The following is a 120327-nucleotide window of genomic DNA, read 5'->3' on the forward strand; positions in this document are numbered from 1 at the left end:
CTTGGGCGGGTACCAGTCCGCATTAGACGCCAGGTATAGCCAACGAATAATAGTGCTAAATTTTATGTCCCCTAAACACGCTATAAGTATTTTGGACAAATTAGCCGCCACCCACGGCGTTGCTTATGATTTTAGTTGTTCAAGCGTATTTAAGGTGGAATGCAATTGAGGAAAAAACGTGGCCGATTGTGGCTGTTATAACTTGTACGCAATGTTTAGGGGTTTTATGAATTATTCTCATTGAATGTCACTCCATTTTCATGGTATTTCACTTTTGTTTTCTTTTTAGAAGCAGTTCACTGGTCTATGACTCTATGGCATAAAGAAAATTCAACCTTTTCCCGTCTATTTCTTGATAGGCGTTTCAATTTTCAAAGATTAATTACACTTTATGAACTGCAAAGTCGATTAAAAAAAATAATATCTGTAGTTATAAATTGCATAATAGTTGTATTTTTTTAAAAATAATAATAAATAAATATGAAATAAATTTAAAAACTTATTTTTTTTATAATAAACACTACTCTTTTTTTGTTTGGAAAATGATAAAATAATTACCTATTTACAATTTTTCTTTAACCTTCAAAAAATTAATATTTTTTTAAATATTTATTTTAATTTTGATTTTAATTTGATGTGTTTGAAATTTTTAGAAAAAATTAGTTTATTAATAAGTTATAAATAAATTGTAAGGCTGTGATCTCCTAACCCGACCGTACTAAAAGAAAAATTAAGGAGTTTTCATCCAATCAAAAGGTTGAGCTGATAGAACAGTACCTTCATCAGATTGAATATGCTGAGTCTGACAATTCCCGTTGGACAGTCGCAGAATCCTCTTTGAAGAAAGTTTCGTTCGTGAGTCTGCGGTCAATCCTCGCTCCTTGCAAGGCTGCAACAAAGCAGTGACACAACAACAAACCTTTGGCTCCTATTTTACGCTTACGCCCATCGTCGCTTCCTGCAATCTTACGCTACCAAATCTCATCAACACTTTAATTAACCGTCAACGTACTGGCTAAGCCTTTTTCTCCTCCTTTCGGGTGTTCTGTTTCTATTCTGTTTTTGAAGCAGCTATTCTGTTTTATTATTTTCTTCCTCGTTCTGATTATCTAATTGTAATATTTCTAGCTAATTGTCAATTGTTGTTCTACTCGATCTTGTTTTGTTTCCTCGGGTTTGTCTGGTTTTCTGTTTTGATGGGATATGGTTGTTAAAAACTGGGTTTAGTGGGGACTGAAGCAGTGGAAGGAAAACGGACGCCCGAGAACTGGAGTTTTTTCTCCCCTATCAGATGGGTGGGGATTGTCCAGTTCAGGCCGTGATTATTTTTTCCCCTTTAATTTTTACACTCGTTGCCCGTTGGATTTGACCAAATTGGCTGTTGTACAGGCTGAGTGAAGAATAGCAATGCTGTTGGCTTTTGGGGTGCGCTTGTTACTGTACCGCCTTCTATTTCTAATATGTATCATCTTAAGATCTGTGGGACAAGGGAATGCAGGAATCACAAGCACTTTTATTCGTTCTGAATGGCCATCGGTTGATATCCCTCTTGATAATGAAATCTTTTCAATCCCAAAAGTTCATAACGCCCCACAACAAGTAAGCCTTTAATCTTTGTTCATACCCGGCCGTGCAAAATTGTTTATGATTTCCGTACGAGATTAACAATTTTCATATATGTAAGTATTGGACGTCTAGATTCCCATGAATATACTTGAAGACGCGCTATAGGCTTTGCCGTCTGTTTATGTTAAGGGATTGTTACTTCTAGTTGGGTAGTTGATGCAGGTGTACTGTTAATGGGTTTTGGCTATCATGCTGTGTGCTAGACTTTGTCCAACGACACTGTTCTGAATGATTCTGTCTCATACAATCGGTAGTCTTAGTATATATGCGTCAAATCTCCCAATTTAACCGCAAGGTTAGATTACTGGTGTAGCTCCCTAATTCACTCGAGGCCTCTAGTGTTCCATGAAAAAGTAAAGTACTTAAATCTGTTTTATAAGACATCAGCATTGTTTGAGACAATAGATTAGGACAACTGAATTGATTTACCGCCACCTAGCGCTCTTACTGACCCTTGTAACGTTGCAATTTTTCCTATTAAAACAATCATGCAGTTGTGCTATAGTGGTAATGTTGGCTTACCTGCCAGCTATATTTACACCATCCTTCTTGTTTTTTCCTTTGGCTGTAGGTGCATATCACTCAAGGTGACTATGATGGAAAGGCTATAATAATTTCATGGGTTACAATTGATGAACCAGGAAACAGCAAAGTACAATATGGCACATCAAAGCAGAAATATGATTTTACTGCCGATGGCACAGTGAAAAACTATACCTTTTCAACCTATAAGTCCGGCTACATTCATCACTGCCTTGTTGATGGCCTTGAGGTAAATATAAACTGAAATGTAGTATTAGCCATATCATAACTAGTCAAACTAATCAAAGTATACTTACTGAATGTCACGTTCTTGTGATTAATATTTTGGATGATGTCTACAATTATGAATTCAGTACTTAAAAAGGCGCCTGGTTGTCCTTAATAGAGCTAATATATTTTATTCTTCTTTATACACATCTGCTCTTGTGTGTAGCAAAGGTAACTGATTATTGATGCCTGCACAATTTGGCCTATGCAGACAAACACAATTGTAGGGAAAAGTATGATAAATATCGGTATTTAAATCCATTTCTTTGTTAAAACTTTTTGTCAATATCTAAAAGATTGTAACAACCAATGGTGTTGGCTTCGTGGTAAGAGGAGGTTATGGGTTTGAATATCTATGGAAAGATGCTAAGGAGTTGAGGTTCATGCTTATTATCCCTATCCACTGGCTTAGTACCACTATGCCCTTGGTGGGGCTAAGGTGAGACCATGGTTACAGTTTGTTTGAAGAAGCAAAACTTGTGGTTATCCTGCCTTGACCCTGATTTGCAGGTTCTCTGTGAGCTTGTGTAGGTCCCTCCTAAATGGCTCCCTAGTGGACTAGAGTGCTACTATGGTTTCCTCCTCCTTGCCTAAAAAAAGGCTGTAAAAATATAGCTTAAAGGGAAATATTCCTATTGTACTCATGCATGTGATGAAGGTTATTCTATTTTTTTCTCCATTACATTTTATAATTTGTCATTTTTACAAGCATGGACATACGCAACGACACAAACACATACTTTAATGTTAAGGGGTCTTCATTAATCTTACCAAAATTCTGTGTCTAACAGCACCTTATTTTTTATTTCTTGTTTTCTTTAACCTATGGGTTGATGTATTTGCTTTAATGTCTTCGGCTGTTTCTTGTTCTGGTATAGGTTTTATATAAGTTGGTCAACCTTTCCATGTCTGGTGAAAGAAGTAGATGATTTTTGTTGCATATATTAAGTACTTTTTGGCAAGTTTCCGATTGTCAGCTGGTTAAAGACCTTTGCTTCAAAAAGTTATGGTTATTTATTTGCAAGAGGAAAAATGTTTAGTATTTTTTATCTGTTTATTTGATGTGTGTGAAGTATTACTATTATGCTAAAGTTTACCAATCTCTTGTCTTTTAGTATAACACGAAGTACTACTACAAGGTTGGAGTTGGTGATTCTTCTCGTGAATTTTGGTTTCAAACACCTCCAAATATTGATCCAGACGCTTCCTATACTTTTGGAATTATTGGTAAGATATTTGTTTTATATAACCTCTTTGAAAGAAAATATTTATTTTTTATAAGTAACCTCTTTGAAAGAAAATATGAATGTTGATTCACAGTTTGCACTGCCTTAGAAATGAAAAGTAGAAACAAACTATATATCATTCATATAGAATTATATGGAAAATATAACAAATAGGTAGTTTGAAGAACAAGTTGTTTATATGATGAGTTTTGAGATTTTTCTCATTTTCTATTGGTTTTGTACATTCTAGGTGATTTGGGTCAAACGTATAATTCTCTTTCCACTCTTGAGCATTACATGCAGAGTGGGGGACAGACTGTCTTATATGTTGGTGATCTCTCTTATGCTGATAGATATGAATACAACAAGATTGGTATTCGATGGGACGCATGGGGCCGTTTTATTGAGCGAAGTACTGCATATCAGCCATGGATTTGGTCAGCTGGGAATCATGAAATAGAGTACATGCCAAATGTGGTACTATTACAAATTGCACCTTGCAAACTTTCGATTTAAGCTTAATGTTTACTTTTGTTCCTATCTATAAGTAAGCATGAGCATGTTGCTATAAATTACTCCATATTTGTATGTATTTCTGTATCTAAAAATACCTACATACATCTGTATGCACTTATGTGGATGTTTTGTTATTTTATTCTACGTATATGAATTAGTAAAGTGTCATATAAAGTGTTATAGAGAGCTTTATTGACATTGCAGTTTTTATTTTTCTTTTGGATGTTTGATTTGAGAAATAGTGGCTACTACTTTATAGAGGCGACTATGCCGAGTTACAGTTTGGCTATTCCCTCCCCCCCCTGCCCCCCTTTCTCTCGAGGCCTCCGCCCGGATGTGGGAGGCGGCATGGGTATCTTTCTGTTTCCCCATTATTTGAGAAAATGAGGTTGGAAGTACTTATCAGAAAGAGAAGCACTTGCTGATGGGATACTTGATTTCTTTTTATTATGAGTTTTGCACTATATAGATGATGTTATTCGTTTCTGTTTTCATGATATGTTACATATGATCACGTATTTTTCAGGGAGAAGTTCTGCCTTTCAAGTCATATCTACATCGATTTGCTACACCCAATATAGCATCACATAGCACCAGTCCTCTCTGGTATGCTGTTCGAAGGGCGTCTGCACATATTGTTGTCCTATCCAGCTATTCTCCATTTGGTAATTTGGCTTATCCTTGTCTCTGGTCACATTGATGCATTCTGACAACCACTTTGTTAAGAGTCATTTTATCATCAGATATGGTTATAGTTATATGGTTATAATGGCAATAACGTCTGGTTATGAGTTTCTAATGCCCTTACAGTCTAACAACAGCTTCTTCTTTTTCAGCAAATAGTTATCCATGTCTTCTTGATGGTTGAAGTATGATGGTTATAGACTATAGCTTCCATGGTGCTTTTATTAATCCAAAATTTGGAATTATTTCTATGCATGCTTTTCTCTTAAATTTGAATGATTAGGGCGACAGAAAGGTTGCACTTCTCATAGGGAAATGAATTGTATGCATTTAAAAAAATAGCATCTATTACTGTTGAATTTGCTATTTACTTCTAACTTATAAAATCTTCTTGACATATTCTTGCCAGTGAAATATACACTTCAATGGAGTTGGCTGCAAGAAGAGCTAAAAAGAGTGGATAGGAGGAAGACGCCTTGGCTTATTATTCTCCTGCATGTGCCCATCTACAGTAGTAACTCAGTCCACTATATGGAAGGTGAAAGTATGCGAGCTGTCTTTGAGAGATGGTTTGTCTGTTATAGAGTTGATTTCGTATTTGCTGGCCACGTTCATGCCTATGAAAGATCGGTAAAAAATTTCTTTTATGTTCTTTTCTAGAGCCCTATGAAGTCTCTTTTGCATATGCATGCCTTTTGGTCACAAGGCAACAAGCATCAACATAGTTCTCAGTTCTTCCTCAGGGCAGAAAGGATTTCTTCTTCTTCCTTTTTTTTTTTTTATTTTCGTGTGAAGGTTGGGGGGGAAGGGGGGATGGGGTTTGCAAAAAGGACTCTGGGCAGAAAGACACATCTAGGAACTACAGTCGTTCCCACAAGTACTTGGTTCTTCAGCTGGTCAGGGAAGAACCAGGTACTGTGGTATACCATGCCAACATTGTGCTTGATCATGTGCTTTTCATTCAGCCTTTTTACCCAAAATATTCTGCATAATTCTTTCAGTCATGTTTCTCAATCTACTTCTCATGAAAATCATAGCACGTGACATCAATATTCTAAGATGATTTTCCCTTGCACAACACCTGGATATCAAAGTGCATCAGGCAGATGGTCAAGTTAGCTCACATAGCTGCAACCAAAATTCCCTATCAAAATTCTTTGACCAGTTGACTACTTTGTCCTCAAATGCAATTGCTTCTACCACATTTCATCTGTCAATTCCTTGACTGGTTTTTCTAGAGCCATTTTATAATAATCGCATGATAGGACTTGCAAGTAATTTTGCTACAACATTTCAATGCAAGGTTTCCTATGGAATTTACACTTTATATCCTTTTTTTTTTGGGCCAAGAATAATGTTTACATGTCTTTATTTACTCCTGCTATGAACCTTAAAGTCAACTACATTGTCATCTCAATAAGAGATGTTTTCCTATGTAGTATCGCATCTCGAATATACATTACAATGTGTCAAGCGGTGACCGTTATCCTGTACCTGATGAATCAGCTCCAGTGTACATAACTGTTGGGGATGGAGGAAATCAGGAAGGTCTTGCTGGAAGGTAAAGCAAGATTTACAATTTGTAAATTGCTTATTTTATTCTGAATTTGCAATTCCCTTCTTTGGAAACTTTTGTTTATCCTGATACATGGGATTTATTTGTAGGTTTTGGGACCCACAACCAGATTATTCTGCATTCCGTGAAGCCAGTTATGGTCATTCTACATTGGAGATCAGGAACAGAACCCATGCGTTTTACCATTGGAATCGAAATGATGATGGGAAAAAAGCAGAGACAGATTCAGTAACATTTTACAATCAGTACTGGTAAATATCAACTGTGTCCAACTTTTTCATGAATTACTTCTGAATTTGGATATTTGGTTTTGACCTGAAGGTTTATAAGTAATATCTGTATATGGTATATATAAATGTTCAAGAAAGAGCCGTTTAAGACCTTTTTATTCTTTGTTTGTGGTACATGTAAAGTCAACACAGTTGATTGAGTTCCTCCTGGATTGGGCTGTCAAAAATAGAAAAGATCAAGTCAGTGAACCAAATTTTATCATGGTCAATAAAAGAAACGCTTCCAGATACCAACAAAAGTTGCAGTCATAATAAATTATTGGCATATCTATTGGTCATAATAAATTATTGGCATATCTATTGGTTATGTTATGGCGCAGATGAAGTACTGGTGCTAAAAAATATTCTAATGGTTAGCTCAATGATCTTTACTTAATCCTTTAATGTTAGAATGACAGCGGATGAAGTTAAATTCTTCTATCCATATTGAGCTTCTGTTGAGTTTGTTAGAAAATGGCTATCAGTGTCACTACCAGTTGTCTACCAAACCAAATCCTGATTCGAGAATGCCCTAGCAAAACTATTTCGAAGATGGCCATTTGTTTGCTCCCATGGGCCATGAGTCAGACTCAGTTTTACTAAGTATGTAGTCATTAGTTGTCAAGTATGTTATCATGATCTATTATCATGCAGGACAAGCAATAAGCGGAGGAGGAGATTAAAGAAAAGTCATTGTAAGCTGTAGGAGAAATCAGCTGCTGAAATAGTTGGATTAAGATCTGTCGTTCCTTGAATCTATTCAATTACATTTACGGATCTGTTGGTGCAAGCAGTCTGGGACTACTCTTTCCACTGCAAAGATTTGCCACGACAAATGCCGGGTGACGGGCTGTATTATCAATTGTACCTTATTTTCTTGGATGAGTAAGATATATAGACAGTTTAGTCAAAGGAAATTTTGGTATTCAATGTCCATGGAAAACCATTCAAGCATGTGAATTTTATACGAAATATAGCAAAGAAGTTCATAGTGTTCCTGTTGCATATGAAATGAGTTGGTTTGGGTTCCTGTTAACAGGATACCTTGTAGGGAGTTTCAGAAAGTGAAGTACGAGTTTAATCCATTTTTATGGAAATGGCAGAGCACATTCTTGATGACTTTACTGTAATATTAATCCACTGGTTGCATTCCTGGGGAAATGTTTAATCGACTTTCTTCTGCATATTACCTAAAAAATGAATTGAATATCCTTTAAATACAGAGGAAATTCTCTGCTGATAAATACACACTAGCTCACATTATCAAATGAAGATATTTCTGAAATATCAATTTCAGGCCAGTATTCCCTTCAGTATGGTAAGGGTGATGGCAAGTAAAGCAGACCGATACTGCTGCAGGAAATCAAAAAGGTTTTTGAAAAAATAATATAAAATGGTGAACTGATTTAAATATAGGGAGAATTGATTGGAAATCAAAATATTCCATTAAATGTGATTACGAATCTATATGACCAGATCATCAGACTTCAGAAAAAGACATATGGCACTGCTTTCTACTCAGAGAACATCACCTTTATCTTCCAGAGGAATATATATGAAGAATACCGGCCCTCTCCTTTCTGCTTATAGTCTATTCTTTATACATTCTATTAATGTAATTAACAAAACAAATAAGCACAAATAAGCAACAGCGTGTCGTTAATTGGTGGAAAGCAAATATAAGTAGGACACATTCATGTGTGATTGATTATTCGATGCCCCTGTACTTTGGAAAGATCCGTTAATCATCCAGAATTCATATCTCACAGAAAGGAGAGGAATCGAACAACTGTTAAGACGATTTTACTGTTTACAGATGCCGTTGGATGATTAGACAGTATTGCCATTTCATACTGCTTTATTTTCTTTTCGAGTTCTCTGAAGCTTATTGTTCACATTATACAAGAATCTATTTTATTTATAAAAATTAAATTTTCTTTATTTTTTTAAAATTAATTGCTTTAAGATTGTAGTATTTTTTTTTATATTATATTATTTTTTTTACTTTTTTAATAAATTACGTGGTTTCACGTCAAAAGAATAACCTGAACGAGAAACTTCAAATAACTAGCGCTCAGATAGCTGGATGGCACTTTTATTTTCATAAATTTTTCCTTTTTAAAGGGCGGTTTTGTCTTTTGATAGCGTTCGCCGTTCACGTTGACGTTACGAAGGAGAAGCGGTAAAGATAAGTCGGTGAGAATATCGAATCCTAAAGAGAGTGATAGAGCAACTCTCTATCGAATCCTATTTGCATCTTAACACATTTATTATTATTAAAAAATTATTTATTACATATTTTTAATTAAATAATAAATATATCAAATTATGTATAATAAAATAATAATGTGATGTATAACGTTAATATATATATATATATAGTAATCATATGAAATTATTCCAGAGAAGTCGCTGGAACCTCGGAAACGTAGAATTTCTTTGATGACACCCCCCTGCTCCCCCCATTCCTAAACTACCAAGTCCTCCACTCTCTGTCGCAGTCTTGTGTCTCTCACTTTTATCTGACGAACGCCTAATCACAAGCACAGCACCATAACCGTTCCGCTCGGTTTCTCTCTTTTAGACTACACACTCACAACTCAACAGAATGTGGAGGCTTACCATTTGATCTTCTCTCGCTTTTCCTCCGTCCTGTGTATGTTTTTGTGTATAGACGAACAGAAATCAGCATTTTCCCGCGCGCGCGCACATACATACATAGCTATAGATCGGCGCATGCACATTGTAGCGTTGAGAATTGAGAAGGCGTTTGGAGATGGCGGGAAACGACTGGATCAACAGCTACCTGGAGGCGATCCTGGACGTCGGGCCGGGGCTCGACGACGCCAAGAAATCGTCGCTGTTGCTCCGAGAGAGAGGTCATTTCAGCCCCACCCGCTACTTTGTGGAGGAGGTTATCACCGGCTTCGATGAGACCGATCTCCACCGCTCATGGCTTCGAGTATTCGTTCAAATATCTTCTCATTCCTTTTGTTTTCCTCTTTTTTGTTTTTTCGGTTGATTTTGAATTGATTAATTTCCATTGCTTAGGCTGCGGCGACGAGGAGTCTGCAGGAGAGGAACACGAGATTGGAGAACATGTGCTGGCGGATTTGGAATTTGGTTCGCAAGAAGAAGCAGGTCTTCTGTCTTATTTCTCTTCTCTTTTGTTCGTCTTTTTGAGCAAAAAGGTTTTATAGTTTTTTATTTGCATGTGTGTATATATACTTGCACACGCGTAGGTATTTAGTAAATTGTTTTGTATTCTGTTTTCATCACGATGATCATTAAGACGAACTTCTTACTTTGATTGGTTACAGCCACGATTTCTATATAAATCGCTTTGCTATTACTTACACACTGGATTTTGTTAGTTTGCTTTCGATGGATTTCACTCCCTGATCGCTATGATGGCCGATATATAACTATGGCTATCGTTATATGCCCAACTCGAAAACTTAAAAAGTTGCAATTATTTTCTTTGTTTGGTTCGGTTCTCTGAGCGTTTCATTTGCCACGCAATGTTTGCCTTGCATGTAAATACATGCTTGCTTGAGCTGTTTGGAAGTTTTACTTGATGATTATGCTAATATTGGCACATGAATGCTCATTGCGTTACTTAATAGTTATCCCCCAATTTTTGGAGTGCTTGACGACTGATTTTCTGTTTTGAGAATTTCATTGTATTATGACGTGTGATCACGTATAAGTGCTTTTAATGTTGTTTTCATCATTTTTTTTCCCACAATCACTTGCTGCATATTTGAACTAACATCAGAGGATATGTGATAGACGTTACTTTGCATTGTCATAATTTGATTACCAACCTTTTATACAATAATTAATAATTGAATATCGTCTTAACTTGGATGTATTTTTATGGAAGTTCATGCTGGTCAGAGAATACAATCCCATTTTTTCTTTTTTCAATCTTTTGCTGATTTGATGGTTTTGTTGATCAGCTCGAGGGAGAGGAAGCTCAGCATATAGTTAAACGCCGTCTCGAACGAGAAAGAGGCCGCAGAGAGGCAACTGCTGATATGTCAGAAGACTTATCAGAGGGAGAAAAAGGAGATGTGATTGTTGATATTTCGACTCATGTCGATAGCATTAGAGGAAGAATGCCCAGAATCAGTTCTGTTGATGTGATGGAGAACTGGGCCAGCCAACACAAGGATAAGAAACTCTACATTGTGTTAATTAGGCATGGACTGAAAACTTTATCTTATAATGTTTTATGGGGGTGTATTCTGAAGTCAGCAGACATAAACATGAATTAATTCTTACCCAAGAAAATAAGCATGAACTTATTTCTGATATTTGAAAGAAAAGCTTGTGATATTCCCATCACTTGTGATGGTATTTAGTTCTTTTTAACAAGCAATTTTCATGCAGCCTTCATGGCCTGATACGTGGTGAAAACATGGAGCTTGGTCGTGATTCTGATACAGGGGGCCAGGTAACTTTTGGCCATATACTTTAGTTTGTTAACATGAAAAAATGATGTGTTGCCTTTTCATTTAGTCAGTGACAGTTCAAGACATACATTTCTGAGAACTGCTTGTGGTGGGGTTTGAATGATATATGTTATCACCAGGTTAAGTACGTGGTAGAACTTGCCAGGGCCTTAGGTACGATGCCAGGTGTTTATCGGGTGGACTTGCTGACAAGACAAATATCTGCTCCGGATGTAGACTGGAGTTATGGAGAACCAAATGAAATGCTGAATACAAGAAGCTCTGAAAATTCAATGCAGGAGCTTGGGGAAAGTGGTGGGGCATATATAATCCGTATACCATTTGGCCCAAAAGATAAATATATTCCTAAAGAACTCCTTTGGCCCTACATTCCTGAATTTGTTGATGGTGCACTCCGCCACATTATACAGATGTCCAAAGTTCTGGGTGAGCAAATTGGCAGTGGCCAACCTGTCTGGCCTGTTGCAATCCATGGACATTATGCAGATGCAGGTGACTCTGCTGCTCTCCTGTCTGGAGCTTTAAATGTACCTATGCTTTTTACTGGCCATTCACTAGGACGAGATAAGCTTGAACAACTTTTAAAGCAAGGATGGCAATCAAGAGAAGAGATAAATGCGACATACAAAATAATGCGGCGGATAGAAGGTGAGGAGCTATCTCTTGATGCCTCTGAAATTGTTATAACCAGCACTAGACAGGAGATTGAAGAGCAATGGCGCCTGTACGATGGTTTTGATCCAATACTAGAACGCAAATTGAGAGCGAGGATAAAAAGGGGTGTGAGCTGTTATGGCAGGTTCATGCCTCGGATGGTTGTGAGTATTAAGATACTGTTCTCAAGTTCATTATTAAAATTATGAGTCATCAGGCTCCTTTCTGCATCTATAGCAAGTTTCCCTAACTTGCTATTTGTATTTAAATTTTCACAACATTCTCCAGGTGATTCCTCCTGGAATGGAATTTCACCACATTGTTCCACATGACAGTGATATGGATGGGGATGTGGAAAGAAATGAAGACCATTCTGCTTCTTCTGACCCGCCAATTTGGTCTGAGGTAATATCCAGTCGTTTACCAGTTTGGTTTGTGATTGTGTGGGAGCCTATAAATTGCTTCCCTTTCAATTTTGATTGCCCTACAGCAAATATGCCGATAACCATTTTACTGGTGTGGTAGGAATTTCAGTTGTATTACTAATGCCAGCGATTGCACTTCGGCAGATTATGCGTTTCTTTTCCAATCCACGCAAGCCTATGATACTTGCCCTTGCCAGAGCAGACCCTAAAAAGAATATTACAACCTTAGTCAAAGCATTTGGAGAATGCCGCCCACTGAGGGAGCTTGCTAACCTTGTCTGTTCTAATCCTTGAACTGCACCTATCTTGCACATAAAATTTGATTTTGATAGCACTTTTTTTAATTGTTCCAGACATTAATAATGGGAAACCGTGACGAGCACTTTTCTTTATTGTTCCAGACATTAATAATGGGAAACCGTGACGATATTGATGAAATGTCTAGCACAAATGCATCTGTGCTTCTTTCAATTCTTAAGCTGATCGACAAATATGATCTGTATGGACAAGTGGCATATCCTAAACACCACAAGCAGTCTGATGTTCCTGACATCTATCGTCTAGCAGCAAAAACAAAGGTTCTGCTTTTATTTTTCATATTTTTGCGAGAATGCGATCAACTGGTTAAAGTACCATAAAGTAAAATATATAACCGCACAATATGGCTTAATTGGCATCATTTGGTGAAGTCTTTGTCTAGGCATATGTTTTCCCATTAGCTCTTGTGAATGTTTTCTTCTTGTTCATTTTTTCTTAATATTGGCTTGCTGAATATTGAAATAAATGGGAAAGTTCATTTATCAATTCTCTGCATGGGAAGTATTATGTCAAAGATATCACTTAACTAAGTGGGACGCCCTGCTTTAATGTGTCACGGGGAGAGGGCAAGTATTATCATCTCTGCTAGAGCATATCAAGTTTTGTTGTCATATTGGTATGTTCTGAATTAAATTTCAATTTTATCTCATTAAAATAACTTTGTTGGCTGAAGTTCTCTACATGTTTCCCTCACACTCGAATTTATTCATCTTTACACCATATTGATTTGGTTCAATTTTCTCCCCCTCGTGTTGCTTGAGCTATTATCTCAATTATTTTGTTTCTGCAGGGTGTTTTCATCAATCCAGCCTTCATTGAGCCATTTGGCCTTACTTTAATTGAGGTGTTTGTCTTTTATCTTTCGTTAGGAAACTTTTTTTTTAGATGTTATTTTTGTACAAAATTCAACTTTAGTTCCTCTTCTCTTCTGTGCAGGCGGCAGCCTATGGTTTGCCAATTGTTGCCACCAAAAATGGGGGTCCTGTGGATATTCATAGGGTCTGTCAATTTATGGAGCCTTTCCTTTACTTTGAAGGATTTTTTTAATTCCTTTTAGAGGCGTAATGTTCGTCAAAGGTTCATTCTAGCTTTAATAAAACTGATGATGGACTTGTTACAGGTACTTGACAATGGTCTACTTGTTGACCCAAGCGATCAGCAAGCTATTGCTGATGCTCTTCTGAAGCTTGTTTCAGAAAAGCAACTTTGGGCAAGATGCCGGCAGAATGGACTGAAAAATATTCATCTTTTTTCATGGCCAGAGCATTGTAAGACATACTTATCTCGAATAGCCAGTTGCAGGCCAAGGCAGCCACAGTGGCAAAGAAGTGATGCGGAATTTGGAAATTCAGAATCAGACTCACCTGGTGATTCCTTGAGAGATATACAGGATCTATCTTTAAACTTGAAGCTTTCATTGGACGGGGAGAAAAATGACGGGGTTTCTACTCTTGATAATATTTTAGACTCTGAAGAAAATGGTTCTGATGGCAAGAGTAGACCTGAAAATGCTGTTTTGGCATTGTCTAAGGGTGGTGTTATAGGAGGTACACAAAAGGCTTTGTCAATGGAGAAAGCAGACAACACCATTAAATTTCCAGCATTGAGGAGGAGGAAGTATATTTTTGTAATTTCCGTGGATGGCAATACAACCTCAGATTTTCTTGAAATTATTGGAACAGTTGTTGAGGTGGCAGGGAAGGACTGGGGTGCAGGATCCATTGGGTTCATATTGTCAACATCACTAACAATATCTGAAGTGCACTCTCTTTTGGTCTCAGGAGGCTTAAGCCCGTCAGAATTTGATGCTTTTATCTGTAACAGTGGCAGTGAGCTCTACTATCCATCCTCTAACTCTGAGGACAGTCCTTCTGGTCTTCCCTTTTTGGTAGACTTGGATTATCGATCACACACTGAATACCGTTGGGGTGGAGAAGGTTTGAGGAAAACTTTGGTCCGTTGGGCTGCTTCTATCAATGATGGAAAGGGAGAAGGAAAAATCGTTGCAGAAGATGAAGCAGGATCTTCTATGCATTGTTATGCTTTTAAAGTGAAAGACCTATCATTGGTAATATTTCTTTATACCGAAGTGGTGTTATACCAAAGCCACCAGCCCTACTCCCTCCCTCTCTCTCTGATATAAGGCTACATCTTTGCACTGTTAGTTATTACATCAATTCATTTGTAGTTGGATTTTTCACGTATTTTCTTAGTTTTACTACTTACCTATGCTTCTCTTTATAATTTTGAAGTTCTTTTTTAGTAACCATTTTGCCATCACAGATCCCCCCGGTTAAGGAACTTCAAAAATTGATGAGAATTCAGGCTCTTCGGTGCCATGTTATATATTGCCAAAATGGTTCAAAGCTTAATATAATCCCTGTATTGGCTTCTAGATCCCAAGCCCTGAGGTATGCCACATTGAGAGGTTTACCATTTTTCAAAATTTCCTCTGATTTCCTAGTTCCCTTCTATTTTCTCCTGTAATAGTAGTTCACATCGTTTCCTGTTTCTTTTCTTTTGGTAACTGTGGAGCACTCTTACATCTTCTGCAGATATCTGTTTGTCCGCTGGGGCATGGACCTGTCAAATACTGTGGTCTTCGTGGGAGAATGCGGAGACACGGATTATGAAGGATTGCTCGGTGGTATCCATAAAACTGTGATACTGAAGGGAGCTGGTACAAGTGCTTGTGAGCTTCATGCTAACAGAAGTTATCCTCTAGAACACGTTGTGCCATTTGATAGCCCCAATATTGTTCAAGCCGAGGGATGCAACAGCAATGACATCAGAGTCACGTTGCAAAAACTAGGGGTTCGTACTGGGTAGAAGTAGAACATCCCAGTTCATGAGCTCAATCCACGGTGTCGGAACCCATCATTTGGCACTGAAATGTTTGGTCTGTCATATCAATGGTCGGGCCTTTTGTATATCATCAGCTTCGAACACTACACACAAAATATTTTCAATTTTTAGTTCTTTCAAAAGGAGGAGTCTACTCTTTCTCTTGGTTATGCCACCTCTAAAACGATCACCCTTCTTCTGTACCGTTACCCTTCAAATTTCCTTCTTGCCTAGCTTTGGTACCAATTGGGGTTATATATAAATAAACATCTGCTGGCAGCATGATCCTGAGTTTTTTTTATGAGTAATGCTTCATACAGTCATTTTTGTGCACTCTCTGCGCACTTCACTAATATGATTGGCTGGATTAATTTTTTTTTAATACACAACCAATCATATCACTGGAGTGCACAAAGGAGTCCACAAAAATGACTGCACATAGAATTTTTCTTTTTTTATTCATAATTCTGCCTTCCGGGTTCCTCCATCGAAGTTCTACCGTTCTATATTATATAGTTGCACAAGTACAAAGGTGGGCTTTGTACGGTTTGTCTGCTGTAGTTAAATTCTCCTTTCTTGTTTTGTCATACGCCAGCGGAGCATAAAACGGATTATGGGTATACAAAAGTTTTCGGGTTTTTTTTTTTGCCCCGAATAATTTCTCTTCGCATCTGAGTGATTACCTTGATGTATGTCTTGAACGTGAATGTGATCCAAGTGCTTCGGTATGTCCTTTTTTTTTTCCCTTTTTTTTTTAACTATAAATTTTTAATTTGTTGTGAGTAAAGGATTCCGTAGCTAATATAACATTGCGAGTATTAACGGTGACCGGGGGAAATGAGAGGCTATTTGGACACTTCGTAAGGTGATGTAACGTCTAGTCTTTATTTATGTTATTGATTATTGGTACGATGTTTTGTCTGATGAATAGTTGAATCTGCTTGGGACAAAAAGCACTAGTATTAGATGTTTCCTGCCTATAGACTCATATGAGATTTGAGCATGTCTCCACGATTAGGGTTAGGGTTATACAGGAACTGACCAAACCGGCTCTAATCAATAGGATTGGCTGTCGAAGTCAAGAGTCAGTCGAAATCGATGAAGAACTATAGAAAATTGCTCAAACTGTCGTCGGCCAGTTTGGTCCTAATTTGAATCAATGTCAATCTGCCGAATTAGTTGGTATATATTTATTTTTTTGTTATATATGAAATGATGTCATTTTATTTAAATAAAATGAAATAATATTGTTTTAAAGAGTTTTTAAAAAAATTTATGAAACAATGCCGTTTGGTTTAAGATATCAAATGACGCTATTTTGAGTTAGGGCTTCAACCCTAACCCCTTTCTCTCCTCATTTTCTCAATATCATTTCTTCTCTCTCTCTCACACACACAAATGCAATCTTCAAACTTTATAGGCTCTCATCTCCAAGACTCCATCTCATGCTCTTTGCCATCTCTCTCTCTCTCTCTTTGAGATGCAATCTCCCATCTCCATCCCAGGTCGCAACTCTCTCATCTCCCTCTCAAGCTCATATCTCTCATCTCCCTCTCTATCTCAACTCCACCTCTTCTCTCTCTCAAATCTCCAAAACACATGCAGTCTCAAGCCTCCATTCCATTTTTCTTTTTTTCGGTTATTTGCTTATTTGTAATTTGTTGCGAGATTTGCTATTTTGCTGTTGAGTGTTGTGAGATCTTTTTTGTCGAGTGAAACCGGCAGGGACACCGATCAACCAAGGGTAACCAGCCAAAACTACGCCAGCCATTTTACCCACCTTCATTGGTCGGTTTTGGTCAAGATAATCCCTTGGAAAACATATTTGTGCGGTTTCGATACCGCACTGATATGGTCGGTTTGCCGGCTAATGGACTCCTCCCTTTTTTCATCCACTCTACGAAGTAGTCATGTCTACCTCACCATTTTCTGGTGTCTCTCACATGTAGCATTTACGGCCTCCTCTCCCTACGTTGCTACTTCTACTCAGACGACAACAAGACCATTCCCTCGTAAAACTAGAGTTATATTAGAGAGAGAGAGAGTCGATAATAGATGTAAATGAAACGCGATTGACAAAACTTTGCAAAAAGCCTATTGATTTAACTGTAAGAGAAAGATGCAAATAGTGTGGCATTTGCAACTGTCAGTTCTATTGGACCCACGTCCTCACTTCAATTCTTCCCATCCACCCTTTGTTATTCCTTCCCTCGCCAACGCGTGTTCCAACAGCTCTACCAGTCAAAATGCCAAAAAAAATAACTCGAAAAAAGAGAAATAACATGCCTTCATACTAAGATGTCGCTCAGATCCATTGAACTGAGCGAACCAATGCCTATATATATTGGCAGAACTCAAGTATGGTTGAACCAGGGTCCAATTGCACCGTTCACATGTCCATTACTGTGGATCCCAACCCCATTTGGAATGAGTGAAGGTGGCAATCCAACAGCCATTGGAGGTGGTGCAGCAGTATATAACCCATGATTGTGTGGAAGGGTGTGAGGACTCACAAGAGGACTGCCAGCTGGACTCCCTTTCCGCTGTTGAAGAGCATGGATCTGTCTGATCCCTTCTTCATGAATACGTGTCAATGTCTCCAACTCCTTCATTGACAGAGCTTCCAAACCAGCACCATATAGAGGGGCATGCCGCGTCATTTCTTCCTGGAGTGAAGCCTCAAGGGTGTGAATATATTGCTGCATGAGAAAGGGAGAGAGAACCATCAATCCAGCCACTCTGTTATTCTTCATCTTCAGAGTCATCATATATATATATATATAGAGAGAGAGAGAGAGAGAGAGAGAGAGAGAGAGAGAGAGAGAGAGAGAGAGAGAGAGAGAGAGAGAGAGAGAGAGAGAGAGAAGGGGGGGGGGGGGGGGGGGGGGGCGGGGGCAATCAAAGTTTATAGGATTTTTTTAACAACATAATAATGATATTAACATTGCAACCAAATTCAACATTCTAAGCCATAGAGCTTCAAACAGACATAATTTTAGCAGTTTCCCACCTATTGATACCACTATTATTCCATAAATTATTAGCACGCAATATGTCCAACCAAACATATGCTAAATTCATCTTTATTTGAGTTACCTAAATGAGTCGTACCAATTCAATATTGAGTTCATTCAGTCAAATGGGTTAGATCGTCTACCAGGATTTATTTAGCAAATTATCTTGTCGATCAAATTCAACGCATGCAGCTATATGTTAATTTTACTGGACATCAATGCAGTTGTTAGCTTGATTTAGGCAGAACCACAACCAAGTATTTTGACATCTAAAGAAATCAAGTGATGGAAGAACAAAACAAAGATGACCATATGAATACAGAAGGGAGTGTGAAAAAAGCATAAGCTATTTCTTCTGAAAAAAACCTGGCACGCCTGCAATTTTGATTCCATCCCATCAATATATGCTTCACACCGAGCAACCTGCTCTTCCTTCTCACGCTTCTCTCCTTCAGTCTGCCCCACTGTTTGTGTCAATCGCCGAACCTCATCCTCTAGTGACTGACGGATTTCCTCTCGAGTCATTTTTTCTGTGGCATACCGTTTCAGTTCTTCATCAAATCTTTTCCGTGCAGCTTCAGCACTTTTCAACCTTTCAGCAAGAGCATTCTTCTCCTTCATAACTTTCTGTAACATACAAATTGCAGTCAGAAAAATGCAATGCCAATAAACCTTTATTGGGAGATCGAAACATAATATTACACTAAGTTCTCAAAAGTATCAAACTAGGAAGCAAGCAGATAAAAAAAGGCAGGAGGAAACAGCAAGACACAAATCACGCTCAAGTGCTTGTAGTTCTGATGCTATATAGTTGTACAGAAAGTGGCTGCTCAAGCCACAACCTAAGATTGCAAGTGCAGAGCAAGAGAAGATGGTAAATGAAGTAAAATTGAATGTAGACTTGAATGGTAATGTTTTCTACTCAATTTCAATAGCAGAGTAATTAGTTCAAAGCCAGACTGAAGAAATCTGGCAGCAACTTAGAACTAGACATATATCCATTTCTGAATTTCCTCCCAAAAAAAGTACTGATAAAATGAATACTCTATCTACTAAGAGCATCAAAACACAAAGACCTTTCAAATACTATACGCCCTACAATGCATCAATGTGTGCCAAACAGAGTCAAAATTTACAGTAGATAGATAGGGAGGTAAATTACAGAAAATTCTCCCAAAGCAGGCATGCTGGGGATGTTAAAAATGCAGCCAATGGTCATAGAAGATGTGTACATAGTTTTTTATAAAACCAAGAGAACTATGATGAGACATACCATAAAGATCATATAACACCTAAAACAGAAAATATAGCCTGTCTTTCCCCCTTTTGCTGAAAGAAACTCAAAAGAAAGGCAAGGAACTGATGGTCAAAGTTAAGTTAGCTTGATACCTTCAATTCATCACGTTTACGTGACTTCAAATGGGAGAGTTGTGTCTCTGCATCATGTAGACGATCCTGAAGAACTTTCTTCTCTGAAATGAGCTTTGAAATTCCATCATCCCGCTCTGAGCGAAGCCACTCAAGCTGACTTTCAACTTCTTGTATTTGTTCAGAGAGCTCCTTCTTTTCCCGAACAAACCGATCCATCTCAGCCCTCATTTCTGACTGCCATTTCATGTAAGGCTTCAATTCACATTCTCCAAAAATACTAGAAAAATATGAAAAGTTGTAATCATATCATTCTAATTGATCAAATACCTTGAGATGATTGTTGTTGGCCTCAGATTCACTCAGTTTTTGTGCTATGATTGCTTTTTCTCTGACCATATTGGAAATTTCAGCTTTTCTTTCATCACGCATACGAATAATTTCATCTTCACTAGCACAAAGCTGGTGCCAAAGAGCAGCTCGACCAACATTGGCAAGTTCAGCAACCTCTCGCATCATGCTTAAAATTGGTCTAATAATTTCTTGCTCCTCAGAAACCAAAGTAACTAATATATCCAAATCTAAGTCTACTTCACGATTGTCACTGACGGTGCTAGTGGTGCGGTCAACAAGCCTCTTCAGTATCCTACCTCGGTAAGATTCATCAGCATACCATTTAAACAAAATTGTGTACAGGATCTTTACAAATTCCTTCACAGCAGGATCTCTTGAGAGGGCCAATGTCTCAGCAAGACCAAGAACCGAAGTAAAATCATCTCGTTGGAGTGTTGGCTGCTCATCAGCCTCACCCTCTGCTACAGCACCTTCATGCTGATAATTTTCAGTGACCAAACTGGCACTAAGATTCAATCCTTGTGCTAGACGCCTTTCCAACACCATGGCTACTGATTGAGCCACAATGGCACCTTGAGCTACAGCTCTCTCAAATGTTTGAGAAGCCTCAACAGCAAGGCAAGGTATAGATAGCATCTCAATAAGGATATAAATGTCAGAAAAATGACGACCAGCACGAAAAGCCTGCTCTTCCACCATATGCAGCCTTTCGGAAGCAGGACCGTATTCATCAAATAAGAAAAGCCCACGTGGAATTGTCGAGCAATTTTCACCAAAATCATCATCACAATCAATATCTCTAAGTATGATTTCAGCAACATCTCCCCAACTAATTATACTTTTACTTAAAAAGTTAAGGACACAAGGAGACACCTCAACACCCAAATTTTTTAGCCTAACACGGACAGATCTGACCTATAATAGAGAGAAAGAAGGTTACTGCATTTAAAGAAAAGCAATTAAAAAATTACCCTAAAAACACGAGTAAAAGTACCCAATCAAACTTCAGAATGCTCTAGTGCATACCGCTTCTGGAAGATGTTGACACTGGGATGCAGCTTTGAATATAAAATCCATGGTTGCGACAAGAGGTTCATCATTTGAGTCAGTCAAAAGCTCAAAAGATTGAAACAGAACACGTTCCCACACTTCACAGCCACACTCCAGTTGACTTAGAGCACCAAAAACCTAGGAAACATATTAATTAAGTTAAGAAAATAAAAGAAACGGCAATGGACTACATTCAGTTACAGAAAAATATTTTCCACAAAGATGCTTATATTTTCCAAGAGTAACCCTGAAAGCACATGCCAACAAGCCCAACAGGTTATTGAGAAAAGGAAGTATAGCCTCTACAGATGCTATCTTACAGGTATCCTTAATGCAGGTTCTGCATCTGGCTTTTGAAGTCTGTCAAGGAGCAGACAAGCAGCTAGCGGATGTTCAGACTGCTCAACCAATTTAGGTACCAGAGCTACAAGGTCTGCTTGCAAATGCTTGGGAGCTTTATCCAATACAAGTGCAATCTTTTGAGCAGACTGAGGCCGTCTCCTTGGTTCCAGACACCCTTGTGGAACAGCTCCATCAAGGGCTCTCAGCGAGTTTACAATCAAACCTAAAAGCTCCTCGGATTGCTCTGGCCATTTTGTCTGAAAAATAAAATTTGCTTTAAGTAGCCAACATCAACTTTGAAGCAAAGCAGTTCACTTACTATGAAATATAAGTGTACCTTCGAGCGAATGGGTACTTGATCTGAAGCCCCAGCAGATGTTTCTGGTGGACAAATAGGTTGCCCAGGAAGAGCTTTTTCTGGTCTATCTAGCCCATTCATGTCAGAGCTTTGTACAGCAGATGCACTGCCACCTTCATCAACACCAGAATCCAATCTCTCATATACAGGAAATTGCACAGATTCTGTTGCTCCATTCTCTCTATCGGATTCCAACGGAGTTGCAGACCCACTTCCATCTGGAGAAGGTTTTGAGTTTGCATCAGAAGAATCCCCATTAGAACTTCCGTTGGAAGGTTGGCAACACTCAACCATAATATCCAACAGTAAATCAATGATTGCCTGCTGCAAAACTTTGACTCCCATCAGTAAGTTCATCAAACTAGGGGAAGATTCATCAGGTTTTGTGGCCTTCTTTCCATCATTACTACCAGAGAGTTTCGTTGGAAGAAGCAAGCGCTTTACTTTAGCAGGGTCATCAAGGTACACACGAAGTCCGGTCAGAAAACCAGCAATTGCACCAGCATCCATCAGAAGCTTTTCTCGTAGAGTGACCTGTGGTTGTGAAGGATTATCTCCATATGTGAGGTGAAAACCAGCTCTAGAGAGAAGGTTTCTAAATATATCTTCTTCATCCCCACTTATTCCTTCACTGTCTTCAGAGTCAATCAATTCATCAGGATCTGTTGTCAAAGCATCCTGATCGTCATCCGAAGCCAAAACCTGAACAGTATTAGGCCATGCATAAACACAGTTAAAACCACCACATAAAGGAAAGCAAATAAGTTTTCTAATAAATTTGTAAAAATCCATAGTATATGCAAATATATACCCCAATATTTAACCTATATGAGCTTGGGTTTCTATAACTTGAAATCCGGAGCCTCTTCGTTCAAACTTTAAAACCAATCTACCTCTAGAACAGTGCACTCGAAGCTACGGACAAAAAAGGTGATGTTCAATTTTTTTTACAATAATATACCATGAATGAAACCTATGCTTCAAATCGTCAGTGTATGGCCTAATGATGATTATTTTTATAAGTACGTCAATTTTCTGAAAAACACAAAGGGGGTCAACCAAAGTACGCAGGGTCAATACAAGAGAAAGCAACCAACTACGAATAAGGGGAAAAAGATATAATTATGAACTATCCCTTTTCATAAATGCATCATCATTAAGCACCTTGGGATCTTTTTCAGAATATAGCCAAAGCCACGTTACATGAAGAACAAACATAAAGAGGGTTAGATAAAAGTTACAGAGACACCAAGTTTACGTCTGTAGCCAAGATTAGGTTAGTCTTTAACAATGGGAAAATTGCTTTTGACTAAGAAATTAATTTCTACAAAGGCCAACAAAAAAATATACGGTAATAGCCTAATAGGTTCAAACTCACTAGAAGAACCTGAAAAGAACTTTATAATGACTTCCATGTAACATAGAGATGAAACAAACCCACAAATACTAACCTCCAGATCTGAAAACTCAAACCAAGGGCAGCAATCTAATATTTCACAGACAAAAACAACAGTGTCACGCACAAGAAACCCTGCATCCACTTCCAACATATCTGAAACCTTCATGAATTGTAAGACAGAATTATTCCATGTCTTTGTACAAATAGAAGACTCCTTCCACACCGTCTTTGTTGGGTTCTTTTGATTTACAACAGCCATCCTGTATCTAACCCAAAAGTTTTTATCTGGATCACAGCCAACTGACTGATCACTCTCTAAATATATACAGATGGTTTCAAAGGACTCGTACACACCTGTGTTGTCAAAAAATAAAACAACAATAACAACCACCGTTAATCAAATACAGAAATGCAACAACTTCAACTAACTCTCCAGGGAAGAAGGAAAGTGGTGGATACCTACCAATCCGAAGCTCACATCCACCAGCTTGAAAAAATTTGCTAAATATTTTGCGGGTCTCCATTATTTCCTTAAAGGAGAAGAAGTTCTCCACCTTCCATGTAAATGAGCGTCTTTTCCCAACTGTGTCTGTATGTGAACCAGCATTGTTAGACTCAGTTTCCTGGTCAGTATAGTCCTGCATTATTGATGTCTCTTTTAATATAAGGACCTCTGCAGAGAAGACAACTGTGTCCTGAAGAAGAAATCCAGAATCTTGGTCGAATAAACTAGTGAGCGTCACAAATTCACGCCAACCCCAGTCCTTTGCAGCTTTGGAGTAGCGGTTCTGAGATTCCTTTGTGACGGACTTCTCTTCCATCCTCTGGTTCACAACAGACAACCGGTGACTAACAAAACAACTCCAATCACTGGAAGTATTTTGTGAATCCGTAACTTCAAGAAACACTGAAAGATGGCATGGTGGCTGAGACTGCCCTGATACCATCAAGTATATGGGAAATTTTCATCAGTTCACTCTTCTGAGCTCAACCTAAGCAATTTTCAGCCTAGGTCATATAATCACAAATGAAATGTCCAGGAAATACATCATAAGCTACAATGCAAGGTTGCTAAAAAATTGCCCTGCTACCATCAAGCATGGAAAAGCTAACAAGATAAAATATTGGAAGCCCACTTCCCTACACAGGCTTAAGCAACAAGTTTAAGAAAGTTAAGGTTTAGAGTACAAAATTATATGCTAAACTGAACAGAGGCTTAAACTGCATGGAGCTGCAGCATATGAGAAATCGCAATAAGACCACCATGCCAAGCAGCTATCAGCACAGCTTCATTAAGCTCAAGGGAAAAGGGTGGTGGTAAAAGATAAAAAACAATTTTTTAATAAGTTAAAGATAACATTACTAATTTACTATCTTACTAGAGGTACAAAAGATATTGGTAATCCTTATTACCTCAAATTGAGGCTCATAAAGTTCAACAATTTTTTCCAAGATCTGGAACCTCCCCAAGGTTGGTCCTAAGGACCCACACCTAGGTAGTAAACTCCAAATACACAATTCCAGCCAAAATCGTGTATAAGTTAATCCAAGGGAACTGTTAATGTGGAATTGAACCCATCTAGTTTACAGTTCATCCCAAACCCTCCCCTTGGCCACTAGGCTCCACCCTGACAGTTAAAAGATTAACAAATGAATTCACAAGAAAAAACAAATACGGCAATAGTCATACCTCGAGGATAAACGATGAGACGGCAATCCCTATTCCCAATCTGAAACCTCCTGCTCTTGATGCAGAGGCCCGTAATCTTCCTCTTTTTCAAAAGATCCTTCAACCTTGTGAAATTTTCAATCTTCCAAGTGAACTTCCCCATATGCCCGTCTGATTTCCTTGCCCCACTCCCACTCCTCCCTCCAATCAATCCTCCGCTCTTGGAAAAGCTACTAAACTCCTTAATCACATGAAAGGAAGTACTAAATACTGCAGTATCATCGACTACAAACCCTGATTCCAGCCCAATGAAATCCGACATCTTCATATAGTCATTCCAACCTAAACTTGTATTGTCCCCACTCTTATTGTCCGCAGCAAACCTCCCATAGGAGTCCCTGTGCATGTGATTCGACCCCGGCTTCTGATTCAACACGGACATTCGGAACAGACACCAACAACTCCTATCAGACAAAATAACCGTCTTCTCCGTGTCCTTACTCTCTAAACACATTGACAAATAGTCTACCCCATTCACCGAGCTCTGATACACACTAATCCTAAGATTGCACTCTCCGGCTGGGAACACCGGGCTCATTATCTTCTGAGTTTTGATCATTTCCTTAAACAAACTAAAATTGTGCACTTTCCAAGTGAACTTGCCATTCAAAACGTCCGACACGGGACCCGCAACCACGGACGATGAATTCGTCGACGAGGCCGACGAGGATTGAACCTCATTGTTATCGCGAGTGAAATTAACGGATTCGTTAAGGATTAGTATATCGGCGGTTATCAGCACCGTGTCGCTATTGAAAAGAAAACCCAATTTGGAATCGAAAACAGTGGAGGAGGGAGTGAAATCGCACCAACCGTGCGATTTCTTCTTGCTGGAGAAGCGGTGCCAAGAATCGCGATGAATGGTCTTGGAATCGTCCGCGACGTTGACGATGGCGAGGCGGTAGCTGGCGAAGCAGTCCCACTTGGAGGAGGAGGTGCCGCGAGGGTCCATGATTTGGAGGTAGATTGAGATGTACCCTGGCAAGGCTTGCGAGTCACCCTTTGGGTAGACGAGTAGGCGACAATCATAGCCGCCGACCTCGAAGTACTTGCTCCAGAGAGCCCTAGCCTTAATTCTCGGGAAATTCTGGACCGTCCACCGGCACACGGCGGAGAACTCGCCACGCCGTTCCACGGTAACGCTCTCATGGGCTACGCCTCCGCCGTCCCTGGAACCCACGGCAAGGTCCTCCGCCACAGCCGCAGTAGATATTGATGAAGCCTTGTCCGATGATGACGCGGCTGGTTGTGATTGGTCAGGTAGACCGATTGCAGATGATGAAGATGAGACTGCTTCAGGTGAACTCTGCTTCATCTCTTCGTTTTCTGCTTTGTTTGTAGGCTTTCCCCTCTATCTCTGGTTTTCTCCTTGGATCGATTTTTATTTAGAGAGAAAGAGGAGGGATGAGTATGTGGTGAGAGACGCTAAGAAGATGGAACTTTGGACATTGAAGGCGCAGCTTAACTGTCGTGCACCCCTGGATAGCCCTAGTCCCTAGATGCACAAATATTTTGCAAGTCTTTTTGTAAAAAAATCAATCTCACCAAGAAAAAATAAATTATATATATATTTTATAATGAGAACTTCTTTTTTATAAAATTTCTATGAGAATTTTGTACATTTAGAATTTATATATTATTTTCTTTATTTCTTTTCAAAAGTAAAACACGAATAAAAAATAATCGATATACAACTACTTTTACAATCATTTACGCAATTACATTTTAAATTAGTGAAATTTTTATATTTTATTTTATAAAAATGTCATCACTATTAAATGCCTTTACTTTAACGTATAGTTATATAAAATATTATAAAAATAATTGGGCGTATCATTACTTTTGAACCAAATTCATATATATGATACCACATCAATATTGTGAAACAACATTAAAATATAGATATAGTATATGATACAATTATTTGAAAATATATTTTATGAGGATTTGTGTTGATACCATAAAAAAGAAAAAGAAAAAAAAAAAAAAAGAGAAAACTTGATCTACAAGGCTTTATGAAAATATATATATATAATTAAAAACTTTGAATAACATATCTCTATTTATTTATTTGTATATTCGTTGTGTCAAACGCATACGTTCATATTACTTAATTTTTTTTTATATAGAGGAAAGAATTGGAAATCAATTAACTATAAATTATAATTGTCCATTGAGAACAGTCAGCTCGTGTGAAATGAACAGACTGACATGTCTCTCTTTTTTTCTTTTTTTTTTTTTTTTATGGGTGGTTTAGATTGAATTGTCGAATTTCTTTTTTTCTTTTTCTTTTTTTTATTAGTCATTTGTCGAATTCTTTGATTTTTAACTTCACACAACTCCAACTACTTCAGGCTTAGCATGACCTACGAAAGTTCCTGTCCTGCAGTAAAGTTACTTGTTTTATATCATTATTGAAGACAATCTAGACAGCATGTATGGTTCATTCGGCAACCTTGTATGTTTTTCGAGTCATTTGATCCCACTTCATATGCAAAAGTTAATGAAAAAGCCACATGTTCTGCAAGATAAAACAAGACGGTCTTCCCGTATAGGCATCAAGCGAGACAATACAGCCTGAACCACTTCCACTTGCTATGAGTAAATACGAAAATAAGCACTCATATTGACAGTTCAGTGTTTGGAAGTGCATAAATTAAAGTCCGAGGCAACTTACAACAGTGGAAGATGAAATTAGGAAAACAAAAAATCCAATATATCACACCAGATAAGAAAGGCTTGAAAAAATAACACATATCCAAATCTCACTCCGACATCAATTCTTCACTTAATGCAGGAAGGTAAGGTGAGACCATGGCAAACGAAAGCCAGCACAACGTAAACAATCACTAGCAGCAGGAGTATCAGTGCAGCACTGCAAGAATGTAATCAGATTCAAAGTATTTCATCAGTGGCTAAAAGAGTTATCCATCTCAGCAGGCAGGCAATGCTAATTCAAGAAACACCACTTCTCCAAGCCGAAGGGATATATGATAATTTTATGGCTTCATTATAGTTTAAATTCCAGATTGTGGAAAGTAGGAGGAAGTAATTTAGACAGTGAAAACAAGGGTTTATTCTTGTTGGGAGTAAGTATTTTATCATGATATCCGACTAATCCCAGAGGTGCACAGGCCTCAACAAGGAGTTTCCCGCAAGTGCACCTCGGGTAATTCAAGGGAAAAATCCCCCAGTCCGATAGCGGGCCCCTAGAGATTATTTGCACTCAAGGGGATTTGAACCTTAGACCTAGGGAGCATAGCCCCAAGCCCAAGGCCTTTACCACTTGAGCCAACACCTAGGCCCTACGGGTTGATATCATGAATTAACTTGGCCTGAACAAAAATAATAACATATATTGGATTCTATCACATATGCATAAACAAGCTATGCTTCATCCATATTCCCTTAATGCAATTTCTAACGCAGATTCTTTAGTTCAAGAACATACGTGAGTTTGACATTTCTCCACCACACCGTGCTTCTGAAACGACGAGCTTGCTTTCTGAAGCGAAAGGTATTTCCTTGCATGTTTGCAGTTTTGTCAACCAGCAATTCCAGACGATCGCCTCTATCTAGAACTTTGTCAATATTCTCTATCATGACATTTCGCACCTACTCAGACATAATTTTGCAAAACTGGGGATCAATAGTCTTTCCAAGAACAAAAAAGTCAAGAACTCAGGAACTGTAAGATTATACAAACCATTTCAATTTTTGGTCCTTTATTATAAATCATTACATTTTAATTATACTTTAACAAAAAAAGTACCATAAATTATTTAATGATTCATTATTCATCAAAAAACAAATCATTAAATTTGAGCAGCAGGTTATGATTGAAGGAAAAACACACGATTTAACACACAACCTCCCTCTGAATTAAACATTTTTTTGCCATAATGGTTCAGATCTTTCGAGTGGTATCCTAGATGTAGAAATAGAAAAAGGCAGACTCCCTCTCCAAGAACTGATATTATCAAGGATATAACACATAAAATAAAGAATTAACCAAATTTGCCCGTTGTAGCGGCAATCGATAAAGCCACCACATAAGCAAATATATACAACCTATAGAAAAGTGGGCTAATCCAACCAATCTTGCTTGCACAATGGAAAGAGCCACTGATTTATCTCTCCATTGAATCAAATTAACCAAAGGTGTGCCTTCCTCAACCCACGCTAAAGTTTCAATCAATTCTTGCCATATCCATGCCAGGAAATTAAGAACATAAATCCAATAGTGCAAACAAGATGTCCGAATAAGAACATCCACACCCAAACTGATAAACTATTCATACCAAAAAGGTATGCCAAAAGGGTTATATCCATTGATAAGTTGTGAAGAGTTTAATCAAACTTTTAACCGTCCCAAGTATACTGTTATATACGGAGCAACAATAACTAACTGCGTACATTCATTGTTCAAGCAAAGAGACGCATATGCAATGAAATCACGTATCCGAATTACTTTGTCAGCTATAAAGGACCAGCAGAAAGCCCAAAGTACTAAGTATTTCTTCAAAGAGAACTTACACGGGCAGGAAACTAAACAACGTTGAAATCATAGTTAATGACAACTGACAAGCATTCAAAATTTACCTCACTCATTTCACCTTTTAGTCGATTTATCCTATCAGCGTTCGGGTCGTTCGAGTAGTATTCCATTTGCTGGCTCAAAACCCTTGAGAATTCATCATTCATAGCATAAGCATGGGCCGAAAGAACTGCACGGCCGTAAGTCCTCACAAATCTCTGATGAATATCTTCGAGAAATGCAAATGGTAGTCTTCCTGCACATAACATTGTCTGTGCTTTAAGATCTATACCTTATTCCACTCCAGATGCCACAAACCGCACAATATTTCATTTTTCTAAAACAGAGAATTTGGGATAAAACATCAAATTTACTATGAATGGAAACGAAACCCTAACGTCATTAAGCACATATACAAACACAAACATCGTTAAATTTGTGAGAAAATACCGAATTTACAATTTTAGACACAAAATGAAATGAAATCAATATCAAATTCGATTTATGAGGAACTCGATCGAAGTCGGAGACCATTGGATGAGATAAATAAAAGAAACAAAAACAAGAGGGGGCGAGGGTCTAACTTCCGGCGTTCTCGTCGGCCATACAGAGGACGGTGAGGCCATCGGTGCGCTTGACATGGAAGATGTAGCGGTCCTGAGAGTATGACACGTGGGTGTCGGTGTTTCCCGGTATCTTCTCCAGTATCTGCCGCGCGATCACGCTGGCGTTAGTAGACGTGGCGCTGAACTCCGCCAGCACCACCGATCCCCTTGCCACCAGAGCGTAGAGTATCGCCATCCCCCACCACAGATCCCCCTCCCTCTCTCTATATGTCTCTGTCTAAACAAATTTCCTCAATTTTAGAAATGGTAACGCGATTCCCTCTCCGTAAACTACTCCGAATATGAATTAAATATTGCGCGAGCTATATCAAGTTATCAACAGCAAGAATCTATTCCTTCCTCGAAATTCTATTGTCTCTAAAGCAGCCGGGATTCTTCCGCTCGGCCTCTCCTCTCTTTCCCTCGATACATACGACTGTCGAGCTGGAAAATGTTACGTGCAGTCGAGTAATAAGCACTCGACTCTTCTAAAATACATTTTCCTTTAAAATTTAAAAAAATACTCTTAAAATATTATTCCATTAAATTTTATATTTTAAAATTAGTTTACATTTTACTACGCTGAGCCCTCTACGTGCAGAAGATATTGTACATCTAAACATTTTTAATTTATTTCTTTTTCTCTTTTTTTAATATTTTAAATATCTTAAAAATATTCTTTTACAATTATCAAGAATATATTTTCTCATAATATGCTTTGAGAATATTTTTATTATATAATCTATTCTTTTTTATTTTTTGAATTAATTTATATTTTAGTTTAGCTTATAAATTTGGATTAATTTAAAATATAATATAATTATATGACATTGTATATTGGAAGATATTACAAATATCAAAATATATGAAGATATCATTAGTAGTTAGAGAAAATATTTGAAATGAAAAAAAAAGAATAAAAAGTCTAATATTTAAATGATATGAATAAAAAATAGATAAACTGATGTATGGTATGCTGTAAAAATCAATATGTAAAATAGAAATAATAGGTTTTAGTGATGTATTTTAAAAAATATGATAAATAAACTATTAGAAGTGCTCTAATACATAAGTGGTGGGTAATATTTTTAAAATATAGTAAAATTTATTATTAAAAAGTTAACATTAAATTTTTTTTATATAAATCTTATATTTATTTAATTTTTTTAAATAATTATGCAATATTTATATAATTACAATTACAACTATCATTTTTATTTTCTTTCAATATACTTAATTTGTATGTTATGTTGTTTAAGACAACAATATGTATTATCCTTTCATTTTATTTCAAAAAATGCCAATATGTTAGTATATTTAAATTATTTTTTAAAATGTTTAAAAAATTGTATATTAGTAAATTTGTATATATATTTTTTTAATGTTTATACAATGTTTGGGAAAAATAAAATAAAATCACACTAGGAACACGCTTAGAAATAAGAGTTGGATGACATACTAGAGACACCCTTTATTGAAAAATTAATAATAATAATAATAAAATATATTCTTCCACGTTAAGACACAAAAAAAAAATTATATTTTTATTAAAATATAAAGAAGTTTATCATAAAAACCTTGCTCAAAATATTTAATTCTACAAGAGTGTCACGACTCACAACTCACTATTTAGTAATTAGGTATGTTTTACAAGTTATTAATTGGCGGAGATCCTTTTGGGTTGATGGCGTGTTTATATTTAGTTTTTGTTACCTTTAAAAATCATAAAATAAATGCTATTATTATTTTTATTTAAACAATACTAAATATGATTTTAGGTAATGTAATACCTCATCTTTTATTTATAACAAAAAAATAAATAAGACTCACTATCAAAAACTAGATTTTTATGTTTAAAGAATGGATTAAAGAAATTTAAATATCTCAATCTCATGCCTTAAATGGATAAAGTGGCCATTAGTCATGAATCATCACTTTAAAGTAGCATTTTAATTAATATAATTAATTAATTATATAATTAATTAATTAATTATATAATTAATTAATTAATTATGTCATTTTATTTTAATATAAAATAATTATTTTAATAAATTATATTAATAAAATATGTAAAGAAATATGTAAAAATAATTATATTTAACAAAATTCTTATAAGAATGTGTCAATTTTAGACAGCAAAAGTTGGTATATAGTTTGGACAGAGAACTGAAATGGGAAGCGAGAGAAATGATGAAAAAGGGGAAAAGAAAAAAAGTGAGTGTATTAACAAAATCAAAAGAATAAACATAAAAAGGACTGCACGTGGCGTCTGCAGCGGCAATTACTTATTATTATTATTATTATTATTATTATTATTGTCACGTGTGATCGATTCTTTTCGAACACTTGATTAAAGAATGTGATTGTGGGTTAATTCGATGAGCCGGCCCATGATTAATGGGCTTAAAATTGAAGAAAATAAGGGATATGCTGGGCTTTTCTTTGCGCAATGGGGCTCAAAGATAATGTCTTTTTTTTTTTTTCTACTTTTTCGTAACTTAATAATAATAATTTAGGTGGAGTCAAACAACGGAAATTGGTCATTTGCACACGCACATGGGTTACGACTTACACATGTGATCTTCTCAAGTTTCTGTAGAGAACTCGTTAGCCCTAGCTCAGAGACAAAATAATTTTTTTTTTTTCATGAACAAACAAAAGAATATGATTTGGTCCGGACTCCGAACAGCGAGCTGACCAGAAAAGCTGGACCCATAAACAAAATATCGATTGGGCCTTGCAGGTTAGTGCGAGCCAAGCCTAATGGTGGGCTAGGCCCAGCTAATCCGATGTTGATTTTACTGGATACCCTGCAGTTCTGCACCACTTCAATTCACGCTCCAGTCTCCTTTGGACTTTCGACCACTTCAATTCACGCTCTAGTCACCTTTGGAACGGTGCGGGTGTTTTTTTTTTTTTTCTCTCTCTCTCTCTTCAGCTCCAAATAGATTCTTTTATTAATTTTTTCAGAAAATCAGAATTGACGTGAATAGTCCATCTTTTTACTGTGTATGTTACGGCTACGAAGATATTATATAAACATAAATCTATATAATGATATAATTTTATATAATATATTAGGTTTATTTTATAATAAAAATAATTTTACAACTTAACATACACGACATGAAACCATACGTTAACACGGTTTATTTTTATAAATTTTTTTTTGTGTAGTTAAAGTAATTTTCTTCTTCAATACTTTGTTGGGATTGTTACAACACTTTAAAGATCAGTTTGTATGTATGATCTTAATCGTACGTAATCTAGGGAAACTTCAAGAATTTCATGATACCTCACTGTAGCAGAACAAGACAACCCTTACTTTTGATTAAGATTGCCAGTTGGTGTACGTTACACATGCTGATCACCCGCGTGGTCCATAGCCCTTGTCTCGATCGGTTTGTTGCCATATATTCTTCCAGCGTAAAGTCGATGGATTGCTTCAAGTACCATATATGATATTTTTCAATACTTGGTGCCACAAAAAAAAATGATATATAGTGCTTTCCATTTTCCCAAATGCAAAGGGAGTTTGAAAGTTCGTTCACACAATGGTACGTGAGATAATTAGATCATCCTGATTTCCATGGGAATAAATGAGCAATTTCTTGAAGAAAATTGACATGATCTCCCGGTCAGTCGCGGAAAGATTTTCCTACTGTCCAATCAATATATATTTACTCCAAAGTCCAAACTCAAAAGCCAAAGTTGTTGAATCTTATAATATTAATGTTTGTTTAATTAGGAGATCATGAAGTGTAATTAAGAGTGGTTTCCCATCAACACTAGCTAGCTAGCTAGCAGACATAAAATATCACCGTCCATCTTGATCATGACCAGCTAGGGCTAAAGATATTAGCAGAGGAAGAGCACTAGCTGCTTGCATGCAGTTCCATCAACACCCGGCCCGACCACGTGATCCTAACTACGTTCCGGACCTCATTGCTTCCAATAATTGAGAATAAAAGACCAAAATATTGGGAAAGAAACAAGACAAGGAATATCAGATCAAGAGGTTCACGTTTGTTACAGTTCAAAAGCTGTAAGCCATGAGTGGTGCCTTGCATGGGGTAGTACTGCAGTTTGCTTTATTAGCAACCGGAGATTTGTAATTTCTCCATCCATTCAAAGGGCAGTACGTTTATACTGAAAGTAAAGCAAATTAGCTAGATAAATATGTAGCCAGTACCATATATGCCAGAAATTATCAGCTAGCTGGGTTTTGGCGCAATATTCAAAATCCCTGTTGAAATTAGAAATTGTTGGGAAGTTGGAAATTCGACATTCCAAATTCATCCTCTGGGATCTATCCATTGCAGGAATATTAAGAAAAATAGTAAAATAATAACAACACAAAATTATACGTGAAAAACTCTCAAATTAAGAGAAAACCCACCAGAATCAGGGAATAAAATATCCTCCTATGTAAAAAATTGTTACAATCACACAATTTTTCTTTTTACTCTAAATGCATCCACATAGCTTCCCCTACTAGCAAAACTTTAACTCTCACATTTTCTTATTTTACAAAAAATGGACAACAGATGAATTTTACTAAAGTCATAAGTTACTAGCTAAACATATGATTAGTGCACTTAGCCAATGAGACTAATCCTCCTTTTATAAGCATTAGGCTTTAGGTCCTGCTTCTCCTTTATTCATCACCAATGTAGGACTAATGCCAATAGAGGAAAACCCAACAGAAATTATTATCACTAAAAATCCAATAATTGTTCAATTATTATCAGTATGTTATAGAACTATCGAAAAGGAAAGAGAGAGATAGATTTATTATAAAACTTTCTAAAAGGAGAGAGAGAGATAGAACTCAGAAAAGTTATGAAACTTATGAATTTCTTAAAGAATTCAACGATATATATAGGCGTACAAAGGGAACTATGCTAGCTTACTATGCAGTACTATGCTAGCTTACTATGCAGTACTATGCTGACACTATGCACTGTGCATATGTCGGCCATTTACTATGCCAATTACTATGCAATACTATGCTGACACTATGCACTGTGCATATGTCGGCTATTCACTATGCCAGTTACTATGTAGTACTATGCTGACACTATGCACTGTGCATATGTCGGCCATTTACTATGCCAGTTACTATACAGTACTATGCTGACACTATGCACTGTGCATATATCGGCTAGCTCAAGGTGGTCATACAATTTATTTTACAACAATGTTATTTTACAACACTCCCCCTTTGGATGACCACATATAATGAATATGCTTCGTTAAAACCTTGCCAAGGAAAAACCCTGTGGGAAAAATAACCAATGGCGAAGGAAAAAGAGTATAATATTCATGTGTACCGTAAAATGCTTTAAGATTGCCTCATTAAAACCTTGCAAAGGAAAACCCAGTGGGATAAAACCTTAGCGAAGGAAAAAGAGTACAATCAGTATAAGTCTTCAAGACATTACTCCCCCTGAAAGGTGTATGATAAAAGGTCTTCAAGTCTCCGCATTCCAATGTTCTGCACAATTTTCTTAAATGTTGCAGTTGGTAATGCTTTTGTGAATAAATCTGCCAGATTATCACTTGATCGTATCTGCTTGATTTTAATTTCACCTTTCTCTTGAAGTTCATGAGTATAAAAGAATTTAGGTGAAATATGTTTGGTTCTATCACCTTTGATATATCCTCCTCTAATTTGAGTAATACAAGCAGTATTATCTTCGTATAAAGTTGTTGGGCTATCATTAATCACTGGAAGACCACACTTTTCTTGAATATGTTGGATCATTGATCTTAGCCAAATACATTCTCGACTTGCTTCATGAATTGCAATGATCTCTGAGTGATTTGAAGAGGTAGCAGATAATGTTTGTTTGACAGATCTCCATGATATAGCAGAATTTCCATAAGTAAATACATATCCAGTTTGAGATCTACCTCTGTGTGGATCTGAAAGATAACCTGCATCTGCATATCCAACTAATTGTGGATTTGAACCATGTTGATAAAATAATCTCATATCAACCGTACCTCGAAGGTATCGAAGGATATGTTTAATGCCATTTCAATGTCTTCGAGTTGGTGCAGAACTATATATTGCAAGTAAATTAACTGAAAATGCAATATCAGGCTGAGTGCAATTTGCAAGATACATCAGGGCTTCAATTGCACTGAGATAAGGTATTTCAGGACCAAGAATTTCTTTATTGTCTTCACAAGGACGAAATGGATCATTTTGCACATTAAGTGATCGAACAACCATTGGAGTACTCAGGGGATGAGCTTTGTCCATGTAAAATTGTTTCAAGACTTTCTCTGTATAATTTGACTGATGAATGAGAATTCTATTTGGCAAATGCTCGAGCTGCAGGCCGAGACAAAATTTCGTTTTACCAAGATCCTTAATTTCAAATTCATTCTTTAAATATGTAGCGGTTCTCCTGATCTCTTCAGGAGTTCCAACAAGATTTAGATCATCAACATAAACCGCAATAATAACAAATCCGGAGTCTGATTTCTTAATAAAAACACATGGGCATATTGGATTATTTTCAAATCCTTCTTTCAATAGATATTCGCTAAGGCGTTTATACCACATGCGTCCGGATTGTTTTAACCCATATAAAGATCTTTGAAGTTTAATAGAATACATACTTCTGGATGTACTTAGATTAGAAGCTTCAGGCATTTTATATCCTTCAGGGATTTTCATATATATGTCATTATCTAATGATCCATATAAATATGCAGTGACCACATCCATCAATTGCATAATCAATCTTTTTATAACTGCCAAACTGATCAAATATCTGAATGTGATTGCATCCATAACAGGAGAGTATGTTTCCTCATAATCAATCCCCGGTTTCTGCAGGAAACCTTGTGCAACAAGTCATGCTTTATATCGTACAATTTCATTGCTTTCATTACGTTTACGTATAAATACCCATTTATATCCAACGGGCATTACACCCTTTGGTGTTTGTATAATTGGTCCAAAGACCTCTCGCTTTGCTAGCGAGTTTAATTCAGCTTCAATAGTTGATTTCCATTTTGGCCAGTCATCTCTACGTCGACATTCTTCGACAGTTCTTGGCTCAATTTCTTCATTACTTCTGGTAATGTCAAGAGCCATTTTATATGAAAATATGTTGTCGACAACAGTTTTATTTCTATTCAAAATTTCTCCTGTACTCATGAAATGTATCGAGATCTCGTTATTTTCAGGTACTCGTCCCTCTTCAAGGGAAGACATTTCATGAAATACCTCTTCAGGAGGTTCTTTCTCAGGAGATTTACTCTCTTCAGGAGCATCAATTACTCTTATGGCATGTGTTGGTATGGACTCTTCAGGAGTACCAAATTCATTTTGTATTTTCCTCTTCCGAGGAATTTTGTCCTTAGCACCAATAGGTCGTCCAAGCTTCAGGCGTATCTTAGATTCGCCTATTGCTATTTTGGCAACTTGTCCTTCAGGGACTGCAATCCTTGCTGAAACATTAACAGCAGGAATATATGATTTTACCACACCTTTAGTGTCAGTAAATACATCCGGTAATTGGTTTGCAACACTTTGCAAATGAATAATCTTTTGAACCTTTAAATTACATTCTTTTGTACGAGGATCAAATTGGGAAAGAGTTTTATTTTCCCAAGTAATTTCCTGTCGTGCTTCAGGCACTGACTTCTCATTACCCAATATTGGAAAAATGGATTCGTCAAAATGACAATCCTCAAAACGTGCCTTAAACATATCCCCTGTAAGAGGCTCAAGATATCTGATAATAGATGGAGAATCAAACCCAACATATATCCCAAGTCTACGTTGAGGGCCCATCTTTGTACGTTGTGGAGGTGCAATTGGAACATATACAGTACATCCAAAAATACGAAGATGAGAAATATTTGGTTGCTGACCAAATGCAAGCTGTAATGGTGAATATTTGTGATATGCTGATGGCCTAACTCGAATTAATGATGCTGCATGAATTATAGCATGTCCCCAAGCAGAAATAGGAAGATTTGATTTCATGAGTAAATGTTAGCGATTAGCTGAAGCCTTTTAATCAATGATTCAGCTAAACCATTTTGAGTGTGTGTGTGGGCAACTGGATGTTCAACATCTATTCCTATTTACATGCAATAATTATCAAAAGTTTGAGATGTAAATTCTCCTGCATTATCCAATCGAATAGTTTTAATTGGATAGTCAGGGAATTGTGCTCGTAACTTAATTATTTGTGCAAGAAGTTTAGCAAATGCAGCATTTCTAGTGGAAAGTAGACAAACATGTGACCATCGACTTGATGCATCAATTAAAACCATAAAATATCTGAACGGTCCACTTTATGGTTGAATAGGCCCACATATATCTCCATGAATCATTTGTAAAAAAGATGAAGATTCAAAAACAACCTTTGAGATAGATGGTTTGATAATCAATTTACCTTGAGAACATGCAGAGCATGGATATTCATTGGGTAAGATAATCTTCTGATTCTTTAGGGGATGCCCATACGAATTATCAATTATTCGTCTCATCATTATTGATCCCAGATGTTCAAGGCGATCATGCCAAGTCATAAATATTTTGGGATCAATGCACTTCTGGTGCATTACAACATGTGATTCAATTGTTCTCATTTTTGTATAATACAATCCAGATGAGAGGGCAGACAGTTTTTCTAATACGAGCTTCTGGCTTGAAATTATTTTAGTAATGAGAAGATACTCTTTATCGTCTTCGTTAATGGTTTCAATATGACAACCATTACGACGTATATCTTTAAAACTTAATAAATTTTTTCTGGATTGTGAAGAAAATAGAGCATCATTAAAACAAAATTTGGTGCCATTAAGCAACACAATATAAGCTCTTCCGAAGCCTTCAATTAGATTCGATGAACCGGAGATGGTATGAACATAGGCTTTACTCAATGTTAGATTTTGAAAATATTTTTTATCCTTAAGAATTGTGTGAGTTGTAGCACTGTCAGCCAGACATACATCTTTATTATTCATCTCGGAGATAGAAAGTTCATCAATAAGACTCATGATTCTACAAAATATATAAAACTTTCATTACTAAAAAAAACATTACAGAATAAAAATATTTTACAATAATATAAAGGAAATACATTAATTAAAAAGGAACACTTCCATGATCAACTCTACCACTAGAATCCTCAAAGAAATCAGAAACATCAAGACTTGCAATATCTTCTCCATCTATAGAATTTAAAGCATATGATGGTTCAGCAAAATTTGTTTCAAATTTCTTTGTTTTTTCTTTTATGGAAGATTGGTATAAGTCAACCAAGTGCTTAGCTGTATGACAGGTACGAGACCAATGTCCAGTCATACCACATCTATGGCATTCATCTTCATATTTCTTTACAAATTTATTTTGATGACTTTTGTCTTTTTCTGAGTTGAACCACTTCTGGTGGTACGGTGTATATCTATTATTTTCCTTTTTAGTGTGGTCACTTCTAGGACCTCCACTTCTATAGTTTTTCTTACCACGTCCACGCCCTCTTTTTCTTTGAAAAGATGCACCATTCGCTTCTGGGAATGATGTAAATCTAGTATCATTCACTTCAGAGAATGATATAGAACCAGTAGGACGTGACTTGTGATTTCTTAATAAAAGCTCATTATTTTGCTCAGCTAATAGAAGACAAGATATAAGTTCAGAATATTTCTTGAACTTTCGCTCTCGATACTGCTGCTGCAGGAGCACATTCGAGGTATGAAAAGTAGTATATGTCTTCTCTAACAAGTCATCATCAGTGACTTTTTCACCACATAATTTCAATAGCGAACTAATTTTAAAGAGTGCAGAGTTATATTCACTAACACTTTTGAAGTCTTGCAACCTCAGGTGCATCCAATCATGACGAGCTTTTGGGAGGATTACAGTTTTCTGGTGTTCATATCTCTCCCTTAAATCATTCCACAAAATAAGTGGATCTTTCACCGTTAGATACTCAGTTTTTAATTCTTCATGAAGATGGTGCCGAAGGAAAATCATTGCCTTAGCACGGTCCTGCAGGGACCCTTGATTTCCTTCTTTAATTGTATTTCCCAGGTTCATTGCATCCAAATGGATCTCAGTATCAAGGATCCAAGATAAATAATTTTTTCCAGAAATGTCAAGAGCAACGAATTCCAATTTTGTAAGATTTGACATTTTCTACATATATAAATCAGGAACATAAGTATGTTTAATATTTCATATTCATTTTGAAAACTACAAAAAATATATTGAAAGACTTACTTGAAGTAGAGGACTATTAGCTTCAAGATCGTCAGAACTTTCGTACTGATAACGTGTTATAGAACTATCGAAAAGGAAAGAGGGAGATAGATTTATTATAAAACTTTCTAAAAGGAGAGAGAGAGAGATAGAACTCAGAGAAATTATGAAACTTATGAATTTATTAAAGAATTCAACGATATATATAGGCGTACAAAGGAAACTATGCTAGCTTACTATGCAGTACTATGCTGACACTATGCACTGTATATATGTCGGCCATTTACTATGCCAGTTACTATGCAATACTATGCTGACATTATGCACTGTGCATATGTCGGCCATTCACTATGCCAGTTACTATGTTGGCACTATGCACTGTGCATATGTCGGCTATTCACTATGCCAGTTACTATGCAGTACTATGCTGACACTATGCACTGTACATATATCGGCTAGCTCAAGGTGGTCATACAATTTATTTTACAATAATGTTATTTTACAATACAGTATTATTATTTTAATTACAGGAAAACCCAACAGAAATTATTATTATTTTAATTACAGGTATTAATTTGTCGTATAGCATAGAAATTTCCAAGCGAAATTATGGCAAAATTGATGTTGTAGTAGGATACAAAGTAATTAAAAACCTCCCATGAATGCACAACATGCATGAGAGATGCTGCTAGCTAGTATACAAAAATTCCAACTGTTACAATATGGTCCCTTTCTTCTGTCTTCCACTCAATCAAACTCCAAACATACGCCTCACAATTTCCTTTAAAAAAGATTCTCCCTCCACTCCAAAGAAAGGCATCCAAAGCCCTTGAATTCAGTAGTGCTAGTACGTAGTCTGTCTAGCTACTTAGAGCTCCTGCAATGGCTGCTTCCAAAAAGCTCTCCGCAACCATTCTGGTCATCTCTCTCCTTTTCCAGTACGCCACATTCTCTAGCGCTTGTGGCACATGCATGCCAAATCTGGCACCTCCGCCTCCTGGTCCAGAAAAATGTCCCATGGACTCGTTGAAGCTTGGAGCTTGCGTCGGCCTTCTCGGACTTGTTAACCTTCCGATTGGAGCCCCTATTTCGAGCAAGTGTTGCTCGTTGCTTGCGGGATTGGTCGATCTAGAAGCTGCTGTATGTCTTTGCACTGCCATCAAGGCCAATGTGCTTGGAATTAACTTGAACGTGCCCCTTACGCTTAGTTTGCTTGTTAGTGCTTGCCAAAAGTCAGTTCCTCCTGGCTTCGTATGTGCATAGGGAATGCATGCATGCATGCATTAACGAGGGCAAAGCTCGTTAGCTCTATGGCAAGTTAGCTTAATTTTAAGGTACTGTGTCTAGTTGTTTTTCTCATTTAATGGCTGGGGTTTGTAGCTAGACAGATTACTGCTTTGGTTTGTTAATTTTCGCTCTTAATTTCCATTTGTTTCATGTGGGACTGATATTGTGATTTGTTCAAATAACCAGGCAGGTCAGCAAGTTAGCTGATTGCTTTGCCTGAATTATGATCAATGTTTATCAGAAATTCGTGTCTTTTTTTTCATGATATATAGTTCATTTGCGTCTATGTTGTTTGTAATGTTGTTAGTAATTTGTTTGTTTTCATGATAGTTAAAAAATAAAGTTGCGATTTTTGCAAGCTAATTCCTAAGATCTCAGTTTCTGGAACTAGTGCAGAGTTGATCTGGACGTGCATGGGATTTTAACAAATGAATTATTAATTAATCAGTAAATTAAATTGTTATGCTCATCAAATTATCCGCTAAGAAATGCTACATTATCCATAAAAAGTAAATTCATAAATTGAGTACATGATTTTATACGTTAGATCCACTTTATAGTAAAAATAATTTTACAACCTATAACTTATCGCATTCAACTCTATATATATACATGTCAACCTGTAGACTTATTTTTGTAATATATCTTTTATGTGGTTAAAACATTGTCTTATTAGTTGTCATAAGCTAGCCAATAATCCAAACAGCTTGTTGAGGAATAAATTTTATATTATATGTGCACAAGGTCCTGGACATATTTATAAAATTGGAGTAAACATCTCTCTATAAATCAATTTTATTAGATGAGTTAAGTTTATAAATTTTTTTATGATATCAAAATCTTCTACAAGATGAATAAGAGCTCACACTACTTACCATGTGTCAAAAACTATAAAAGATTCTAACCTGCACATGAGAGAAGATGATGAAATGAGTCTCTCATTATCTGTGTATAAGATTTTGAACATATTTATAAGATTGAAACAAATTTATTTTTTTTAACTACTTTTATAAGATAAATTAAGTTCATTAATTTCTTCTCCACAAAAGAATAAAAAACCCTCAAAGACAAGGGACGTATACGAACAACATCTAATTAAAATAAATATGTAAAATCGGAAATAAAAATCAGTCAAAAAATGAATTTTAACCGTACTAGTTTGAATATGTTTCTCAACTCACGGGCTGCCTTGAAGATGGTTTTGTCGATTGAATGAGAAATCAACAGTACCAGAAAAGATGGATAAAAAAAAAAAAAATTAATAAAAAAAATATAAGAAGAAGCCAATTTAGAGAAAAGATTGAAAAAACGTGTTGATGTTCCTAATTCTCATCCCGTTCAAGGGATGGACCGCATGCAGATATGTACGTAGATTAACCTCGGGGCTACCGTGGGGAGTGAAGAGCAGTACGGTACTTATTAGTGGATAGCTGCCATAAACCTCCAAGCGAGGCTCACATGCTCTGCCGGTCTGCCCCCATTGGCGTATGTTTATTGTTTGGCACAGTTAGTGACGTGAGCGACATAGGCTTTTGATTTATTGTTTTTTTTTTTGGGGGAGCAGTGATCACGTGGATTGTAAATAGGCATTTGTTGGAACAAAAATTCGATCTACCGTCATTAATGTGATTTTTTTTAATATAAATTAATTAATTTGATCAGTTACATTCAAAAAATATATAAAAAATAATTGTAAAACTCTGATAGACCAACTCTTCCTCTTAATAACCCTTTTAACTTATTTATTTAGTAACTCTTCCTCGTAAAGAGCCTGCTTACGCACGTAATCTTGTTCGTTTTCAAAAATTTCTTATTTTATTTTATTTTAAAATAATTATTATAATTTTTTTAAATTTTAATATAAAATTAAATAAATAATTTAATTTTTTTAAAATTTTAATATAAAAATAATATATTTTAATAATATTTTATTGAATTTTTAATTTTAATTTTATACCTCTTTATTTTATCAATAAAAAAAAAAACTGAATAAGATCTTGGATGACGATTGCAACTTTTTCCAGTACACGCAGCGTTAATTGCGGTGCAGATCGAATAATTTGCTACACAGATCTTCCTTGCCATAGTGATGGCTTTCTTTTCCCATAGCGTTGATCATGCATCGCATCAATGGGAGAGAGACAAGGTTTTATGAAAGAGCACTGCTGCACCGAAGATGTAGCACCGACAAGAATATGAATTTTTTTTTTTTAATTTTTTTCATTCAATTTTTTAAATATTCATGATATTACTAAAAAAAATAATTCTTTAATCATTAAATAAAAAAAATATTTGTTTAAGGGCAATGCTTTTCGCACGTGAAATCGATAGTGGCCACTGGCAACAGATTTATTTATTTATTTATTTAATGATTAAGAAAATATTTTTAAATAATATAAATATTTTTAAAAATAAAATATTTAAAAATATATTAAAAAAATTAATAATCTATTCGGTGGCCATAACTTTCATCTGTGGTAGCCTTAGTAAGATCCTTTATTAATTCACTCGAAAACTACGTTAGTTAATAACTTAGTTTGGTAAAGAAAAATGCTGGAGTTACCTGATTTCACGTGCGAAAAGCATTACCCTTAAACAAATATTTTTGCTAAAGTTTACAAAATTTAAAACAAAAAAATAAAAATAATAATAAAACTAAAAAAAAACAAAAAATCACACATGAAGGTGGCTCTTATTGACATAGTCAACATCAAGATAAGGTTTGGATAATAAATTAAAATAAAAGTTAAATTAAATATTATTTTTTAATATAATTATTATTTTAAAATTTAAAATATTGAATAATTTATTATATTTTATATATAAATCTCATAAAATTATAATAATTAGATTAATTAAAACTATTTTTATAATTTATATCCAAATTTAACGGTGGGAGGTTCATTTTAGGCATCTTAAGAGATCGATATGGGCTCGCTCGTAGGTGGCCCAATATTCTTCTCATCTATTTATCATTATATTTTGTAACATATATTAAAAATTGTAGCATCTGCAGAAAGAGAAAATGGGGATGACTGTTGTAAATTTTCCTTCTGGACTCTTCCTTCTTTTGAGCTATGATGTGATGTCTGTCCTCAGTTTGGATTGCCATTCTTGGGCAAAGGAGAATACTAGATCCTCCGTTGGATCCTATTGAGAGCTACCGTTCTCAATGTTTTATTTTTTTTTATTTTTTTTAATGATTAAAAAAAATTTATTTAATATTATTAAGAATTTTTTTATTTTTTTAAAAATATTAAAAAATGATATAAAAAAATTTTAAAAAAAAATTTCTAAGCCAGGCGGGAGCCCCAGCGGTCACTGTAGAACGATCCTTGTGCAAATATGAAGGAATTCAAAATCCGCTATGGTTTGAACTCTTTTCTATGGGAATGGTTTTGGGCTACAAGAAACTCAACGAAAACTGTTGTTGGTTGTATTGATGGTTAATGAAGACCATGAGGCTCAATAAATGCTGAAACTTAAAATATAAACTGCAGCCCAATTTTTTTTATTTTTTATTTTGGTTAAAAGATAAAGAATTTAAATAATGTAAGATTTTCAGTGGCTAAATACTCCTCACAAAGCTGCAAATTGCCACTCTATTCATAACCGGTCCTGTGTTTCAGGACTAGGTTTCCCGGAGTCACAAAATGAGCACGTTCACAAGCTAAACCAGCCAGCATTAACAATAATCACGGAAATTACTCAAGACTAGCGCAAGTGAATATTTACAATTATGAACAGGTAGACATGTTTGTGCTGTACGATATACAGGCATTTGGTAGAAATATTATTTCCCATTGCACTTTTTAGCGGAAAGCCAGATGCCCTTCACTAGCCAACTGACTAGCTATGCCAATCTGAATGAACTCTTTGGCAAACGTAACCAGCTTTGGGCAGATAATATAAGCACAACAGATGCCGAGCAGGGCAGACACCACCTCAGAAAAGCATATTTGCCACTTTTGGAGGGATCCACCCAGAGTTTCCAGCATTTTGACCATCCATATGTTGGCTGTCAGTATGGATTGCACTGGCCTGTTGCTTCTTCACATTTGACCTCCCCAGTTTCTTTCCAACAAAGACGCCCAACTTCATGGCTGTTAATAGGCCCAGTGTAATCAGAAGTGGTCTCACTGCCCAGTGAAAATCCTCAAGGTGATTATATTTCTTTACTATCCCTGGGCAAGCATCAAATGTAACAATTTCTACTTCAGCTGGATCAGCCAAGAAGGTGGTCCCTTCATCTCCGAAAGTCAACATTCCTGGAAACTTGACTACAAGGCACCCGTTTGGTAGGATCCACCAAATTCTCCCTGTAGCCCAAGTCCCACTCCTTTTGTGAGGCCATTCAAATCGAGGGCTCAGAATATTGGCTCTCAGTCTAACAAACTGACCCACACAATAAAATTCTGCCATCTGGAACTCTGTAGAGCTTCCCTTCCAAAGAGTTTCCATCCCTATAAACCCAACTGCCACACTACCATCTCGATTGATGCAATGAATTATACCCACTGGTGAGTGCTTCTTGTCTTCTTCTTTCAAGCGTACCCAATCCCCAGCTGCCAAGCCTAACATTACCCGCTCCAAAGTTGAGACATGAACCCTTAAAGGGTCATGGATGCCATGGACCCTAACCAAAACAAAACCATCTCTATCTGTGTCACGTTCCAAACCCACTACTGTCCCTTCTGGGACATCCATGTTTTCAGGTTTGGATGAGTTTGGAGGCTTTCTGGAACGCACCATGTCGCCCACTTGCAGATGATCCTTGGCAAGGAACCACTTTGTGTAACCGGTATTACTTGATTTTTCCATGATTGACCTACTCCCAAGATCAGTCCAGCCACCATCATTGTCGAGGGCATTCTTCATGCTGCAAATTTTGTGATCATCAACAACACAGAAGTTCAAGTACAAACAACAGATCTTGCATTTGTCCCAATCAAATTACTGCCTTTACATGGGTAAAAATGATACTAACTGGAATATTTTCCTGGTGCTTTATTAGAATAACAAGTCTAATCTTTTCATAAATAGCATCTTTCAACAAATGTATCATTTTGATTCTCACTAGTCCTACTGGCAGATTGATAAGCCTTATACGCTGGTGGGTCAGCACGACAAAAAGCAAGCTTGCTAGCTCCAATGTGGACAACACAGTCACTAACTATTAAGCTTCGATGCAAGTCCACAAGAAAATTAAGGAAAATAAGATATAATGTGTTTCTGTAAAGTTCAAAAGCAGCATTTGACATGAATATGAGTATTCATAATGTATAACACTATTGGAAGAACTTTGAATCATGCTTTTTTTTTTTTTTGAGAAAAGTAAGAAGGTATATTAAAAAAGAATAGGCAAAATGCCACGTTCAGTACAAAGAACTTTGAATCATGCTATGCACTAATTAAGTACCTTGGCTCCCTCCAACTCCATGTAGATACAGCCATGTTCTTTTTACATCTCAGAGGTTTGCACAAAGTAATTTGCTTCCACACCAAACTAATAATTTGATCATTTATTGGGGAAAGCTGCTTCGACAGGAATTTTTTATGCAACATATCTAATAATCAAAGACTACTTCACCAAAAAAGTATGTTTCATGTGCCTGTATGAGATTGTGCCCGTGATCCAACAATCCACTCCAATAGGGGAGGAGGTTCTATTTCGCCCGAGGACTATGGCTTTAACAATGCAAATTTTCACTGAAGACTAACAAATTCGAACCCAGAAGCCCTGAATAACCAACTCATCTACCCATTGTCTCTACTTCATCATAAACTTGTAAGCCTAGAAGAAAAAAATCATAAAGTTTTAAACTAAATCAAATATAGCACACAGCCACAGACAGGATAAAAGATGCTCTTGATTTAGTGCAGGTCATATATCACAACCAATGGGCAAGACCAAATGCAACATAACTGCTATGTTCGACAGCTAACCTAAAGGAAATCTCATATATGAGGAGATATGTTTATATCTGTTACTCTGTAAACAGGAAGGGAACATATAAATTTAAAAGGAGAGATACCTTTTGAACACGTGCAATATGTCTGTCATCAAAGGACGATTCCTCAAGTCATACTCAAAGCAACCAATAAGAACATGCTCCAGTAAAGGAGGAAGGCCACCAGGAATATATGGCTTTTCGTGCTTGCTGACTACTGAATGATAAATTTCATCCACAGATCTCCCGCGCCAAGGCTGAACACCAGTTAGCATCTCAACTATGCAGCAACCAAATCCCCATGAATCAGTCTCCAAGGATATTGGACCTCTTACTTCTGGTTGCCATTGTTCTGGAGCCATATAGTTTGGTGTGCCAAGCCTGCGAGCCATATCTGAGCTTGGCAATGTAATACCAAGCAGTAGATAAGGAATACCAAAATCACCAAGAATCGCTTCTTCATTTTCATTAAGAAGCACATTAGAAGGTTTAAGATTAAGCACCAAAATCCCTATTGAGTGCAGTTCAAGAACTCCCTGAGCCAAATCAATACCATACCTGCAACGAGTAGCATACAATCAAAATTGTACCCTCAATCCTTCGCTATTTTATGAAATATTAGAAACACGATAAAACCCACCTCAAAACATCAGTCAACAAAAGCTTCCCCTCTCGAAGGCGAGCTATTTTGTCACCAACGGATCCCTCGTAGAATTTCATTATGATACATATCTGTAATATAGAAAACATCATTCTCTACCAACCTTGAAAAGAGACAACATATCTGTAATCTCCCTACGATGCATCAAATCCAAATACAACTACGAAAAACTCAACCTTTCCACTTATAATCGAAATCCCATGCAGCGAACAAACGCCTCCTACCCCTAAACATTTGAAAAACAAACCATCAAACTTATCCAGCACAGCCCTCGTGAGATTCTCTTTGATTGGATGTAACATCTTGACAGCCACTTCATGAAATTCGTCATAGTCTTCAGTTGACTGATGATGAGTTGCTAACCAAACATCCCCAAAAGGACCCCTCCCAATTCTGTGTCGAAGTTTCAGTTTCGCAGGTTCAATCCATGGGTTTGTCCGGCTTGATGAGGCCAACACGTCAGGGCGGTCGGGATCATCTTCAAGAAGTTCGAAATCAAAAGAAGCACCAGGTTGCGTGGGAACAATTTGTTTAGCCATTCACTCAACCTGATATAGAGCAACAAGAATTTGATTATTGAACAGTCTCGATACGATGGCAGACACAAAAATCAACAAGCACAGTACATACCCAATTAGTAATTACGGTACAAATATCAAAGCAAAAGTTATATGATGGCTAATGGTTTTTCATGTAAAGGAAGGCCAAATACCCTCTGAGAAGAAAGGAAGGAAAAGTGCAGATTCTAAAAGTTAACCATATAAAATTTTCATCTACCTTTGTAGGAACTTATTAACGAAAAAACTTGGAGTCAATTCATGCCCATTTCATAATCACACACAGAAATTGAAACAACACGAATTCATAAATTCACAAAACTTCGTCATCTCCTTCATTTCTTAAGTATTCTAAGGAAGTCACTAAAAACAAAAACAAATCGTTTTCTAAGTTACAAAGCAAAGTTTAAGGGGCAAGAGAAGGAAAAAACTTACAAAGACTTAAGTGCCGACGAATTAAGAGTCAAAATCAAGAGTCGAAGGATTTCAGTTTTGGGGTTGGAATCCCAGGTGTGGGGGGAAGTTTGGGAGAGGGATTAGAAAGTTTCGTGAAAGAAGAAACAGAGACGCATACACAACACATACATCACTCCCAAGGGACTGAAAAACTGAAAGGAATCGATGAAATCATGAATGGAGACCCAAAAACTGAAAGGAACACACGTGTCCCTTAGAGAAATCAATCCGATGAATGGGGCCTGAAAAACTGAAAGCAACGTACACTTGTCCATGAACCGGTGTCTCCCAAGGTGGGCCCCCCGTTAATTGATCCGGATGGCATTACAATTTTGTAATTTACGACTTTCATACTGCAGTCCCAGGCCGACCGGATCTCTTGAAATTTTTATTACAATTTTTTAGAATCTAAAATTAAAAAAGAGATAAAATCGTAAACGTACAAAAGAGCGCGAAATTTGTAAATATTTAATAATATTTGTAAGATTTACTTTTATTAAGAATAATAAATATTATGAGACGCCTTGTTTGGTTTTAAAAATGGAATAAAATGAGATGGGTTAGTATTAAAATTAAAAGTTAAATAAAATATTATTAAAATGAATTATTTTAATATTATTTTAATATTAATATTTTAAAAAGTTAAATTATTTATTTATTTTTATATAAAAATTTAAAAAAATTATAATAATTAATTAAAATTGATGAGATGCTTTATGAAAGTGAACAAGCCCTTAATTTTCATATTTATCTCTATCCGATTTTAGATTTTAGTGTCTTTTCATGAATTAACAGTATAAATCACCTTAAAATAAATTAATTAATTCTTAAAATAAATTAGTTAACTACCTTAAAATAAATAAATTAATTATTAGTTTACTTATATATATATCCAAACAAAATTACACACGTACTTGGGTGCCTTTTTCATTTTCTTCTTTCCTTTTCTTTAAAAGTTGAAATACATTACGAAAATTACATGATTAGAATATTCGCCCTTTTTAAGATATGTGAAAAGGGTAGCTAATTAGGCAGAGGATCTTGAATTTAATATTCATCTCCATTAAAGCTAAAGATATCAGGCATAAAATGTTATATTTTGCACAACTTCTTGTTAAATATAATATCTAATAAAAATTAATTGGATTAGTAGTAATAATTTGAAAATGCAAGAGAAATGATATTTATAGTTTTATAATATGTAAGTGATGCACAATTTCTTTTAAAAAAAAGTGAATAAATATAACCTCTACATAAAAAATAATTTAAAAGAAAAATGAATTTTTTAATAGTAGTCTTAGGATATGGATTGATGCAATTGGAACTTTATGATATAATTCAACGTGAATCCAAGATCAAACTCTTACGGTTTATTACCTAATTATCCCTATTTTGTTTCACCTCGTGTTTAGACCATCGGATATAAAAGACAATATAACTTCAGGAAAATATTGATGTGTTAGTTTACGTGTGGGTTTTGTCCGAATGATAAATTGATAATCAAGGTAGAAATCTAGCAAGTTATAATCTCAATCATATAAACACGCAGTCCAAAATGCTATTTCATGATGCACATCAGCATAAACATAATTAGAACAATCATATTTAAAATCTAATTAGATTAAACTAAAACAATTTTGAATAATACTCATTTGTTCAAAAATAAATGAGATTAAATAAGTTGAGATTAAAGTTAAAAATTGAATAAAATATTGTTAAAATATTTTTTTAATATTATTTTTATTTTGAAATTTGAAAAATTTGAATTGTTTATTTTATTTTGTATAATAATTTAAAAAAATTGTAATGATTAAATGATACAAGATAAATTAAAAAAAGTTATGAAAACAAACGATGCGAACATACTTTTAGTGTTTCAACCCGTAAGGGGGATGGGAGCCCTTTCTCCGCATGGATGGTTGCGCACTATCCACGGGATGGTTTCCCCCGCCCCCCTCCGGCGCGAACTACCTGTTCAAAATTTTGATTGGTGTCCTTGACCCTGAGCACTGGAAGATCATACCCCATGAAGAAAAATTAACTAACATACATCGGCTCAATATTTTTACTAGAACACAATTTTGAACGTGTTGAGAATTGAACAGTATAGTGAAAAGGAATTTGAAGAAAAGGATCCTACCTAACCAATTCAAGCAGAAGCATCAATCCTTTCCCCATGTATCCTCCCAGAATAGGGTTTTCTCCTGCAAAACCATATGATCTTTCTAAAACCACCCACCAAACCAGTGGCAATTCCTGCAGGACAAGCCAAGCCCACAATCTTCCTCCTCCTAATAGTTGAAAGCCTGGCGTTCAAGTACCACCCTCCCAGTAGGCCAGCCATCCTGGACTTGCGGTATTGAATCAAACGCCGATCCTTTTTATTGTAATGCAGGACCTCACCCTTCTCGATATCACCGCAATCACTATCTTTCTCATCATTCGTTTCCCCCTCTTCACAGCTATTTGCTTGCATTGTTGACCTGAAAATTTCCAATTACACCATTTACAAGTTCAAGAAAAGTGAACGAAGAACCAGATTTGCTGGTGGGCACAAAAGCTTTGAACAACGAAATCAATCTAGAAAGCACAGTACATTTTTAATTTCCTTCATATTAGCATGTAAGGATACCTAACCTCCTGATTAAGATGTTAAATGAAGGGGGTGCCCACACGGGCAGACCCCCCTTTTGATTGCATGCGTTTTCATGGCTTAAAGCCATGCATTATACAGTCGGTAAACGCATGGGTTTAAGCCATGCGTTTTCAGCGTATTGAAGACTGGCCTTTAAAGGCCAGCCGTGTAGGGGGCTATATATAGCCCCTCTCCTTTTGATTCTGGTGCATCAATCACAATAGTGAAAATCTCTCTCTCACTTGTTCTCTCTTGAAATAGTTTATAAGCTGTAGATTTGTTAAGTGTTACTCTAGTTTTATAACTACGTAGTACACTTTACCACTAAGAGAAAACGCTTGATTTTTGTCACGCTGGAGAAACTTGTGGAGCATTTCTTTAAGCTAACCATGAGGTACTTTTCGCTGTGCATTCTAACATTGGTATCATAGTAAGGTCGTAATTGCTTCCAGTTTTTTTTTTTTTATTTGCATATGCATGTTTTTTTTTACTGACTGCTGTTGCGAAGTCTTTTTTAAAAAGAAAAAAAAAATTTTGGCCGAAGCCGGTGCAGTGATGCAGCGCGCACCACCTCTCCATCCGGTGGTGCAGCGCGCACCGTAGGGTGCTGCGCAGCACCCCTGATATGGTGCTACGCGCACCACGGTGCCGCACAGCACCCCTGATATGGTGCTACGCGCACCACGGTGCCGCATGCACCGACTGGAGCCCACGGTGCATGGTGCACCATGGGGGCACCCAGCGGTGCTGCAGCACCGCTGGGGGTTGCGCGCACCAGAGGGGTGCTGCCAGCACCGACATGGTGCTGCAAGCACCTCCCTAGGTGCTGCGGCAGCACCCAGCCTCCTCCGGAGGTTGTTTCCGACGAAAAACAACGCCGGTAAGCCCTCAATAAGGTGGCTGGATCGATCTGTGTTTTTCGGTTATTGTTCACGTGAACAGTAACCGCTAGAGAAAGAAGATGAAGCCTCCGTTTGTTATTTTCAATGGGCTTGGGCTTTTCGGCCCAATTTGTTTTGAAAGGGTTTTTCAGCCCAGTTTCGAGTTGGGCTGGGCCATTCGGCCCATTGGTTATAATAATAAAAATAAAAATAAATAAATAAAATTGCATGAATTAATATATGCTTAGATATATTGATATATTACATGTGATTTTTTGTTTAATGTTTTAGATTAAATATGATAACATGTGAATATTTGGTTATATTCATGCTATTGTTTTTTCCATAATGTTATATTACATGTGATATTTTATTTAATCTTGAGATTAAATGTGATAACATGTATGTGTGTATTGAACATGTGGAAATGTGATTATTTTATCATCTATGAATGTTAAATTTGAATGTTTAGACATTAGTCTTTATTTCTTTTAGTGATAAAATAGAAAAATCCTACTAAGTAGTCTTAGTTAGAATTGTCAGTGTGAATGATAGATTAAAAGAATTGCAGTGACCCCAGTAAGAACTGTAAATGCACTATATAGCCAAAAGACCATGGTGACCCCAGTAAGAACTGTAAATGCACTGTATAGCCAAAAAGACTACAGTGGCCCCAGTAAGAACTGTAAATGCACTGATGGAACAAGAAAAATGGACTGTAATGGTCTCATATGAACCATCTTTGTAGACTGGCCCAACAGGTTGCTGTAGTCTGGCTGCCTTTGTAGACTGGCCCAACAGGTTGCCATGGTCTGGGTAGCTGTCCTTGTAAACTGGCCCAAAAGGTCACTGCAGTTTTAATAGGTTATGTCTTTACATGTGACTAAGTCTAGATGACTACTTAAGATAGTGAGAGTATGATTGAGATTTATGATGATAAATTCTCCCATTTAAAAAAAAAAAAAAATTGCGCGGGAATTGAGCTAGAAATCTAATAATTGGATATTGTGGCGCAAGAGATGATTCTGAAGCCTAGCGATTTTTCGATCTTGCGACATGTCTAAATTATTCTTTTTCTAATTTGAAAGGACGCGGCAGATTTCTTAGGTGTGTGAGTAATATCCATTCTTTGCGTATTGTAGTGAAATGACATCCAAGAATATTGTTGTCGACTTAAACAAATGAGAGAAATTAGATGGGGAAAACTATGACATATGGCATCGCAAGATCCAATATGTCTTAGATGAGCAAGAGGTCTTGGAGGCCTTATCTCACACCCTTACTATGCCCGGGGAAGGGAACTCGGAACAACATAAGATAGATCAACAAGCCTATACCCAATGAGCTAAGAAAAATCGGTGCGCGCGCATAATTATGTTAAGCAGCATGCACAATGATCTAATGTGTGAGTTCGAGGTCTATGACACTGGCCAAAGCATATGGGAGGCTTTGAAGTTGAAGTTTGGTGGAACTTCAGCCACTAGGTTGCGTGGATTAACCATAAGGTTCAACTCCTATAAGATGCGCTCTGACCACACGATGAAGCAGCATCTTAGGGCTATGTCAACTATGATCCGCGAACTTAGGTCGGCAGAAAACAACCTGACAGATGAACAGCAAGTACAGGCAGTGATAAGATCACTACCAAATTCTTGGGAGAATATGAGCCAGAACCTGATGCATAACGAGAATATCAAAAACTTTGATGATGTCTCGCGTCACTTGGAATTGGAGGCTGAGCGTTTAGAGGCTGCTAAGCCCAATCATACGGCCTATGTGGCTAATGCTGGTCCGCGCAAGGCATCAAGGCCTAAGCGCAAGAAGTCCAAAAATGGAATAGCTGCTGGACATATTAAAAAAGTATCAGGAACTTCTCAGCGCACCAAGAAGGGCAAGCGCGGGAAAAACAAGTCAAAATTAGAGTGCTTCAACTACGGAAAGATTGGCCACTTCGCTTGTGACTGCACTGAGCCGAAGAAGGTACACTTTGACTTTTATCGCATTATTTTTGTAACTAGCCATGTGATGGTTGCTGACTCCTATCTTTTGTGGACTGTTGATTCAGGAGCGACCGAGCACATAGCGCGAGATAGAGTCGGATTTGTGGAGTATCGCCAGATTTCAACTGGGAGCCGTGATGTCAAGGTGGGGAATGGAGCTAGCGTGGAGGTACTTGGACTTGGTACCTACAAGCTGGACTTGCGGGGTGGCTACACTCTTTTCCTCCACAATGTGCTATACGCTCCTGAAATCCGACGAAACTTACTTTCAGTTGTTACTCTATTAAAACTTGGTTTTCGGATTGTTTTTTAAAACAATTATGTTTCCTTTCATTTGGGTCATGTGTTTTATGGCAATGCTTTTCTTCAAGATGGTTTTATGATATTGGATTTGGTTTATTCTAATATAAATGAATCTATTGCTTTTCTTTCTTCATCAATTGATAATTTGGATTCATACACATGGTATGCTAGGTTTGGCCATATAGGGCAAGATAGAATGACTCGATTAGCTAGAGAAGGCCTAATAGGCAATCTCGCTAAGGTCATCTTACCCACGTGTGAATATTGTCTAATGGGAAAAGTTAAGAGAAAACCGTTTGGAAAAGCCACTAGGGCATCTTTTCCACTGCAATTAGTCCACTCAGACATCTGTGGTCCAATGAGTGTGAGGGCAAGACACGGAGGTGTCTACTTCATCACTTTTATAGATGATTTTTCACGTTACGGTCATGTCTACTTAATCTCCCATAAGATTGAAGCATTGAAATGTTTTAGGCGATATCTAAGAATGGTTGAGAATCAGTTAGATAAGAGTTTAAAAACTCTAAGAATTGACCGAGGACGAGAATATCTCTCTGAGCAATTTGAAAGGCTCTGTGATGAAAAAGGAATCAAAAGATAGTTAACGATGCCGAGTACGCCACAGCAAAATGGCGTGGCGGAAAGGAGAAATCTAACACTGCTTGAGATGGTTAGGTCAATGATGGCGCAAGCAAACCTACCAATTTCTTTTTGGGAGGATGCACTTTTGACTGCTGCCTACATTCTTAACCGAGTTCCCTCCAAATCAGTAACTTCCACACCATATGAACTATGGACCGGCAAGAAACCCAATTTGAGTACCTTGCAGCCATGGGGTTTAACGGGTTTTGTTCATAATCTTTCTCATAAGCATGAGAAATTAGGCCCTAGAGGGAAGAAATGTATCTTTATAAGGTACTCAGAACACTTTAAAGGGTATGTGTTAATAGGTGAACAAACTGATGGAAGTGTAACTGAGATTGAATCACGAGATGTGGACTTCATTGAAAATGAATTTCCAAGTAGAGGTGAGGTTGGTAAGAGTTTAGAACTTCATGAGATTGTGGAACAAGAGGAAAGTGCTCCAAGGAATTTAGTTGAGAATGAGGAAGAAATTCTTCAAGCTCCTACAAATGATAAAAGGGACTTAAATCCGAGTGGGAGCATATCGCTTGTCAATCAATCACAACAATCTCAGCCGCGTAGAAGCACACATGAAAGTATTCCCCGTCGTCGTTTTGAGATTGAAGGAGAAGCTTTTATGGTAGCTCCGCATGATGATGATGAGCCTAGGACAATTCATGAGGCTCTCTCATCTTCTACTAAAGATGAGTGGATGAAAGCTCTTAATGATAAAATTGAGTCTATGAAGACAAACCAGGTCTGGGATCTGGTTGATCTACCAACAGGGCGTAAGACTATTGGGAACAGATGGGTTCTTAAAGTCAAACGCAAGTCGGATGGATCAATAGATAAGTACAAAACTCGCTTAGTGGCTAAAGGATATACCCAGCAGGAGGGTATAGACTATGAGGAAACTTTTTCACTAGTGGTGAGGTTTGCTTCAATTCGCCTAATTCTAGCTATAGTAGCAAATATGGATTTGGAACTCTACCAAATGATGTTAAGACAGCATTTCTCAATGGAGAACTAGATGAGGAGATCTATATGGATCAACCAACGGGTTTTGTGGTCAAAGGTCAAGAGCGCAAAGTGTGCAAGCTCAAACGATCAATATATGGCCTAAAACAATCATCTAGGCAATGGTACCTCCGATTCTATCGAGCCGTTCTTTCAAATGGGTTTACGATGATCACAGAGGACCATTGTGTCTATGTCAAAAGGTCCAAGAAGAGTTTCATTATGTTGTCATTATATGTTGACGACATACTACTAGCTGGAAATGATAAAGGGTTGATAGTCGCCACAAAAGAGTGGTTATCCTTCAATTTTGAGATGAAGGATATGGGTGAAGCAGAATACATTCTGGGAGTTAAGATCTACAGAGATAGTTCAAAGAGACTTTTGTGTTTGTCCCAACAGACTTACATAAAGAAAGTCCTCGAGCGTTTCCTAATAAATGAATGTAAACCCATTGACACCCCTGTGGCAAAAAACGAGAACTTATCTAAAGAGTTATGTCCTAAGACTCAAATAGAAAAGGAAAAGAATGCCTGTGTCCCTTATGCTAATGCTGTGGTAGTCTGATGTACGCAATGATGTGTACTCGGCCTGACATATGCTATGCAGTTGGCTTAGTGAGTAGATTCCAATCTAACCCCGGACTCGCTCACTGAAAAGCAGTCAAGATGATTATGCGATATTTCAAGGGAACTGCAGACTATGTGCTGTGCTATCAAGGTTCAGATTTGCAGCTAAAAGGTTACAGCGATGCCGACTGGGGCAGTGACCTAGATGAGCATAAATCAACCACTGGGTATGCCTTTATGCTCAACAATGGCGCCATTACATGGAGCAGCAAGAAACAACCCTGTATAGCTTTATCCACCATGGAGGCAGAATACATAGCTTGTTCTGCAGCGATTCAAGAAGCTGTTTGGTTACGGAGATTCCTCAAGCATTTAGACATTGGCACGGATTCTTCAGATCCGGTGACAATATTCTGCGATAGCACGGCTGCTCTCGCATATGCTAAGGACTCTAAGTATCATGGAAGAACCAAACACATAGATATCAGATATCATTACATCAGAAACATGATAGCGCAAAAGGAAGTGGTTCTGAAACACCTCTCTACAAGTCGCATGGTTGCTGATCCTGTAACGAAGCCCATAGCAAGAGATGTCTTTGAGGCTCATGTTAGGAATCTAGGACTACATAGACTATAAATGTTTTTTGTATTTCAAATGACATTGAGATGTAACATTTCCTTTGGGATATTAATACAATATGATTTAGTTATTGTCTTTATCGTATTGTCTTTCTAATTCACACAAGATATGTCAACAGGCTTAGATCGGCTCACTCACACGAGCGATCGCCTCTAGTGCTTGAGAAGCGAGTAGAAATGAGACATTGTGTTCTTAGATACTTGTCCAAATGGATAAATTAGTTGACACAAAGATATGTCGTTTTAGTGGGAGCTAAGATCAGGTCCAATGAGAGGACTATGTATGGGTTACCCCACAACCTATGTAGCCTGTGGTTAGCCAGATGTGAGATCCTCTTTAACGCCTTGGAGGCGAGCAAATAGAGGAACTCGGGTTAGACGCTTAAGGAGCGGCTAAACTAAGATTTGTACGGTGTTGATATAGACATATGCTCTTTAAAAAAGAGAAATCCACCGTAACATGTGTTTCATACTACATGTACTTATTCGACCAAATGAGTAAGTGAGTAAATGGTTCCCCTCTTTCTCACTGTGTGAGTCTCATTTTTTTTAAGTGTCCTTTACTTTTGACTATGTCACAAGATGGAGGTTATAATGTCTGCTACTTTGGCATGTTGTCTATGGCCATAATTAATACGGTCTAAAGAGGCATTGTCGGGAAAGCGATTTGACCAAAATTGAATGATATGAGTGCAAAGGGAAGATTCTTCGATATCGCATCTTCGATAGTGTTTGCTGACGTCAAACTATGACGCTACATACTGGTAGCGACTAAGGTTGTGAACATATTGAAATGATTTAGAGATAGTCAAGCATTGTTCTGAGTTTTCTGAAACTCAAGAGGGTTTCGAAAATGCTTGAACTGATGCGATCGAATGAGTCTAGGACATAACCAAACACTTTAGGGATGTTACTATGCTAGTCTTCTCTGGGAGAGATTTAGTGTATGTACTCCCACCTTTCTGAAGATATGCTTGGTGGTTGCACGGCCTATTTACTTGTGTGAACAAGATTAAGAACATTAGAGAGATGCAGACCTAGGGTAATGCCCACTGTGTGCGAGTGGGAGATGTTAAATGGAAGGGGCGCCCACACGGGCAGACCCCCCTTTTGATTGCATGCGTTATAACGCATGGCTTAAAGCCATGCGTTACACAGCCGGTAAACGCATGGCTTAAAAGCCATGCGTTTCCAGCGTATTGAAGACTGGCCTTTAAAGGCCAGTCGTGTAGGGGGGCTATATATAGCCCCTCTCCTTTTGATTCTGATGCATCAATCACAATAGTGAAAATCTCTCTCTCACTTGTTCTCTCTTGAAATAGTTTATAGGCTGTGGATTTGTTAAGTGTTATTCTAGTTTTATAACTACGTAGTATACTTTACCACTAAGAGAAAACGCTTGGTTTTTATCGCGCTGGAGAAACTTGTGGAGCATTTCTTTAAGCTAAGCCTGAGGTACTTTTCGCTGTGCATTCTAACAAGATTTTACTTGACAAGCACTAGTACATTTTTTTTTTTTTTGGATGTCACGTGGGGCTTCTTAGCTTAGAGAGGTAGCAAATCTCTTTTGATCTCCTTATCGTTGCTGTCTGAAGAACTCTTCATTCCCAGTTAAGACAACCACATGACTAGCTGACAGGTGAAAGGGGAAGGAAATTTTCCTGAGCCTGGATCAGCAGTAGTTTTTATTTTTTAAAAGAAATGGACAACAAAGGATTGAGGCCTTTAAAAATAATTCCCATATGATGTCAATAACTGCAATTGGCTGCAGCTCCCACCAGGACAGAGTCAGGCCTCAGTCAGCACCAAATCCCACAGTTCATAAGCTCTACATTGACTCCCCTGACAGAGGAACAGCCTTAGATCCTTATATACGCAAGGATGATCCAAGTGATTCACTAAGTGAAACAAGAAGCGCACCCTTTATCTAATGCGGGCAAAATGACAGAGGCAAGTATCAACTCTTGATCCTCATACTACTCCATTTGAGATTTTTTACTTACAACAGTACAATCAACCATTAGACCACCTTGTCCCTACCTACACAGTCCGCTGCAATATCAGTGTCATGAAGCTCTATGCTTCACATATTTGAGAAAAATCATAAAGCTGAACTGTTCTATCGTATTGCTTGACCTTAATGCAGCATGCAAACAAATTATCTGAGTTTTCTAGTGCTACACTTGAGACCTGTGTAATTTGAGCCACAGGAAAGATGGGCTGTACTGGTGCCACATTTACCAGTGACAATGTCATTCCTGATTTGTGTAAACAAATGAAATGGATACAAGTTCTGTTTTATATATAGAAAATTGTAAGATAAATTTAATAAAAGAGTCAAGGCCATGGATAGAGCCTTACAACTTTTTCTTAGAGCCAACAACCCGTTTCTTTGCTCGCCTCTTCCTCAGGTTGTAGCTGATTGCAATATGCCGAACAAACTTAAGCTATACATATCAGAACAAGAACGATTAACCTTAAGAAAGGAGGTGACAGCAGTAAACTTCAACTTTTAAACATTTATTAAATTTATCATCACAAAGATGCAAGTTCCCAATGATAAAATAAGAAAAGTAACAAGAGAACAAATGATTCATCTATTGAATAAGAGTTTTGCTACATACAAGCAAAGTCGCGTACTAAAACTAATTCCTTCATATTTAAAATTTAAATTAGCATTGTTTTCAATAAAATCTACTTTTTGACCAATCACATTATATTGGTGTACAAATTAGAGCACAATTGTGCTTGCAACTAGATTTTTCCATTGAGTAATATTTGAGTTGCTGTCTTTAAGGGGATTGTCAATTTTGGCAGTTTACGAGTATGGTTAACAAAACCGGATTGAAAAAGTGAACTGGAATTGCAAGTTTGGATATAGAAGGCAATACTACCGAACTATAAGACCTTCGCTTGTGAGATATACTATCTTTTCTATGCTCAATAATTATTCTTACATGTACTTATATTAGAAGAATTATGTAAGAAATATTCACTATATATATAAATCTGTACCGGAAAGGTCAAACCAATGGTACTCAGAACTGACTTTTTTTAGGTTGATGTTCAATACAGTTCTGATAATTATGTTTAAAAGTTTCATGTGTTAGACAATCATTTGACGTCCAATTGAAGCAATACCTATATGCTTTCACAGCTTATGTTAGTAAGTAACATACGTTGCTTCAATATTTCTCGGTGTGAAGATTTTGAGAAAACAAATATGATGAATTATGTTCTAATTTTTCCCCAGCATAACGCCCAACTTGGAAAAGCCTAATAGAAGAAGAAAACTTCAATCAGTTACCCAATTGATTCCCATATAAGTGATCTTATAACAGTTTTAGTGCTTCATCACCTGATTAAAAAAAGAAAACAGTTTTGGAGTTTCATCAACATCTAAATTCTCAACCCTATGACAGATATCTTCTAAAAATAAACCGCAAGAAAGCTGCTACAAACCTTATCACCATCCTTGATGCCGTAATTTCTGATAGAGTCAGTTTCTGTGACTAGCTTTTGACCATTATAGCACAAGCAGAAATGTCCCCAGAGATGCGACCTCCATGAACCAGATTCAATAAGCAATTCATATTAGGAATACATAATAATTATCCCCATGTGCTCTGTTTGAAACGATAAAAATGTAGGAAATGAAACGAAATTGAATTTTACATCTTGACTCGTATACATTATATGACTTCTCGCAAAACAAAAGTGTTTGGTTAACTGAACTATACTTAAACATCTTATTTGTGCTACCTCTCAGAAGATTTTCCAGAGGCACAGAGCAACAAAATTTGAAATTCACAACAAAAATACTGGCCTGAAAAGGAAAATCTTGATCGCTGTAATTGCAAAATTGATAAAAATAATAATAAATGAATATACCATGAAATTTTCCACGGTCCCTTCTGTGGCATGTGATCGAAGACTGCCTCCACAGCCTGCTTGAGTTCAGCAACAGTGGCTGTCTTTTCAACTTCAATATCTGCAAAATCAAGCATATGAATTGGTTTAGTACCCCCTGTATAAAACTTACACACACACACATAGAGGGGGGTGAATCGAGGGGAAAATTGGAATATGTTAGAGACTTTAAACGTCAAGTCCAGCGAATATTATCGGTAAGTCTAATGCTGAGAACAAGATAGTAGGAGAAGAAATGAAATTGAAATCCTGAATCAGAGGATATTTTAATAGAAAGTAGTAATCTAATATTAAACTAATGGCGAGTTTATTCCAACTCTAGACACTAAACCGACACAAAGCACATCATCAACTTTCTCAGCAACCAACTAGACTGCTAACATTTTCTCCACAACCAAACAACCGCATAGGAGAAGATACTTAAAAAAACAACAATTACAGAAACAAACGAGAGAGAGAGAGAGAGAGAGAGAGAGAGAGATTACCGAAGCAAGAGCCGTCCAATTTGAGCACAGAGAGCTTGAGGGGCTCCATGGGAAGCTTCCTATAGAGAGAACCCTTGCGACAAAGCCCATCGACGATCAACAAGGAAGAGATGCACAAAGCGAGAGAGCGCCGATGCCTCTCCACCGAAACACTAGGGGCAAGATCGTCCTCGTGAATGATCGGAATACTATCAACCATTCCCGCTCCCAGTCGAATCAACCCCGCTCTCAACCAATAGTTTCCAGGAAATAGGCAAGAGAGAGAGAGAGAGAGAGAGAGAGGCTTTTCTTTTTTATTTTGCAGGGGGGTTTTGGCGGGAGTGACAGTTGAGGTTGATAGCTTTGAGGGGTATAACTGTCTCACGCGCCAACTGTCGAATAGGTGGCTCTCTATCTCTCATCGACACGTCGATGATATGATATGATTGAAGATAATAAGTTAAATATGAAAATTAATATTACTTTTATCACACACAAGAAGAAACCTTCTCCATTGAAAGAATTTTAAAGGATTTATTGTTGATGGTTTGAGAAACGAAAGCACAAGATGTTAGGTGCGCAGCGTAGAACCAAGAGCTGATGTTTGAAGGGTAGGGTTACGAATTAGGGATGTTTAGGAGGAATTTATATGGTGGCATGAGTTGTAATTATTTTGTCTTTGGAGTCCTTCATTTAATTGTTAAGTCAGGAGGTGGGTTGTAGGCTTATAAGCCACGTTTATTTATTAGTCCAGTACGTGAGACTTGGTCAAAGTGGGTTATGATTATTTGTTAGGAAGTTACAGGCTATGTAGGGCCACGTTGTTTATGGGTAGTTATTCTAGAATATTCAGTCTTCTATTTAAGTTCTTTTACAGTCATCAATGAAGTTTTATCGAGTGTTTACTCAAATATTGTGTGAGGGAGGTTACTGGCACCTCATATTGGCCAGATTTATTTTTCTTTTATTACAACATATAATTGGCACGTAACAATTGGTCTCAGAGCCGCGTTCCTGCGACATGGCTGAGGGAACCAGACAAGCCCACATGAATGAAATGCTGGCAGCTTTGAAAGGAGAGAACGAGATCCTGCGGGAAGAGCAACAAAGACAGAAGGGTATGTTAGAAGCAGTTCTACAACAGCTCAACAATTTGGCTTCAACTTATGAGCAAATGGTGATAAAGACAGGGAAATCAAATTTGGGAGAAGGTTCCTTCAATACAAAGGTCAGTGCTAATCCTTTATTTGAGAATAATGGAGGGATACAAGCTAAATCTCTTGGGCTTGAATTTCCTAGATTTGATGGAACTGATTCTGTTCAATGGGTTTTAAAAGCAAATCAATTCTTCTCTTACTATGACATCCCAGATAACCAAAAGATTCAAATAGCCTTCTTCCATATGGAAGGAAAGGCCTTATCTTGGTTTACATGGCTTAAGGAATCTAGTCCAATAAACACTTGGGATGAGTTTACTAGTGCTTTAGAAATCAGATTTGGACCCTCTGCTTATGAGGATCCCGTGGGGCAATTTACTAAACTAAAGCAATCTGGTACAGTAGAAGAATATCAAGCCCAATTTGAGGAATTATCCAACAAAATTAAAGGATTAACAGAAGAGTTTAGGATAAGTACCTTTTTGAGTGGTTTGAGGGAAGATCTCAGGATAATGGTAACCATGTTTAAACCAAACACTTTACATGCTGCCTTTGGTTTAGCTAAGCTACAAGAGGAGGAAGTAATAAGGAGAAATTCACCCTACAAACCGAGAAACCATTTCCCTACCTACACCACCAACCAAACTCCTAAGCTAGCCCCCTCAGCCAAGGTTTTAAAATTCGTTCCGTTCCGGCCGGAATGGCCGGAATTTTTCGTGCCGGAACAGTGACCGGAATGGGATAGGGACCTGTTCCGTTCCGGGTCAAATTCCGGCCGTTCCGGTCAAATTCCGGCCATTCCGGTCAATTCCGGCCGGAATTCCGGTATTCTTCCGGTCCGAAAAAAAAAAAAAAAAAAAAAAAAAAAAAAAAAAAAAAACTCTCTTGTAAATAAGTTGAAAAATAATGAATAAAATTGTACTTTTAGAATTCAAATACCCATTTCCGTGCACTAGAAGTATTGTTACTTTTAATAATCTGTCTATTCTTTAATTGTTTTCCTTTATTTTTGTGTCTTAATTCAAGTTTGTGAATTTTTTTCAATATATATTCATTTTATAAATCTTTAATTCTTCTATATATATACACATATACATATCACACACTTACATATATATGTATTTATTTTATTAATTGTTAGTTTATATATACATATAAATATTTATATATAATATATAATTAATCCCGAAACGATACACCGAAACGTACCGGTACCGAAATATTCCGTTCCAATGCCTCAACCGGAATGGTCTCCGAAACGGATTTCAAAACTTTGCCCTCAGCACCTCTACTAAGACTACCACCACCACCACCCAAAAACAACAACAGCTACCAAAACACCAACCCCAGATTTCCCAACAACAACCGAAGGCCAACCATTCCCATCCAAAGAATATCCCCTAGTCAAATGCAAGAGAGAAGAGCAAAAGGTCTTTGTTATTATTGTGATGAGAGGTTCCAGCTAGGCCATAAGTGCAATAAACCCAAACTCTTTCTGTTAGAAGGGATGAAGATAGAGGAAATTGAGGATGAGGAGATAGATGAATCCATGGCTATCCTTAATTCAGAAGAACCCAAAGAGGGAGAGGAAGAAAAAGGGGAACTTTTAGGGATTTCATTGCATGCCTTAGCAGGGGCTTATGCTCCTAAGACCATGAGAATAGCGGGAGTCATCAATAAAATTAGTGTGATTACTCTCATTGACACAGGGAGTACTCATAGTTTTATTGATCCAAATGTAGCAAGGAAGGCTAAACTGATTGCTGAGGATACCAAACAATCAATCAAGTTGGCTGATGGATCAACCCATCCTTGCCTTGGTTTCTGTAAGGCTGCCCCACTCCAACTACAAAGTCTAGAAGTTACTCATAGTTTATACTTACTAGCTTTGGGAGGTTGTGATGCTGTTTTAGGGATGGATTGGCTCAAAACATTGGGAACTGTAGTGTGGAACTTTAATGACCTAATTATGAGTTTTACACTAGGGAATGACACTGCCATCCTAAGAGGAATACAACTACCCAGTAGAGTAGTTGAGGAGGCTGAGTATGTGGAAACTCTAAAAGGGAATTCTGCTAAGGGAGTTTGGGTTCAGTTTTTGGAAGGAAAAAATTCAGAGGCTAATGGGTCCATACCAGTGGCTGTGCAAGGGATTCTTGATCAATTTCAAACTGTTTTCGAGGAACCCAGTGGCTTACCCCCACCAAGGAGTCATGACCATAAGATAACCCTTTTACCAGGTTCTAAACCTACTTGTGTAAGACCCTATAGATATCCCTACTACCAAAAGGAAGAAATTGAAAAGTTGGTAGTTCAGATGTTAAGAGAAAGAATTATCAGGGCAGCCAAAGCCCATACTTGTCACCAGTTTTATTGGTAAGGAAAGCTGATGGAGGTTGGAGAATGTGTGTGGATTATCGTGCTCTTAACAAAGACACTATTAAAGATAAATACCCCATACCCAACATTGATGAACTTTTAGATGAATTACATGGGGCTCAAGTTTTTTCTAAGCTGGATCTGCGCTCTGGTTATCATCAGATTCGAATGAACCCTGAAGATATTCCAAAAACAGCTTTCAGGACACATGAGGGTCACTATGAGTTCTTGGTTATGCCCTTTGGATTGACTAATGCGCCTTCTACTTTTCAGGGGTTAATGAATCAAGTGTTTAGACCCTTTTTAAGAAAATTTGTCTTGGTATTTTTTGATGACATTCTGGTTTACAGTAAAAGTCTGCAGGATCATTTGGCACATTTAAAAACTGTTTTAGAAGTTATGAAAACTCATCAGTTTTTTGCTAAGGCCTCAAAGTGTGTCTTCAGAAGCAAAGAAGTGGAGTACCTTGGGCACATCATTTCTAGTGAAGGTGTGAAGGCTGATCCTCAGAAAATTGCAGCCATGCAGGAGTGGAAGGAACCTAAGAATCTCAAGGCATTAAGAGGATTTTTAAGACTCACAGGGTATTACAGAAAGTTTGTGCAAAATTATGGAAAGATTGCTGCCCCTTTGACAGCCCTACTAAAAAAGGATGCTTTTTGCTGGAATGAAAAGGCTCAGCAAGCCTTTTTGAAGTTGAAGGAAGCTATGATGAATCCCCCAGTATTAAGGCTACCTAACTTTACTAAGTGTTTTGTTATTGAGTGTGATGCCTTAGGTGAAGGATTGGGAGCAGTTCTCATGCAAGAAGGACAGCCAATTGCATTTCTCAGTCAAGCTTTGAAGGGTAGGAGTCTCTCTCTATCAACATACGAGAAAGAACTACTTGCTCTAGTGATGGCCATAAGGAAGTGGAGACACTATTTGCTGGGACAAACTTTCAAGGTACGCACTGATCAACGTGCCTTGAAATATCTTTTGGAACAAAGGGTGGTAACCCCTGCTCAACAGAAATGGGTTTCCAAACTACTTGGCTATGATTTTGTGATCGAATACAAGAGTGGTAAGACTAATACAGTAGCTGACGCCTTATCCAGATTACCCAACTCAGAACACCCAAACAGAAATACTGATCCGCACTCCCAAACCCACCATATAGAACCTTTCCCACCAAATTCCATCCAACCAAACAGCACCCCAATTACCATAAATCCAGAAATTCAGGCAGTCAGTATGATCAAAGCAACATGGATAGATGAGTTAAAAAAGTCTTACCACCAAGATCCAATGTTGCAGAGGTTAATTAACCTCTACCATCAAGGGACCTTGGATTCAGCAATATACCAAGTTCGCAATGAGCTACTCTTTTACAAGGGTAGGCTTCACTTGGGAACCCTCGTGCCATTCCAGCAGCAGATCCTGTAGTATTTTCACAGCAGTCCATTAGGGGGTCACACGGGAGTTCATAAAACAAATTCAAAGATTAAAAGGGAATTTTTCTGGCCTGGTCAGCGCAGTGATGTAAGAACTTTCATTCGAGAGTGCGATGTATGCCAGAGGAACAAGGTTGAAACCCTCCACCCAGCGGGGTTGCTTCAACCTCTTCCTATACCACAGAAAAATTGGGAAGACATTAGTATGGACTTCATCGAAGGATTACCTCCAGCTAAGGGACATACTGTTATAATGGTAGTTGTGGATAGGTTGAGCAAATACGCTCACTTTAGTCCACTAACTCACCCTTATACAGCACTGTCAGTAGCCAAGGTTTTCATGGAAAATATTTTCAAGCTACATGGTATGCCCCAGACTATAGTCAGTGACAGGGACCCAATATTCACAAGTCAGTTATGGAAAGAATTGTTTCGCATATGTGGAACAGAACTATTAATGAGCTCTGCCTATCATCCCCAGACAGACGGACAAACAGAGGTAACCAACAAAAGTTTAGAATGTTATTTACGATGTTTTTCCAGTGACAGGCCAAAGGATTGGGCACGATGGCTACCTTTAGCAGAATATGTTTATAACACAACAAGGCATAGTTCTATTCAGATCTCACCATATGAGGCTGTTTACGGACAACCTCCACCCCAATTGTTGCCTTATGAGCCAGGAACAACCAGAGTGCACGCAGTTGAGGAGGAACTGCGAAACAGGGACTTCATCGCCAAACTGATACGAGAAAATCTGCAGGAAGCATAACACAAAATGAAATACTATACTGATAAGAATAGAACCGACAGAGAATTCGAGGAAGGAGAGTGGGTCTACCTGAGATTGAAGCCCTATCGTCAATTGTCCGTAGCCATACGAAGAAACTTGAAGCTCTCACCTCGCTACTACGGGCCTTTTCAAATCCTTCGAAAAATTGGAAAAGTTGCATATAGACTAGATCTTCCCAAAGAATCTCGAATCTTTCCTACCTTCCATGTTTCATGTCTCAAGAAACATCTTGGAGATAAAGTCCAGCCTATACCAACACTTCCTCAAGTCACTACTGAAGGAACTCTCATTCCTGAACCAGAACAGGTCCCACAGCAAAGAATCAAAAAAAAGGGGCATAGGGTTGGAGCTGAACTACTCATTCAATGGAAAGGAGCAAATATAGAAGATGCTACCTGGGAAGATATTGATGATCTACGAAGGCAATACCCAGATCTTGTGGGCAAGATCTTTTGAAGGGGGAAGAAGTGTTAGGTGCGCAGCGTAGAACCAGGAGCTGATGTCTTAAGGGTAGGGTTACGAATTAGGGATGTTTAGGAGGAATTTATATGGTGGCATGAGTTGTAATTATTTTGTCTTTGGAGTCCTTCATTTAATTGTTAAGTCAGGAGGTGGGTTATAGGCTTATAAGCCACGTTTATTTATTAGTCCAGTACGTGAGACTTGGTCAAAGTGGGTTATGATTATTTGTTAGGAAGTTACAGGCTATGTGGGGCCACGTTGTTTATGGGTAGTTATTCTAGAATATTCAATCTTCTATTTAAGTTCTTTTACAGTCATCAATGAAGTTTTATCGAGTGTTTATTCAAATATTGTGTGAGGGAGGTTACTGGCACCTCATATTGGCCAGATTTATTTTTCTTTTATTACAACATATAATTGGCACGTAACACGAGAGTTGAAACAAGATCGCCATTGTTGGTCAAATTGAGATTATTTGACGTATGATCTAATAAAGTCCATTTATTACATTTTGTATTCAGACTAAGAATCTCTGACCACCTATTTCTCCTACATTTTGTGCCTATTCAATGTTTGCTGTGATAAAACATCACACCCAAGAAGAGGGATCAATAAAGAATCATCATGCTACAAAGCGCATACTCGAGACACATTACATTGGCATGGCTTTGAGAGTGCCTAGATGCCATTTTTATTTCCTAAATCCACCCGTCTATAAATAAACTCATTCCGAATACACAGGTTTTGATCCCTTTGAAAAATGTTGGATCTGCAGAAACCTCTCCTCGTCGTTGTCGTCGTTGTACCAGTGTATCTCACTTCGCAATTAAACCAGGATTGGAGGAGAAAACAATATGGCAAAAACTCACTATCTCCAATGAAAAGGTCAGCCATGGAATGGCTTGAGAAATTATTTCCCCACGAGCTTATAGTAAGCATACAGACCAGAGCCAATAAAACCGAGAAGTTGCCCAATAACATTCAGCTGAAAACAGAACATGTCGGACTTCAGATTCCATTACAATAGCAATAATGGGAAAAAAGAAGTGAATACAAACACACACACACACAGAGTAAATATGTCCTCTGAGCTAGAGCATTTTGTACTCACAAAATCAAATGGAAGCCCGCCAAAAAGTATCCAGCCAAACCCAATGGTAAAAAGATCCTGTGAGAACCCAATGACCCATCCAATATCAGTATGAGAATAGAAATGATTTGCCCAAAGAATGATGCATAATATTTATAAACAGAATTATGACACTTGTGCGTGATGGAAAAGTGAATAACCATATACATTATAATCATTTGACCAAGTTCTTATGATATTTGTTCTAACTGGTTGGACCCTACATTAATGGCTTGGCCAGTTCGAATAGACAAGAAATGTGCATTACGGCTGTAGGTACCACACAACACCGTCATATCTCAAGCCACAAAACCGTGTGCAAGTACATGCAAGATGCAAGGAAAAGTTGGCAAAACAAACCTTCAAATTTCCACAAATTGTCTGTGTCAGTGCTGAATTGAGAGTCGTGTTCAGAAATATACTGTAGTTCAAGAAGAAAGCCAATATACATGAACAAAGTAACACAGCCTGCGCAAATAGAATGAAAACATTATGCATCATGGTTGTAGAAACCATCCAAATAAGTAACGACATGAGCAAGCACTAGTCAACTATTTATATCGGCGTGAACACTGAATACAATAATTCCACAATAAAGTAGGACTCTAAACTTAAAAGACTCATCATTAGTAGACTCAAACCTTTGATTGATTAAAACAATGAGAAGATCCTGTAGGATATCTAAGCACACCCACAATACCACAAGTCATTGTTTACAAAACTAATGCACAAGCAAGCATGTGCAAACACATAGATGCATGGTTTCCTGCTCGTGTACCACACATACAGAAACAGAGATTGTTTATTTTCTCTAAAGAAATTCAGCGCAGGAGATTTACTCCAAGTTTAATAAAATAGACAGCGAATGCATTATGTATTGGAATAAAATAGATGAGCCAAAAACAAATGACATTCTGATGGAAGATTTTTCCCTAACCTTGTATACAGCTTCAAGAAAAATATGCATTTGTTGGGGGAGAGGGGGAGGGTGGTTGGGGACAATAAGAGGAGTAACCATACTAGCAAACAGGACAGTTTGAAAGAAATTTAAACAACAATAACCAAAAAGGGAAAATAGACAAAGAGGTATACTGTTCAAGGATGAAAATCAAGATATATTGGTGTATATACAGGAAAATATTGGACAAAGCTGCCCTCCTGACTGCAACAAAGAACATGCATGTAGATTCAAGATGACTTCCAACCATTAAATATATATAAACATATATATTCACATATCTATCTATACACATATGCGTGTGTATATATATCTGAGATTTCACCAATGAGCAAATAGTACCAAAAAACCAGGTGAGAACAAGTAAGGGAAACTAATTGTCATCTTCAAGTCACCCCGAACGAATGTCCAAAACAGCAGAACTGGTCCACATATTATTCCTGTAATAGAAGAGCATTATTGTTCTGTGTCATAGATAGACTAAAATAAATGCATCACTTTATTTGCAGGAAAAAATATGAGATTCAAATGACAAATTCAGGCTAGGAACCGTTAGCTCACCATTGCACCACATAAGGCCAAAGCTATTCAGACCACTGGATTTCCCTGAGAAAAAAAAACAGTGAATATCTAAAAAGATGCAAAGCAAGCAAAGAGAAAATGCCATTCAAAGATTCTCAAAGGTTATGGTACTACCAACACGAGCTATGGTTGCCAGATATATTGCTGTGGTGATGTTGGATAAGAAAACAACAGCATAGCCATATCCATCAAAAGAGAGGTCCCGAGCTCCCGCAATAAATGCACCAAGAACGATCAATCCAACACTGATAACATTCTTAAATTTTTCAGTTAAATGAGGGAATTAGAAACTTGGGCATTCAAGTAAAATGTCTCACGACTATCTGTAGTAACACAAGGTTTAATAAATGATGAAGCTAAAGGGCTTAGAGGGTGTGCAATATGGGTTGGTCTGCACAAGAGACATGGCATACACTTAATCTTTCACTACAAATGGTAAGATTTTACCAACAACAACCTTTTGCATAAGACTTTTCTCGCTTATGTTAACTGCCTGAGTAACAAGGAAGAAATTTACAATAATGAAGCTGAATATCTTAATTAGGATTACACACACACACACACATCGTCTTACTAATATAGTGAGCAAGATTCTACTTTATACTGTCATCTAAAGAGGGGAAAATTGTTTAATTATGTGTGGAACCAGGCTTCTCATTTCTTAAAAGCAAATCTTGCATGTTTAATACAAAAAATAGCGATCATAAGCCTTTCATTTAATCATCTTTGAATTCTTTTTTTTTATTATTATTATTGGCATCGGGTGTCCAGGAACAGCATCCCGACTAATTTCGGGGGTGCATAGGCGCTCGGCAAGGAGTTTCCTGCAAATATACCTCAGGTAATTCAATGGGAAAATCCCCCAGTCCGATGGCCCCTAGAGATTGTTTGCACCAAATGGGATTTGAACCTTAAGACCTGGGGGAAGCATACCCTCAAGCCCAAGGCCTTTACCACTTGAGCCAACCCCTAGGACTTTAATCATCTTTGAATTCTTACTAGCATTGTAATTGATCTTTAATCAATTATGTTAACAGAAAATGCACGGGGCTACCCTTGACAATTGAGTACCTTATGCAGTGAACTGTTTGAAGGAAAAAGTTTGAAATCGCTGTATAAAAAGCCATTTACCTTCCAACAATAGAAGATGTGTACTTCTGCCCTGCCAGAATATATTCCACAACCATGGTAAATACCACAGTAGTCCGCCTGAGGGTAGTGTACATGGGAACATTTACTCCACGGACAGACTCCATAGTGGCCAGCTTTCAAAGAGATATAGAGGAATAATGTACTTAAGATTCAAAGACTAAAAGAATGTTTTTTTCAGCATAATGAAATATACCTACCATGTAAAGCAAATAGGCTCCTGCAAGAGGTAAGGTGTGCCTTAACGTCTTCAATGGTACAAATGTTGTTGAATTGTCAGACACGGTCAAAGATTCACCTACTGTGAAAGAAATTATCTTCAAGCGTCTCATTGCATAGAGAAAACAACATGAACATATCATCTGCAGTAGAAACAAAATTAAAAATATGCACATCAATCTTCAAACATTTATGCCGTTGGCAGTCAAACTTCAAGGCCTAACTAGTAGATTTGGCAGAACAGCAACATAAAGCATGTACTTTCTTTTCTGGGAGAGAGAGAGAGAGAGAGAGAGAGAGAGAGAGAGAGAAGGAGTATATTACCAATAAATAGACACAAAAATATACTTTGTAAAAAAATCGCCAATGATAATGAATTACAAAGGTCTTATCTCTTGTATACCATCTTGTGTACTTGGGCTATGCCTATTATTATTAATAATACCGTGTTTACTTATCAAAAAAAAAAAAAATTTAAAGCCAAGCCTTGCAATTTATTAAAGCCAATAAATTGATCAGAGGGGATCAATCAAAGACGACAGAGACAATGACAAAAACATGAAAAATTTTGATGGCATCATACTTTATTTATGCATCTCATCACAACATCCAAGCATCACTCGACTACAAACACTTTTCAACTTCAATTTTTCAACTTTTTCATTTAATCATTACAACTTTCCCAAACTTCCAAACAAAACAGAAAAACAATTCAACATTTTCAAATCCCAAAACAAAAATAATATTCTAAAAATATTTTAACTTTATAATATTTGTATTCAACTTTTTTTCTCTCATTTCCCAAAACCTCATAAAACATCTTAACTCAAATTATTTCACTACTATTCACAGATTTTTCATCTCGTCTCAACATCCAAACGAGACCTTAGTATTGGGTCCATTACAATCCATAAAAGATCTAATGGGAAAATGGAATACAAGACTTTGGCAACTTAAGAACTTCAAAAGCACTATTTCATTCATTCATTATACTTTGCAATTAATACCTGAAAAAGTGTGATGACATTTGCACTTGGGAAGCTATAGGATGAAAGAGCTGCTTTGTTGAACAATATCAAGAGCACTGCAGGGTAAATGGGACACAAGTTAAAATCTAAGAGTAGCACTAGATGTGTCTGAAAACGCTTTGAGAAATGAGGCAATGTTCTCGAGAACACCTGTCGCACGAACACAAACAAATAAGCTTGACTTTATCTCTCAATGGCAGTATGCCAATTGAACAACGCAAACGCACCTACCTTAGCTAATGTGATTTTGGTTAAGCTATAGCCTATAGGCTTGCGAATTCGTGAGAAGACATGGATACTACAGCTATTTATAGAAAACCAGCAATTAGCAGGATAAAATATGTATCAAATTCAGCATCCTAGCATGGATTACAGCAAGAAATTTGGAAACTCATTTCTCAGAGAATTTCGCACCCAATTTTATTACCTTCATAAGGTTAAACCTTAATAAACAAACTAAGTTGAAACATACCGTGACGAGAAAAATAAGTAAACTGGATTCAGAACACGATTGAAATTTAAATTCTTCCAAATTCACTGATCATTAAGATTCTGAGGCATATTAGATAGGATAAAAATCGAAACAATGTTGAAACTGGAAGCTCTATTTTCAAATCTATTGGAGAGATATACCTGCGCAAGACATGTAAGAGATTGCAGCATAGGCTCCTCGTTTGGTCATGGCAGACCCTTGGAAGAGCTTCTCATCGCCTTTGAGAAGTTTGCCTCTCTCTTCGTCGCGTGGAGGATCCGACACTGGCAGTATCAGATTATTCGACGAACTCGAAGCCTTCAAAGACATCTCTACCTCTGCCAAGTGTATCTCTTTCTTCGTGAAATGAAGGTTTTCGTCGCCGGCGAAACCGAATGACCTATTTCAAAGACGAGTCGGAAGTAGATGATTAGCTAAACTTGGATCGGGTCAAGTCAAGCACTCAGAGCGCCCGTCCTATGGATTGGAAATTTCCGACGGGGAGGCAATGTCAGCAATGGCCGCGCATGCCCAAATCCAAATTGAATCGGATAGGATTTTTTTTTTTTTTTTTTTTTTTTTAAATCTGATATTTTCATATCAATTATATATTAGTGTATATTTCAATAAATAAATTTATAAATATACATTTATTTAATTTTAATATCTAAAATAGTATAATAAAATTTGATAAAATGAAAACAATATTTCACATTATATTATGTTTGTAGCCAATTATAGTTCAGCTTATAAGGTTATTTTTGTATATATGCTCTTTGTATTCAATTTTTTATTACTAATATGACATATATAAAAAAAATTATGTGTTGTTCTTTATATATGGATTTTGTCATCTCTTATCACACGTGTTAAAATTATCTTATTGTAAACATGTTTAACTTTGTTTCGAACTCAACGAAAATATTTTTTTTAAACATCTCGTCTAGTTACAAATATTACATGATTCACACAATTCAAACATGTAAAAAACTTTATATAACTAATAATTTACATATATATAATATCACATGGATAATTTTTACTTAATGAAAAGAATGAAAGCACATAAAAAATTTAGATATTCAGTTATGAATAATGCTACATGCAGTCGTATAATATACAAGTAACATGTAATTATTTTGAAAATGAACGAGATCTAATATTAACAAATTAGTTTTTTTTTTCCATGTAAATTTGATATTAACTAACTTTTTAAAAAAAATTTGTGTGGCACTTGCATATTCTACAATTACAAATATTATTTATTTTCAATTATATTTCTCAAGTGATGCAATATTTGTGAATATCAAAATTGATTCTAATGAGAGAGAGAGAGAGAGAGAGAGAGAGAGAGAGAGAGAGAGAGAGAGAGAGAGAGAGAGAGAGAGTAGGATAACAGCCTAAAATGTAAATTATATACTCGTTATTTCTTATTAGTAGGAAAAAAATATACAGTTCAAGAGGACGGTTTAGACCTTGTTTGGTTGTAAGATTCAATTGAAATCAACTCAGTTCAATCTAATTTTAAACTGGGTCTAACATCCAAACACCTAACTCTTAAATTACTAAACTTATATCAACTCAAAACCTCCTTATATGTAGGACTTACAACCTTTTTTAATTCAATACATCTTTATATGTGAGATCTACAACCTTTTTCAACTTTTCATAAATAATATTAAACTCATTTTAACATTTAAATACATCTAAACTCATTTTAAATGGCCTCATATAACTCACTTTACCAACTTAACTCACTACTATTTATAAAAAATTTAGTTCAACTCAGTTTAGCTCAACTCAACATCTAAACGTAACATGACCTTTCTTTTAACACTCATAAAGGAAAATGAATAATGAATAAGGGTAGTGGTAGGGTTAGGCTTACTACCATGTTACTATTTATTTACTACTTACAATGTATTTAAAGTTTTTTATATTATTATTATTATTTTTAAGTATTTTTTTAACATCTTTTAACATTAAGAAAAAATTTAAAAAATATATAATTTAACTAATAGTTACTTTATTAACAATTAAATAAAATAACAAAATTTAAAAAAATTAAATTCGAAAAGAATAATTAATAAATAATAAGAGTGTTATAAACTATCTTGAATTGTATGACCATATTTATCTAGTCGTCAAATGTATAGTGCATAGTGCCAGCATAGTAAATAGTCGATATATACACAGTGCATAGTGTCAGCATAGTAACTGGCATAGTGAATGGTCGACATATGCACAGTGCATAGTGCCAGCATAGTACTGCATAGTAACTGATATAGTGAATGGTCGACATATGCACAGTGCATAGTGCTAGCATAGTACTGCATAGTAAGCTAACATAGTCCCCTTTGTACGCCTATATATATCGTTGAATTCTTTAAGAAATTCATAAGTTTCATAACCTTTCTGAGCTCTATGTCTTTCTCTCTCCTTTTAAAAGTTTTATAATACGTAATGGCTCTCTTTTCTATGATTTTATAACACGTTATTAGCACGAAAGTTCTGACGATTTTGAAGCTAGTAGTCCTCAACTTCAAGTAAGTTTTTCAATATATTTTTATATTCCTGATTTATATATGTAAAAAATGTCAAATCTTACAAAATTAGAATTCGTTGCTCTTGACATTTCTGAAAAAATTATTTATCTTGGATCTTTAATGCTGAGATCCATCTGGATGCGATGAACCTAGGAGATACAATTAAAGAAGGAAATCAAGGGTCCCTGCAGAACCGTGCTAAGGCAATGATTTTCCTTCGGCACCATCTTCATGAAGAATTAAAAACTGAGTATCTAACGGTGAAAGATCCACGTATTTTGTGGAATGATTTAAGGGAGAGATATGAACACCAGAAAACTGTAATCCTCCCAAAAGCTCATCATGATTGGCTGCACCTGAGGTTGCAAGACTTCAAGAATGTTAGTGAGTATAACTCTGCACTCTTTAAAATTAGCTCGCTATTGAAATTATGTGGTGAAAAAGTCACTGATGATAACTTGTTAGAGAAGAAATATACTACTTTTTATGCCTCGAATGTGCTCCTGCAGCAGTAGTATCGAGAGTGAAAGTTCAAAAAATATTCTGAATTTATATCTTGTCTTCTATTAGCTGAGCAAAATAATGAGTTTTTGTTAAGAAATCACCAGTCACGTCCTACTGGTTCTATATCATTCCCTGAAATAAATGGTAGAGTTGATCATGAAAGTGTTCCTTTTTAATTAATGTATTTCCTTTATCTTATTATAAAATATTTTTATATTCTGCAATGTTTTGTAGTAATGAAAGTTTTATTTATTCTTTTATACTTGTTATAAATTATTGATGATATGATTTATCTGAGAATGGAAATGAAGCATCCCTGAAGGATCGCCCTAAATCAATAATTTTATTGAGTATCTCATATGAGTGATACTTGTACCAAAAACTCATTATGATTTATGCACCTGAAGTTGCATAATTGAAATTGTGGAAAAAATATATATTTGAATGAACGTCTCGAATGTGCTCCTAAAGTAGCAATATCGAGTATGCTCCTGAAGTAGCAATATGAAATGCAAACGTTCACAATATATTCTGTTGAACCCAAGGTTTCAAGTTTCATTTGATTATAAATCTACACATGGATTTTGATGATAACAAATGAATTCAAATAATAAGGGAGTTTCAAGCTCAAGTTGTTCACACAATGGAATCAAGCACATCAAAGAACCAAGCATGAACAAGAAGGAAACAAGTTCACATTAAAGTCATAGAGTAATGTTGTAAATCTCTTAAAATTCAAAATTAGGATTAATGTTCAAAATTAATATTTTATCATAAAGTATTAAAATACATTTTTTACATGTGCATGAATATTTTTGAAAATTAAATTTGAAAATTTTGAAAGATGATTGATTGTCATCTTTTGCATGTGCATGCCTTGATTAAAGGGTTGAACTTTGAAAATATTAAAAATGATTGATTGTCATCTTTCACATGTGCATGTTTTATTTGAATATTTTCAAAAGTGATTGATGCTTTTTTAAACTTATACAAAAAGTAGATGATTTTGTTTAAAAATTTTGAAAAATAAAGTATGCTCATTTTGTCATATACAAAAAGTAAAAGATTAGGTTTGAATTTTTTGAAAATGAAAGTGTGCTCATTTTGTCATATGTCAAAAGCAAAAGATTAGGTTTGATTTTTTTGAAAAAGTGAATGATGTTGTCTTTGACAATTAAAAAAAAAGAACTTTTTATTTGAATTTTTTGAAAAAATGAATGATGTTGTCTTTGACATGTGAATCTTTTTAAATTTGAATATGAAGTCTCATATGTCTATAAATAGATCATTTGAGAGTTTCACATTCACAACACCAAGAGCATACAATATTCATTCAAAGCTTTCATTTTCTCTTCTCTGAGCATTGAGCATTAATCCTTATTCATTTTGAGAGATTTAGTTTACGCTGTATTGTTCTTATTTCACTCATTGAGGAGTGTTTTTTGATAACCTACCCACTATCAGCTTTTGTATCAGAAAAATGGTGTGTATAACCCTTGTGCGTGTAGAAAGTATTCTACACGGGGAATAGTTGAATCACCACGTGTAAGGTGATTGCCAGTGTAGAGGGTGTTCTACACGGATCCTTTGTAGCGGTGTTGTTCAAAGGTGTAATAGGTTTCTATCTCCACCTGAAGGAGGTTGAATAGTGAATTTGGGAATCCTCAAGGGGTAGCTTGAGGCGAGGACATAGGCAGTGGGGCCGAACCTCGTTAACATACTGAGTTTGCTTCTCTCTTACCCTTACTCTTTATATTTATTGTTATTTCATATTTTGTTTATATTTTATATTATATATTTGATTTATAATTGTTATTTTTTTTTACAACTCAATTCATCCCCCCTCTTATGTTAATCATCTGGGCAACAATTGGTATTAGAGCTAGTTGACCTGTACTGTTTATACAGACAGATCACTCATGAGAACTCTCACTTGTGACTGTGTCACCGAAGCAAGACTCTCCGATCATGAGTGACGGTGCACCGGTAGAGACGGTGGTCGGCTAGTCTGGTAGGTACAATTGTTAGGTGACATAGGTGCGGCCTATGATCAATAACAATTGGTATCAGAGCTAAAAGCTCTATTATAAGATTAACTATCTTTTGAGTTAAGATCTTATGGCTAACATTGCAACTTCATTTGGTGAAGGTCAATCTACTATCTTTTGAGTTAAGATCTTATGGCTAACATTGCAACTTCATTTGGTGAAGGTCAATCTAGCAGTCGGCCTCCACTCTTTTGTGGAGATAATTACTCATTCTGGAAAGTTAGAATGAGAATATTTCTTCAAGCTCAAGGTAGAGAAATCTGGAAATGTATTGTAAATGGACCTTATATTCCAACAAAAGTGGTTGATGGAGTGAAGGTCAAAAAGGAAGAAGAAGAGTTTGATCGTGAAGACGATAGACTTTATACTTTAAATTTAACTGCTATGAATTTATTATATAATGCTCTTAATGGAAATGAGTTTAATAGAATAATGAATTGCGCTACGGCAAAGGAAATTTGGGATAACTTGGAAGGAACTTATGAAGGAACTTCGCAAGTCAATGAATCAAAAATTTATATTCTTACTCATGAATATGAAATGTTTAAGATGAATGATGATGAATCTATTTCTAGTATGCACACTCGTTTTACTAACATCATAAATAGCTTGACAGCTCTTGGCAAAGTTTATTCCAAGGTGGAGATAGTAAGAAAAATTCTCAACTCTTTACCAAAACGTTGGGAATCAAAAGTTACAGCGATTCTTGAAGCTAGAGACCTCAAGAAGCTCGAAGTCAATGAACTCATCGGGTCACTTATCACCCATGAGTACACATTGAAAAGAGAAGAAGAAGAAAGAAAGCCAAAGAAGAGCTTAGCACTTAAAGTTGTTCCTCATGAAAGTGAAAGTGATGAAGATGAGGAAAATGACGATAAAGATGAAGAAGTTGCGATGATAACAAGAAGAATTCAGAGGTACTTGAAGAAAAATAGAACTCCTCTGAGGAAATCCTTCAAAAAGTTTTCCAAGAAAGATTCAGGTAAAAATGACACTTTAATTTGTTATAAATGCAATAAACCTGGTCATATCAAGCCAGATTGTCCTCTGCTAAAGAAAGATCGAAACAAGGGCAAGAAAGCAATGAAAGCTACATAGGATGATAATTCAAGTAGCTCAGATAGTGAAGCAAGTAATGAAGAATCAGTAAATCTTTGTCTTATGGCTAAAGATGACATTGAGGTAACAAATCTTGATAATATTGAAAATCCTTTATATGAAGAATTGCAAAATGTTTTAGAAGAGATTTATGAGGAATTTGAAAAATTGGGTATCAAGTATACTGCTTTGAAAAAGAAAAATTCTTCTTTAACAAACGAAATTGAAATTTTAAGAAAAGAAAGTATCATTTTGAAAGATGAAAATCTTGAATTGAATAAGAAGAAAACCGATTTAGAAAATATTGTTGAAAACTTTACGAATGGAAAAAGAAATTTTGAAAAACTTCTTGGTAATCAAAGATGTGTTTTTGACAAGGCAGGATTGGGATATATGCCAAAACAAAAATACAAACCTTATAAAAATTTCTTTGATAATCATTCTACATCAAAGACTAATATTCAAAATTATTCTTTTCATAAAAATAATTTTGTCAAAAAAGGATATTATTATAATCATTCAAGTTTTTCATATATGTCACATGCTATTTGTAATTTTTATAATAGAAATGGTCATAATTATCATACTTGTCCTATTAGAAGAAATCATACAATGACTATTAGGGCCATATAGGTACCTAAAAATCTTGTTTATTCTAATACTAATAAATAAAGGACCCAAAGAACTTGGGTACCAAGAAAAATCATTTTAATTGTTTTTATAGGTATGCATGAAGTCATCCACAAGCAAAAATAAGTGGTTTTTAGATAGTGGATGTTCAAGACACATGACGGGAGAGAAGACTAAGTTCTTTGATCTTAGATTTAAAGAAGAAGGACACATGACATTTGGAGACAACTCGAAAGGGAAGATTGTGGGAATAGGTAAAATTGGTAATGAATCTTCTCTCATAATTGAAGATGTTCTATTTGTTGAAGGTTTAAAACATAATCTTTTGAGCATAAGTCAATTATGTGATAAAGGATTTACAGTTACTTTCAAAATGGATAAATGCATTATTTTGAATGATCATGATTGTAATATTTGTTTTATTACTTTTAGAAACAATAATGTTTATACAATCGATTTTGAAGAAATTACCTCACAAGATGCTATTTGCTTTTCAGTTCAAAATAAAACTAGTTGGCTATGGCATAGAAGATTAGGTCATGCCAATATGAAACTTATTTCCAAACTTTCAAAAAATGATCTTGTGAGAGGTTTACCAAAAACAAATTTTCTTAAAGACAAAATTTGTGATGCATGTCAATTTGGTAAACAAACAAAAACTTCTTTTAAAACTAAGAAACATATTTCCACTACTAGACCATTGCAACTGATACACATGGATCTTTTTGGACCAAATAGAGTTGCAAGTTTAGGAGGAAAATATTATACATTTGTTATTGTTGATGATTTCTCTAGATATACTTGGGTCATCTTTCTTACTCATAAAGATGAGGCACATAATGCATTTACCAAGTTATGCAAGAGAATTCAAAATGAAAATGACTATACTATTTCAAGTATCCGAAGTGATAGGGGAAAAGAGTTTGTTAATAAAAATATTGAAACTTTTTGTGATGAAAATGGTTTTGTGCATAATTTTTCTACTCCTCGAACTCCTCAACAAAATGGGGTAGTAGAGAGGAAAAATAGATCTCTTCAAGAGATGGCAAGAACAATGCTCAATGAGAACAACTTGCCTAGTTATTTTTGAGCCGAAATGGTAAATACTGCATGTTATGTTATAAATAGAGTTATGCTAAGGTCTAAATTAGATAAAACCCCCTATGAGCTTTGGAATGAGAAAAAGCCCAACATTGGTTACTTTCATGTATTTGGATGCAAATGTTTTATTTTGAATGACAGGGATAATTTAGGCAAATTTGATGCAAAATCTGATGAATGTATATTTCTCGGGTATTCTACTAATAGTAAAACTTATAGAGTATTCAATAAAAAGACTTTGACTGTACAAGAATCTATGCATGTAGTATTTGATGAATCTAATTCTTCACTCTTCAAGAAATCTATTGATGAAGAAACAGAAGGTATAAATAATACGGAAAGTCTCAATCTCAACAAAGAGAAAACAATAGAGGAAGTTCAACATGGAGCCATCAGGAAAGATCATCAAAATTTAAAACAAGATGTAACCAAACAGTGGAAATTTGTGAAAGATTATCCAGTGGAACAAATTTTGGGAGAACCTTCACAAGGTGTAAGTACTCGATCATCTCTTAGAAATATTTGCAATCATACTGATTTTCTATCTCAAATTGAACCCAAAAATATTGATGACGCACTTCTTGATGAATCTTGGATTCTAGTTATGCAAGAAGAATTGAATCAATTTGAAAGAAATGATGTTTGGACACTTGTTCCTAGACCCAAAAATCATACTATTATTGGAACAAAATGGGTTTTTAGAAACAAGAAAGATGAGTTCGGAGTCATTACTAGAAATAAGGCTCGACTTGTAGCCCAAGGTTTTAATCAAGAAGAATGAATCGATTATGATGAGACATATGCACCTGTCGCAAGATTAGAAGCTATTCGAATGCTACTTGCATATGCTTGTTATAAAGATTTCAAACTTTTTCAAATGGATGTTAAAAGTGCTTTCTTAAATGGTTTTATAAATGAAGAGGTATATGTTGAGCAACCTCCAAGTTTTGAAAATCATATTTCCCCAAATCATGTTTTCAAACTCACAAAAACACTATATGGACTTAAACAAGCTCCTAGAGTTTGATACGAAAGACTTAGTGATTTCTTGATTGAAAAATGTTTTTCAAGAGGAAAAATTGACACAACTCTTTTCATTAAATATGAAAATGATGATATTCTTTCGATTCAGATTTATGTTGATGATATAATATTCGTTGCTACTAATGAAAATATGTGTCAAGTTTTTGCTAAGACTATGCAGGAAGAATTTGAGATGAGCATGATGGGAAAACTTACATTCTTTCTCGGATTACAAATTAAGCAAGCAAAAAGTGGGACATTCATCAATCAATCAAAATATATTAAGGAATTACTGAAAAAGTTTGGGATGGAAAATGCTAAGGAAATTGGAACACCAATGAGTCCATCAACTAAACTTGATAAAGATGAATCCGGTAAGCCAGTTGATTCGAAAATATATCGAGGTATGATTGGTAGCTTATTATATTTAACAGCCAGTAGACTAGATATTATGTTTAGTATGTGCTTATGTGCACGCTTTCAATCATCTCCAAAAGAATCACATTTAATTGTAGTTAAGCGCATTTTTATATATCTTAGTGGTACAATTAACCTAGGGTTATGGTACCCTAAGCACACATATTTCGATCTAATCAGTTACACAGATGTAGATTATGCTGGCTGTAAAATAGATCGAAAAAGTACTAGTGGAGCATGTCATTTCTTAGGTCATGCACTAGTTTCCTGGTTTGGTAAAAAATAAAATTCTGTTGCACTATCTACTGCTGAGGCAGAATATGTTGTTGCGGGTAGTTGTTGTGCTCAAGTTCTCTACATGAAGCAACAACTTGAAGATTTTAAACTCATGTATAATCACATTTCAATCAAATATGATAATACAAGTGCTATAAATCTTTCAAAGAACCCAATACAACATTCTAGAACTAAACATATTGAAATAAGATATCATTTTCTTCGAGATCATGTGCAAAAAGGTGATATAATATTAGAGTTCACAAACACACACGATCAGTTAGCAGATATTTTCACAAAACCTTTACCAGAAGATAGATTATGTATAATCAGAAGAGAAATAGGTATGATGCATGCTATGAATATCTCTTAAAAGATAGACCAGAGTCAATAAAAATAGAGATAGATTTTTTAAATACTTTTACATAAACTTGAGATTCTTAGCCTCATGTTTGAGACGCTCATTCTCTTCATACAATATCATGTCATTCTTATCCATGGGAACCGGCAAGCGGAATGAAGAATCTAATAAAGATTTCAACTGTTTATTCTTCTGTCAAATAATTCATTCCCTTGTGTGAGACTCTTGAACAATTCGTTGAAGTACAACAATTTGTTCTTTGAGCTTTTCAACTTCGTGATTTTTGGCTTGTAGCCGCTGAGAAAAAGCAACAATAGAGGAAGAGTAGCGAGTCCCAAGACTCGCCAAGTCATAAATAGCATCAGAATCTGACTTATTAGTCAGATTATTATTTTCTTGCTACAACATGGCACCAATAGCAGCTGCAGAAAGGACAGGAGGTTGAGATGCAGAATGTCTCATAGATAGATCTAGAGAAATGTTAGAAGAATGAGCCATTGAGAAAAGAATAGAAGGCTTAAAACGAGAATGTTGAAGGAATGCAGATGAGTGATAGAGATGAGATGAAAACTTGATGCGGATTGGATGAACTTCAGGACTGATTTTATAGAGATAGCATAAAGAACAAGACAAGCTATCATCCAAGTCAAAGAGCAATGTATTTTTTTCCCGATCGGTGAAAATGATATTTTTTAGAAACTCGGAGCCTTCAATCTCGTTTGTCAACAACATCAGGCGATTTTTTTCAAATCTCCAGCCGCACTTGTCGGGTCACGGACGGATGAAATTTATTTATTTATTTTTAACTTAACTATCTGCAGTGTCTACTAACGCACCGTTTTCTTCAGGTCCATTTACTTGTTGCAGATCCTTTTTAATGATGCCAAAATGGGGAGAAGTTTTAGATTAGAACATTAACATTGTTTAAATTGCTAAACTTGTTATATATGCTTGGAATTATATTTATACTTTTTCTTGAAAAAATAACGCATATTTTCAGGGGGAGCTTAAGTATTAATACAGGTTTCAAGTTCTATCAAGTATTTGTCATCATCAAAAAGGGAGAGATTGTTGAACCCAAAGTTTTAAGTTTTATGTGATTATAAATCTACACATGGATTTTGATGATAACAAATGAATTCAAAGAATAAGGGAGTTTCAAGCTCAAGTTATTCACACAATGGAATCAAGCACATCAAAGAACCAAGCATGAGCAAGAAGGAAACAAGTTCACATTAAAGTCATAGAGTAATGTTATAAATCTCTTAAAATTCGAAATTATGATTAATGCTCAAAATTAATATTTTATCATAAAGCATTAAAATACATTTTCTACATGTGCATGAATATTTTTGAAAATTAAATTTGAAAATTTTGAAAAATGATTGATTGTCATCTTTTGCATGTGCATGCCTTGATTAACGGGTTGAACTTTGAAAATATTAAAGATGATTGATTGTCATCTTTCACATGTGCATGTTTTATTTGAATATTTTCAAAGGTGATTAATGCTTTTTTAGACTTATACAAAAGGTAGATGATTTTGTTTGAAAAATTTGAAAAATAAAGTATGCTCATTTTGTCATATACAAAAAGTAAAAGATTAGGTTTGAATTTTTTGAAAAGGAAAGTGTGCTCATTTTGTCATATGCCAAAAGTAAAAGATTAGGTTTAATTTTTTTGAAAAAGTGAATGATGTTGTCTTTGACAATTAAAAAAGAAGAACTTTTTATTTGAATTTTTTGAAAAAATGAATGATGTTGTCTTTGACATGTGAATCTTTTTAAATTTGAATATGAAGTCTCATATGTCTATAAATAGATCATTTGAGAGTTTCACATTCACAACACCAAGAGCATACAACATTCATTCAAAACTTTCATTCTCTCTTCTCTAAACATTGAGCATTAATCCTTGTTCATTTTGAGAGATATAGTTTGTGCTGTATTGTTCTTATTTCACTCATTGAGGAATGTTTTCTGATAACCTACCCACTATCAGCTTTTGTATCAGAAAAAGGGTGTGTATAACCCTTGTGCGTGTAGAAAGTATTCTACACGGGGAATAGTTGAATCACCACGTGTAAGGTGATTGCAAGTGTAGAGGGTGTTCTACACGGATCCTTTGTAGCGGTGTTGTTCAAAGGTGTAATAGGTTTCTATCTCCACCTGAAGGAGGTTGAATAGTGAATTTGGAAATCCTCAATGGGTAGCTTGAGGCGAGGACGTAGGCAATGAGGCCGAACCTCGTTAACATACTGAGTTTGCTTCTCTCTTACCCTTACTCTTTATATTTATTGTTATTTCATATTTTGTTTATATTTTATATTATATATTTGATTTATAATTGTTATTTTTTTTTTACAATTCAATATACCCCCCTCTTGTGTTAGTCATCTGGGCAACATATTCTAAATCAGTATCAGTGACTGAGCAAAATAATGAGTTTTTGATAAGAATCATTATTCACGTCTTACTAGATCTACATCATTCCCTGAATTGAATGATAATGAATTTATATCATTCTATTCCCTGAAGTGAAAAGAATGATGCGTTTCATTCAAAGAAACTAAGAGATTGGACGTGATAATGAATATCTTTTTGGGCCAGAAGCTCGTATTGAAAAAGCTGTAAGTTTTCTCTTTGAGATAATATTATACAAATTATTGAATCAAATATTATGATGCATCAAAAGGTGATATGATTCAAAATATTTGTATCTTTTCATGGTTATCTTGATCATCCAAAATCAATTACGATAAGTCGAATGATTTTCATATGGACGTCCATAAAAGAACCAGAAGATTCTTCTACTATAAAGTTTTACCACCAGAAATGAAAAGAAAAATTTGCTTGAAGCAAATAAGATGAAATTATTCGACGTTATCTTGATTATCATATGTGAACCAGAAGTTCAGATGATAATTAAATTTTGGATACAATAAGATAAAAATGTCTCATATTCTAGCTGCTAAAATCTCAGCGAGGATTGAAGTCCCTGTAGGACAATTAAGAAATTCAGCAGTCTAAAGACATGTATAAAGGCATGTGAGACTTATCGATACAAAAGATAGAGTATCTCAAAAGAGAAAGGCACAAATAATTTGGTGCTCCTGAAGAGGCCATACCCACAAAACAAACAATAAAGTCCATCCAAATTCTCTGTATAAAATTCTCCTATATAAACTCTTGAAGAGTACCTCCTGAAGAGGTTTTTCATGAAAATGTCTTCCCTTGAAGAGGGACATGTACCTGAAAATAATGAGATCTCGTTACATTTCATGAATAATGGAGAAATTATGGATAAAAATAAAATTGTTGTCGACAATGTATTTCCATATGAGATGGCAATTGACATTACCAGAAGTAATAATGAAAGTGAATCAAGAATCGTCGAAAAATACGACGTAAAATATTGGCCAAATTTGAAAAAAACAATTCCTGTAGAATTGATTCACTAGTAAAATATGATGCATCGGAACTTATAGTCCAAACACCTAAAGAGGTGATGCTTGTTGAATGTCAGTGGGTATTTATGGAAAGGAAATAAAAATGTGATATATAAATCATGAGTCAGTTTCTCAATTCTTGCAGAATTGATATCACTAAGTAAAATGTGATAAATATGGACTTGAAGTCCAAACAACTAAAGAGGTAATTTTTGTTAAATATCAGTAGATATTTATATACATGATATAAAAAGCTTGAAACTTTTAATATGAAAATGTGATATAGAAATCACAAGTTAGTTTCTCGAAGAAACAATATTGATATGATTTTAAAGTGGTTGAAATCATATTGAGATTTTTATTAGCTTGAAAGTTACCGAGAGTTTAGATATGTATGATTAACTGCATATTTATATGGATCATTGGATCATGATATATATGAAAATCCCTGAAGGATAGAAAATGTCTGAAGCTTCTAATATGAATACATCTAGAAATATGTATTCTATCAAGTTTCAAAGATCCTTATATGATCTAAAGCAATCCAAACGCAAATGAAAACAAGCTATTATTGCAGTTTATATATATGATTTAAATGTCATTGAGGCTCCAGAAGAGCTCATAAAAACTGCACATATTTGAAATATAAATCTGAAACCCTTGCGACTTCAAGGGGAAGATGGATGATGTTATTAGTCATGAAATACTATCTTTTAATACAATTAGTATTTCAGATTCATATTATGGGTTTGATATGAAGTGTGCATTATTAAAGAAGAAATAAAAGGGAGCACACAGAACATCTACCAAAATATAGAAACATAAATATGAATATTTGTGAAATATTATTTTATTATCTTGAAGCAAGAATTACAGAAATTTGAGGCACTTTGCCTCATTCTTTAAACACTCTTGTTTTTCAAGAATCTGCATGGCATCCCTATCTAAAGGGGTGGACAATCGAAAAGAAGATTTAAGTAAGGATTTTAAATTCCTATTCTCTTGCTTTATTGATTCTATCTTCATGTTGGACTCCAAAAGAAGTCGCTGAAGTATAGCAATATTCTCGTGGAGATTGTCAACTCCACAAGTTCTGGATTGCAGTCACTGAGAAAATGCGATAATGGATGATGAGTATCGGGTATCGAGACTCACAAGCTCATAGATAGCTTCATTATCTGACCTATGAGTCAGATCATTATATTGCATAATAGCACCTGTGGTAGAAGCAAGTACAGCTGATGAACGAGGTGCAGAGTACCTCATATATTGGCCATGAGAAGATCGCTGAGCCATTGTAAGATAAGAATGTAGAAAGAGATTGCAGAGTAAAAATGCAGTATGATTACAAAAAATTGAAGAAGATGAGATGCGAATGAAGATGAGCTGAATATCTCTTTTATAGAGAAAATTATGATACAACATCTCTCGTGAAGCAAGAGAAAATAGACGAAATATAGCTTCATAGCTCTGTGGCGCCTGACAGCTGCGGTGCCTGACAACACGCCTGACACCTACAGGGGAGTTGAAAATCCGCGGTGTTTGTCTGATCTTAAAAGGCTGGCCACCGTTTTTATTAAAAAAATGAGATTAGCGGTTTAATGTTGATGAATTCTCCACTAACTGTGTTATTTACAAGAATTCCAGAAGAGTACAACTCTAGAAGAGTAGTGATGAGGAGTAGTGATGAGCAGAAAGATCCAGTTGTGATTATTTTATCAACATGGATCAAGTTCACAGTTAGTTGAATGTACAGATGCGAGTTATCTTTCAGATACACACAAGAAGATCATTGCAATTCATGAGAAGAAAGTTGAAATTGATATCAAGAAGGTACGGTCAAGTAAAAATCTGGCAGATTTATTCACTAAAGCATTACCAACTGCAACATTTAAGAAGATTATGCAGAACATTGGAATGCGGAAGTTTGAAGACCTGTTATCATGCACTACCAACTGCAACATTTAAGAAGATTATGCAGAACATTAGAATGCGGAGGTTTGAAGACCTGTTATCATGCACTTTTCAGGGGAAGTAATATCTTGAAGACTTGTGCTGATTGTATTATTTTTCCTTCGCTAAGGTTTTATCCCATTGGGTTTTCCTTTGCAAGGTTTTAATGAGGCAATCCTAAAGCACTCGGCGATACACATGAATACTGTACTCTTTTTCCTTCGCCATTGGTTTTTTCCCACAGGGTTTTTCCTTGGCAATGTTTTAACGAGGCATATTCTTTAAATATGGTCATCCAAAGGGGAAGTGTTATAAACTATCTTGAATTGTATGATCACATTTATCTAGTCGTCAAATGCATAGTACATAATGCCAGCATAGTAACTGACATAGTGAATGGTCGACATATGCACAGTGCATAGTGTTAGCATAGTAACTGGCATAGTGAATGGTCGACATATGCACAGTGCATAGTACTAGTATAATACTGCATAGTAACTGGCATAGTGAATGGTCGACATATGCACAGTGCATAGTGCTAGCATAGTACTACATAGTAAGCTAGCATAGTCCCCTTTGTACGCCTATATATATTAGGCCTGAACAACAGCCCGCCCAATCAAGATTTGGCCCGACCCGTTGTGGCCCGCAACCCAGTGGCATCGCAGGATGGCCCGATCCGACCCGAATGATTCGGGTCGGGTTAAATCTGCGATTTTTTCGCCTAAATGCAGAAGTACGAAGTTGTGGTGGGAGACACAACAATTGTTGCTAATCGCTCCTTATATGTTGATTTCACTTTGCCTTACTCAGAATCGGGCGTGTCAATGGTGGTTCCAGTGAAAGATGAAGAGAAGAACAACTTTTGGATTTTTTTAAAGCCACTAAGCTTGGATCTGTGGTTAACAACAGGTGCAGCATTTGTCATTACAGGTTTGGTGATTTGGGTTCTTGAACACCGAATAAATAGTGAGTTCAGAGGCCCGCCAGATCAACAACTTGGCATGATTTTCTGGTTCTCCTTCTCAACAATGGTCTTTGCTCACAGTAAATATCCTTCAACCCCATAAAAAGATTTTCTTTCCCTTCCCCCCCTCCCCGCCAAAGTTTAACATAATTGATTGTGTATATTGACATCATTATAATGAATCCAGGGGAGAGAATGGTAAGCAACTGGTCAAGATTCGTAATGATCCACGCAGAGAAGGAACATACCTCCTTCTTGGAGACCCACGCCAAAACTGATCTTGAAGCTACAGCCGAAGAGAGAGAGAGAGACCCACGCAACCGTCTGTGTGAGAGAGAGAGAGAGCGAGAGAAAGAGAGATCACGTTGGTGAGAGAGAAGTTGAGAGAGAGAGAGGGAGGGGGGCTAGGGTTGAAGACGAAGGGAGATGGGAGTCGGGAGTCTCGGGACTGAGGGATACGGGTTGATTTCTTCAGCTGCGGTTTCGCCCGCATAACATTTCATATGACCCGTTTCAATTTTAACCCGAAGTTTATCGGGTGGATCTGATCGGGTCAACCGGTTTATAAAAATTTATGCACACCCCTAATATATATGGTTGAATTCTTTAAGAAATTCATAAGTTTCATAACTTTTCTGAACTCTATCTCTTTCTCTCTCCTTTTAAAAGTTTTATAATACGTTATGACTCTCTCTTTTCTATGATTTTATAATAAAGAGGATAATAACCCTATTATTATTCAATGAATAAGGGTAATGAATAAAGGTCGATGCCCAAATGTTAATCGGAAATTCTTGAAACAAAGAAATGTAAGCGCTGGATCCAAGTCCATTAATGTTAGATGGAGTGAGTAGTTGGCCCAAACCAATTAAAGCCAGACCCAACAACAAAGTACGGAATCAACCATAAAGACGCTAGTTTTTGATAGGCCCCATGGACCTACCCAGTTAGTAACTTCTTGGTCTTTCTAATTTCAATGATTTTTTTTTCTTTTTCATTCATTTATTTTATTCTTCCTTTCATCTCTTTTTTTTCATCTCAATAACAATAGGTTCTAGGATAAAAAAAAAAAAAAAAAAAGCCATTTAAACTCATGCCGGAGGTTCAAAACGACATCCTTTTAGTTTTAAATATTTGACAATGTCACAAGCTTAAATTTTAACTCATCAGGCACGTATCAAGTTACATTATTTTGCATTAAAAAAAATTATAAAAAAAATTAGCAATATTATTTCAGAAGAGAAGTACAATATACATAAAAAGAGTAGATAAAATAAATTTTAAAATTAACATAATTTTATATAAATTATTTAATAAAAATAACTTTAGAAGTTATGCCTAAATATTTTTCTATTGAAATTGCGGAATCTCAAGGACGGGTAGCTTTTCAAGAGGCAGAAAGATGACTTCACAGAACGTACTGATTTTATTGAAAGAAATGATATATGAAACAAAAGAAGATGATATTGTCTGCACTCTCTTCAGCTTTGGTGGCCCCGACGCGTAGTACCCCGCGGCCCCGCCCATCGACTTGACCTTCTCTTGCGGCCTTTTTCCGATCGAGGATTCAAACCAACTACTAATTATGCTCATGAAAATTGAGAGACAGAGCAGAGAGAGTCCTGGACTTTGAAAAATAGCATCAAACTCAATCAAAACATGTAGGCATGGTGGGGTTCTTGCGTCTCTGACAAGACAGTATCTGATCTGGGGTTCCTTCTGTAGGTCTGGGGTCTCTAGTGGTTCGAGATTAATGTCATATAAATCTGCCACAAATGTGAAAGCTTGAAGAAACCAGAAGTAGCCCACCACTGTCCAACGTGCATGGAAGTATACCTAACGACAACAAACTATACATGCTGGATCCCACGTCCCACGTGTGCGGTGCTCGTGGATGGTTGCACTTGGTGACCAATTCAAATGACACGCACAATGCATCAATGGCCAAGCTGGTAAATGATGATTTTCGCCTTTTAAGTTTTTTCATTCTAATAATTATTATATAGGCTAATCTTATCAAGTAAGTTATTGTAAAAGACAATGTTAGGGATCCTATTGGGGATCTCGTTCATTTTTACCGTTTCAATTTTTTATTTTATTTTTTAGTTTATTTTTTAATGTAATGATTAAGAAATGTTGTTTAATCATAATTTTTTTAACACTTTTAAATATTTTAAAAAAAGGAATAAATTTCACAATATTATTAAATAATATTTTCTTAATCACTATGTAAAAAAAATAAAAAATAAAATAAAATATTGGAACGGTAACATTGATGATTAATTTGTTCCAAGTTTATAATTCAATCATCCTAGTTAAATTGCGATATTTAATAAACACTTTAACGGGGTAGGAAATTCGTATTTAGATAGGTTAACACTGAATTTATTAATTATCAGTGCTATATTTATAAAGAAATTTTATAAAAATAAATTTATAAAATGATTTGATTTCAGATAATAAATTAGATTTATTTTATAATAAAAATAATTTTATAACTTAACATATTATATAAAATTACGTAAATTTATAAATTTATTTTTATAAAATTTATTTTGTAATTAAAACAATTTTTTTTATATAATAAAAGATAATACCGAAAAGCTAACGGGTACTGCATATTTGTTCTGTTCAACAATCATGAATAAACTGCAGTGTCATACAAATTACTGCTAAGGTCAAACTTTGAAACATTTTTTTGTCTTTATTGGCCCACTTAGGTTAAACTTTTATTGAGTGGTCGGGTCAAACAAATGACCGAAACAAAATGTTAAACAGCAGATTTTCATGAGAATCCCAAATCATAGACCTAATCCAATGCGTTTACATCATGAAGCTTTAAAAAAATCTGAACATTTATCAAATTATATTGATCTTAATGAGTGCAGACATATAAAATCATGTGACCTTTTTTATTAATGTTTTATTTTGTAAAATTCATTTAAGATGAGTTTAAATATTAAAATAAATTTAAATATATTTATAAAAAATTTTAAAAAAAATTATGAATCCTACATATAAATATGTGTTAATTTAAAAAGAATTATGAGTCTGACGTATAAAAAAATTTTAAGTTAAATGATATTTAATTTTAAATATTTAAACATTAAAATAGATCTAAAATAAAATCCAACTTAAATGAGCTAAATTTAAGGAAACAAACCAAGTCTATCATTAATTACAAGAATGAAAGAGCTAACATTTGAGAATAAACTTTAAGAGTTAAAGCTGATCACATCAATTCAATATTCATCGTACATGTGCTGTTGATCATGGGGCAGATGTGATTGCTGTTCTAAAGATACTGATCATGAACAATCGTAAAATTAATATCGCTTTAAAGAAAGGGGTGCTAAGTCCGAGAGATAAATACTTAAAATGAATATATAAATTTATAATATTTATTAAGTATTTTTTTAATATTATTAAATGTTCAATAACTATTATTCTATATTTGAAAAATAAAAAACCCCGATCCCTGAATTACCAGCTATATTGGATTGGACTACTTCTTCCGTTTTTTTTAAAGAGTCAAGGGGCTAATTTAGGCAGCCTCAGTTAATCGCACGTTGATATTCATGCATCATTTTCTTCGCATATTGTCTGATCACACTACTGCTGGTCCTTTAGCCGACCCATGCAACTACCATGCTGTCCCCAACTATTTCCTTTCTTCCAGAAGATTTTGGTCATTTCCCTCTCTCTCTCTCTCTCTCTCTCTCTCTCTCTCTCTCAAAAACTTGATGAACACGCTGCAGATAAGTACTTCCAAAGACCAAACAGAATCTTCATTCACCTTAACTAAGTCCCTATCTCTAGATTTCCTCCACATTTTTTAGCTTTGTCGACGTTGCCATTCTGCAATTGTTATATGAGATGGACGATCTTCAACTGGGCCTGGCACTAAATCCAGTAGTTCATGACACTCCAGTAGTAAAGGTGGTGACGTTCGACCTAAATCATGATCATCGCGAGCTTCAACCGGTGGGTTCCGAACCATCGAACTATCATGCCTGTCTGGAAAGCCAAAAATACGCCAAAAACAAACGTAATTCTGAGGATGCATTTGGAAAGACAGGAGATCAATACATGACACAAACACTCCCCCTCATGAAGTTGTGGAGTGGCCAACCAAACGAGGACGATGATCCGAAAGGACAAAAGAAGTCTTGCATCATCAACAAGTAAGTTTTTAGAAGAAAAGAGTCTTTTATCCGATTAATCATCAGATATTTGTTGGCCAACATGCTTCTTCTTGTGTTTTTTCCCTTGTCTTTTTTAACAATAAGTTAATTAATCATGTCTTATCATTTAACTTTTTCTTAATAAAATACGGAACAAAAAAAGAAAAAGAAAAAACTAAACTAAATTACATTCAGAATTCATGCGACCAATCAGCTAACTGCGATTTTCCTAGAACACTACATATATATATATAATATTTATATATATATAAATATTATATATATATATATAGTAAGGCTTTCAGCTTATATTTTGTAAGTTCTATGCAAGTAGTAGTACTTTAGAGGGGTTTTAGACTGATCGAGCATGGAAAGTATATACTTCGATCTACATGATCAATTGGTATTATTTCAAATGACAGGAAAGAAGAGGAAGAAAATCATGTGGTGGGGTGGCCACCTATAAAACCAATATGGGTTAAGAAACAGCTCCATCAGCATCAAGGTGGGCAAATTAAGATCAGTGATCGGACGGCCGAGAGAGCTGGTACTGGACCAAACTCTTTGTATGTGAAGGTCAAGATGGAGGGGGTACCAATAGCAAGGAAGATTGATCTGAGGCTCTATCACTCTTATCAGATGCTTAGAGACAGCTTGATCACCATGTTTGCTAAATATTGTAAGTGACAGCTAGCATTTTAAAAATTTGATACAAGGTGTTCTAGTGATCATGTACTGATTAATATTGGCCGGTTCTGCTTGGGATTATATATACTTATGCTCAGATCACCAACAAACTGAGAAAAATGGTGCAAGCTGCTGCTACACACTCACCTATCAAGACAAAGATGGAGATTGGCTGCTTGCAGGAGATGTTCCTTGGCAGTACGTATCTATATATTTTTACAATTTCCTCGTGTTATTTTTAAAAACTCGAATGGAGTCAAACCTAGCTGCTAATACGTACGAGGCCTAACAAACGATGATTTTGCAGAAGTTTCATGGAGTCTGTGCAGCGTTTGGAGATTATAAGGAATGACGGTTGATCGCTGTAATAATGAATTAGATAGATTGATGATAACTCACATGAATATAAGAGTAACAAGTGCTTGATGATCAATATGCATGGATGGGATAAATCAGATCCAAAAGAGACATATATGTACCTGATATCGGGTGTATTTTCGGTTTTATTAATGTCAGAGTCTCAATTTCAATTGACTTATATTGTATTAAAAACAAATACTAGAAGTAGAAACTATATGTATTTCGCCATATATATGAGTTTCGACACCTCTAGAGAAATTCTTACTTTACATTCATATTTTTTACGAGAAAAAAAAAAAAACAAGTTTTGATACATCTCTTGGTGTAAAAATATGAACAGTTATGTTTTAAGGATCAAGATCATTATTTAAAATAAATAATAATAAGATAAGTGGTATCTGGTTTTGGGTCCAAGCCCACGGTCAGCCTTTTGCTAATAAAACTGGGGCGCTATTATCAGAACAACAGGCCCAAGTCCAAGACCAAGCCGGTATTGAAACGGTCCACTACTGTTATCCCACATCGTTCAGGCTGAACGAGTTCAATTCCTTTATATAGCATCACGCAACAAATTGCAAGCGTCCCTTCGGGGACATCCGATAAAATTGGAACGATACAGAGAAGATTAGCATGGCCCCTGCGCAAGGATGACACGCACAAATCGAGAAATGGTCCAAATTTTTTTTGACCATTTTGCCCTGCAATTTTTTTTGTGATTTTACCATAACATCCTTAAAGAGTTTCTAACTCTCCGAAATACCACCGGCTCTCATTCCATCTGACCTTTTTTTCGTTCGGAACACCGGGGGCCCTGCAACTTCTGGTTGTTGAGGTTAAACAGCCATCGTGTTGACAATTGCTAGCCTTTTTTGTGTTTTATTTTTGGCCAAACCTGCAGAATTCGAAAGGAGAGCAACCTGAACTCATGCACTAGAAATCATCTAAAAATATTACAGATCCATGTGCAGGTTGAATATGTGAACTTTGAAGCATATCACACTAGATCGTCTTTGATCGGTTAGTCCCCCCATATTCTGGTTTGTTTCATTACTTCTTGAAAACGAACCTATGACATTTGATAGTAACAGTGTGTTGCAGAAAAAGTTAAGTAAGGTCGAGAGAATCCATCTACAAACCATTGCAAAAAGATGTAGCACTTGGTGATCGGAGAATCTGATGTAAAGTGCAAGGAAAGAGGGGCCGTGATTTGCGCTGATTTAAGTACTTTTTTGTGACTCAAAATTATATTAATTGTTGTATCCGTTTTGTTTCGAAGTCTACTTGGAAAAATCATTCATGGCCGGTTTGTATGCTTTTGGTGAAAGCAATTCATATGTTACATTTTCAGATTCCTTCGACAGAAGAAGCGATGAAGAAAGTATATATTAAGGAAAGAAAAATGTTGTCTTTTTCTCTAATTGTGCATCCTTTGCTTGGATGTTTCTGCAACATCCTTTTCCTTTTCTTTCAACGGGATAAAGTGACTGAACCAAGTTCTCTGTTCAACCCTCAGGGCTCAGCTGGATTTGAATAATGGGATTGATCAAATGGGTTGCAGCAACATTTGAAGCAATATCTGTGAATCCTGTGATGGCCCATTTGGTGACAGTCCCATTTAATTGGCTCGTTGAATATTTGCACCCTACATCTCTGTCGTTGACTACAGTCGATGTTTACAGGTTGCAATTTGATGCTCAAGTGGGCATATCTGTAGGGCAAAACGTCGCTGTGGTATTGCAAAGTGGGATTAAAGATAACAAAATACTGGTAGCTTGCTATTGGCGGCAATGAATCCGTCAAAGGTAGAAAAAAGGTCTATAATCTATATTCAAATTTTATAGCTATGTTTCGTCACCGTTTACATACAGCCAACGAAAATTCATGAGAAATATGTATTTGATATTAGCTTTAACCTCAAGTCTTGATTTTTCTTCTTGTTTTTTGTATGTGAGAAAAAAAAAATAATGCGCATGTTCTCTAGTCTCTATTGTCTTAAAATTTGCAGTCGGCATGTCATTGTCCTCTCTCTCTCTCTCTCTCGCTTATAATTATACTCGTCCGTGGCTACCCATGTGCGTGAGTGTGTTGCTGGTGCTGCCCAGCAATGGAGTTCTGGAGAATCTCTTTTCTTCTTCTCTGTGCATTTCAGCTTGTTTCTGCCCAGCAAACAACTGCTCCTGATGAAGGTTTTCTAGCTGTTACGAATTCAGATTCTTATACAAGAAGTTCAGTTTTAGTCAATTTTCAATCAATGTTTCTAACCACTGCTTCTGTTGGTCAGTGGCTGCTCTCAACAAGATAATAGACTCCTGGAAATTGAGAAGCAAAGTGAACCTTTCTATCGACCCATGTAGCCAGAATGCACCATGGGCTCCCGAGCTTGCGAATCCCCGTGTGGCTTGTAACTGTGCTGGCAACAGCTGCCACATCACTCACCTGTTAGTTCTCCTTCATCATTTATTAGTTGTCACATTTATTCTTGTTGGGTAAAGGAAGTTCCCAATTTCCCTTGATGCAGGAAGGTTTATGCTTTAGACATTTCTGGTGAAATACCCAAGGAAGTTTTTCTGCTAAAGGAGCTGATGGATTTGTGAGGAATCTATTCTTAAGATTTAAGAACCCCTTGTTGCTTTGATATGATTGATATTTGAAATCTAGCCTAATGATGCAGGAATCTGGGTCAGAATGTTCTGAGTGGACCCATACCGGATGAAATTCAACAGTTGCAAAATATGCAATACCTGTAAGGCTGTAACTGCTAAACTAACTTCTTTTTATCCTACTGCTAGTTTGAATGGATAGAATCAACTCACTGCCGCTTTTCATTTTCGTATATACGTTTGAGGTGTATTCATATTTGTTTTCTTTATGATGAGTGATTGAACAGTAGCCTGGGCATAAACAACCTGACAGGTCGAGTGCCTCCAGAGCTTGGTAATTTAACCAAGTTGGTTTCTCTGTAAGCAAACATCCGCATTTTTTTGACGCTATTTTCTGTGTTTTTTAACTTCTTCTGTACTCGTCTAGTAATTTCCAAAAAACTTATCATATTACAGAAGTTTTAGCTCAAACAACTTCTTTGGACCGTTACCAATGGAGCTTGGAAAATTGACCTCCTTACAGCAGCTGTAAGTTTTTTCCATTTTTGCCAACTTTGAAGTAGCATCTTTCTCTTTGTCGTGCAACCTCATTTTTCACCTGTACTCCTTTCAGGTATATTGATAGCAGTGGAGCGAGTGGACCAATACCACAAGAACTTGCAAACTTAAAATCCCTACAAATTCTGTACTTAATCTCTCTTTTCTATATGCTTGAACGTGGTGCTTTTTGAAATATCAGAGTCTGATGGTGTCCGTTGTATATTCATTGTGGATATTCTTTTCTTGTTTCAGCTGGGCATCTGATAATCTCTTTACCGGAAAGCTCCCAGAATTCTTTGGGACCCTTACAGAACTCAGGGACCTGTATGCATGGATTTCCAATTGCTTATTGCTACTATATTTTCAAAATAGGAGGGTTCATTTCATTATGATATTTGATATATATTATGTTGACTGGTGCACTTTCTCTTTCATAGGCGACTTCAAGGTACCTTGCTTGAAGGCCCAATCCCAAGCAGTTTTGGTGCTCTAACTAAGCTAGAGAATCTGTAAGGCCTCTCCTAAATACGAACTTGCATGTTTTGATGTGTCTTGTGGACTTTAATTGTTGCTATAAGATCTATATCCTTTTGCACTTCTGATGTACTATTCGTGATTATGCTTTTTCCCCGACTCATTTGGGATTTCTGCTTTCCTTGTGTTCTTAGGAGAATCGGTGATCTTAGCAAGGAAGCCTCAAATCTTGATTTCCTGGAAAAGCAAACAAGTTTGGCCATACTGTAAGACGTTCTATGTTTAATATCGATCTTAGAAAAAGAAACTTAACATGAATCTTTAATGTACATTCTAAATTAACTTTCTCAAACGTGTTTCATAGATCTTTGCGAAACTGTTTAGTGTCGGGCGAAATTCCAAAATGGATTGGCACATTTTCTAGGTTGCAACACCTGTAAGTAACCTTGACAATATGTTTTTCTCATGATCAGAATCATTCACTTATTTGTGTTTCTGTTTCATTTAAATGAAGTAATCAAATCGTTTACCTTTTTCTAATATGAAGTTTTCTAAAGAACTCTTACTGATTTTCCATGTCTTCGACAGGGACTTAAGCTTCAACAAGTTGAGCGGCCAAATACCAGAATCATTAAAAGATTTTCCTTTGTTGCAATATCTGTAAGTAATCTAACAGACTTCCTTTTTTAAATTAAAGTACATTTCGATTTCACGAGAGAATGTTTCTTTGACCCCATGTTTTCTACAAGAAGTGTACATAATTTTAAATTAACGAACGTCATTCAATATTTTTGCTAAAGGAGTTTCCTCAGACAGATAATCTCTTGCTATGTCTCAGATTTCTGGGAAACAATAACTTGAGTGGACAGCTACCTGCGAATATCATAAGTCCAAATCTCATCGCCTTGTAAGTGCATCCTTCAACTTATGATTTCCCTTCTTGTTTGTGAACACGATTTCCCACTATCTGATGAAGTCTTGAGATTTTATTTCTTAATATTTGCCAAGCATGGTATCTCTTGACCGATCTATAATAGCTGCAATTTACAATAAAGGCAAAGCTGTTGCAGTCCTGTTGTAAGAAATATCTGTTTTTTCCTGCCTCTAAGGACGACCATAAGAATACACATAAAATGTTTTTATACCTGCTGTAAAAATTTTCTCGAATATAGTAACCTGTTTAAATCTCTCAGAAGTACAACTAATAATTCTGGTTTCTGGGCAGAGATATCTCCTTCAATCCCATCTCTGGCAGTTTACCTCTAAATTTTTCAAAGAGAGGCTTTTCAATGTAAGTTAATCTTCTCTTTACATCCCGTAAGCTAACTGCTTGATACTGTGATAAAGTAGTACTATGAACCTATGCGAGCAGGCTTTTTGAAACTTATGGTGTGCCTTGATAGTTGTGGTGTCATTTAACATGAAATAACTTCCTTTTCCTCTTCAGGAACGTTGTTGGAACATCCATCAATGCAAATAGTTTACTGGACAGGTAATTTGTGTACCTGACAGTGAATGATATTATGATGTTAAGGGTTGATTATATTCACATAACTTCATGCTCTAGCAAAATTTTTTTAATCATTTTAATGGTCATGTATATAGGAAGGCAATAGGGATGTTGCAATGCCTCCAAGGAAATACCGAATGCACTAACCAAGTTCCAGCCTGTGAGTAACTTTTTCTTAATCATATATACTGATATGACAATCTTGTCACCCATTTGGATATATGAAAATTTTGACAAGCGATTGAAACTTCTGAAATTCTTAAATGCCTACTCATTCAAAATGCTGTGTAGAAATTAGACATGGCACTCTGAATTTATGCATTATCTTAAAAGTATTGATAACATATAAATGATCATGAGGAGCTAGCTGTCGTGGTTAAAAAGTAGGGCAAAAAGGGTAAGAAATTTGTCTTCTTTCTAGATCAAAGTTGTTTATGCTTTAATTTTAGTTTTTGGGGACACACTACTGTTGCAGCTTCATTTTCTATTAAATGTGGGGGCACTGAACATATATCTTCAACTGGCATAAAATATGATGATGATTCTGAAACCCTTGGAGCTGCTTCAATGTACACAAGTTCTAATGATCAATGGGTAGTAAGCAACACTGGATTTTTCATTTCCAATCCAAATGGACCCCAATATATAGCAAAGACTGACTCTCAAATCACAGAAACTTTAGATTCCGAACTGTATAAAACAGCAAGGATTTCACCAAGCTCACTGAGGTACTATGGCCTTGGCTTGAAGAATGGAAAGTACATTGTTGAGCTTCACTTTGCAGAGATAACAATGGACGACACTCAGTCTTGGAAAGGCCTTGGGAGACGCTTATTTGATATTTACATTCAGGTATTGTGAAAACATCTGATATCAAAGGCAGGCTCATTTATATGAATATTGCTAACTAGACAAGACCCGATAAGATTGTGGTTAAAAACTCTCTTAAGACTTATAAATTCCCTAATGAACATTAAAATTGGTTGGAGTTTTCCTATCGTGTTAGGAAGAGAGCAACATATTCTTCTGGCCGCCTCGTAGCCTTTTCCGTAGCTTCGGTCAATAAGATCTGCAAATTTTAGAGGATCAACTGCTTAATTTCATCTTATTTTGATTGCCCATTTTACCATTCATGAAATGCTGCAATTTGGCCCAAGGGTGAGAGAGTTCTCCAAGACTTTAACATTCAAAAGGAAGCTGGTGGATCCAAAAGAGCGTTGATCAAAGCATTCAAGGTGAATGTAACAAACACAATAATGGATATCCACTTCTTCTGGGCTGGGAGAGGCACCTGCTGCATTCCATTGCAAGGCACATATGGACCATTGGTGTCAGCAGTCATTGCTTCTCCAGGTTCTTCATATCTTTCCCTATACCTAGCAATTTGTATTTTCCTTTGTCAATCAACATAAATGTTAAACATTTCCCGCAGTTAATGCTGGGTCTTCTTCCAAACCGGACAAGAAGCGTGTAGGAAAAATTGTTGGAATAGCACTTGGATGTGTAGCTGGTTTTGTGATAATCTTATCAATGTTCTACGTATGGTTCACCAAAAAGGGTGCGCCAGGACACTTGCGAGTATACACAGACTCACCAAGGAAGAAAGGATTACGCTGATCTCGACCTGTTTAATGTGTTAAAAAAGCAATAATTTGGTGCACTCGAGAATGTTTTGGTTGCTGTTTATGCTTTTCAAGGACCAGTTTCCCTTCTACCATCCTAAAACTTCCTAACAACAGCAAATGGTTGTGTCAATGAAGATGCATATAGTTGATGTAAGGCTTAAAATAAATTGGATAGGATTGTAGGAAGCACTCCTTGTGATATATATATATATATATATATATGTTTATGTAAAAGATATATATGTTTTGAAAACAATATTGAATGGTTTGTGAAAGACTCGTCTCTCAACAACTTAAAACGACAGAGACCAGGAAAATGCGATCACGGTGGGACTCGAACCCACAATCTCCCGCTCCGGAGGCGAGCGCCTTATCCATTAGGCCACGCGATCCGACGTTATTTCGTGCGTAATTTACATCATTAAACTTTATGACAAGGGGGAGCTAAACAGGTTCACGACGTTCATCGATGGTGTGTGAGGAGGGAAAACAACCTCTGCAATTGGAATGATACGTGATATTTGATTCCTTGAATGTGTTAACTAATGGTGATATCTCTTTATGTTCTGTAATATCTGGATGTTCTCGACAGCTTTACTCTCACTTATTCATTGTTTTAACTAAGAATTTATTGTCTTCTTCTCTGGGTTTACATAAAACTTTCGGTCATCATTATGTAGAAGACCAAGCCTTCTGCAATGCCGCAAAAAGTTGGGTTCTAACCTGTTAGTTTCTTGCCATACTAGTTCATATCCTCTCTATTGATACGTGCCTTGTTCTCGGGGAAAGGATTACGCAACAGCTTAGGTAAACTAAGAATATAACTGCAAATCTTTTGTAAGATCAATCTTCATTCGATACGATAAAACAACCCTACCCCTTCTGCCAACCAAATTTTTTCTTTAAAAAAAATAAAAAAGAAATTGGGAATCAACCAATTAGGTAACTAACTTATCAGTCGCTTTAGTGCACTCTCTTAATATTTTATCTTAAGTTTTGCTACTCGTCATTTTCATACATAATATTTATTTTTAATTTTTATAAAGTTTTTTAACTTTTTTTTAGTTTTATTCTTTCTAAACTAATTAAATTATTCTACTCATTATCTATACACCACTTATTTAGTAAAAGAAAAAAAATTAAAAATTAAAAAATTATGTACGGTGTAAAGATAATAATAAATATAATTTTTCTTTTATCTTTCGCACGGTTCTTAAAATGAATGCAAAGATAAGCAAAAAGGGCATTCGACTGAAAAAATATGCATTTTGGTGTTCTACTCGGACAGCACAAAAGAAGTAGGGAAATTGGAATACTATTTTTGCTAAATAGTACTTCAACATACAGTCAAGTTTGGTGCATGCCTGTTGACGTGTACGTTTTATATTGTTTAAAAAAAGGCTGTAGGTGAGACGAACTTGAACACCAACGTCTCTCTCTACCAATGTTCCTCGGTTGCGCTGCAATTTGCTTGTTAGTCTATATTTGTTCATATATATTTTTTTCACAGCTTAACTTCACTTCAAGTTCAAACCATCGTTTGTGCATTTATTTTGAAAATTATTTATTTTTAAGATTGGCTGCTCATTGTTGTTGTTCCAAAAATAAGAAGCGCCCAAATCTTGCATTTGAACGTGCTTTCTGCACAACTATTTGATATTTGTGTTGCTTGCATTATGGGATCCTCGATTCTTAGTTTAGTTTTTTCATGTACAGTGTTGTTCTCTCTGCTATCAATATGATTTATTCTTTCATGGGTTTTTGAGTTAAAGATGTTCTGGCAGGAAAGCATAGTCAAATGATGAGTTCTTTTTATGTCTAAACAAGATGTAGAATCCTTGTCAGATTGTTCTTCAAAGTTCTCTAGTGAACAAGATGACTCAAACCCTTCGTAATTAATTCATCTAAACACACAAAATGGTGAAACGCATCGTTCGATCATGGGGGAGATAAGGGAGAGGAATGGTGAAATGCACCGTTTCATTTTAAACGAAAACGCCCCACATCTAAACGAAAATGCAATAATAATAATAGGAAAGCTGAATCATGGAGGAGATGAATATTGGATTCCATATGTTTGTACTGAATGCTTAAGTATTTCATTCACTGAAAACTCAGAGATTGTGGTTGTTGTGCACCCAAAATTCCTGCCATCAATTATATAGATAGAATATTCAGACCTTATTGACAAGGGGGATGGAAAAAGAACAGTATTTTATGGGAGGCATGCATCTAGCTTTTAGAAGGAAGAGGTGGTTTGTGTCATATGGCCATGATGGTAATATTAACTTTTAGTTTTATGGACATGCTTGTCGGTGCTGTGGATCTGTGTCCTCCATGTCACCTGTTATTGCTCCCCCATCCGAGTGAAACTGTGTGTGTGGTGGGGGCGGCGGGGGGTTTGTATGGTTGGTCTCAAATGAAAGATGAAAGGTGGCATCATGCATGTGGTGTGCATCCTGTTTTTTTTCCCACTATCCATTTTCTCTTGATTTTGATCGATGAAATGGTAGAAAACATTTTGAGTTTGGCATTGGCGCCTATGTCTTATATACTCCATACACATGATAATCAAAACCCACCCCGAGACTCCACTGGGGAAGGAAGTTAGCCATTTTTTTCTCACCAATTTTGATGGTTTTAGATTTTTATTTCAGTCAGAAGGTGACAATTAACCTTTTCCCTTCTTTTAAACAACAATAACCACTCACCAAGCCTCCTCAAGTCCTCTCTCTCTCTCTCTCTCTCTCTCTCTCTCTCTCTCTCTCTCTCTCTCTCTCTCTCCTGGTGATGTTATGATTGCTGATTGCTATGATAGGCCACTTTCTGTGTTAGATTCCGCTAACACGAAGCTCCTAAGTTGGTGATGTACAATTAATAATTAGGTTTAAAGTTGTTAGTTGTTGTTGAAGCAAAGATCATGTGAGGTGAGGATGATCCATTTCTTTATTTTCCTATCTTATTTACTTCAATATATATGTTCAATAAACATAATGTTTAGACGGGACGATTACAGGGATCACCCGGGCTGGCACCCCCTAACCCCAAAAACATAATAATACTTTGAGAGAGAGAGAGAGAGAGAGAGAGAGAGTTTGTGAGTTAACGTAGCATATCAATTTACGTTAATTTGTAAGTTAACTTTTGTAAAATTAATCTTTTATGGTAACATACTAAAGCGATTCTATTTTTCATAAATATATATAATTTTGTTTAAACTAGAAGACCACTGTGTAAATTTAAAATTTAAATCAGCTGAGAATTTTAAAGAAAAAAATATTAAAAATATCACTATCACATTAGTGGATTCAAAATGACTTGGTAAAATAATAATAATAATAATAATATATGTATATCATTATTTATTCGATTGCTCATTATTGGCAATATCCAAAAAGCTCATTTCCGGTTATCATTTTTATCCTGGTAACGGTGGCTGAGGCTGAGAATGTGGACAAGACCCAATAAGATTATTCTATTCTGGCCCCTACAACTAACCAAAACCAGCCCATTTGGAATTCCCCAACTATGCATTAACACTGTTACACTACTCCATGAATAAACCTGACAATTTAGCCCAAAGAATCATTATGAACCATGAAGGCCCAGGCCCAATTAACTAACCAAACAAAATCAACGCACGATTCAAAAGTCCAGTCAAACCATCAACCATGCCCCATATCAGTCTTGACATTCCCATTCCCCAGAATATATATAGCCCAGAGAATAGATGAAAAGTAACGTTAGATTCATTCATCGAAAATATTTTAATCATAAAAAAATTATATAAAAATAATTTTACAAATTAATATAATTTAATATAATTCTTCAGATTATAAAATTACTTAATATAATTCATTATCTAATGAACATGTAATCATATTCTCCAATCATTAATTGTGCAAGCCATATTCAGTGTACATGTCTAATACCTGAAGAAAGTAGAATCCACAAAATATATTTTTAATATTAATCTCTGAGTTATTTAATTTTTTTAAAATGAATACAAGAAATTAACATTAGAAATAGAGTTTTACAAAATATTACGAAATAATCTTAGTACTAATATTAATTTCTTTATATCTATAATTTAAATTAATATTATTTTTAATAAAATTTATTTTTTACCAAAAATTTAATATAAATATTAATATACAGTTACGTTGCAGAGAATAACTTCACATCCGTTGTTCTCCAAACAACGGCAACCAACGGTAGCATGCCACGTAAGACCACGTAAGATACAACGGGAAGAGATACACATCTTCCCGTTGGTGGGGTGCCTTGCAGACGGAAAAAAAATTTCCAGGGGTCACTTATATGCTTTGTCGAAACACCCCCCCCCCCCTTCCCACTCTGTCGAGGGTTTTATCACAGTGCTTTTTCGTTGGATACAATGCTTTATATATTGGGTAGAAGCCGAATGTTTGATAAAATTTGGGATGCTTAAATTGAAATGTGGCAAAAGGATGGATCTTTGATATCCCCGCGTACTGGCATGGTGGTTTTAGCAAGAGTTGCTAAGGTATGTTCCGTTAGGCAGGCTGTGGAGTCGTTTAGAAGGTTCAAGAAAAATGGCACCAAGCCATTTACAATTTCATATATAAATACTGCAGTTATTTGGGTAAAGAACTTTGGCCCTAGGACATCAATCCTCTCTTGAAATGGTGCTATGAAATGGGAGATTTGAGTTTTGCAGAACCAAAACAAGGAGAATGGGTATGGTGCGATGGTTCCCTGGGTCTGGAGGGCAGCTAATGCGAACTGTGGGTGCGACTATGGTAGGGCGTGCCGGAAGGGTTGCTCCTGCGTGCGGTTGGGACCTCTCTGTAAATCGTGCGGCTGGGTTCTTGCATTTGAATGGAAGGGATGAAGTCCATCTAAACAAATCTAACCTCTATAAATGGGATTTACCCGTTTCTATGGTGTGGCCAGGTTTAGGCTGAGACCATGTACTGTCATTTTTCTATTGATTTCCGATAAACTCTCTTGATAGGATTCACCGTTCCAAAGAGGAACTGTATATTGCAACTGAAATTTTCGTTAGAAATACAATTTCTCTTTATTTTAAACTTTAGGTGTATTTTTAATATTTAAATAACGATTTTTCAAATAATGACAAACCATTATTAGCTTTTTGTTCCCCAAGTATTTTTTATACAATTATCTGTGAAATTCGCAAAGTTTACAACAACGCCACTCTATTCTAATCTTTGAATATGACGTCATTGGCTATACTCATCAACGGTTTGATGGAATCAGAGGAGAACTTTCTGGCGAACAAGAACGGATCATGCCTTTTAGACACGGACGAATCAGAACCGTTCGTTCTAGCGTCACCGTACCTTGGACGATCCTTTCTAAGAGATAAAATTAAATCTGGTCCCACCTCTGAAGCCTCGTACGTGCGAGGGTGGCCGTCAAACCTACCCCTCCAGTCCACGTGCGTGAGCGTCGCTGGAACGCATCTCCGTGGGTCCCGCATGCTCAGTAGAGTGGGAAAGTAGTTCTCCTCGGGGTAGCACGTGTTCCACATCAGGCAAGGCAGCTTGAACTTGGACCAAAGCCTCCGGTCACGAACCACAAGGCGCGAATGCTTCCGTGTCAGCACCCAGAACTGCGACCCTATTCGAAACTCCTCCAGCTTCACCTCCGGCAGCATCGCGTCCTCCCCACGCGCTGCCCACCTCCCAAACGTCCCGCCCTCGTTCTGGAGAATCTCGATGAAGCTCCTCTTGGAGCCGATGAGGGCTTTGTAAGTGAACTTGAAGGAGTGGAGTGGTACGCAGGAGGGAGAGAGAAGGGCGAACATGGCATTTGAGGGATCGTCGAGAAGCGCGCGAGCAAGTAGCCGACGCGCTGCGGAGGTCAGAGTTGGGGTGTATCGGCGGGTGGGTTTGGAGGGTATGACTCTGTGAGCGAAGACGCCCGAGAATGGGGGCTCGTACTGGTAAGTGGGGTCTGCATGGACGTAGATGTTGAAGAGGTTTTTACTTGTTTGGTTGAAGTATAGTTCCCAGAGTGGAGCAAATGGGAGAGTCGCGGTGGTTAAGAACATGAAAGCGACCTTTTTGGGGGAAGTTCGGGGAGAAGGCTTTGGGTTGGCTCGCGATGCAGATCGGAAGAGAGAGTCTTCGTCATCTGGGGGTGGCGGTAATGGTTGCGCAGTGGTGGATTCAAGCCCCATTTCCTGGTGGTTCTGGGTAGGATCGAGCTTGGAAACAACAATGGCTTCTGGGGGTGGCGACAATGGTGGCGCAGTGGTGGATTCAAGCTCCATTTTCTGATAGTTTTGGGTGCGATCCAGCTTGTGTCCAACAATGGTTTCTGGGTTTTCATGGCTGCCGATGGTTTTGGTGGTGGTGATGGTGGTAATACTAGTGGTGGTGGTCGTGGGTGTCCTGACGGTAAAGACAACGGCGAGGGGTAAGCAGAGAAGCAGAGCACAAAAGAGTGAGAGCGGAGTGGGGGACAGCATGATTTTCTCTGGTCAGAAAGCAAATGAGAGTCAATATCGAAAAAGCAGAGAGATGGTGAGCGAGACAGTGAAAACAGAGAGGGAAAGTGGGATTTGGTGTATAGATTTGAGTTCTAATCTAACTACTACTAAAGTACGATCCTAGATCGACGGCGAAGATAAGCCCGAAATGATTTTTCAAACCTAAAAGCACCCCCACTAATTGCCATCGAGATTATTTCTTAATGATATTCATCGAGTTCGGCGCCGATCGTTGGCGTTTCAACCCATATTTATATCCGTAGGATTGAATTTTTCGTGATTGTGAATTGAACGGTCTGGATTGAAGTTTGATGAGAGCTCGTCCCCGTCGTCAGTTCCATTAAACTCTTTCCTTTTTTGGGTAACCACGATTTTCTGGTTGTCGAAGCACCTTGTAGGACATAACGACAGTAAGTACACGTGGCAAGCATGCAAATGTCAATGGCGTTACCATGCCTTTTTCGAGTGGGAGGGTTCAATGCAAGGGGCCTCACGTGTAGGGACATAGTCATGTCACATTCACCGAGTTGGTACTCTCATTTAAAGGGTTTCAGAAAGCTGGTACCAAAAAAAAAAAACTGTCTTTCTGCCATAAACAGTGTTACAGAAATTCGACAATTTAGCTATTTCGGTTGGTTGATCGTTATTATTTTACTGTTAATCGTCTCGCCTCTACGACCAAATAACCAACTAAGATGCTTGAAAAATAAACGAAATGATTGAAGTGAAAGAAACGTACAGCCAGTTGAAGAGTACTTTTAACTTCCAACTAACAAACGAAAATTTAACTTTCCTATCATTATTTTCCGTCTATCCAAACAAGCATATCGGATCCTCGTGTTTTGGTAAAGAGTCTTGACCATTTTTATCCACCATTTTAGTAGTTTTATGTTCTTTTAAGTTCGGCTTTATCGAATATATAAGATCCAACATAACGGACATCATCCTAGAGCAACAAATCACAAGACGTAGTTATAATGTAACTAAAAACGATCTTTTGCAACAAAACTCAACTACCAACAAAGTTGGTGCAAAGGAATTTGATCCACAAACCAGCAAAAAGTTAGGATATTCCTTCAACCTTAATTGGTTACATAAATGGACAAAATTTATCTAGTCATACGTAACTTTATTTTTCAGAAAAATTTTACTCATCATCTATATAATACACTGCACATAATTTTTATATTTTTTTATTTAACAAGTATGTGGATGAGAAAAGGAAAATTTTCATCAATAGTAAGAATAATGGTATTGGATTATGCACCTGCATATGCAAAAGAGAATTACTATAGACACAAAAAAATTATATAAAATAAACTCACAAATTAATGTAGTTTACTGAATCCGTTAGATTTATTTTATAATAAAAGTAATTTTATAATTTGATGCACCATATCGAGCCACATAAATTTGTAGGTTTATTTATGTAAAATCATTTTGTGTCTAAACTATTTTCCTATGCAAAATTATACTTGTATAATATGAGCCAAAATTTCTTTATATTAGATTAGAATAATGCTACATACAATCACTTTTGTGTATTTCCTATGCACTTCACTGATATGATTGGCTGGATTAATTTTTTTTTAATACACAATCAATCATATCACTAAAGTACACAAAAATGACTACACATAAAATTTTTAATTAGATTATGCATCTTTATATTTTTACATTGTTATGAATACTAATTATTTCTCTCTCCTCTCACTCTCTCTCTCACAATCCTAACCTCTTCTCCCTTCCTCAATAACACAACAAATCTTAAAAAAATAATTTTAGATAAAAAATTAATAATAATGAAATATTTTATTATTATTTTGACTTAAATGTATAATTTAATATAAAAATTTTTATTGAATGGCAAAACCAATCTTTAAAAGGTATGTTTAAACCAATGTCAACGCTTTAAAAACTTTTTAATGTTGTTGTCCAAAAACTAAAAGAGGAAGCATTTTCGAAAATATTTTTAAAATATTAAATAAATAATCAAAGTAATGAAATTTACTTTTTATGTATATCTAATTTTCTCATAAGAATCGTTGGAAGGGGAAGAGATGAGGCGATCCAGACACCCAGCTTGCATCATGTCGCTCCTTTTGCCATTGTTACAGTATCGAGTACAGGTTGGGGTTCCCAAAAGACCATCGACAGTGACTGAATTATCAAATCTCTCCCACTTCCTCGACATGAATGGTCAAGAGGAAGAGAGAGAGAGAGTGTGTGCTGAACGACAAAGGAAACAGAGAGAAAGGGACTCTAGGGGCAAGGGGAAGCAGGCATGTGGATGAGTGGGGGACACGCCATATTCATCAGTGTTAAATTAGTTTTCACATCCGAACAGGACCACAAAAGATTTTTTTTTTTTTTTTGTCACAAAAGATATATTAAAAGAAGAGTTTTTATTTATCGGAAGGAAATAATTGAGTTTCATTAACAAAGATGCACAAATAATTCTGACTTGTGACAGAAAAGAAAGAATAGTGCAAATTGAGGAAAGAGCCAAACACCCTCCTCTGAATTCTGCAAATAGAGGTAAGAGCCAAACACCCTCGTCTGCCTTGCTTGCTTATAGCTTGGAGTACTGCATTTTTGTTCGGAGTCTCAGAAAGTCTCGGAAGAAAGAGAGAGGAGAGCAAAAGCAGAAACCACCAAAACTTCTCCTAGAGCTTGGACTTTGTTTCTCTTTCAGGAAATCTAATTCCCCCCTCCCCTTTCTGTCTCTCTGCGTATGAAGGAATTAGGGAAAATGCCTAGACCAGGCCCAAGACCTTATGAGTGTGTTAGGAAAGCTTGGCATAGCGATAGACACCACCCCATCAGAGGTTCTCTCATTCAAGAAATTTTCAGGTACCCCATATCGCACAATATAGATATACCCAGGTATCCCATGAAACATTTCTAATCTGTGTCGTCTGTCTGTTTAGGGTTGTCGAAAAGGTTCATAGCTCAGCTACGAGGAAGAACAAAGAATGGCAGGAGAAGCTCCCTATTGTTGTGATCAAAGCAGAAGAGATTATGTACTCCAAAGCCAATTCCGAGGTATAGACAAGTGAGCGAAGTTTTTTATTTTATTTTTGGTTTCCCCTAAAGAAACAATCAACTATACTACATGTATTTACGTCATGAGTAAGTCCATATATGTTGTTTGGGTCCTAAACTTCAATGATTGTGAGTTCGAGTATTCTAAACTTCTTTCATTTACCACATTTGTTTTGTTGATACACAGCTTTAGTATGCATCTGGGTTTAGTTCCATCTTCTTTTCAAGCTCATATTTTTGGGTCCTCTTTCTTGCTTAGGCTGAATACATGGACCTTAAAACGTTGTGGGACCGAGCGACTAACGCCATCAATACAATTATTAGGCGTGATGAGAGTACAGAAACTGGAAAGTTTCTCCAGCCATGTATTGAAGGTAACCCATTCGATTTTGTATTGAAAGTTTATTTATTTATGTATTTTTACTTTCAATCTAATTTTGCTTGTATGCTTTTGGGTTCTCATCATTTTAGTTTAATTTTGGTTCGACTTGAAATCAATTGCCAAGAGTTTGTGATTTTTTTTTTTTAAATAAGAGTTTGTGATTTGATCACGTGTATCCATGTGTAATTTTCCTCTCTCCATTTCTAACAAAAAAGCACTGGATTTGGACACAATCAAAGAGAGATTTCTGCGTTTAATATCTTTGTAATTCTTTACTCTTTATCTGAACCACTCAGCTGCTCTAAATTTGGGCTGCACCGCAAGAAGAGCATCAAGGAGCCAGCGGAATTGCAACCCGAAGTGTTACTTAACTCCCAGTATTCAAGAAACCCTCCATACTTCTTCCGGAACTGTTGAGAATGCTTTTCAAGGGAATCATACCACCAATTTACAGTACCTGTCACGCTGTTCGAAACTTGTGAATCCAGCCTCTCTGATTCCAACCGGTCCGAGCAATTTTATTCAAAATATTGATTATGCGTCTAACAAGTATCCCTTTGCATCTGAGAGTGTTCTGCCTTCTTGTAATATCCCCAGTTTACCTATGAAGAACTATACGGTGACAAATTTTTGTTCAGTTTATCCCTTGTGTTATGTTAATGACTGCCCGTTCGAAGAATCCCAGGATGGTTTTGGAATCCTCCCTAAAGTGGATTCTAGCACTTCGGACCCTGCGCAGGTGGGTATTGAGAACCTCTGTTCATGTAATGTAGATGCTTTATATCAGATGACCGAAACTAATTCAAGCGGAACTCCTGAGAAACTATGTAAGATTGGCTGTGATCTATCATTGCGGTTGGGCCCTGTGTCTGATACATGCCCGAGCGTTGGAAATAGTAAGGTCCAACTACAAGATGTTGATTCTGGTAATTTTCCAAATGGAAGAAAATTTTGTTATCAATCACTAGAAGTGGATAAAAAACTATCCCTCATTCCCGGGGAATATGTGAATGGACCATTAGACTTGTGTTCAAGCAAATGGATTTATGATGGCGAAAGAAATGTAGAAGAAACAACGAGAAAGAGAAAGGCAGTTTTTGACCACCCAGCAGAGGATCAGCAGCTCTGTTGGCAGCCAAAGCTTCCATGTAGTCACCTAACTGGAAGTATGAGAAATGCAGGTTTGTAGACCGGTTCAAAGTATGTTGTTTCAGATCTTGGTGTGGAAGCTGTATCTTGCAATCTTTATAAGGTTAAATTAGATAGTGATGAGTTGTAAAAATGTAAACAGACTCAGTTTAAACTAGATGTACGCGATGGATAATCTAACTGCAGAGGCCTTTTAATGTGCAATGTACAAAAGAGTCTTGTATGGCTGATGCTGGTAGTATAATATTGGAACTATATGTCATTAATCTGTGTTGACTTAGTTTATACACGATCAAGATTTGCTTTCAGAACAGTGCACTTGAAATTTTGAAGAAAGGAAGTGTTGGGAGATAGCGGGCCTAGTTTAAAATGGAGGTTGATAACACCCAAGACTTTATAAACCTGTTTACATAAATACGTATAGGGGTTTTTCTATCAATTATGGAAGGCAGAAGTCGTGAGGTATAATATCAAACAAATTGGAAAAGGGCATGGGGTTGTGCATGACCTGAAGAATGGTGGTTTGGGGTTGAAGAATGACAGATCAAGCCTGGATTTTAGCATTCAGAATTGAGAGCGCACTTTGTATTTAAACACGAGGTCTGTAAAAGTTACATTTCCTCCTCATTCAACAGCATGCTCTGAAAACTGAGGACAAGAAGTCACGGACATGGGGGAGCTGTTCTGAAGCTGTTTTCATGAACATAAGAAAATGCGCCCGGCGTGGTTGTCCCGTAACAATTGGCGATCAAATGCACACTGTTGATTTGAAGATATATATATATATATATATTTTTTTTTCTAACATAAACATCACATCAAGAATATCATATATTTTTTCAAAAACAGTTAAATATCATTAACTGGAAATTCAAATAAAAAAAAACAAATCACAAATGTATTAATAATTATAAGGATTATTGATACACCTAATCATTAATAATCATTTTAGTTTTCCTCCTGAGTAGACCAAGTAACAAAGGGGTCCACACTCCACACCAGTCTCTCAACTCTCATGGCATAATTGAATGGGATGATAATTAGGGTTGGAAAAGGACACCTCATTGTCTCCCATTGCCGCAAACAAAAAATAAAAAAGCTTGGGTTAATTTTGTTTTCCCCTCCACTTCTGGAGTAGAACCAATTATTCCTGGAGCCCTCTCTACCAAGGTCGTCTGATTTGGAACAGAATAATCCCTTGCTGCTCCTGTATTGAGATTGAGGCAGGGGGCCCCTCACCTGGGACTTTGATGGCCTTCTCTATGTCTGTCCTTTAGGAGCAGGAGGAGGAAGAAATTGATCAATGAATAACTGGTTAGTGGGTGGGGGTGTCCTTCATCTTTTTATTTCCCCTTCTTAGGATCATATAAATATATATATATATATATATAAAATGAGAAATGATATTTGACGTCATGGAGTGTGCAAGTGCCACACAATTATTTAAAAAAAAAAGTGAATAAATACGGGATCACGTGAAAAAACTAATTTTTTAATAATGAATCTCATTTTTTTTTAAATGATTATACGATATTTGTATATTTCACAACTATATATAGCATTATTCTTATGAATCCGAAATCATCCCTCCCCGACTTTCCCTAAATTAAACAACACCATGATAACATACTTGGGCCGGGTATATTTGGGCTTCTTCCACTAGGCCCACGAATTCTAAAATGAAACTTGAGTTGCTCACGTATGAAGAATTTTCTCAATTCAATGATTGGGTCGAGCTTCTCTCCGGGCCTAAACACAAGACATGTATGTGGTTCACACATGAGCCCAACTCACCAAAAAGGACAATAAGAGAGGTGTAATATTAATAAAGATATTATGTTAAAATCAAATTATAAAAATTAACTTCCAAACTAATGAGACTAAAGTGTAGTTTGGATAGCGATAATTTTAGATAAAAATTTTATTAAAATTTTATTTTTTTAATATTATTATTGTTTTACGATTTGAAAAAGTTGAATAATTTATTATATTTTTTGTAAAAATTTAAAAAAATTATAATAAAAAGATAAGATGAGATCAAACCGTTTCTATATCTCAAATATTTGTAGCCTAAATATTTGTATAAATAAAAATTCGAAATAAAAAAAATACTAGCGTCAAAGTATCTCTTTTGTACGGAGTTTGGCTAACATCCTGTTAAAAATTTATTAGATATTTTTTTATTTTTTTTTTTGTTGAAAAATGAATGAATAAGATTGAAACGGTGATGTAAAATTAATATTGCATATGACCAACCCCACCTATTTATTATTTTTTTCAAATACATTGAAAAAGCAAAAGCGGTCAAATCCATCATCTCCATTTTGAAAGTGTGGATAGAATGGGCTAATGACACCTATTTACTATTAATTAAGAGAAAGAAGCACTTTTGACAAAGTCATGTCACATCGATCTCAGTGCTAGTCATCCGAAGATCTGTATATATGAGAAAGTTGAACCTTTCTACCTAGCGTTTTCTTCAAACTTGGAAGTTCTCAAAGTCAAGACTACCTAACACCTAGTTTAAATTGGGGTATATTATCATTTTTTATTTTCGGTGCCGCTAGTGTGCGGCTTAATTTTGAGTATTGGACGTGCTCATTAGTATAAATTATTTATTTTGATTTTTTTTATATATTTTAAACATTTTTATATATTTTTAAAAATAAAAAATTATAGAATATATTATTATTTTTTATTTTAATTGTTTGTGAAATTAAGTCCATGATAGGAGTCCTCCCCCAGCCCAAGAGACCCACTTTTGAAAGTGTATAAATATATAAGTAAGGATGTTATTTATTATCTTATACTATATATTTTATATATTTTTAAATTATTTTTTATTATTTTTATTAAATTAATTAAGTTATTATACTTATCATTTATATATTACATATTTATTATCAAGTAAATAAAAAATAAATTAAAATAAATATGACGTACCATATATGGATATGATAAGTAAAATTATTAATAGATAGATTTGAGGCTTTCTTCAGTCTCCACTTTAGCACCTCCATTCCCTTCCCTTCATTTGGTGCTCGGTCGTAGTTTCAAAGTCAAATATATTTTCAAAGATTAAACTGAGAACTTAATTAAAGCTGCTTTTCTTATTTATTAACTCAGTGCTGCAAGAGCATGACCTGCGTTACTTTAGAAAATCAGAGCAATATATTAATTAATTATTATTTTATTCTAAATGATTTTTATTTTAGTTTTTATAATAGTATTAATAATTAATTAACAAAACAAATATAAGTACTATGAATGCTAAATACAGTTATACGTGTATGTTCTGTGCATTTTCTTTAAAAAAAATTGAGATTTATTATTTAAAAAACAAAATTTTCATATGCATCCAAGATATACCTTTTTTTTTTTAAAAAAAAAAGAAGTGTGTGAAATTTACATATCTTAAAATTATAAATATCATTTCTCAAAATATATATAATGATAATTGACCGATTTTTATGACTAAATTAAACATATTTGTAAATGACTTGTCTCACCATCAATCGTGATCGTTAACCTGCAAGTCGTTATATAAGTGGTATTATGTACTTATGACAACTCCGATACTTAAAGTCAGTAACTAGTGAATGTTAATAATTCAATAATTTTAATTAGATTATTCAAGAGTTACTTGTCACCTTTATATCAAGACTCATTGGATGAGTACCGTAAATAAATTAACTTTATGCACTGCATAGCCATCAGGAGATTTATCCTTTATGTATTTGAATTATTTAATCGTCATTTCATTCATATTCATAGGCTAAGGAATCATCCATTTTAATACACAGGACGGCTAGGCGTGTATTATACTACACGGCTCCTTTCAGTAGTTATCATTTAGGGATGTTGGCCCTTGAGCTCTAATTTGGATCAGACCAATATTAACTCATTTAATATTAGTATAACATTACCATTTAACAAAAAAAATCTGCATTCTATTTTATCATTATCAAAATCATGAATCTCATTATTATTTTTTTCAAGAAAAATAAAAGGATATATATTGTACAAGTAGAACTATTTAATGCTGAAGTATCGATCGAGATCTGTAAATGTGGATAGTTGTGTATTAATATAGTGGTGGGTATTGTTAAATCATGATAACTAAATAAAATATTGGAGCACGTTCATATTTATCATTGGCCTTACCAAAAGGACGATAAATATATATATAGGAGCCAATATTAATATATATAAGATGACGAGGCACATCTAATTAAGTACTTCCACGTAGAAGATATATTTTAATGTTAAAAAATAAACATCTTAACCAAGGTAACAGTACGTACGTGAAGTACTCGAAATAAATTAACGGTTCAGATCGTTATATTCTATATGTCTCTTTATCATGATGTGGCTCGATCGGCTCATTAAAAGTTAATCTATGTTTCATTCTTGTAAACGTAGGACAATCGAATAATTAAAATCCTTTTGCATGTAATTAGATTGGCAGACAATTTGAGCATTACAAATACAGATCCAAAGAACATCAAATATTAACATAATATTGTGTCCTTTTAAAGCATAGCCTCGATTGGCGACACAGACACAAATGATGATTTTTTAATTAATATGGGCACACTTTTCACGTTACATTTATCTATACAATAATGTTACTCTTACAGCTAGTTTGTACAGCTGGTTTTTATGGCTGTAATTTTTTTTATTTAATAATTAAGTAAGTATTTTTTAATAATATTGTAAATTTTTTATTTTTTTTTAAATATTAAAGTGTGTTAAAAAAATACATGTAAAAAAATACAAAAAACATTAGCGGGAGCCCCAGCAGAGCTCCTGGCAATGGGAGTAGCATCACTTTTATCGGTATGAATTAATGGAAATACATAAAAGTGATATTATAAATTAACATGGCTTCATGTTATTTATCAAATTTATCATTTGAAAAATTACATCAAATTATATTAATTTGTAAAATTATTTTTACGTAATTGTTTTGTAGTTAAAATATTTATCATATATATATACACACACATAGGATTATGACGTTCAGATTTTCTGCTTTATATATATATATATATATATAACAATGGGATACAATTAGAAAAAACTAGTTTTTTTTTTTTTTTTTTACCAATATTCCAAATTTTTTTAAAAAGAATGTGTGGGACTTATGATCATACACTATAGCTAGGATTATATAAATCATTATCTTTTAAGAGAAAGAATACATTTATTTCTAAAAGATACAATTCTTACGAAACATACATTGAAATCTTTATATTATATAAATACACAATTATTAGCTGTTGTCATCACTTTTCTGGTACAGCAGAGTTGGGTTGGGGGCACAGAAGATTTATTACAAACCTCACACACCGGTTCAAAGGAGTTTGAACGTGGTGGTTGAGTCGAACAGCTCAGGAAGTAATTGCATACCTGCTCATGCATGCATGATCTCAACTGGAAAATACGGATCACATCAATGCAGCTTGTCCAGCGACTTTTCCTTTCGTAATATATTAAAGAATTCCCTTGCATGTGGTGGTGTGCATGGGTTCCTCCAAAGAAGAAAAAAAAATTCCTTGAATGGCCGAAGTTCCTGTGAGATCTAGGGCTAGCCGCATGTGAATGTCCCCGGCTATATTGGTAGCTCCTCCAAGTTTCAAACTACTACTTACGTACCGGTAATTATATTATGTAAAATATATCTAATAAAATATTTATATAATTTAATTTAATTTAAAAAATTAATTTTAAATTTTAAATCTTAAACATAGAATAACTTTTCATGTCAGATGGATCATCTTATGTACACGAGGTTTGGATTTTTAAGATCCGTTGTGCTAGATAGCTAGCTGTACTTATATAGTAATGTTATGTACAGTTGTAGAATTGTAAACGTTGTATAATTATTTTGAAAAAAAGTAAGGTCCACAATTAAAAAATTAATTTTTTTTTTATGTAGGTCCCATATTAATTTATTTTTTTTAAAACAGCTACACGCTGCTTACACAATCATAACTGTAAATATCATTTCTCATATAAATTTATATCTTTGGTATTATTTTATTAGAACATGTTCTGCCCATTTTGCAGACATCATACGATATATATCTTACAACATATATGACTCATGTCTCCACACTGTCACATGTATATAAATACAGAAGATTATTAATTAATTAATATATATCATGAGTGACAACCATAAGGCATGTTTATATATATATAATAAAATCCAGTTTCAGAGTAAGAGAAATATTTTAACGGCAAATAAATTACTTAAAAGTATGATAAAATTTTATATAATACGTTAATTTATCAAAAAGATTTAACGTATTAGATTTATTTTTAATATACAAATTTACTTTTATAGATAATTATAACACGATTTCTATTAAAATAGAACATTAATTATTATTTTAACTAGATATCTTCCCATCGCTATAGCTTAGCTGTAATTAAGGTAGCCCGTCGTACACGCTACATGCATTTGTTTCTCGATTTAACCGGTCCGGTAAGTAGGAAACAAAAGGTTTTAGGTTGTTAGCCTGTAATTACTTTTCCTGAAAGCTGTATGGTACCTTCGTGTTATAGCGTTGAATTAATGCAGTAATTAATTAATCAAAATTTTATATTGTAATTAATATTAATGTGGCCGGCTATCCATTATGATCTTATTATAATAATTTAAATATTAATGTGCTATATAGCTAGAGATGATAATAATTAATTAGAAGATTCTGATCCAGTACTGAATAATTAAAA

General features: G+C 35.9%; 12 protein-coding genes and 2 non-coding genes across 30 annotated transcripts; 7 read left to right on the forward strand and 7 right to left on the reverse strand.

The window, feature by feature from the left end:
- The first annotated feature begins 733 nt into the window (after positions 1–733).
- Positions 734–7868, forward strand: LOC122318628 (bifunctional purple acid phosphatase 26-like). Of its 3 annotated transcripts, none has more exons than XM_043136167.1 (10): positions 734–1295; positions 1390–1599; positions 2198–2398; positions 3552–3663; positions 3913–4139; positions 4705–4843; positions 5272–5492; positions 6302–6423; positions 6528–6689; positions 7362–7868. In XM_043136167.1, exons 2-10 carry the CDS (start codon positions 1408–1410, stop codon positions 7411–7413), a joined length of 1428 nt encoding a protein of 475 aa, XP_042992101.1. In that variant the 5' UTR covers positions 734–1295; positions 1390–1407; the 3' UTR covers positions 7414–7868. The 3 variants fall into 3 exon arrangements, with proteins under 3 accessions (XP_042992101.1, XP_042992100.1, XP_042992098.1); XM_043136166.1 differs by having other exon boundaries at positions 735–1008; XM_043136164.1 differs by having other exon boundaries at positions 735–1599.
- Positions 7869–9103: 1235 nt separating this feature from the next.
- Positions 9104–15708, forward strand: LOC122319038 (probable sucrose-phosphate synthase 1). Of its 2 annotated transcripts, none has more exons than XM_043136902.1 (13): positions 9104–9669; positions 9759–9848; positions 10670–10911; positions 11103–11166; positions 11305–12003; positions 12128–12244; positions 12409–12540; positions 12618–12842; positions 13373–13426; positions 13519–13581; positions 13703–14650; positions 14866–14993; positions 15138–15708. In XM_043136902.1, exons 1-13 carry the CDS (start codon positions 9484–9486, stop codon positions 15409–15411), a joined length of 3222 nt encoding a protein of 1073 aa, XP_042992836.1. In that variant the 5' UTR covers positions 9104–9483; the 3' UTR covers positions 15412–15708. The 2 variants fall into 2 exon arrangements, with proteins under 2 accessions (XP_042992836.1, XP_042992837.1); XM_043136903.1 differs by having other exon boundaries at positions 12666–12842.
- Positions 15709–17498: 1790 nt separating this feature from the next.
- LOC122319037 lies at positions 17499–26540 on the reverse strand. The gene is made up of 10 exons (XM_043136901.1): positions 25002–26540; positions 23775–24248; positions 23364–23665; positions 21892–22614; positions 21533–21811; positions 21189–21350; positions 20139–21077; positions 19830–20045; positions 18807–19067; positions 17499–18125 (listed from the first exon to the last, which is right to left on the reverse strand). Exons 1-10 carry the CDS (start codon positions 26353–26355, stop codon positions 17781–17783), a joined length of 5055 nt encoding a protein of 1684 aa, XP_042992835.1. The 5' UTR covers positions 26356–26540; the 3' UTR covers positions 17499–17780.
- A 1106-nt stretch (positions 26541–27646) lies between these two features.
- On the reverse strand, positions 27647–30649 carry LOC122318971 (vesicle-associated membrane protein 711). Its single transcript, XM_043136794.1, has 4 exons — positions 30162–30649; positions 29643–29833; positions 28492–28655; positions 27647–27915 (listed from the first exon to the last, which is right to left on the reverse strand). The coding sequence occupies exons 1-4, from the start codon at positions 30376–30378 to the stop codon at positions 27825–27827; spliced, it is 663 nt and encodes a 220-aa protein (XP_042992728.1). The 5' UTR covers positions 30379–30649; the 3' UTR covers positions 27647–27824.
- Positions 30650–41208: 10559 nt separating this feature from the next.
- On the forward strand, positions 41209–42069 carry LOC122318972 (putative lipid-binding protein AIR1). The gene has a single exon (XM_043136795.1). The coding sequence runs from the start codon at positions 41302–41304 to the stop codon at positions 41680–41682; it is 381 nt and encodes a 126-aa protein (XP_042992729.1). The 5' UTR covers positions 41209–41301; the 3' UTR covers positions 41683–42069.
- A 3221-nt stretch (positions 42070–45290) lies between these two features.
- On the reverse strand, positions 45291–49534 carry LOC122318815 (E3 ubiquitin-protein ligase KEG-like). 3 transcript variants are annotated; one of them, XM_043136458.1, is made up of 5 exons: positions 49311–49534; positions 48495–48866; positions 48298–48389; positions 47742–48215; positions 45291–46585 (listed from the first exon to the last, which is right to left on the reverse strand). In XM_043136458.1, exons 2-5 carry the CDS (start codon positions 48855–48857, stop codon positions 45652–45654), a joined length of 1863 nt encoding a protein of 620 aa, XP_042992392.1. In that variant the 5' UTR covers positions 48858–48866; positions 49311–49534; the 3' UTR covers positions 45291–45651. The 3 variants fall into 3 exon arrangements, with proteins under 3 accessions (XP_042992392.1, XP_042992393.1, XP_042992394.1); XM_043136459.1 differs by lacking the exon at positions 49311–49534 and adding an exon at positions 49096–49246; XM_043136460.1 differs by lacking the exon at positions 49311–49534 and adding an exon at positions 48949–49048.
- Positions 49535–51363: 1829 nt separating this feature from the next.
- Positions 51364–64372, reverse strand: LOC122318332. The gene is made up of 5 exons (XM_043135585.1): positions 62417–64372; positions 61893–61992; positions 61464–61563; positions 60363–60448; positions 51364–51814 (listed from the first exon to the last, which is right to left on the reverse strand). The coding sequence occupies exons 1-5, from the start codon at positions 62613–62615 to the stop codon at positions 51481–51483; spliced, it is 819 nt and encodes a 272-aa protein (XP_042991519.1). The 5' UTR covers positions 62616–64372; the 3' UTR covers positions 51364–51480.
- Positions 64373–69055: 4683 nt separating this feature from the next.
- Positions 69056–74694, reverse strand: LOC122319426 (UDP-N-acetylglucosamine transporter UGNT1-like). Its single transcript, XM_043137489.1, has 10 exons — positions 74318–74694; positions 73664–73740; positions 72638–72799; positions 72420–72553; positions 71403–71533; positions 71268–71312; positions 71049–71146; positions 70109–70216; positions 69731–69787; positions 69056–69604 (listed from the first exon to the last, which is right to left on the reverse strand). Exons 1-10 carry the CDS (start codon positions 74484–74486, stop codon positions 69530–69532), a joined length of 1056 nt encoding a protein of 351 aa, XP_042993423.1. The 5' UTR covers positions 74487–74694; the 3' UTR covers positions 69056–69529.
- A 19430-nt stretch (positions 74695–94124) lies between these two features.
- On the forward strand, positions 94125–96008 carry LOC122318984 (auxin-responsive protein IAA29-like). Its single transcript, XM_043136818.1, has 4 exons — positions 94125–94712; positions 95135–95391; positions 95498–95597; positions 95707–96008. Exons 1-4 carry the CDS (start codon positions 94405–94407, stop codon positions 95756–95758), a joined length of 717 nt encoding a protein of 238 aa, XP_042992752.1. The 5' UTR covers positions 94125–94404; the 3' UTR covers positions 95759–96008.
- A 324-nt stretch (positions 96009–96332) lies between these two features.
- Positions 96333–102783, forward strand: LOC122318981 (probable LRR receptor-like serine/threonine-protein kinase At1g56130). 11 transcript variants are annotated; one of them, XM_043136816.1, is made up of 23 exons: positions 96334–96776; positions 96848–96980; positions 97108–97361; positions 97439–97561; positions 97909–97945; positions 98041–98197; positions 98278–98349; positions 98431–98502; positions 98647–98718; positions 98816–98887; positions 98973–99044; positions 99152–99223; positions 99337–99408; positions 99568–99639; positions 99738–99809; positions 99962–100033; positions 100212–100280; positions 100599–100664; positions 100821–100865; positions 100979–101043; positions 101359–101735; positions 102041–102236; positions 102316–102783. In XM_043136816.1, the coding sequence occupies exons 4-23, from the start codon at positions 97547–97549 to the stop codon at positions 102498–102500; spliced, it is 1932 nt and encodes a 643-aa protein (XP_042992750.1). In that variant the 5' UTR covers positions 96334–96776; positions 96848–96980; positions 97108–97361; positions 97439–97546; the 3' UTR covers positions 102501–102783. The 11 variants fall into 11 exon arrangements, with proteins under 11 accessions (XP_042992751.1, XP_042992750.1, XP_042992747.1 ...); XM_043136813.1 differs by having other exon boundaries at positions 97108–97572; positions 97765–97945; XM_043136810.1 differs by having other exon boundaries at positions 97108–97561; positions 97741–97945.
- LOC122274892 lies at positions 96340–96442 on the forward strand. Its single transcript, XR_006228430.1, has one exon. It is a non-coding gene; the product is annotated as a U6 spliceosomal RNA (small nuclear RNA).
- Positions 102784–102827: 44 nt separating the features above from the next.
- On the reverse strand, positions 102828–102900 carry TRNAR-CCG. The gene has a single exon. It is a non-coding gene; the product is annotated as a tRNA-Arg (tRNA).
- Positions 102901–107547: 4647 nt separating this feature from the next.
- On the reverse strand, positions 107548–109259 carry LOC122318190 (glycosyltransferase BC10). Its single transcript, XM_043135383.1, has one exon. The coding sequence runs from the start codon at positions 108984–108986 to the stop codon at positions 107715–107717; it is 1272 nt and encodes a 423-aa protein (XP_042991317.1). The 5' UTR covers positions 108987–109259; the 3' UTR covers positions 107548–107714.
- Positions 109260–111416: 2157 nt separating this feature from the next.
- Positions 111417–113891, forward strand: LOC122317908. Of its 2 annotated transcripts, XM_043134985.1 has the most exons (5): positions 111417–111545; positions 111748–111860; positions 111938–112052; positions 112312–112426; positions 112731–113891. In XM_043134985.1, the coding sequence occupies exons 2-5, from the start codon at positions 111760–111762 to the stop codon at positions 113621–113623; spliced, it is 1224 nt and encodes a 407-aa protein (XP_042990919.1). In that variant the 5' UTR covers positions 111417–111545; positions 111748–111759; the 3' UTR covers positions 113624–113891. The 2 variants fall into 2 exon arrangements, with proteins under 2 accessions (XP_042990919.1, XP_042990918.1); XM_043134984.1 differs by having other exon boundaries at positions 111462–111860.
- The last annotated feature ends 6436 nt before the right edge of the window (positions 113892–120327 follow it).

The sequence above is a fragment of the Carya illinoinensis genome, chromosome 8 (assembly GCF_018687715.1).
Source record: "Carya illinoinensis cultivar Pawnee chromosome 8, C.illinoinensisPawnee_v1, whole genome shotgun sequence".
In the NCBI taxonomy this organism is placed as follows: Eukaryota; Viridiplantae; Streptophyta; class Magnoliopsida; order Fagales; family Juglandaceae; genus Carya; species Carya illinoinensis.

What these genes read in the sequence shown, in the direction of transcription:
- LOC122318628 (XM_043136167.1), top strand. Translation starts at nt 1,408, where the DNA reads ATGCTGTTGGCTTTTGGGGTGCGCTTGTTACTGTACCGCCTTCTATTT. An exon ending in TTCATAACGCCCCACAACAA is followed by an intron (nt 1,600 to 2,197) that starts GTAAGCCTTTAA and finishes CTTTGGCTGTAG; the next exon opens with GTGCATATCACTCAAGGTGA. An exon ending in ATCCAGCTATTCTCCATTTG is followed by an intron (nt 4,844 to 5,271) that starts GTAATTTGGCTT and finishes TATTCTTGCCAG; the next exon opens with TGAAATATACACTTCAATGG.
- LOC122319038 (XM_043136902.1), top strand. Translation starts at nt 9,484, where the DNA reads ATGGCGGGAAACGACTGGATCAACAGCTACCTGGAGGCGATCCTGGAC. An exon ending in ATTCTGATACAGGGGGCCAG is followed by an intron (nt 11,167 to 11,304) that starts GTAACTTTTGGC and finishes TGTTATCACCAG; the next exon opens with GTTAAGTACGTGGTAGAACT. An exon ending in ACCCGCCAATTTGGTCTGAG is followed by an intron (nt 12,245 to 12,408) that starts GTAATATCCAGT and finishes GCACTTCGGCAG; the next exon opens with ATTATGCGTTTCTTTTCCAA.
- LOC122319037 (XM_043136901.1), bottom strand. Translation starts at nt 26,355, where the DNA reads ATGAAGCAGAGTTCACCTGAAGCAGTCTCATCTTCATCATCTGCAATC. An exon ending in TCTCATCGTTTATCCTCGAG is followed by an intron (nt 24,249 to 25,001) that starts GTATGACTATTG and finishes TGATGGTATCAG; the next exon opens with GGCAGTCTCAGCCACCATGC. An exon ending in TGGATGTGAGCTTCGGATTG is followed by an intron (nt 23,666 to 23,774) that starts GTAGGTATCCAC and finishes TTGACAACACAG; the next exon opens with GTGTGTACGAGTCCTTTGAA.
- LOC122318971 (XM_043136794.1), bottom strand. Translation starts at nt 30,378, where the DNA reads ATGGCGATACTCTACGCTCTGGTGGCAAGGGGATCGGTGGTGCTGGCG. An exon ending in TAAAAGGTGAAATGAGTGAG is followed by an intron (nt 28,656 to 29,642) that starts GTAAATTTTGAA and finishes ATGTCTGAGTAG; the next exon opens with GTGCGAAATGTCATGATAGA. An exon ending in TGGAGAAATGTCAAACTCAC is followed by an intron (nt 27,916 to 28,491) that starts GTATGTTCTTGA and finishes ACATTCTTGCAG; the next exon opens with TGCTGCACTGATACTCCTGC.
- LOC122318972 (XM_043136795.1), top strand. Translation starts at nt 41,302, where the DNA reads ATGGCTGCTTCCAAAAAGCTCTCCGCAACCATTCTGGTCATCTCTCTC.
- LOC122318815 (XM_043136458.1), bottom strand. Translation starts at nt 48,857, where the DNA reads ATGGCTAAACAAATTGTTCCCACGCAACCTGGTGCTTCTTTTGATTTC. An exon ending in TTTCGATTATAAGTGGAAAG is followed by an intron (nt 48,390 to 48,494) that starts GTTGAGTTTTTC and finishes TCTATATTACAG; the next exon opens with ATATGTATCATAATGAAATT. An exon ending in TTGTTGACTGATGTTTTGAG is followed by an intron (nt 48,216 to 48,297) that starts GTGGGTTTTATC and finishes TACTCGTTGCAG; the next exon opens with GTATGGTATTGATTTGGCTC.
- LOC122318332 (XM_043135585.1), bottom strand. Translation starts at nt 62,615, where the DNA reads ATGGTTGATAGTATTCCGATCATTCACGAGGACGATCTTGCCCCTAGT. An exon ending in ATTGGACGGCTCTTGCTTCG is followed by an intron (nt 61,993 to 62,416) that starts GTAATCTCTCTC and finishes TTGATTTTGCAG; the next exon opens with ATATTGAAGTTGAAAAGACA. An exon ending in GGACCGTGGAAAATTTCATG is followed by an intron (nt 61,564 to 61,892) that starts GTATATTCATTT and finishes TGGTTCATGGAG; the next exon opens with GTCGCATCTCTGGGGACATT.
- LOC122319426 (XM_043137489.1), bottom strand. Translation starts at nt 74,486, where the DNA reads ATGTCTTTGAAGGCTTCGAGTTCGTCGAATAATCTGATACTGCCAGTG. An exon ending in ACATCTTCTATTGTTGGAAG is followed by an intron (nt 71,534 to 72,419) that starts GTAAATGGCTTT and finishes GAATGTTATCAG; the next exon opens with TGTTGGATTGATCGTTCTTG. An exon ending in CAATTTGTGGAAATTTGAAG is followed by an intron (nt 69,788 to 70,108) that starts GTTTGTTTTGCC and finishes GGGTTCTCACAG; the next exon opens with GATCTTTTTACCATTGGGTT.
- LOC122318984 (XM_043136818.1), top strand. Translation starts at nt 94,405, where the DNA reads ATGGACGATCTTCAACTGGGCCTGGCACTAAATCCAGTAGTTCATGAC. An exon ending in AAGTCTTGCATCATCAACAA is followed by an intron (nt 94,713 to 95,134) that starts GTAAGTTTTTAG and finishes TTCAAATGACAG; the next exon opens with GAAAGAAGAGGAAGAAAATC. An exon ending in CACCATGTTTGCTAAATATT is followed by an intron (nt 95,392 to 95,497) that starts GTAAGTGACAGC and finishes ACTTATGCTCAG; the next exon opens with ATCACCAACAAACTGAGAAA.
- LOC122318981 (XM_043136813.1), top strand. Translation starts at nt 97,864, where the DNA reads ATGGAGTTCTGGAGAATCTCTTTTCTTCTTCTCTGTGCATTTCAGCTT. An exon ending in GCAAATAGTTTACTGGACAG is followed by an intron (nt 100,866 to 100,978) that starts GTAATTTGTGTA and finishes TCATGTATATAG; the next exon opens with GAAGGCAATAGGGATGTTGC. An exon ending in AGCAGTCATTGCTTCTCCAG is followed by an intron (nt 102,237 to 102,315) that starts GTTCTTCATATC and finishes CATTTCCCGCAG; the next exon opens with TTAATGCTGGGTCTTCTTCC.
- LOC122318190 (XM_043135383.1), bottom strand. Translation starts at nt 108,986, where the DNA reads ATGCTGTCCCCCACTCCGCTCTCACTCTTTTGTGCTCTGCTTCTCTGC.
- LOC122317908 (XM_043134984.1), top strand. Translation starts at nt 111,742, where the DNA reads ATGAAGGAATTAGGGAAAATGCCTAGACCAGGCCCAAGACCTTATGAG. An exon ending in CTCATTCAAGAAATTTTCAG is followed by an intron (nt 111,861 to 111,937) that starts GTACCCCATATC and finishes CTGTCTGTTTAG; the next exon opens with GGTTGTCGAAAAGGTTCATA. An exon ending in TCTCCAGCCATGTATTGAAG is followed by an intron (nt 112,427 to 112,730) that starts GTAACCCATTCG and finishes TGAACCACTCAG; the next exon opens with CTGCTCTAAATTTGGGCTGC.